The sequence below is a fragment of the Dermacentor variabilis genome, chromosome 9, assembly GCF_050947875.1.
Source record: "Dermacentor variabilis isolate Ectoservices chromosome 9, ASM5094787v1, whole genome shotgun sequence".
NCBI classification, from domain to species: domain Eukaryota; kingdom Metazoa; phylum Arthropoda; class Arachnida; order Ixodida; family Ixodidae; genus Dermacentor; species Dermacentor variabilis.
Genome location: NC_134576.1, coordinates 139,784,633 through 139,919,744, shown reverse-complemented (window position 1 = coordinate 139,919,744; position 135,112 = coordinate 139,784,633). Strand labels below are relative to the sequence as shown.

The 135,112-nt window shown below is 45.1% G+C and overlaps 1 protein-coding gene across 1 annotated transcript; it reads left to right on the top strand.

Moving 5' to 3' along the window:
* Positions 1-16,271: 16,271 nt before the first annotated feature.
* LOC142558212 (trissin receptor-like) lies at positions 16,272-132,446 on the top strand. The gene is made up of 5 exons (XM_075670370.1): positions 16,272-17,037; positions 46,339-46,398; positions 126,769-126,993; positions 130,328-130,608; positions 131,277-132,446. Exons 2-5 carry the CDS (start codon positions 46,383-46,385, stop codon positions 132,345-132,347), a joined length of 1,593 nt encoding a protein of 530 aa, XP_075526485.1. The 5' UTR covers positions 16,272-17,037; positions 46,339-46,382; the 3' UTR covers positions 132,348-132,446.
* Positions 132,447-135,112: the final 2,666 nt, after the last annotated feature.

Genomic DNA, 135,112 nt, shown 5'->3' with positions numbered 1-135,112 from the left:
CAACAGTCATGCTGAAGCTATATACCCACCATCTCCGCGCACTACTGCGCACCTGAACTCATTTTCCCTTCCGATAGCGAACGACTGGAGTCATCTGCCCACCTACGCTGCGCACCACCACAATCGTAGCCACTTCATGTCATTCATCGAAGACCTCGCGCAAATGTAACAACGTACCCCTCATGTAAGACCCCGCACCACAGAAATGTGCGGTTTCATTATATAGCTAAAAAAGGAATTGCTTTTTTTTTGCCGTGGATATGTTCATAAACTTAAGGTAAGTGTGTATTTCATGAAAACGATTCCGTCTCCTTCGCAAGGATGCAAGGCAGCACCTAAAGCGGTCATGCGAGGCGGGCGCTATTTCAAGAAGACAAAGCCATGTTCTGGGGTCAACGCGGTGTTACGTTGAAGAGTGGTTCAGCCTAAAAATATTCTTCCTGTAGTTACCGTCACTTACGCGCGCCCTGCAAAGTGTTCCAGTCTGGCGACACCATACACAGTAAAAGGCGCAGCAGTAAATTGCTCTTCCCGTCTATTGCGGCTTCCGGAAAGGCCGACTAATCAAATAACAAGGTGCCGAGAAACCTAACACGTTCCACTATAAGCGGTTTGGCAGAGCTTGACGATGTACAGTACATACCGCTGAGGGTGCTGCCAAAGAGACGCTGACAGGTAGCGCTTTCAGTGTCCTGTTAACGAAGGCCGTCGTTCAGGAAAGCAGACACAGGTGCCTCGTCCTAAATGTCGGCTTGTCAAAGCCTGAAGTGCTGTCAACACCACGTGGCGTACCGTGGGCGGTAGCATCTCTGAGAAAGCGAGAAGCCACTAGCCGAATTCTGAGCCTAAGTGAGATAAAAAGACAAGGAATCATTAATTCATAATGGAGGGATCTTGAAGCGCACCAGCACGCACACCAAAACTCAATGTGTCCTTTCTGCTTTTCCGTTCTCATTTTGTGTGTGGGATGGTGCTATTCAAGATCTGTTCATTAGCAACTTCAACCAGCTAACCCGTTCTCACGATCGTGTTGACTGAATAGTGCAAAAGAAATTTGCGTCTGGGCTGTGCGAACGTTGTAGTGTGGCGGTGTGTTCTTTCTGAAGCTTTAATTCAGCAGATGCTCTGTTGCGCATGTTGCGTGGTGCATTTCCAGTTTGTCGGTGCATTCAAAGAGCATTTATCTCCATTGGAGTCGTCGAGTTTGGCAGTGAGCAAGGAGAGCTCGTTACACAACTTTCATGCTGCTGTAGGCGGAAGAAAGAACAAGAGAAAGTAAGCACTCGTGGAAAACCATGGTTTTGGAGTCGGCTGTCCGGAAGAAGTCTCGAGATATACCTGTAGATGGATGCGAAAAGGGTTGTGAGGTGGTACGGGATTCGTCGGCTGCAATTCTTCGTGCGAACTCAGTCGCGTCTCCAGAGTCACTACGCCTTTTCGTGAGACGGGCGTTTATCATTGCTTGAGGCTTAAGGAAACCGACAACCGTTATTTATGATATCCATTAATTATTTAATTCAACGGAAAACTTATAGCTCAGAGTGTGTACTCGGGCAGTGGTAATGTGGATAACGTCTTGTAAAATTTTCTTATGAGAATTTTTCGATCGGAAGCCGCGGTAGTGTTGATGCATTCCTTTGCTGAAAACGGTGAGGGGTGAGCGAGATAGCGATTGCGCGCCGGCATTGGTGAATACCAGACCGAAAGTGCGGCCATAGCCGTAAGAAATTTATTTGGTTAATGAAATCCATGTTCATGCGGTTAATGTTTCCTGAAATGCTGAATTATTTATGCAATATTAGCTACGTGTTTCGTGGTTCCGTCTCCAACTGCTTTCGTAATATACAAGTCAAATCAAGTTCGTTTTTGCGAAGCCAAGCCAAGCTTTGGAACGCAAGGCGGTGCTGTTAATACAGCGAGCTGTACGTGAACTCGTGATTCGGAGTTGAGCGTGTTGCCGTTCGGAAGCGTGTCACCTGTTCAAAACCTGCGCGAGCTGGAGCAAAGAAATTTAGCTCGAATCTGCGATCGGAAACTTACATTCCTTCCTTCTTTTCCTCCCTACATTCACAGCGAACTGGACGTGCGTCTTGTTAAGCTCTCTGAGTTTCCTTGCTTCTATTTCTAGACATCAATGTGAACTAGAGCGTGAAACAGCATAACGTGCGCCGCAATGCAATAGAGAACGCTATGGCTCCGCCGATTCACCTGTTGCTACGTGGCAGCGCCCTTTGTGAGCGTGAATTTAATTTTTAGTGTGCAATGCGCAGCAAACAAAGTGAGAACGCCTACGAAACACAAAGGATGTGATTTTAAACACTATGTATGGTGCACTTAATAACTGCCGACTTACGTAGAGTAGTCTGGGGTCACGTGGTCATAGCCCAGCACTAATACTACCGCATCACCGCAAAGCGTCGTCACAAAGAATTTTTGATTACTTTCTGTGCCAAGGTAAAGGTGTAACTTCTGCGTGAACAGCAAACAACATTTTCGATTTTTTAATTATACAGATCCTATATATGCAGATCACAGATACCTACATATCAAAAGATATGCCGACATATGGGAGTTTTGGACGTCCCAAATTCCCAAGTGTCAGCATATCTTTATCGGTGCCTCCACCCCACAGGATTTTGCTACTTCTGTATACCACCGCGACGACGCCTATGCCGATCTCCTGAGCTTAACGTCCCTCTAAGGACCAACCTGCTCCGATACACCGCGTCTGGTCCTTCTCTCCTCGTTCTTTCCCACAGATTCCATGTCGCCATTTTAATCACCTGAAAAATTTGCCGGTGCACTGCTGCTAGGTCACTCAGGTCATTATTTCAACTCATGTCCCTTCGAATGCTAACGTGCTGACTGGCTAACCGGACCATTCTAAAACAATAAACGCACGCCGCCGGCACCAAAGGTTTCTATTTCAGTTCCCTGAAGGCTTACCATTTTCTTCCTCCCCCAGCTTCCCACCGCTCTCTCACTGTGGTTTTTTCTCCTGCCGCCTCCCGCCTCTCCTGCTCTTAATAAAAATTTAGACCGCTAAAATCACAAAAGACGTAGAAAAATAAAAACACACCACAGGGGCTCACTCACAACTGATGTTTAATGCACGTATGGAAAAATACATATATATAAAATGGACGATTCGTGCATGTCAAGATGAGGTATAAAAACAGCATGCATCTAAGGCACGTGTAAATATCGATTAATAAAATTGAAGCCTTTATCATGTAGTAGGCCGCCATTGGAATCTGAACCTGGCAACGTTTAACGTTAGAACGCTATCTAGTGAGGCGAGTCTAGCAGTGTTATTGGAGGAATTAGAGGGTAGTAAATGGGATATAATAGGGCTCAGTGAGGTTAGGAGGACAAAAGAAGCATATACAGTGCTAAAAAGCGGGCATGTACTGTGTGACCGGGGCTTAGCAGAGAGACGAGAACTAGGAGTCGGATTCCTGATTAATAAGGAAATAGCTGGTAACATACAGGAATTCTATAGCATTAACGAGAGGGTGGCAGGTCTTGTTGTGAAACTTAATAAGAGGTACAAATTGAAGGTGGTACAAGTCTACGCCCCTACATGCAGTCATGATGACCAGGAAGTCGAAAGCTTTTATGAAGACGTGGAATCGGCGATGGGTAAAGTCAAAACAAAATACACTATACTGATGGGCGACTTCAATGCCAGGGTAGGCAAGAAGCAGGCTGGAGACAAGTCAGTGCGGGAATATGGCATAGGCTCTAGGAATAGCAGAGGAGAATTATTAGTAGAGTTTGCAGAACAGAATAATATGCGGATAATGAACACCTTTTTCCGCAAGCGGGTTAGTCGAAAGTGGACGTGGAGGAGCCCGAATGGTGAGACTAGAAATGAAATCGACTTCATACTCTGCGCGAACCCTGGCATCATACAAGATGTAGACGTGCTCGGCAAGGTACGCTGCAGTGACCATAGGATGGCAAGAACTCGAATTAGCCTAGACTTGAGGAGGGAACGGAAGAAACTGGTACACAAGAAGCCAATCAATGAGTTAGCGGTAAGAGGGAAACTAGAGGAATTCCGGATCAAGCTACAGAACAGGTACTCGGCTTTAACTCAGGAAGAGGACCTTAGTGTTGCAGCAATGAACGACAATCTCATGGGCATCATTAAGGAGTGCGCAATAGAGGTCGGTGGTAACGCCGTTATACAGGAAACCAGTAAGCTATCGCAGGAGACGAAAGATCTGATCAAGAAACGCCAATGTATGAAAGCCTCTAACCCTACAGCTAGAATTGAACTGGCAGAACTTTCTAAGTTAATCAACAAGCGTAAGACAGCGGACATCAGAAACTATAATATGGATAGAATTGAACAGGCTTTTAGGAACGGAGGAAGCCTAAAAACAGTGAAGAAGAAACTAGGAATAGGCAAGAATCAGATGTGTGCGTTAAGAGACAAAGCCGGCAATATCGTTACTAATATGGATGAGATAGTTCAAGTGGCTGAGGAGTTCTATAGAGATTTATACAGTACCAGTGGCACCCACGACGATAGTGGAAGAGAGAATAGCCTAGAGGAATTCGGAATCCCACAGGTAACGCCAGAAGAAGTAAAGAAAGCCTTAGGAGCTATGCAAAGGGGGAAGGCAGCTGGGGAGGATCAGGTAACAGCAGATTTGTTGAAGGATGGTGGTCAGATTGTTCTAGAGAAACTGGCCACCCTGTATACGCAATGCCTCATAACCTCGAGCGTACCGGAATCTTGGAAGAACGCTAACATAATCCTAATCCATAAGAAAGGGGACGCCAAAGACTTGAAAAATTATAGACCGATCAGCTTACTGTCCGTTGCCTACAAAGTATTTACTAAGGTAATCGCAAATAGAATCAGGAACACCTTAGACTTCTGTCAACCAAAGGACCAGGGAGGATTCCGTAAAGGCTACTCAACAATAGACCATATTCACACTGTCAATCAAGTGATAGAGAAATGTGCAGAATATAACCAACCCTTATATATAGCTTTCATTGATTACGAGAAAGCGTTTGATTGAGTCGAAACCTCAGCAGTCATGGAGGCATTACGGAATCAGGGTGTAGATGAGCCACATTTAAAAATACTGGAAGATATCTATAGCGGCTCCACAGCCACCGTAGTCCTCCACAAAGAAAGCAACAAAATCCCTATAAAGAAAGGCGTCAGGCAGGGAGATACGATCTCTCCAATGCTATTCACAGCATGTTTACAGGAGGTATTCAGAGGCCTGGAGTGGGAAGAATTGGGGATAAAAGTTGATGGAGAATACCTTAGCAACTTGCGATTCGCTGATGATATTGCCTTGCTTAGGAACTCAGGAGACCAATTGTAATGCATGCTCACTGACCTGGAGAGGCAAAGCAGAAGGGTGGGTCTGAAAATTAATCTGCAGAAAACTAAAGTATTGCTTAACAGTCTCGGAAGAGAACAGCAGTTTACGATAGGTAGCGAAGCACTGGAAGTGGTAAGGGAATACATCTACTTAGGGCAGGTGGTGACCACGGATCCGGATCATGAGACTGAAATAACCAGAAGAATAAGAATGGGCTGGGGTGCGTTTGGCAGGCATTCTCAAATCATGAACAGCAGGTTGCCACTATCCCTCAAAAGGAAAGTGTATAATAGCTGTGTGTTACCAGTACTCACATATGGGGCAGAAACCTGCAGGCTTACGAAAAGGGTTCTGCTGAAATTGAGGACGACGCAACGAGCTATGGAAAGAAGAATGATGGGTGTAACGTTAAGGGATAAAAAAAGAGCAGATTGGGTGAGGCAACAAACGCGGGTAAACGACATCTTAGTTGAAATCAAGAAAAAGAAATGGGCATGGGCCGGACATGTAATGAGGAGGGAAGATAACCGATGGTCACTAAGGGTTACGGACTGGATTCCAAGGGAAGGGAAGCGTAGCAGGGGGCGGCAGAAAGTTAGGTGGGCGGATGAAATTAAGACGTTTGCAGGGACAACATGGCCACAATTAGCACATGACCGGGGTAGTTGGAGAAGTATGGGAGAGGCCTTTGCCCTGCAGTGGGCGTAACTAGGCTGATGATGATGATGATGAATAAGGATGGTTGGCTTACACGCAGCGCGGCATTTATGGTGATATGATAGGCTTCCGAGATTTCTCGTGTGGTTTGGTTAGGGTGACAGAACAAAATGACTCTGTTTTCCGAGATGGGTTTACAAATACACGATTTACAATGTAAGGCGAGATGAGAGGATGGCGCGTCGTTTAATGAATTCCTGTGTTCTCTTAGGCGTATGTTCACACATCTGCCTGTTCGGCCAATGTACATATGAACCACAGCTTAGGGGAATTCTGTATACTATTGCTGAGACAGAATCGACAAAACGATTTACATGTTTCTGGCTGCAACCTATATCACCCACTGACGTGCCCTTCTGTGCACAATGGAGCAAACGCGACTAAGCCTGTGTGGTGCAGAAAATGCCACCCGAACACCATAACGCTTTGCTACCTTTTTTAGGCCATGCTAAATTTCTATGCGCGCAGGTGATAGCCGCCAATTTTTCGTTTCCTTCGTTTTGAACAGAAGGAAGACGGCCGCATTTTTTTTTTGCTTTTCAATGCACACGAGCTTTTCACAAACTGATGTGATGAGGTACATAGGGTAACCCGCGGCCTTAAGGCGTTCCACTTGCATTCGAAAACTCGTGCTCAACTTTCTGCACCACACAGGCTTAGTCGCATTTCGTTCATTGTGCACAGAAGGGCACAGGCCACGCCAGTGGGTGATATAGGTTGCAGCCAGAAACATGTTAATCGCTTTGCCGATTGTGTCTCAGCAATAGTATACAGAATTCCCCTAAGCTGTGGTCATATGTACTACATTGGCCAAACAGGCAGATGTGTCAACATACGCCTAAGAGAACAGAGAAATTCATTAAACGGCGCCCTATCCTCTCATCTCGCCTTACATTGTAAATCATGTCTGTGTAAACCTATCTTCGAAAACGCGGTCATTTTGTTCTGTCACCCTAACCAAACCACACGAGAAATCTCGGAAGCCTATCATATCGCCAAAAAAGGCCGCGCTGTGTGTAAGCCAACCATCATTATTACAACGTGATAAAGAATTCAATTTTATTAATCGATATTCACATGTGCCTTAGATGCATGCTGTTTTTATACTTCATCTTGACATGCACGAATCGTCCATTTTGTATATATGTATTTTTCCATACGTGCATTAAACATCAGTTGTGACTGAGCCCCTGTGGTGTGCTTTTATTTATTTAAGTCTTTGGTGATTTTAGCGCTCTAAATTTTTATTAATAGGCGTTACCAACTAGCCCACCTATCCATCCTTTTTCTCCCGCTCTGTTCCGCTTGCCTCCCAACACCTCCCGCAACAATCTCTAGAAACACCAAACGACAGCGCTCCTTTTCTTTTCATTCTTTTACTTTACAGCTAGCTGCCGCCGACAACTAGCACACGTGATGACATCCTACTAACTCGTTAAAACTAACCCAACGAGAATGACAAGACCGCCTTTGACAAAGATAGGTCCAGCTATCGAAATATTGGTCAGCCTTGCTGAGGTTCTTTATCCATCTCTGTGTACCTTGCTCTCAGCCTTACGCCGTGGACCCTACGAACGACTTGTCGCGGAAACACGGGAAATTTACCATTGGGCAGTTCAGACAGGACATGACATCGTATTTCAATGGTTGCCAAGTTGTTGTTGTATCCATGGAAATGAGCAAGCAGACGCAGCCGCTGGACCTTCACTATCAGTACCGATTGCGTCGCTATTCCGACGCCAAGAACATACGCAGCGGGAAAGCTCCGTATGCTTGCTCGCGGGCTTGCGCTGGTGCAATGAAATTCGGCAGACTTTAAAAACCAGCGCCTTTGTTCCCTGGATCCTGATCTGAAGCTCCGCCTTCCACATGGCTTACCACGACGGGAAGTAACTCTCATCTGTCGCCTATGGCTTGTAGTAGCTTTTACCAACGCGTACTCTTACCTCATCGGAATGGCCGCATGTCCAGATCGTCAAGTTTGCGGGTGCAAAAAGACAATAGCGCACCTTCTGTGGGATTGTCGTCGTTTCAATGCACAAGAAAACGTCATTAGCACCATGCTCGATAGGATTGACAACGCTCTCTTTACTGAAGGCAGAATTTTTGGACACAGGTCCCAGCCGACCTCGGCACGTACTGCTTTAAAAGCGCTAGTGTGATTTTTAAAGACAACGGGGCTCATTGAAAAACTATAGAATGTGTGAACTGATACGCCCTTTCTTTTCCTTTTTTAAATCTTCTCTTGCTTTCTGATCTTCTTTGCCCTTACTTCATCCCCCAGTGCAGAGTAGCCAACCGGACAGTTAATCTGGTTGACCACTCTGCCTTTCACCTCGTGTTTTCCTTCCTTCCTTCTTTGTGTACCTTCTGTACCATTGGGACGAAATAGTACTGTGTTTATCTTCTACTGACCGTCTGGATGTATGTTTCGGCAACGTTTCTCTGATAAGTAGGCTTTATAAGTTCTCGGAACTCCAATGGGTCAGTACAGTGTCGGCAAATTTACTTACTGGCAGCGTATGCCTGTGCAGGGTTTTCTTCGTCTAGGCCACCGCCGATGTCATGCTGAACACGCGCAGCCTCATCTGGTCACCAATGTCAGAGCCTTGTTCCTCAGGGATATCACTCCCACTTATGTTTTCCTTATAGATCCTCTCGCCTCAACCTCAAACTTCTCGTTTTTGTTTCACAGCGCACATCTGATTTTCTGCCCGCCCAGTCTGCGGTCTCTGTTACTGAGTTAGGGCCAGATAAACGAGTATTGTTCTAGCGACCCAAAAGAGACGCGAGGTCTCAGTTGAAGGAGGCGCTGGGCGCGACACAATCAAATAAAAGAGTACGGATCGCCGCGACCGAGCGGTCACTGCAGCAGGTCGGGAGCACGTAATGGGCGCCGTCTTTCCTTCTTCCTTGCGGTAGAATGAAAGTGGCGGCATGGGTTGGTAGCAGAACGGTTAGCGAACGAACGCTGGTTGACACAGACTCCTTAATTAGAAATGGTGAGTCAAGAACACTCACCTGAACAGCATTCGAGTTTCAGGACCTCTTGCCGCACCACCAGATACCTGCAACCCACAAAAGAATGAGACCGAGGTATGGCGTTATAAATAACTCAGCAGGCAGTGCAATATGGTAGCCCGTAGTATGTGTAGTTGAGATGTGCGTATTTGACGTTTATGCACGGGCTGCGAAAAAAAGAAAGAGAAACGGACTGAAGTGCTCCCATCTTCGCCTTCGTTCCCCAGAGTGGTTCTTCCGACCTTCGCGTTATCGGACCCCAGTGCATGGCCAAGTTGGGCTAATGCGATTCAGTGATTCGCAGCGATTGCGCTACGTCCCGGCGTATATCGCATAACCTTGCGCAGGTGTGAAAAGCAGGCTCCTTGTGAATTTATTGGGCAGTTTTGGACGTCCGCAACAGCTCTGCCTACGCAGGAAACCCGTGGAGGTGGCAGTGCGCATGCGCAGTACGCAGGAGCACGCACGGTCTCTTGTGTGCGCCCGCAGCTTTTCAAAAGCGCAGCGTTTCAAAAGCTGTGTGTGTGTGTGTGTGCGCGCACACACGTACGCACCGGTTCACGCACGCACGTAAAACACACACACACGCGCGCTCAAAAACAGGCAGACATACATTTAAGGTTGGATGGACAACAGGCAGACGAATCGTGCTAGCCGTTCTCGTGGTATAACTGAAAATTGAGACAAAAGGATTAATTACCTCCATAAACGTCGTTGGCGATGCATTCGTGGCCGATATTATTTTTTATCCTCCAGAAAGGAGCAAGAAATTGAATGGCCATGAATAAAAGAAATGTCGACGCCAACAAGATCTCTGTGACTTTCAGTTGGATCGTTTATCCCGATGCACACCTAGAATGCTGCTGTGTGTCGCGCGCAGCGTCAGAAGTATAACAATAAATATGCCATGCACACCAAATGTACGATTAGCGCAAGCGTTTTGCTTCTTTCTTAGAAATTTACGTGCAGTTACAGTCTGAGCAGAAGCGCCTTTTGTGCCCCCGTGAGAGAGTGAACAATCTACGACCCTTGTCATTGAGAATGTTAGGCTGCGACCGGCCTAAACCGGATCACGAGTGGCTACTCCTTCCGCTTCACTCTTGGTGCAGTCGCTGTTTTTTCTCTGCCATTACCCATAGTCTCATGACACCTGAAGAAATCTCACAGACTCACTCACTCACTCACTCACTCACTCACTCACTCACTCACTCACTCACTCACTCACTCACTCACTCACTCACTCACTCACTCACTCACTCACTCACTCACTCACTCAATCAATCAATCAATCAATCAATCAATCAATCAATCAATCAATCAATCAATCAATCAATCAACTTTACCGATCAATAAATGTTTGTTTCAGTTCTCAGGAACAGCCATGGGACCATTGTACTGGCGCACTGTTATCATTCTTTTCCACTGTGCATGAAAAAATGACCGTTTTATAGCATGTATGAAACACGCATGCACGACTCGCTGGCATGGAGCATGATAGACAGTTATTTGCAGTTCATGCGCCCACATAACATCTATTGGATAAATAATAATAATAATAATAATAATAATAATAATAATAATAATAATAATAATAATAATAATAATAATAATAATAATAATAATAATAATAATAATAATAATAAGAAGAAGAAGAAGAAGAAAAAGAAGAAACATTTCAGGGAGAATGAGAAGTCTTGGACTGAGCAAACGAGCCCCAAGAAAACGTTGGTTTCCCCCCTGTTTTTCTTTATGTCCAACATTCTTATTACAGCGCTGGGATTTTCAGCATTCGTTGAACCAGAAAAGATTCGAACTCTCTATCTTTATTTTGTTTTGCCTCTCTTTCTTCTCAGACATAGAAACTCGCTACATTGCGCGAAAAAAGAAAAGAAGTTATTTAAGCTGCGTCATGCTCTTTTTCACCTAGCGTTCTCCGAATACCCATATCACCCGTATAAAGGAGCAGCTTGCTTTCCAATCACGATGTCCGATTTCCTGCCAGATCACAGAAGTGCGGGGTCGGAAAATGAAGAGAGTAGCTACGAGGATCCAAGAACGGCAGCCGTGAAGAAATCGTTTGGTCGCAGTAGCAGCATCCTTGTCGGATACTTGGCAAACGCTGCTAACAGGAACGGCATCAGCATGAGGCAGGGAAAGATAAGAGAATAAACTTATGCCATGCTTGTTCCATTAAGGTGAACATGGCATGCCTGATCAAAGCGAAGAGCAAATGTAAGCTGCGCACCGGCGTGATCCTTGCGAAGAGGCCCATCGCGCGATGATAGCGCGCACCTGTAGTGAGCCTCGCACTGCAGGTGTAAGCAAGCAAAGGTTTCCCGCGTAATGAGAACTGGCGGTACATGAGTAGACTCGGTGATATGGCTTTTTGTTTTCAGAGAGACTGATTAGACACTCCGATTGGAGCCATTGAATAATGATGTCGTTTACTATTGTCCCCCTTTCCCTCGTGGTGTCTCCCTGTGAAGACGCGGCGTACTTTTGAATGTTCTGACTGGTGACGAAAAGAATCAAAAGACTACCTGTGACATGGCACTGGATGTAACCTTAGCACTCTTCTAACCGAAAACAGTGTCATAATTTACTGCAGCATGGACAGTAAGGCAAAAAGAAAAAAAATATTTTAAGAGGCGCACTACCAGGCTTAACGAGAAGTTCGATCAGTTGCTCTGATAAACCTAGTATATTATTTGATGCTTTTGCATGTATCAGAATGCGCTCAAGTCAATAACTACAGGCGAATCTACTTGCAGCCAGCATTTCAATTATTTTACTTGATATTGCGCGTCAAATGTAAGAGGTCAATATCCTTAATCAGTTAAATTTTGTAGAATCAAGACTGTCCTCAAGTAGTTTATATATTCATGCTACAGGTCCAAGTATGTTTCTCTAAAGTTGGCGCAGTATTCCACAAAAGATTTATAAATCTGGAGGCCTTAAGAACATTCGAAAATAATTCGTAATTGAAGGGGGTGAACTTGTTCAGAAATCTTTAATAGGGCCGATCTTGTAAGTCATTTTTCATATTTCCTGTCATTCACACGGACGGTCGCAATAACCCTTTCAGTCAAGGCGTGGGAATTTGTGCGGACTACTTGTTTTCACCAGCTCTGTTTAGTGGAGGCGAGTTGAAAACAATGGGCATCGAAGATGGGCTCAACTGAACACCTTCCATATTCACCATGGCTCGACTTTGCTTTGGTGTGCTGGGCATTGTTATTCACACGGCCACTTTATTGGAGGCGCTACTGTGTTTGAAGTGGTGTGCTGTGCACCGTGCTCCGTCATCAGATCGGATCATCTTTCTTTTTTTGTAATGCACACACAATAAATAAATTGGGCGGGTGCTTTAAAATGGTGATTCATGTATTTTTATGCAAGAACGCGACATTATTGATTGCTCAGTACATCTAAATTTAAACACTATGTAACTATGAAGACTCATTAGACAGTTGAGAAGGCTTCATTTATATCACATCAAATATTCATTTGCAATGAAACCTACAATACGTTGGGATAAGATTTTGTAACTTTGTCCTGTCTACAAACGTGTATCATAATTCTTCATTGAAGGGAATAACATTGCTTACAGGCACGCACTAAATTATGGGGTTTTACGCGCGCAAACCACCATCTGAAAATGAGGCACGCCGTAGTGGAGGACTCCTGAAATTTAGACCACCTAGCTTTTTTTAACCTGCACCTACATCTAAGCACACGGGCGTTTTCTCGTTTTTTTCTCCCATCAAAACGCGGCCGCGATTCAATCCCGCGATTGTGAATTAGACAATATTTCTTTTTGGGGGGGGGGGGGGGGGGGGAGGAGTTCTCTGTTTTTTATTTTCTACAGTTTTTCGATTCACTCCTGTGCATATTTGTCGGCGCAACGAGCTGACTTTTGGCCAATATCACCCGTTGTGGGCACGGGCAGTACGTGCCTTGTTTTAATGGATTATCACCGTTATTACCACCACCTCAATAACGACCGCATTGTCATTGTCGTCCTGAGTACTCAGGGTGGCTATTTAGAGGATGACGTCGCACTCAGTAGTACAACACTGTCTCCATAATGCACTATAGCGTCCCGTGTGCGTTTCGCGATGTGAAGGCGCTTTTGAAGATTTCTGGGAAGAACTGTTCCCAACAAGACGCTTTAATTAGTTCGTATGTTTTCTGTTGTAATGCTTTGTGTATGGCTGTATGATTGGGCCGTGCGCTGTGTGAATGACTTTATTTCTGGTGTGGAGCAGAATGCTAGGCTTGGGATACATGCATATAATTTCCAATACAAAAATTACTAGAACTCCGGCGCTATAGCATCTACGGAAGCTGTAAGTATGACAGCTACATTTTCTAAGCTTCGTGCATTGCCTGAACTTTGTTATTTTGGGCTTAAATGGACGTTGTGATTTTGCAAACCTATCATATTCAATAGGTTTTGCGCTATAAGTGTAAGAATTCTAAATGATTGTTGCATATCGGCCGAGGCTGACTGCTTTGATATATTTAGAAAAGTGCTCGGTAATAGGCGATATCCCAAATGCGCTTTCATTCGACGACTTTCGTGGAGTAGGAAAATGCCAATCTCGAAGGCGACGGCTTCGTATACTGCAGGAGCCGGAAGCAACTGCAGGAACCGGAAACTCGTCGTGGCAGCCGTGTTTTGAACTCGATCTCTGTACCGCGGTAAAACCTTAAATCTTAACAAGCCTCACATCGTTTTTCAGAATAACAAAACAATTTTCGATAACAAAACATACTTATTAAATATTGTTCGGAAGAAAGGGCCGCCATAGGCGAATAGTAGGTTAAGCTTTAGTTGTAAAGTACAATTACAGAATACAAGATTGGTCAGCGTATCCGTTGCTAGTGGAGCGCGTTATAAATACTCACAAGAAAAAAAACAAGAAAAAGAGGAATTGAAAAGAAAGGTGGCGAGATCACCTTAATATTCGCGCTCAAGTGTCCCTGTGCATCCTCCCATGTGCACATATTCCTTGCTCTTTCCCTCTTTTTCTTTTTCTGCTAGCCCTTTCCCTTACCCTCAGTGTAGCGTAGCAAACCGGCCGCTCGTCTGGTTAATTTGCCTGCCTCTCTTCTCTTTGCTCTCTCTTTCTCCCGCTCTAGATTCCAGTGACGTGAGATTTTGACAGCGTCTATATGATATATATAGCTTCCATTGATTACGAGAAAGCGTTTGGTTCAGTCGAAACCTCAGCAGTCATGGAGGCATTACGGAATCAGGGTGTAGACGAGCCGCGTGTAAAAATACTGAAAGATATATATCGCGGCTCCACAGCCACCGTAGTCTTCCACAAAGAAAGCAACAAAATCCCAATAAAGAAAGGCGTCAGGCAGGGAGATACGGTCTCTCCAATGCAATTCACAGCGTCTTTACTGGAGGTATTCAGAGACCGGGATTAGGATGAATTGGGGATAAGAGTTAATGGAGAATACCTCAGTAACTTGCGATTCGCTGATGATATTGCTTTGCTTAGTAACTCAGGGGACCAATTGCAATGCATGCTCACTGACCTGGAGAAACAAAGCAGAAGGGTGGGTCTAAAAATTATTCTGCAGAAAGCTAAAGTAATGTTTAACAGTCTCAGAAGAGAACAGCAGTTTACAATAGGTAGCGAGGCACAGGACGTAGTAAGGGAATACATCTACTTAGGGCAGGTAGTGACCGGGGATCCGGATCGTGAGACGGAAATAATCAGAAGAATAAGAATCGGCTGGGGTGCGTTTGACAGGCATTCTCAGATCATGAACAGCAGGTTGCCATTATCCCTCAAGAAAAAAGTGTATAACAGCTATGTCTTACCAGTACTCATGTACTGGACAGAAACATGGAGGCTTACGAAAAGGGTTCTACTTAAATTGAGGACGACGCAACGAGCTACAGAAAGGAGAATGATGGGTGTAACGTTAACGGCTAAGAAAAGAGCAGATTGGGCGAGGGAACAAACGCGAGTTAAAGACTTCTTAGTTGAAATCAAGAAAAAGAAATGGGCATGGGCAGGACATACAATGAGGAGGGAAGATAACCGCTGGTCGTTAAGGGTTACGGACTGGATTCCAAGAGAAGGGAAGCAGGGGGTGGCAGAAAGTTAGGTGGGCGGATGAGATTAAGAAGTTTGCAGGGACAACATGGCCACAATTAGTACATGACCGGGGTAGTTGGAGAAGTATGGAAGAGGCCTTTGCCCTGCAGTGGGCGTAACCAAGCTCATCATGATGATGATAGGATATCAGATGGTCGTTCGTGGTTAAAGAAGGATATCATTGCCTATGGTCAAACGAAAGACTCAACTGAAAAGTTTGGAAAATCTTTTAGGTACCTGTAAACTAACCAACCAGGTGAAAATACCGTAATATAAGTGACATGAGAGTGATGCTGCGGCAGCGCGGTCTGGCCATGAAATTCAGCAAGCGTGACCGTGGTATTAATTTTATCCGCTTTTAAGTAATGGTTTCGCTGCCAAATATGCGATAAAGAGTCTGGACAGTCTTATTCGCCTACCTCAGCTTATTACCGTTAATTTTTAGCCTCCATTCAATTGGCTTTTGCCGAAATAAAAGTGATGCGTTGGCACAGTGCTGCCTTAAGCGTGAAACTTCTGGCACTATGCAGCACTTGCACGCAACACTCGTTGAAGACGGAAAGGATTTTTTTCAACAATGGGTGAAGCGTAAAACAAAAGTTGCCACTTGGGAGGTGCGCATCGCCAAACACGTACTATATTTCTTTGTAGGTTATCGTTCACATTTTGTTTTCTTTTTCTCTTCGGCAGTGGCGTGACTGGGGTCCACAAAGAAAATCGCAATTCAATAGCTCTATTTCTCCTTTCCATCCCATGAACGAAAATTACGGACAAGAAAAAAAAAAGATGACGACCTTCAGTGGGCAGTTTCTGAAGCAGAAGTTCTATTTTACGCTTCCAGTCGCCGCTTCACACTTTTCCTTTCGCAAGGTATTCCGGTAGATCTCATTGGTGCTCGCCCGTCACCATAGAGCGAGGGCGGTAGCGACCAGCGCGTTGCCAGGTCATCGTTGGCACTTCCCGCTAACAGATGGCGCCGCCGCACCGCTTGCGCGTTACTGTTCCTTCGTCTTTCTTTTCTTTCGCCCTTTCATTCCCGGCCCTGTGCGCTCGGAGGCACTGGCGGGATGCTCAGATCGAAAAACGAAGCGGCGAGGGCTTGGTCGCCTCGAAACTTTTTCGCGCACTCGCGCGCTGCCCAAAGTTAGGGGCACTTCGTGAAAGTAAAAGAAAAACGCGACGATCCGAGGAAGCTTTCCTGTCTTTTCCCGGGTAGCTCGAGTTCTTCGTCACTGCAGTTGCGCCGGGACCGTTTCTTCGTTCAAGATATCGGCATCCACTCGCGCATGACCGGTGAAATGGTGGCTAAACTGTCGGTGCTTCTGTGCTCGCGCACCAACCGTGGTATACTCATCTGCGGAGGGTCAAAGTGAAGTGCAAGTTCAATATCAAGACGCCGGAATTCCTTGAAGAAAGAAGGCCTTGTGCGGCGAAGTTTTGTTGCCGGCATGACTTGAAGTACAGTCACTGGTTGCATTTTTGCTGCGTTATATAAGATGCTACTGTCGGTGCCTTAAGGATTCCCCTGTTTTTGCGAGGAAGTCCGTGCGAGAACGTGGACTTTCGCGAGAGTTATTTTTGTCTCGGATGTTCGTCTTTGACCTGTTGATTCGTGCCTGTGCGGGACCCAATGAGGATGCGATTGGTCCTGGGCGTCGAAACATGTAACCACACGTGAACAAGTTTGGTGAACGTCCATGGGTGCCTACAGGCCACGCATTTGAGTATTCCCATCCTCGCAGTGCCGTTTGGACCAGAAGAAAGCATCGTCACGACGCCGGAGTGACGCACGGATAACAGGAGGCTGAAGCTGTCGTCGCGTGGTAAGTGGCGATAAGCAGTCTCGACATAAATGTCAACAGACCGGACTTTCCGCACGAGTTTGCTTAGACTGTTTAGTCTCTCTTTCAGCAGCCATTTCCATTAAGGAGGTGTTAGTGATCCGTTCGCACAGTTGGCGATTCAGCTTGGCCCCGCAACGTCAGCTGATGCTGCTGTCTTTAAACCGCGACCAGTTACGTTGTTAACCACGGCTGACCTGTTCCACACCCAGTTAAACAATACTCTGGGCATGCTGAAGTGACATCCTTAATTCCTTGCATTGACCAGCTAACGGAATAATTGAAAACTAGTCTCGATCACTCTAATGCGCAAAAAAAAACAATACAAATTGTTGCGTAGCTATGAAACAGCTGATTGAAGTCTGCATAAAATAAAAAAACCGCATGCGCACAGAAATATTATAAACAGCATTGCACGTATTCAAGGAACCAAATCACTCTCTTGATGCTTTTCACGATCCAGTTGGTGCATTTCGAGCTTAAAAAAGATGGCGCAAAAAACAAGCAAACAATGAAACGCTAACAAGCAGTGTAAAGCATACATGGGGGAGGAGGGGGTCACTAAATCTTAGTGTCACATTCAATAACCTTTGAACATGATTGGTATCCTAGCCCATTTATTAGCTTGAGCAAACTGTGAATGCTATCAGCGGTCAGTACGCGTCTGACACCTTCGTGTTCTTGGGCATATTCTATTCTTTGCGTTACTGAGTTGCAGTTCACACTTCAATGCTGAATAACTCCGTGTTGCCATGTGCACGAAACACCTGGAGGCCTGTCATAAAAAAATAAACCTTTGCACACGAAGTCCGTTCTCACATATTTGATATGGGGACAATATCTCACGCTCAAGAACGTTTGAATCTGATGATTTCTATAATGTGATGTTAAAACTGCGTGAATAAAACTACTTAGCAAGCCATTACTGCAGTCTGTATGTCACCAGCAGAAATCTTGAGCTGATACTTGTTTTCACATGCATTTAATCTGCTTAAAATAATTTTACCACCGTGTCGGTTTTGTTGGTCACGGCGTCTTCATAATCTGAAACCTGAATTAACTGTTCACATTCATCGCACTAACATTCCAAACCTAAAGCTTTGTTCGTAGTGACACGTGGACCATAGCGCTTAAGCGACGCGTAGAAAGACGAGAAAGGTGCACTAACAATGACTGAAATTGTAAGTTAGCGCACCGTACTTGTCTATCTATGGCCGCGAGTAAAAGAAGAGGGTGAGCTGCAGGGGTCACTTTTCGTTAGTCGCACTCACACAAAGTAATAATTAACGCAGCCAGAAAAGGCATAGGGAAAGTAATTGTTAAGCTTAATTGAAAGGTATAAATAGTAAGGCAAGGAAAAATGAAAGTGGCCGAAGGGGTAACTTGTCGTAAATGGGGACCGAATTCGCATCTCTGCATTACGCGTGGGGTGCTTTACCTGTTAAGTCACCGCGACGCTACGCCTCGGGCAACTTTCTTGGGTACAGTATTGGACCAACTAGCCCAAAAATATGTGCTATGGTCCATATAATCTTCCGTTTTATTTTTCACTGTACAGCAGAAATTCGTTTACAAATGGCTTGCAAAATTCAACGACTAAAGCGCATCAAATCTCCGGCTGCAAAAGCAAACTGGCCAAGAAAACGGGGGACTTCAAAGTAATCGGGAGTTCGCCACTACTGCGTGCCTCATAATCAGATCTTGGTTTTTACACGTAATACCCCGGGATGTAATTTTTTTTAAAACTTCAGGGTACACATTCGGCGCTCGCGTAGCCTGAGTGACTGCGAAGCGCTGTGAAAGGCAAGGGACCGCAGGTGGCGTATTATCTCGCGTGTTGAGCATCTGAGTAAATGAAAAGAATTACACGGAGCGCTATAAATAAAGCCGTGTCGTTCTTGCATATCTTTATTGAGAGTGTAAAGAACGTTTCACAAAGCTGTGCACAATGCTTGGCCAAAGCTCTTAGAAATATAATAGAACGATTTTACTTTATTGGAGCCTTTAGCAGTACTTAACAATATTTTTTTATATGTAGTTCAGGTGGCATAAGGTTGCGTTTTGTAAGCGACGGCCATGTGCCGATGCTAACAGAAGTACCCCCTCTTTCTTTCCCCACTTTTTGCGTAGTCTTGTTTCGGATGTCGCATTAAAAGTTCATTGCGTGCATAGAAGCACAACTAAGCGCAAGGACTACATTAATACTAAAGGCACACTACCGCAAAACATAATTCTCGCAACACTTGACGTCACAGCCCTGCACACCAACATTAAAATCTCTGATGGTTTATCCTGATAGCACTGCGGGAACCCGAAACGTGGAGAGAAGTAATTCATAAAGGGAAAATGAGACATCCACCCAATCGTAGCAATTTCTACAAAGGAAACCCATCCGGGTTCCTCGAATGAAAAGCCTGGAAGTTGAAGCAAAATTCGTCCTGGTCTGGGACTCGAACCCAAGATTACCACCTTTCCGGGGCAGCCGCTCTACCATCTGAGCTAACCAGGTGGCTAGCAGAGGGCAGGGCGAAGTGGAAGTTAGCAACAACTCGCCTTATCTTCGATTAAAGAAACGTTGTGCAAACGCACTGCATGAATCTATTGAGGTCTACTTGCCTCTTCTTAAACCTAACAACTAATTATTTGGAATTTGAGGAATCTTACTACCCACAAATACTTGCGACAAGCATGGGTGCATCTTTTGCTCCAACCTAAGCGAACATATTTCTAGAACTAGAAATATGTTCCTGTCTGACTGCAGAGACAAGCCCCACACAAACTTACGATTCATAGACATATTTATAATATGAGGACCGGATCAGGAGAGTCTGGATATATTTGTAAGATTCTTAAAATCTTTTCAAGCGAAACTTGTGTGGCCTCACTCGTGTCGGAGTCGGTGTTGGTGTTGCTGTACGGAAAGCCGCGCGGAAATAGAAATTGCTTGTCGGGCTGCGAATTTGACCTACGGGTTGAGAGACCACCACGCTAACCGATTCAGACACTGTCCGTTCATCATACGCGCTCTTTAAAGTGGTGTTTTACAGCATAAAAAAGTAGACACAGCGCAAGGCGCGAGCCGATGACAGGCGTCCCTTTGCTTCAGAGGACGGAAAGGGTGTGATCGCATGTTCGCTCGCCTCGCGCCCGCCATATCCCGCCAGTTCACGCCCGGCAGTCAGAAGGGGAGGCCTTAGTGGATATGGTTTCACCCTGTTTGATGTGTGAGTAGGCTGATCGGCGTCTCCCTTTTCCTTAGATGGCTCCCAACCTCACGTCCAGCCTACGTGTTGCTATGCTTAATGTAAGGGGCCTGTCGGCGCGTAGAAGGCAACTGCAACTGAACCGCCTTCTGCTAGAAAACGAAATAGACTTGCTCGCGGTTCAGGAAACTAAAATTGAAGACGAAGAACAAACAGACACAATGGTAGCGGTCTATCGTAGCAGATACAGCGTTTGCGTATGTCATGCTGTTGGAAGAGCGGGTGGATGCGTTATTTTTTAAAGAAATGGTATTGGGGGCTGTTGATACTGTGGTCTCGAGTGAAAGTGGTTGTCTTGTAATTTGTGATTTTGAATCGGATGGAGTGGCTTGGAGAGCTGTGTGTGTATACGCTCCGAATGCAATTGCTGAAAGGGAGAGTTTCTTCCGACAGGTGAAGCCTATCCTGCTTACTGAAAGGCGGGTGATCTTGCTTGGTGATTTCAATTGCGTCTGTAGACCAGAGGATAGGACAACAAACCGTTCTTTTTGAGATCGGAGCGCCGAATTACTTTCCGAAATTGTAGGTGAGCATGACCTTGAAGATGTAGGCTTGATATCGACGCATGAAGGCCGGGCAATGTACACTCACTTTCAGGGAGGCAGTCATGCTAGATTGGACCGTATATATGTTCCTGTCGAATGTTCGCTGTTATGTTCTGACTACCAGACGATCTATGTCTCTTTTAGTGATCGCTGTCTAGTCATGGTTACAATCGGTACGAACAGAATAGCTGCGAAATTTAATTGGGACTTGTGGAAGTTTAATGATAAATTACTGGAAGATGAAGAGTACGTGACTAAAGTCAAGGATTATATAGCGAACATGCTGCGATGTAACTCCGGAAGATTTATGCAAGTATCGGAGTAGTTCAAATGTGATATTAAAATAGCCGCTATTGATAGATCATGTGCGCTTCGGCGAAAAGAAAAACAACGAGTTAAAGAGCTGCAGAGTGCCCTAGATTTTATGCTAAGTACGGAGTGCTACGAGCCGGGATTGTTCACAAAAGAAATTAAAGAGACTAAAACTAAGCTCGAGGCAATAGACGAAGAAATGTACCAGGGCGCAGTGATAAGGGCGCGTAACGAAAAACTGTGGTCCGGAGAGACGCCTACCAAACGCGCGCTCAGTGATGAAAAAAGGCATGCCCTGTCGAAAGAGATAACGGAAATATGCTATCAAAACCAAATCACAAATCGAAGAGAAATAATCAAGCAGGCATTCGTCGAACATTACACAGATATATTCAGCCTTCATACTCCCAACACTGACTACTTCAGAACAGAATTCCTATCGCTGATGCCGAGATTAGAGGATGACCTTGCGCATGCTCTAGAAGCCAGTATTACGGCTGAGGAAATTGAATCAGCGATTCTGGAGCTTAGTTCAAACAAGTCGCCTGGGCCAGACGGTCTCGGTGCATCTCTATATAAAGCCTTTAGAACAGAAATGGCAGTCGCACTTGACAGGCTGACTAGCGAAGTCTATGAAATGAAAGCAAGTCCTCCATCCTTCCGAGCGTCCCACGTAGTACTAATTCCTAAAACTAATGATCCGATTAAGTTACAGTCTGTTGAATCATACCGTCCCATCAGTCTAACAAACGTGGACTATAAAATATTCATGAAGATTTTAGCTCGACGCCTTCAAAGTGTTATAAAGTCACTTGTAGGGCCACATCAGACATGCGGCATAAAAGGCAGGTCAATCTTTACCAATGTTCACACAGCTAGAACTGTCCTTGAATGCTGTGACGGAATGTATGGGCGCGTGGCCATGTTGCAATTAGATCTGCACAAGGCGTTCGATAAAGTTGTACACGAAGTTCTGTTCTCGATCCTAGACCATATCAATGTTGGAGCTGTTATTACAGAAGGTGTTAAAATGATGTACAATGGTTGTATAGCGAAGCTGATAATTAATAGGCAGTTAAGTGATGGTATTCCTGTGCAGTCGTCTGTGAGACAAGGCTGCCCTTTATCCCCCCCCCCCCCCCTGCTTTTCGCTCTCTACCTCGAGCCCTTTTGTTTGCGGCTGCTGAAGAGCCGAAACATCCGGGGTTACACTTTTCATAAAACTGAACTTCAAGATTAAGCATATGCTGATGATGTAGCAGTGTTTTGTACGGACCATGACAGTGTTAAAGCAGTTGTACAAGAGGCTGTAAAATTTTGTACTGCAAGTGGAAGTGCGATTAACTGGAACAAGTGTCTTGGTTTCTGGCATGGGAATTGGCAATACAAGCCTGAGACGTTTTGTAACATGCAATGGGCGGTAACTCCAGGCACCTACCTAGGTGTCCCCCTCGAACATTATCGAAATAGCAAAAAATATTGGGACAATGAAGTAGTGCGAATGAAAACCCAGACCGGCAAATGGGGAGGACATAATTTTTCAATGTTTGCAAGAGCCACCGTGTGTAATTTGTTTTTAGTCGCTAAAATTTTTTATGTGATGCAAGCGTTATGCCTGACGAGGATGTCTGTGCAAAAGCTGCATAGAATATTTGCGATGTTTATTTGGGCCTCAACATGGGAACGCACAAGTCGTAGTAATCTGTTCCATAGAGTGTTGAATGGGGGGCTGGGGTTGTCACATTTGTTCCTCAAACAGATTGTAAGCAGGTTTATTTTTTTGCGTGACCAAATGGATGCTTTTCTGAGAACAATGATTCAAGCTAGGCTGGGCGATTCGTTGCCTGATTATGTAGTGTCGTCCATGTATACGGGGCCAATGCCTTTAAGTGCTTTTTTGCGTGAAGTGGTCGCGTCTTCCCGAATACTAAAAGCAAGATTTTCTAGTGAATATCTGGCCGCTGTTACTAGTAAGAAGTTGTACAAAGATCTTGTTGATGTATTCTTGCCTGTACCGTTGTATCGTACAGTATTTGTTTTAGGTTCAGAACGAGATGTTCTTTAGAGAGTTAAACGAATGCCGATAAGAGCTTCTGTTAAATCTTTCTTTCTTCAACTACATACAGGCACTCTCCCAGTGAAACCATGGCTGCAAAGCAAAGGCATTTTTATACCTTGGTCTGTGAATTGCTTTATATGCAAAAAACCGGCGACGATTGAGCATATCTTTTTGGACTGTCATGACGCAGTGTTTTTGTGGGACATTCTAAAACGTAGCCTTAAAAAGGAATTGCCGTTAAGTGCTTTCGGGATACGCTTCCTGCCATGCGCGGAAACAGAGGGAGTACCTGTCGATCTGTTAATGCTTCTGTGCATACACAGTGTGTGGCGAACGCGTTTGGATATTAGGCATGAGCGCATTGTTCAGACCCCAGCACATGAATACTTCATTGAAAGTGTGTTATATATAGGCGAATTTTTCTGTGCACAGAGTAATCCTCCTGATTGGCTAAGTGCTTTGGACAAAGTGACTAGTCTACATCGTTCTTATCTCACCACACTGATCCGGAATTGACTTGTGGTCTTTTATGGCCATGTAATACTCACATTGTATTTTCTTTTGCCAAGCCGGTAATAAAAAAAAACTCGTGGCTGAGTGGTAGCGTCTCCGTCTCATACTCCGGAGGCCCTGGTTCGATTCTCACCCAGCCCATCTTGCAAGTTGCTTTTTATTCATGAAGTGCCTGCCGGGATTTATCGCTCACGGCCAACGCCGCCGGCACTGACACCGACAACACTGGCTTTTCTGCAACACGAGCTCCTTAACGCTGTCGCGTTAAAAGGCTCGTCGTCGACGTGCCGACCTCGCCGTGAGGGAGCGCGAAGCCGTGGCGTTACGACAACGAAGAGCCGCGGATCCCGAGCTTCGCTTCCACCCCTCTTCACAGTCTTGGAAGAGTGGTCAATATTTCACTCAACAACAAAATTCACGTCGGAATCTTCAACTGAGGGCATAAACTTTCTGGACACAATATATATTGACTATGCGGCATTGAAGACAACGATGAAGCCTTTCGATAAATAACAGCACCTTAAATGTACAAGCCACCATCACAGACATTGCAAACAAGATATTTTTAAAGGTCAAGGCCCACGACTACGTCGCATTTGCGTCGCAAACCGTTACTATACATATATAGACTCGGTCACCTCAAAGAAGCCCGATCAAGCAGGAACAACCCGAAGACTGCCCTTCAAGACATGCAGTGCCATTCCAATCTGTGAAGGTGGATGACCAGTGAAGCTGTTTAGTGCACGACATATAGGTGACCCAGAATACTGAACAAAGTTACGAACATAACCCATTGTGCTAAGCTGTGGTCACCGTGGCGATATAGGCACGCACGGACATTCGCGTAACTCTGTTATTAAATGTGTCCGTCGCGTGAGACAATGAATGACTCATACCCCCTTAAGCAATGGCTCAATGGCTCAAGCAATCCCCATTACGACGACGGAAAAGAAGTGAAATTCTACGCTCGAATGATGAACGGCAACGGAGCCAGCTGTGGAAGAAGACGACGACGAACGCGCGAGAAGTGGCGCCACCACGTTTACGCGGTTGGCCCCGAGAATTTTCTAACACTCCTTTTTGAAAAAGTTGTGCAAATCATTTTTTTTTCCAGTAACATCTGTCCTTACCCGTGTGCCTTCGACCTCTTTGGCTTCCATGTGTGACAAGGGTAGTTCAAGGGCGCGTTACAGGTCCATGAGCCTACAGGGGTATGTGCCATTGAGCTTGCACCCTTTCTGCAGTATCAGCAGGTTCGGCCCACATGATAATTTGTTTTTGTCAACATCTCGGGGAAGGCGGGGGGGAGGGACACATTTTTTTCAGATCCTATCCACAGACAGCTTCGATGTAAAATCCTACACTGCTACAACCAAACTTGATCGAGCCAAGGTCCTCAAACCACGCCCTAAAATAACAAAAGCAACAATGCCACTTCTTACTACTGAATTCTCAAACGCACTCCCGAACTATAAACAACATCCTCAGTAAATACTACTCAATTCTAACCAGCAACCAGAAGGTTAAAGAGATCTTTCCCAACCCGCCCAGAGTAGCCTGCAGGCGCAGCACTAACCTCAAGGACATTCTCAGAACTTGGATCCAAATCTACGGCTTTGTCTTCTGTCAGGATTATCTAGAGCTGAGGAGACGCTTCTGTGCCGTTTGTGGCTTGGCGTGGCCTTCACGAATGCGTACTCATTTCGGATCGGAATGGCCAACATGCGATAACTGTAGCTGCGAGGAAACAACCGCCCACTTTCTCTGTGAGTGTTCCAGTTTCAGTAACCCCAGGAAAGAACTTTCAAGAGTACTAGATAGTCTTGACAAACGCCCTTTGTCGGAGGAAAGGGTCCTAGGACACTGGCCGAGACCGTCCTCAGCACAGGTGGCTTTGAAAGCATTGTTGCGCTTCATGTGGAGAACTGGTCTTAGAGACAGACTTTAAGCAGTGCTGTATTATCTTTTCCTTTTTTCCTGAATTTTGGAACTTCTTTCCTTTTTTTGCAATATCTGTTTTCTATTATCTTTTATTCCCCTTACGCCCTTCTGCCGCACAGGGTAGCCAGCCGGTCTGAGAACTGGCTAACCTACTTGTCTTTCTATTTCTTCCTGCTTGATTCCTTCCTTCAAGGACATTCTCGTACATACCAGGCTAAAGATAAAGACGAAACCAACATCTGGTCCCTGTGGCCATCCCAAGTGCTCTATATGCAAACATGTACAATCTGCTGCTACAGTAAAAAGTACAGCGCCGGATTATCTCCGCAAGGTAACTTCGGGTTTCAGCTGCACGTCAAGCAACGTAGTCTCTGTCTAGATTGTGCCGCTTGTAACAAACAATACATAGATGAGACTGGACAACCAATTCATACAAGACTCAGCGGCCATCACCCAGATACTAAACGCAACACACCTAAAGCAGTAATCAGCCACTTCAATGAACATTTCTTGTTCATAGAATAAATTGTTCAATGAACAATTTGTAATATATAGAGTACGACAAACGAATTTTTGTTCACCTCGCAAGAGGAAATATAGGGAATCATAGCTCGTACACAAGTGTAAATGCCCGACGGAGATCCATTTGGCACGTGGCAACCTAGAATCGCTAGAAGCTGTAACTTGAACCGGAAACTCTCATATCCTTAACAAAGGCACAAAACCCGTTACGCCACCAGCTAACCTCGATTCTCAATCTCCCCTAGTCCTCTTCTTGCAGTTTTTCTTCTCTGCCTCCCCCTCAAAACTCAATTTATTATTCTCTTCCACGCCTTTACGCATATATCAACCATATGACCCCTTTTCCCCTGCACCTCCCGTTTTTTCTGCTTTCATTCTCCTAGCTTTCTTCCGTTTTTATCCTTTCGTCCTGGTAAATTTTTTTAACTTTCTCTTGCTTTCTTCTTTGAAACAACCACACCGACACATTACAAAGTCCCAGACGCCACGATACCTCTTTCGGCGCCTTGGCCACACAGGGTCGCGCTACTTGGGTGTGCCACTGCGACGAATCCTGCGCCGAGCTAGTGAGGCTAACCTCGCCGAAAGGACCAAGCTGCTGCCTTGCAACTACCCTATCCATTGCCCCCAGACTCCGTGTCGCCATCTTAGCACCTTTAAAATTATCCTGCGCATTGCTGCTACGCTCTTCAAGTCATTCTTTCAACTGATTTATTTTTGTTACTTTCACACTGACCTACTCACCGGCTCTTCTAAAATCACAAACACACGCCGCCTACGACACCTCTGAAGGTTCCTTAACCTCTCGCTCCCCGAACACCCCACCGTATTATGTTATCTTTCTCCATTCTTTTTCTTTTCTTTTTTCTTCTGCCGGCTTCCCACTCTCCTGCTCTTGCCCCCTCGTCTTAGAAACCACACATAGAGCCGTCAAACTACCTCTCTCATTTTTCCTTTCAGTCCCTCCCTTTATAGCCAGCCGCCATCGACAACGACCGCACGTAACGTCACTCCACTAACCCGTTAAAACTAACCTGCCGAAGATGACGAGGCTGCCTTTGACGAAGATAGGTTCTCCTATCGAGACGTTGGACAGCATTTCTGAGGCACCTTATCCCTGTTTATTTATAACTTTTATAACAACAAATGTACAACGTTAGACGAAATGCAATGAAGCGAATTTGCGGACTTAGTGGTGCATAATATAACATTGCTTGAAATAAACGTTACATAGAATGAAAATAAGGACTACTGTATGCATGGCCAATACCTGCACAGTACTTATTTAACCACTGCACATAGATTTCAATATGTGCGTTATATATGCATGATTATCTGTTCATTATTGTGTTTGAGCAAGCTGTATATACTCATGCTTAGAACGGATGGCCAAAGATATGAAACGTGATTACGTACATCGTCGCGCCGTGCTGTTGTAGCGATCTACGTGTTTGCACAATCGATGTTTACTTGTTACACGTACGTCATTTTCACATCTTTTTTTCTAAGCGGCAGTTGAGAAAGCGCCCAGGGTATAATTAATTTATTGATTAAATAATTACATCGGAAAGGGCCCATACTTTATTAGTGTCTAACATTAAATTTATGTCAATTAGAATAAGGTTATACTGAGAAATTAACATTTGAACAGCCTAAAAAGGATATGCAGATGTACTCGTCGTTAACGCTAAATAATTAATGTCTGCGAAGAATGCCAGCTAGGAAGATTCTGTAAAGCAAACCAATTTAACGAGAATGAACAGTTAAATATTGTCACGTGGTGCTGACTTAGAAGAACGCAGTAGCAATACTGTGAAAGAAAAAACTAACTTTTATTGGGCGAACCTGTGCCCACAAAAACAGGCTACATTTATAGGACAACGATAGCGGCGAACACGGTCGGCGATCGTCGAAAATCTGATGAGCGGGTCAAGCTCGTCGGCTTTTATACATCAGTCGTCGAATGTTCCAGAGTAATCGCTGGGACCCGCGTGCCTTCCACAAAGTTCTACATTATTTGCGTTGCGCACACATGCAATCAGATTACACAAGGTTCGGTCACGGACAGCGGATGGAACCATCGATAACATTCCAGAAACTTCCAATACATGCAGGCGCGTCCTGCGCTGTGCGATAACATTTGTTAGGCGGTGAGAAGTGGTCGCCCGACAAAGACAAGTACACGTGTCAATATTGTATTTTTGCTGCGCTCTTTTGTTTATCTAGATGGCGCGGTGATAGCGCTTCGTCTGCTGAGTGGATATGAACGTCATGATCGAGCAGCGTGGAGATGAGAAAGAGTATCCAGTTTGATGTAACGGCGAACATAGTTTGTGATTAGAAACGGTGCGATCATTTTCTTTTGGCTTTCATGCTTTATGAATGCCAAGGGACCGCGTTAATTTCTGAGGTATCGATACAAGGGTTTATAGGGATCTGGCGAGTGTTGTGTATGATCTATATATGAATATGAGTTATGACAGTCACCAGAAATTGAGTTAATCAAGGTAACGGTCAGCAAATTTTACAAGAGAAGTAAAAATAAATGTAATACTTATTACCTAATGCACGTGTTCCCTTTAGACTATTGTCATAGACCTGTTGCTCCTAAAGGTATAATTTTGTAATTTTACTTAATAAGTTGCATCACTGTTCTCTCTCTTCTCACAATATAATGCTTTCATCTGAGGGCTTTTAGGGGTATTCTTGATCGATCGATCGATCAATCAATCAATCAATCAATCAATCAATCAATCAATCAATCAATCAATCAACGTGCCCAGAATGAGGTGTGATGCTGGTACACAAAAAAAACAAGATATTAAAAATTTAAGCAATTACAACCAAAAGTTATGGGCAAGAATGAAAACAAAACAACTACCTTAATAATAATAATAATAATAATAATAATAATAATAATAATAATAATAATAATAATAATAATAATAATAGCTGTTATTGCGAGTTCTTTGTATACATGCATTTCTTGCCGGCTCTGCCGAAGAGTTCCGAGGGCTTGCATGGCAGAGACCTGACAGTCGCACCAAAATCATATTGACAGGTTCTCGAGCTCTACAAAATGCTCCAAAATATAAACTAAACCACTTCTTTTTCCATAACACGTACACAACGAATTACCAAGAAAAACGTCAACTAGAGCGACAAAGGTGCTACATGTCATCGTCAAACAAAACGCGTCACGCAACCAATCGCAACTCTCACATACACAAATATAAAGGTTAGCTTCATTCGAGTATTATTTTGTTTTATATCTCTTCTTTTAAGGCCTTCTTTAAGCCAGATAAACTTCGTTGCTACAGTACTGAGATGGGGAGTTCATTAAACAAGAATTCGGAATATAATAATGTCTTTGCCCTTTTACATAATTAGTTCTTGTTCGAGGAAGAGAGATTTTGCTGGGGTTCTAGCCACCGAAGGCTTACGGATTAAATAAGGGGAAAACCAGCGAAGCTCCCCACTTTGCTGTTGCCAATCAGAAGGCGAAGCAGAAGGAGGAGCAGTGCTCGAATGTGCACAGCCAGACCGGAGAGAGAGAGAGAGAGAGAGAGCCCTTTAATGAAAGGCAGATATTTTAGCCGGCGTATGGACATCGCTGACATGCTACTCTGCGTGGAGGAGCGAATTGGTGAGAGAAGGAGAGGAGGAAAGGCGCAAAATAAGAAAGAGAGAGAGAGAGAAATAACCTTCATTTATATAGCCGGCAGATTGGTGGGGGGGGGGCCAACCCCGCCTAGATGGCGGCCAGAAGCCCTTGAGCTCCAGCGGCATCCTCGGCCTGCTGGACAGCCAAAAGTTGGTCTTCGGGGGCCGAACTGAGCAACACGGTCTCCCACTGCTTCCGATCCTGAATTTTTTGGCCCTGTCGGGGCGCCCGAGGGCAGGCCCAGATAATGTGATCCAGGTCCGCCCTTTCTTGACAAAATTTGCAATTGGCCGAATATTGGTCTGGGTAATAATGATTATAAGTCACCGGATTTGGATATGTATTTGTTTGAAGGAGGCGCCATGCCACCGCCTGCTGCTTAATAAGTGATGGGTGTGCGGGAGGAAAACGCCCCCTCCCCAATCTGTAATGATTAGTTATCTCCCTGTAGCCAACCATCCGGTCCCCTGTCAGCTCCAGTCGCGGCGCCCCGGTGGCTCGGCTTGTGAGTCCTCGAGCCACGGTGTCGGCCGCCTCATTGCCGGGGAGGGAGGAGTGCGCAGGCACCCAGATGATATGGACAACCCGCTCACCGCGGAAGTTTGCCAGGATACGTTGTGATTCCGGCGAAATGCGCCCCTTTGCGTAATTTAAAATGGCGGTTTTAGAATCACTAACTATTATCGTGGCCAGTGTGGAAGTCATTGCGAGACCAATGGCCGATTCCTCAGCCACCTCGGCTCTGTTGGTTTTAATAGATCCGCTGACCTTATGCTCACCTTCCGAGTTCACTGCAACGATACACATATTCTGATTAGTCGTGTTCTCTGCCGCGTCGACGTACACCACGTCCTGAGAGCGTTGGAATCTCCTCTGTATAGCTCTTGCCCTTTCCTCCCGCCTTTCCCTGTGGTGTTCGGGATGCATGTTTTTGGGTAGCGGTGGGATAATAAGCTGCTTCCTTATGTCGTGGGGAATGTCTAATTTAGTGCCATACTGTGATGGGTATGTTAATCTAAGCTTGTTAAGTATGTGTCTGCCAGTAGGTGTTTGTGAGAGTCTTTCATATTGCGCTATCGTATGGGCTTCTATGAGTTCTTCGAGCGTGTTGTGGACGCCTAAGGCTAGGAGCCTGTCATTCGATGTGTTTATCGGTAAACCTATGGCTTGTTTGAATGATCGTCTAATGATGCCTTCGATTTTTGTCTTTTCTGCTACTTGGAGATTTAGGTAAGGGGTTACATATACTATGCGGCTGATGACAAAAGCTTTCTGCGGTTGATGTTCATTCCGTTGTTGTTGTTGTTGTTTCCACTGCGTTTTTCTGAGAAGATATGGGGTCTTGAATCGTTCACGGCACTTTTTGTCTCCTGTGAGGTGTCCCTTCCCACACAGGAAGCATCTTGGCTCGCACTGATGACCTTCGGGTGGATTGAGAGTTCCGCACCCGCGACATTTCTTGCTGTTCGGTGTCGGGCAGACATCCGCTCGGTGGCCAAGGCGGCCACAGGTGGTACATGTTTCGTACTCCTTACGATATAGTAGGCATCGGTATTCAGCTCCGCGGTAGTACACGTAGTGTGGTACGTAGGTACCTTCAAACACTATCACCACCGAATCGGTGCGTCCCACGCGACTCGCGTGTAGTATAGTAGGGTTTCTGCAGTTCACCAGGCTTTTTTCAACGTCTTCAGGCGTATCGTATTCTGGTATACCGTGTATGACTCCCTTGGAGGTGTTCTCCGGCGCAGTAATGTAAGCGGCCGTACTGTAGGTGTTCGATCCAAGTTGGATTTCTCGTATCTGGCTGTAGCGTTTCGCATTCTCTAGTTTCGGCGTGCTCATGATCATGGTGTTTTGTCTTGGATTGATTCGTAGCGTATCTTCTCCGGCATTTTCTGGTGTCAATGCGGCTGCCAGCAGAACGCCATCCTTTATGTACGCAATGCGTTGTTGCGCCATGTCGAGCCCACCTCTCGGGCGGATCATGACCTTGTAGTCATCCTCCGGTAGCTACGGTTGCCTCGGGGCCATTGGTCGTTGTAGAATTCGTGCGTTCATGGTTGTCCACGCCGTTGAAACCGGCGAGTCTCCGATGTTCTTGGATCGTTCATCGAGGTCTGGGCGTCTCTTGGCGTTATTACGGCGTTCGTGAGCCGCAATCCAGCCCTGGTCGTCATATTCTTCTGGGGAAATTGTCTCCCCTTCCACCTCTACGACGTCCATCCTCGCGTCTCGTGGCGAAGCGGGGGCCCGACCGCTCCCGAGTCAGGCGTCGTTCCCGCCGAAGTGGTGGGAACAGTGGCGTCGTAGACCCAGCTAGGTAGGGTTAGCCAGGCCACCGGTGTGGCAGTGTATTAAAACTGCCTTTGTGGCTCAAAAAACGCCCACCTGGTATAATCCCGATGTCTTCGTAGTCCGTCGACCTTCCGGTGTTAGGTATGGTAGTTCTAGACTCGAGAACTGCCTTTTTCCGCCACAATCATGGAAAGTTTTCGGAGCCCATGTGTATCCCGTCTTGTCGGCCGCATTTCGATGGGGGCGAAATGCGAAAACACCCGTGTGCTTAGATTTAGGTGCACGTTAAAGAACCCCAGGTGGTCAAAATTTCCGGAGTCCTCCACTACGGCGTGCCTCATAATCAGAAAGTGGTTTTGGCACTTAAAACCCCAAATATTATTATTATTATTATCCCGTCTTGTCGGCTCGGCCCCCTAGCGGCCATCAAGAAAGAGCGATAAGTTTAAAAAAAAAACCGTTTTCTTCCCATTTTTCGGGCGAGTAACAATGGCGTCCAGAATGTCTCTGCATGATCAGCGTCGTCAGTCAGCGCGTTGAGATGCGAGCGCGTGTGTGTTTGTACGTGTGCGCATTCTTGAATGCGGAGCCGTGAACGGACGAAGTACTTTTGAGGTACAAGAGCGCTAAATTGCCGATGAAAAGAACAAAGACTGAAAGAACGCAGTTGCAGAAAGGAAAGACGATACGAAATACGATATTGCTGTACTGCGTGCTATGACATACAAGGGTCGCTCAGTAAAGATCAAGACTTGTGCTCTGAAACCTGCATTTATTAAGATTGTTCGACCCTTCTATGCCTTGCCATATTCTCTCCAGTAAGCGAAGTGCACGCGCCTCCCTGTTTCTGTCAAGCCTAGATGACATGTGTGAAGCCACCTTTGCCACCTTCTTAAAAATCCCCTCCAATGTCTTTTGTCCGCTTTGTTCCGTGTTTCTTCCATGTCAAAGCAATTTCCTTTTTGCCGTTACTCGACGCATGGCACGATCCACTTATTCGTCTCTAAGATCGTCTAAGATGCGACGCTCTTCCACTTCTTTATTCACCTCACGGTAAAAAGATGCATTGCTTTGACATGGAGCGTTGTGTAGCTAAGGCATTGGAGGCGATTTTTTTAAGAAGTTGGCAAAGGCGGCTTCACTCATCTTACGTAGGCTTGGTTTAAAACTGTGAGACGCACTAATTTCACCTACTGGGTAGGCGTGGCGTATAGAAGGGGATAAGAATGACGATGAATAATTGTCAGAAATTATGGTTCCAGAGGACAAGTCTTGATCGTTATTGCACAACCGTCGTATATTGTGCCAAATCAGGGTGACACTGTAGCGGAATTAAACGGAAGTATGTTCACATTAGAATGAAACTCCCGCAATATTGAAGTACTACGCCGCGGATAAGCAGCCATCGCAATATCGTGTTTTACCCGTTGATGAGTCCGTGTGACCACGTACGTCTGGGGGTGCGTGCGCGTTCGGACGATTACGTGATTGACTTTGCGTTACCAAATGCAAGCACTGAGAGAAAAGAACGTGTAAACGAATTGCATCTGGCACGTAAAAAGTGTTTCTTCCACCAAGCCACACTAAACATAACCTAACCGCATCATCTAACGCACGAACACCAGCACGCATACTTACGTAACCTAGTAATTTCATCTACTGCACGGGTATAACGTGGCAGATATAGCCAATGCGCCGTCGCCTGCGAATGAAATATTAGGCAGCAGGCCTTTCGGTCAAGTTTATGCTAAAGTGCGTGTTCGAATGCTAATTAGACGTTTCTAGTAAGCGCTGACTACTCTGTACCTTCGAGCTGTTGCCTGCCTTCTGTCTGGCACTTGCATGTTGATTTGCTAATTTGCTCGGATTGAGTGCTGCGGCTAATTGGACTGGACTGTGACTAACTAAGAACTTTCATTTCCGCTGCGCTCTCGCTCGGCGCTGTCTTCTAAACAATATTGGAATACCACCAATCTCTGGCTCGAATGAACGCTACCGAATCTTGCACAGCCCTGCATCTACGTACCACGCTTTCTTAAAGCCAGAACGTGCACCTGGACCTAATTAGTATAAAACGGGGTCAGCCATCCCGTCTGCTCCCGGGGGCGTAGCTCATCCGGCTTCTATAATAACTTCATACGCGCACAGATGCACCGTCGGCTAATGTGTGCAGATGGATACGTTCAATGCAAGGTCACAAAGAAGGGGGAATATCTACATATCTTTTTTCTCTTGTGAAGCTGTTTATTCGGGCTGTGGAACCGCCTTTCATATGAAGCATGCATGGTGACACAATATGCGTATTCATGATGATGTAGTTTCACCAAGATAAATGGAGATCATTGCGTGACCTTCCTAAAAACAAACAAACAAGCGAGATTATTATCATATCAACCATTGGATCGGAACCCGTCGTCTCAAAGAACTGCTGTGCCTTTATCACAAAACCACACCACTCATTTTTTGTTTATTATGCGGGCCTGCGGTTCAAGCTTTAAATAAATGAAAGTAACTACAAACACATGCACCGATGACACAAGTAAACGAATGCACGCGTGTCCAATAAGGATATCTAGTGCAGCAATGCCTCGTGAACTGCTTGCACACTGCGAACATAAGTGGTTTCCTGAAAAAAGTACCTACATTACTTTGTAGGGTATCTCCTTGTTGTCGCGCTTTCTACTGTGCCAAACGCATTGCAGACCAAGAGAGATAAGAAGCTCATAAGACGAGTTACTGGAGTAGATAAATATAACAAATTTTAGAGGACTCGTATCATTCATACGAAGTGGGCTAAAGGTTGGAAAAACGTGGGTAAAGGGCTTCAGACAGCCTGACCGACGTTTCAATAAGTGGACTTATCTTTCTCAAAAGTGACCTATTCATCCTTGACATGTTAGTGTTAAAAGAACTCTTTCAAACTACCATCTCAAGTATAACAAGACCGCATTTGGCAACGATGAGTCTACCTATCGAATCGTTGGACAGCCTGTCTGAGGCACCGTATCCCTGTTTTAACTTTTATACCACAGTGTGCTACTCCATCTGTCAGCCCCAACTTGACTATGAATCTTCATGGAAACTAAGACTTTTTACAGAATCGCACTAGTTGCGGTATCTCGCCAATCGAAACAATATCAACAAGGAAGCGTCTCTGAAAAAATGAACCATAGCAAGGCTCCATTCTGAAATGACCATGTGGGGACGAAATATAGAAGGATAACGGGCGGTCGTTTTACGAAACTGTTTATCTCCTATCTTGGGGAAGCACATTTCATTTACGAACGCAACACCACCAAACAACCACCAACGCAAACGACTGCTCTGTATCTACTGCTCCAGCCGCTTTGCTGGACTTCGTTTTCTCAACGGCGATTTACATTACAGGCAATTAATAATCTTCAGGCTCCGAACTATTTGATTTTCTCTGAGCCTCAGGCGGCTTGGAAAGTGGTGAACCGTGGATCGTCTTTCCTTTTCTCAATATGGGTCTTTGGTTTGTATGCGTCTATTTTATTTTGCCGTGAATTGCCGGTTACCAACCTAAACCTTTCTTACATCATCATCATCATCATCATCATCATCATCATCATCATCATCATCATCATCATCATCATCATCATCATCATCATCATCATCATCATCATCATATTCACAATAATAAGTCATCACAATCATCATCATCATCATCGTAATCATTATTATTATTATCATCATCACAATCATCATCATCATCATTGTCGTCGTCACCATCATCATCATTTTTATGTCCACTGCAAGACGAAGGCCTCTACCCTGCGATGTCCAATTTCTCCTGTCCCGCGCCAACCGATTCCAACTAGCACCCGCAAACCTCCTAATTTCGTCGCACCACCTAGTCTTCTGCCGTCCTCTACTGCGCTTCCCTTCTCTTGGTACTCATTCTGTCACCCTAATGGTCCTACGGTTATCTAATTTGCGCATTACATGACCGGCCCAGCGCCATCTTTTCTCTTGATGTCTATTAGAATATCGTCTATACCCGTTTGCTCTCTATACCCGTTTACTCCTTTTCTTTCTATTAAAGTTATGCCTAGCATTCTTCGTTCCATCGCTCTTTGTGCGGTCCTTAACATGTTCTCAAGCTTCTTTGTTAGTCTCCATGTCTCTGCCCCATAAGTCAGCACCGGTAAAATGCACCGATTGTATTCTTTCCTTTTCAATGATAGTGGTAAGCTCCCAGTCAGGAGCTCACGACGTCTGCCATATGCGATCCAATCCAATTTTATTCTTCTGTGAATTTCCTTCTCATGATCAGGGTTCCCTGTGATTAGTTGACTTAGGTAGACGTATTCCTTCACAGACTCTAGAGGCTGAGTTGTGATTTTGAACTCTTGTTCCCTTGCCCGGTGATTTATCATTATTTTTGTCTTCTGCATATTAATCTTCAGCCCCACTCTTACAATCTCCCTGTTAAGGCCCTCAATCATTTGTTGTAACTCGTCCGCAGTGTTGCTGAATAGAACAATGTCATCGGCAAACTGGAGGTTGCTGAGGTATTCGCCGTCGATCCTTACTCCTAAACCTTTCCAGTTTAATAGCTTGACTACTTCTTCCAAGCACGCAGTGAATAGCAAGACTATAGAGCTACATTCCTGAAAATTGAAGTTTGCTTTTATGTGCATGGTGTTCGGCAGCCATTCGCTTTTCTTTTAGACCGTGTGCATGGTGCAACTTCAGAGAGAGGGAAAAAAAGAAAAAGAAAGAAGCAGATCCCAAGCCTGGATGTTATGTGAAACGTTTTGCTGGTAGCTGGTTACTATGAAGCAAGACTGCTTTAGTTGAGTGAATGGCGCTGGGTAGGCATTTTGTGGGGAGGAGTGGATGGAGTTTTGGCTAAGCAGCATGCCAGATGGCGCGCGCAACAAAGGACAGCCAGGAATCATCAGACAGAAATTGAGAGAAGGAGACAGGGAATTGGATGCAAGGAATGGAAACAAGAAAGACCGTGGGGATATACATAAGAAAAGAAAGAAATTAGAAGGGAAAATCTGTACGATAACACGAATGGGAGTGCCTTGCTCTTTGAGGCTCGAGTTGGTTGCCTAAGAACGAATACATACTGAAACAAATATTCCCAACTAGAGGAGGCATGTGTATGCTGCATCGAAAATCCGGAGACCACTCGGTACATCCTAATGGAATGCGAAGCGATTCACCCAGTGAGAACAGTAGGTAACGTACTCCTTCCAGAAGCGCTTGGATTTAAAGTGGACGGGAGCATCAACCGGTGAGCAGTCGGGATAAGCAAGAGATGTTTAGTATATTGGTGAAAAAAAAAGCAGGGAAGACAGGGAAGAGATTGATATGACCTGATCCATTACAGGCATAGGTAGCGGTATAAGGCAGATAGAGAAGTTTTCAGAAAGAGACAAAAGATTGTATACAAAATGGTAGAATGAAAAGCATGTATAGCGCATCTGAGTAACTCAAGCAGGCTAGATGACTATTTGTCACTGCCTCGTTTCAAAGGGGCTGCAAATAAATAATAATCATCAAGCCCCTTAAGTAAAATTAAACGTAGTGACATTCCACCTAGCCTGGCCTCTCCTTCTCATGGTCTCCTCGCCGCTCGCGCTTTCCATCGTGGCTCGCCTTGGCAGTTTGTTGATTTGGTCCGCGGCGCCCGTGGTCCCCATAGAATTCTTGTGTGCCGCGCTGGTGTAATTTATACCAATAACACACTTTCCGCTGACAGTTTTGTCCTGTACTCGGCAATTAGTTCGTGAATAGCTCTTGGCGCAGTAATCGAGGCTTTGTTAGGCGGGCCAGAGGTGCAAGAACTATATTTTTGGCAACAAAAGAACCACGCACATGCGTTGAAGCAGGCGGAAAGAAAGCCGTAATGTTTTGATTTGAACAATAAATTGCGCACGTAATATTAACCACTATTGCAGAAAGCAAGTGCTAGCTTGGTTATATGTATGAGCAAGCCCTATGTTAAGGAGCGCTGACAAAATCGTATGAACGGCCTCGCATCAATCTTAGATGTAGCGCGGCCATCGCATAGTTGGTTTGGGCCCAAGTTGATGGTTTTAATTCTTTCTTCCTGGTTTTACTCGAAGCAAGATGCGAAGAACATCATAGAAAGATTTGGTAGCGCATGTGCTTGTAGCCTATATATATTACGTCATTCATCTCTTGTTCGGCGCTATAATATAGAATGACAGTGAATAAAAAAGAAATTATGTTTGATTGTAAGCTAACTCTTGGGAAGCTATTACGTAAAGCTATTTCAAACCTTTTCTATTCAATTTCTGTAATCAGACCTCCACGAGTGGTCAAAGTTAATTCGTGCTACCTTCGCTTCGCCTGTTTGTCATGCAACGTCGAAAAAAAGCTAGAAAACTTGCCATCTGATATGACGCCGGTATAGGCCGAACAAAATAAAATAAATTATTTATGATTCCACGCTTATTTCGCCATCAGCCGTCCGCTATTGGTCAAAAGTTTTCAGGCTACGCCTAGTTTGCCTTTCTCTCACGCGACGTCACAAAACCGCAAAAGCTCACCACGTCAAAGTGACGTTTACGCATTAAAGATGCCATCAATATGCCAAACAAAACTGAACTTTTGTCGGAATAGGCAGTGACTGCACTGTTACGAAAAGAACGGACGATGTCTACCTCCCGATCACTCGGACACTGGATGCTAGGAGCTGCCTGGGAGAACGGATTTATTTTTGTACAAAAAAAAAAAAAAGGTTTTGCGAGGCAGCATACGTTGTTGAGCCCTTCACGCACGTATGCGACATCGCTGTGCCAACTCTTCGCTGAGGATCCATTTTAGGGGAATTTTAACGTTCCGCTTCACGCCGTTGCGATTTTGGACCAGTCACCGCAATCTAAGCAAGGATAAACAGGTCAGTCCCAGACGCCAGCACCACCCTTTTCTTCCGATTATCTACTTTCATTGTGGTATCTTGGCCCCACTGAAACCGTCCCTATATGTTCGTGCTACTCGTCTTTTCTCAGCCATTAAAAAAAAAAAAAACTGCCATAGTAGGCAATGCTATTCACTTTGAAATAAGACAAAAACGACCTCCTATGAATGAAGAGAAAATTTCTGTGGGCGCTTGACACAACGCTACGACTCGCCGCCCGACGCTCACTTCGGCATTTACGTAAATTTGATTACAGCGCCTACGTGGTTGTCCCGTGTTGCCTTGCTTCGTCCGTTGCTCCCGTATGCTTAGATTTAGGTGCACATTAAAGAACCCCAGGTGGTTGAAATTTCCGGAGTCCGCCACTACGACGTGCCTCATAATCAGAAAGTGGTTTTGGCACGTAAAAACCCCATAATTAAATTAAATAATTCGTCCGTTGTTTCATTTGGCGCCTTCGATGTAATCATCTATAACCACCTCACCCACCAGCACGTGCTGAGTACGTAAATTTGGCGTCAGGAGATTGGGATAGGAACAGCTTAGAATGGTTTTACTTTATAGATTTCCTGTACTCGCCGTTAAATGGCTTTACAAAATACTGTTGTTTATTGTTCTCCTGAGCTTTTCGTAATAGGTTTGCGAGACACGCTTGCGCGCCGAAATCAGGCAAGATTATAATGAAATTGCAAACATACGTGCTTATTCTAAGAGACACTACAAGAACTGATGATAATTGATGCTTAGGGTGGCAGATCTATCGGTGACGTCCTTTACTCTCCGGTCGTCTCTCCATATGGTTTCGCGTGCTAATTTTTCGTCATAATAAATACAAAGCTCAAGCCCTTCATATCGCGAGAGCGTGTGTCAAAAAAAAAAAAAAAAACACGCGCATTCAGCACGCTATTGCATTATCGTTGTGTCTATCAACACTATATGATGCCGTTTTTTTACATCAGTTGGAAGCAAACTATATATGTAAAAAACAAGAACTGATGGACTCCTTGCGTTTGGAACGCGTTGGCACTCAAAATAGAGCAGATTAAACTTTCACAACGTATAAACAAGCGCTAGTCTGTCCGTACTGTTCACGCATATTATGCATAGTTCTTACCATGCAACGTAGTCTACAAAAACCGCTATTGGTGCTTTCTAGCAATATTCACGCAAAAACCAAACGCTTTATGCAGAAATTTGCCGAGAAAAGCAGCTGCACCCTTTCATCCTGCATCAGCAACACCTGCACTTACACCTTCGAGGTCCTTCAAACTGCATGATAAGAAAGCTAATTGTCTTAAGGTAACCCCATTCTTGCATTTTTGCATTCTTCAGACTTCGTAACGCAGCCCCACGCAAGATAAACTTTGGAAATGATACGAACAGTCGATAAACGGAAGATAAAAGAATATCCCTAACTCTAGTTTTATCAGTTTAATTAGAGTGTTAACCGGGCTAACCGATGATCATGATATCATGGTGATGGTGATCATGATGATGAAACGAGGCGACGACAAATATTCATCTAACTTGCTTGCGTTAATCACGTATGCTGCACATGCTTTTCATTATAGGATTTTTGTATACGCATTTGCCTTTTTTCTCTTCCTCAAAACTTGACTATCTACCTTTGTCTGTAACGGATCCGGTAGGATAAAGTTGTGAGTGCCATCTTTCGGCCGCTTACGAAGCACAAGGTAACCACGAAGCGGAGGGTGGCTGTGTCCTCTCACCTAGACTATTCTTACACCCAGCATCGTTTGACATTACGCAAAGCGTTATCAGATGGATCAACGTGTTTGTGTAAGACGAACAGCTTTGTGTCTGACGCAAGCGTGTGTGTGACGATAGCAGCAAGACGACGACGACGACGATCATGGGATGACGATCGTGTGATGACGATCGTGTGACGCTGACGGCATGATCTCTTCTACGAGCGCTCGGCGTGAACTTACGACACATGCCGTTTGTTGGGTTGTACATACATACTGGACGTGGCGTTAGTAAGGGAAACACTGATTTTAACGTCATGAGCGACTGCGTGTTACAGAATCGTACCTACCTATGGCTATGACATGTGGCGCATGTCAAAACTAAGATGACATTCGTACTCCGGCAATGAAAGGTTACCTTTCCCGCCTTGGCCCATCATGAAGGCTGCACAGTGTGGTACAGTCGCTACGCACGTTAGCTGTTATGAGGAAAGTACTGGGGAATGTGGGCCGATCCCGGAGACGGTGCAGTCTAACGTAGCGTCTCGGAGCATGGGCTATCGCGAGGAAAGAACACGAAAAACTGGCACGAGGCGCAGGCGTCGAATGTCTGAAAGAGCTAGTTGGCTTTGACACGAGACGGGTATGAAGAAATGAACACGCTATGAAAGTGAATGTATGAGCCCATCGAACACACCTCTCGAACATGCTGTGGAAAAGCATATATGCTAGTAGGTAAAGAATCGAATGGCTCTGCCGCCGATTGATCTGGCGGTGAAGTATAAATTTGGATCCCGAAAGCGTTGATTTCGTTCGCTGCTCGTTTGCATTGGCTCCGACGCAATGCAAAATCAATTTCGCTGTTCTTGTTGTGAACGCAGTCGAGGAAATCAGCGTCGTACGCTTTTAACCCGTGAGAGACGGTGGCTTGGGAATTCAAATGAAGCCTTTCCCTTATTTCAAAGAAAATCATTTTGAGTATATATTTTTTTAAAAAGCAGCGCTAGCTTTCACAACAGTATCTAAATGGCTGGTCGTAATGTAGACTTTAGAAGGGTGAATCTAGAGCATGCGTAGCAACTTTGAAACAAATAAGTGTGCAGTTTTCAGCAATAAAAATGTTTCTTCTCCGAAACGTATTGCTTATTATATTTACTTGATTCTTTGTCTACTTTTAATAGATCCGATATTTTCGAAGTAAATCTGACTGACTTCCGTCTTATAGAAGTCGATGACCGTAATCACAGAACTTGATTTGCCATCACATTAGTCGATCTCGTCCCATCACGCTGCTGCCTAACATGAGTGCGGATGCCGCAATGCCGGCTAATGAGATAAAATACTTGCATGATACTAGTTTTAAGAGCGCCTATCCTGTCTGCTTCGTTTCTTCTCGCCTGTATTTCCGCTCAACGACACTAAATGATGCACCAACTAGTCCAACAGTATACGCTCCTAGTTTGATGAGTACGTGTCCCTGCTCATTGATAATATAACCCAAAGCCTTTTCCTATTGTGCTTGTGTGTCAATGCAGTAACTTGGGCTTCACCTAACGCTCACTTGCTTACTGGGGTGCATGCTTTACAGTAGAAGAAATAAGCCATGCGACCGTCATTTCTTCATTACGTAGTTCCACCTGCCTTTTACTTCGAAGCTATTTATGCCGGCCCTGTGCCGTCGTTCTCGGAGTTCGCTAAAACTATCATCAGCAACGGCTCGAGCACCGTCGTCTTCTTCCACTGCTGGCACCGTTGCCACTCGTCATTTTAGCGTTCAATTTCACTTCTGTCGTCGCAATGAGGAGGCTGCGTTTACGGGGGTATGAACCATTCAGTGCCTTACGTGACGGACATATTTAATTTTAAAGCAATTTAATTTTGAAGAATCGCAAGCGGCAATGGCGGGTGGATGCTGCCACTCACGCCACCGAGCAAACTAGCGACATCGAACGGAAGCGACAACGGTGGACTGCGGGCATACAGTTACTGACGTCGTTCTCTCCGTCGCAGCTGAACGTGTGTGTAATCTCATTAAGAAACACAAAAACGTCAATCGTCAAACCAATCCGACCAATCGTCAAAATCATTGCAGTACCCTCATCTCCAATGGAGGGCCTTGCGCGCAATATACGGAGCTTTAAATTAGTGGTTGCGCGCATTTCATCCCGGCTACAGCTATGGGAAGACCACGAGTAGGGAGTACTTCTGAGGAAGGAGCTGCCTACCGCAAAAGCAAAAATAAGGGGAAAGGGTGGTGAAAGAAGAGAAAGAAGAAGTAGTTTAATGATTGGAAAATGTAGAGAGGTCGGTCGGAAAATGGAGCATCTGGCCTGCTACTCTACGTAAGGGAAGGGGAAGAGGGTAAGAAAAAGGCTCACAATGGGGGATGATAATACAGATTTACAATATAGACAACTTGTGAAGTTTGAATTGCATGGTGTAACACTCGGTGTAACCAACACACCTTCGCTGTTTGACCACCTTCATGGACTGGAACGGCCTGTGATTTTTTAAAGTTCGTCAGAGTTTAAAAGTTCAAAGAGGATTCCATTGAAGTTAATTTTGTTTTAATGAGTTAGCATTCTTACACACACACACACACACACACACACACACACACACACACACACACACACACACACACACACACACACACACACACACACGCACACGCACACGCACACACACGCACGCACGCACTCACGCACGCACGCAGACAGACAGACAGACAGACAGACAGACAGACAGACAGACAGACAGACAGACAGACAGACAGACAGACAGACAGACAGACAGACAGACAGCAGACAGACAGACGGACAGACACGCATGCGCAGACGCATACACAGATTAGGTAAGGGAGCCGAAACGTACGGTTTTCTTGGTTTCGGTGTCCACTTCTTTTACCATAACGAAAGAAAGTATGGGGCAAATTACTTTTTTTATAGATCGGAATGCAAAAATGATAAAGAGAAATGAAAATGAACGAAAATACAACTTTCCGCAGGTAGGATCCGAACCCATGCCTTCTCATTACATGTGCGACATTTAGCTACAGCGGCACCATCTTACAGTCAGATTTCGTTGGTATTCTAGGTGGTTTGCCGAACGGAATCGGACCCGCGTCACACCGGTTCCTCAAGCACAGCACGCAAGCTTTAGCGCTGCCACACGAACACTCGCGAGCAGCGAGGGATTATTTCTCTGAGTTAGCTTGCACCAGCGCTCCACACATTTTGGAGGTCACGCGAAAAGAACGGCACTTCTTTCGGACTCCGCGGACGCGCCGCTAGATGGCGCGGTGCGTCCAGATGGAAGCTCCAGAGAGGATCTCTGCTCCAGTACTCGCCTCGTACACGACGTGCTTCTGTGGTGTCAATGTGGCGTGTCGCTAAATGGGTTGAACGCCAACTTCACTAACGTCGGCACTCCTCCTGAGATGGTTTCTGCCTGAATTTTTGTGCTTTGTTTTGTCTGTCTTTGCGTGCCTGCCTTTTAGTAGCATGAATCTTTAATAACTTGCTGCACTTTCGGTCGTCCTGAGGACGGCTACTCTGTGAATTGCCGCAGAATCACTTTCTCTGAGTTTCTTCGCGTGTCGCGTGGAAATTTTTTGGCAAACTGCTCTACTTTATGGGCTATTCCTGCATGTCTGCAGAAAGCGAATGACCAGCCCTAACTTCTCTTTTGTAAGTGAGGAAGTCTCTGTGCCATTGAGATTCTGAAGAAGTGTCTTGGAAAATCATAAAACCCGTGACGTAAAACGGATTCAATGATCCTTGGCAGAGGAGGTAGGTGTTACTTAAGGCGCTGTGGGCCTTTTACAACTTTTGACCGTGTTTAGGTCAGTTGCTGCAAAGGTGTGATTTCCTGTGAAAACTCGAGCATCAGCTTAAGATTGCGTTGGTGAAAAATTCAGCGATTTAACGTATTCAGTGTTAGTAACGATACATGTATTAAGGCGTACATTGATCTATGTTTTCTTTATTCTGCCTGTGTGTCTCTCACTTGAGTGTCAATATTACTTTCTGCTATTCTGAAAATCCCACCGTGTTCGGCAAAATGAAAAAAAAAACAACATGTTTTCTATGTTGACATAATAAAATAGAGTGGCATTGAGTGATACAATGAAGCAAAAGTGATAAATTTCGAGACAAAGTTTCAGTTTGAATACTCAATTATCATTCATCCTTATCAAAATAAAAAGAGAGAAAATATTAAGCAGCTGCAATCCAGAATTCTAGAATGAGAAGCATGTGTATTATACATGATTAACCCAAGCAGGCTAGGTGTCTATTTGTCACGGGGTGCCAATGAATCATCATCATTATCATCGTCGTTGTCGGCGGCGGCGTAGACGGCGGCAGTAGCCGCTGCTGCTGCTGCTGTTGCGGTTGTTGTTGTTGTCTCGTGATCCCGTTTATAGAGGTGTCTGCAGAGTGTCCCAAACAGACAGAATTATTCTTTCTACTCATTAAGTACATCGCTTATCGATTTTCAGTGCGCACGATTTTTGTACTTTAGGACAGTTATAAGTTCAGATGATAACCAGTGGGTATATTTAGAGCGTTTTGGGTCTGTGCTGGGGAGTGTACTTGCGCCTACTGCTGGAAACAAGCTCCGTACATTTAGCTACTTGGTCATCAGCATTAGTTTTGTCTGTAACCAGTGACCAATATGTAGCGGACGAGAAAGCGTAAGCCAACAGAATAACCGCGTTTGAAAGCAAAGCGAGAGTGTTCATTTATGTCACGGGAAGAGCTGTGTCTCAGGGCTGAGACAGAGGCAGTTAACTTTAAAGACGAGTGAAACTTGTCGGAACGCACAAGGGAAGTGTCAAAATGGGAGACATATGTAAGTTGAGCGTTCGACAGACAAAGGTCTAAGTCATTAGCACACGAATTGGCGATCAAGTTAGGCTGCTGAAGAGAACAGAAGGACAGAAAGTCTAACAACAGACTGCATTTATTCTCTATGGGACGATGGTAATGATAATATATTTGAAATATATTTCAGGTGTATTAAAATCATCAAGTAGGATTATTATGTCCTTACTATGGGAAATTATTGCACCTACAATGGACGAGATGACCTTATCAAACAAGACAGAGCAAATATTCGGTGGTACATAGAAAGTTCCAATTAACAATATTTCACAGCGCGCTATGCTAACTTCTAGCCAAATCGGCTCCTGTACACTTGCTATGTCATTGCGTCGAACAGATCTTAGTGTGTCAACAGCAATTAGTACGCCACCACCTTTCTGTTTAGACCCACTGATGTCCCGGTCACTGCGGAAGACGTTATAGAACGGCTACAATCAATCAATCAATCAATCAATCAATCAATCAATCAATCAATCAATCAATCAATCAATCAATCAATCAATCAATCAATCAATCAATCAATCAATCAATCAATCAATCAATCAATCAATTTTTTATTATTACATAAAAATGAATAAATTGTAATATGTGCTGTAAAGTAATTAATTAAGAAGTTACTGAATGTGTGTTTTGATTTCTCGTGCTGCAGGTTGTGTCCACCTCTTTGAATATTCCAGCTCTAGGAAATGAATTATGCTATCTGCCACAGGTAAGTGTTTAAAAATGCTGTGACACCTTAAATTTACCACCCGGTTTATAGTGTAGAAGTCGTGGTACTTTAATGGCTGAGGCATACGTTCATGTGTGCTGAACAACGGCGGTGGTTAATCAGTGGGCCTATATGTCAAGACTGAGGGACGCGTAGCATTTTTTGATGGACCGCTCCCACATAAGTCTATCATATACATTTGTACATTGAGAACTTTCTATAAGATTACAGCGCAGACTCTAAGGTTTAGGTAAACTACTTTCGCTGAAAAATACTTTGTCGTATGGTGCCAAATGTTGCCAGGGCAGGACGTTCGTAGCTTTCGATTCAGTCGCCTCTATGTGCAGTATAATGTATAATGGAGACAATCAATCAAGAAAATAAAATTAGCTTGCTAAGATGAAGCTCGCATATCTCAACCGATCTCACCGCAGCGACTGCGCATGCGCATACCGACGTGCTTACAAATGAAGGTGAATCTCGCAGCGTTGCCAAATTACAGCCGATAGGTTCTTCGCAGTATATGCCGAGCTCGCGGGAAGATCTTCGTTAATTACGGCCGACTCTTGCAGGCAAAAGCTATCTCCGCGATTCTTTACTGCTCTGTGGGAGTTACGATTCAAGTAATCTTAGCTGAGCTGCTCGCCAGGGAATAACTTGGCCCAAATGCTGTTCTTATCCGATGCAACTACTTCGCTTGCTTCGCTAATTGGAGTTGCGCATTTCTCTCCGAAGAGAGTTCCGTATTTAATCGCCTGCAGATTGGCAGGATAAGAAAAACAATTTGGAGAGACAGAAATGTGGGCCCCAGAACGAACACGCATTCAAGAACGACCTAGCAAACAAATACAAGGAATCATCCGGGGTGATAGTGAACTAGAAAACGTTTAATAATATGTCTTGCGCTTTATAGATCTTGCGGGCAGAATTGTCTAGACGAGAGCTTTTGAATATTAACCTTTGTTGGCGTCTGTCCTGTTTCCTCATGGAAAAAAACAACAAAAACTTTTTTTGCGCAATTGAAAGACAGTTCATTTCGTTATAGCTCGCCTTCCTCATTTTTAAAGCTTTCTTTGCCTGCCATCCCATGGTATTGGCTGGATAGGTCAGTCGGTCGTTCGGTATGTCGGTCGCTGGTCGAGTTCTGCCCGAGTAGATTCCCTCTCGCTCATAAAGGAAAAGCGTGTACAGCGTTGGAATTCAAACTCGCAGCAGGGGATCGGCGACGAAGTGGCCGGCACATTTCAAATAAATAAGAAATTAAAGAATGCAAGCCTCTGTAAGGGTTGCGGCATTGCGGAGCACGTGCAAGTTTCCTTGACTCGAAGGACGCTGTAATGAAATGAGCAGATTTGTAGCATTTTATTAACCACTTCACGAAAGCTTCGCATAACATAGATTTCAATATGTGCGTTGGATCTGTATAATCATTTTAATCTTGAATGAAAGAAAATATTATTAGGAAAATTTTATCCCTGTATTAAATTTAATTGTCAGATTGTGCTTTATGTAGCGGACGCATTAGTGCACTTGATTGAAATTTCGATGAGATATACACCGTTCCCTGCCACGCGAAGCGAATAACAGGTTTTAATGACACCCCTCGAGAGAATGCCAACAATTCCGTTTGAACTTTCCTGTTCACGTACTGTACATTTTTTTACTGTTTGTATATCGCACTTACGATGACCGGCTCTTAGTACACGACAGAGCATTCGAAGACTCATCGCGGCGCGTTTCTGAGCGCGCGCTGGTTCAAGAGAGGTTTCACAATCCCGGCCTCGTAACAATAGTCCCGGAACGAGGGTGTGTAGCGATTGCGACATCGCCGTGGTTTGTTTAGCCTCCGAACTCGCTGTGACATGCTAAAGTTTAGCCGAAGAGGTTGCGTGCGTAGCGTAGTCCACGGAAATAGCTCGCATACATTCGCTCAGTTGTTTCAGCTTAATTGTCCTGTTTCGTTTATTATAAGTGTTCATGTTCTCAGCTAACCACAAAAACGAGAGGAAAAAATTTAAGAAACGGTGGTCAGGGGTGCGTATAATCTTGAACCCATCATGGTAGTCCGGTAGCTGTGGTGTTGCACTGCTGAGCTCGAAGTCGTGGGTTCGATCCCGACTCTGGAAGCACCATTAGGTGGGGATGAGATGCAGGAACGCCCACGTACTTTAATTTAAGTGTACGTTCAAGAACACCAGTTGGTCAACATTATTTCCGAGTCCCTCACCGTAAAGTGGATCAGAATAAGATCGTGGTATTAGCAGTTAGTATCCTAGAATTTAATTTCTTTTTGCACATCCGGAAAAAAATTCTGCTTCACACATATTCCAACATGCACCTTAGATGTGCGCCATATATTAAATATCATGAACGCTTTACCGCATTACGGAATATTGTTTCTTAGTTATTATGCATAGACAGTAAGAGCAAGGCTAACTAACCCTTTTAGGTGCTGTGTACACAAGTGCGTACGCCAAGCTTGTGTACAAGCAGCATATTTGTACACGTTCCAGAAAAGAAGTAACCAATTACAATTACAAATAATTATTTCGAGAATGTAACTTATTACTGTTACGAATTACTGCCCCATGAAAGTAATCGAAGAATTATTCAATAGTCATCGATTACATCTATACTATTTTTCTTCGAACTTTTACTAACGTTGCATATATGCAATAAACAGAACGTGCTGATGACGGAACACTTACATTTAAATTTCACTGGAGGGGCTACAAAGTGTCGTTTAGCAGCGAGACCGTAAGCGCGCATCTGTTTCATGCTAAAATTTGTTCACTGGACGCAGTAGTTTCAATGTTGCTTCGCACTTAATTTTTGCACAAGTATACTTCGTAGATAAGCATCGTGCAGGTACCACAAGCGTGTAAACGAATCAGTGAAAATTTACTTGGCCAAATAGCGCAATATGGTTGCTTAGTGGGCGTACTTGGAAATACGGGCGGATGTTATAGTATGAGATTTAGAGCGCTTTGTTCATGACGACATCACGGAGATCCAAGAAGTATCGTTATTGAGAAGCCATCGCTGGGAGATTAGTGTGCAGAATGAGGCAGAGGTACAGAAGAGAAGGAGAGAGCATTGGATGATGATTATATGTTACTCGAAAGTTGATTGCAGGCCACATAAAGTTGTCTTTTTGACATTGTCTAGCAATTCATGCTTCATACAATTTCAAGGTATGGTAAAAACGGGGTAGAATTAACAAACATTTTTTCGTTGCATTTTTGCAAATTTAGCGGTTTTCTTGCTGACTATAATATTTTGTGGAGCTTAGCGGAAGCAAATGCTTTCTCACAGGTAGTGGTTGGTACTGTGACTTCGACTGGAAGCATGGGCTTGTTGGGGATCCATTGGAAAAAGGACACGGTGCAAAAAAGACGCGGAAACGAAAGAGCGACATGCTATGTGCGTGTCACTCTCTCTTGTCTTCCGGTACTGTGGTCGGTGGTATTCTGTTAGCTTCAGTTCAGAAGTAGGACAATTTGCGAAGTTTTGATTTTTACTGGCACTCCATATGTATGAAGCAGGTCGTTAACGTAGCAATTTTTTAAGTCAGGAAGGATAATTATAAACGTAATCGTGAAACTATACCTAACATGTAACTACTTCCTCTAACGCAGTATATGTCCATGCACTCAATACAAAGTCCTGCAGAAGCTTGCATAATACGTAATATACACGTTATGAACACTTTCAAGGGCAGGCAAAATTATAAAGTAGGAACTCACCCAAATGAAATACTGGCAAAAGTCGAGAAGAAATAATAAAAAAGAAAAAGAAAGAAAAAGAAACAGTTTTCATCTTGCGCTTAAAACTGATAGCTGGAAGCACCAAATGCCTATATGATGAGAGAAATCGCCCATTCGTGAAAATAACATTTCGTAATAGAAATTTATGAAACATATCAGCAGTTCTAGGCACCCAAGAAACAACGCTTACTGGTAACTATTATATCTCACTTTTATTGATTTTTGTTCTAAGACAAAGCTAACTTTCTTCCAGCGCTATATTGTTCAATTGAGGCCGGCGCAAATTTTTTTATGTTGACTATATTTTTGTTAAAAGAGTGAAGCTACAGCTTTCTAATTGAAATTATCCGAGATTCAAGCGATAGGTCTTCGTGATTCTTGAAAGATCGACTTTCCAGTTTTCCAATTTTACTTCGTAAACCCTTGTTTGAAATATAACGGCCAGCGAAGTTGACCCTCTAGCGCTGAGGAATGCATGATCACGTACAGAGTTTAAACGTAGCGGTTGAAATATAGCTGCCGCCGTGACGCGGCTGCGAATGCACCGACGTTAATATGAAGCCGGCTGCTCTTGCAGGAAAGGCACGCGGTCAAGACGCTCTCCTTGCAGCGTTTGAAGAAAACGGATAAGCACACCAACTAAATGTGTCTTCAATGTTTTGGCATAGATTCAAGAGCGGTCTCAACCACTCCGCGTTGAAGCACAATTTCTCAGATAACAGCGAATACCTCATCAATCAGAGCAAAATCTACCACTCCATGGCCTTGTCCACTATACGATTCGTTCTCAAAAAGTCTGAAGAATAGAAGAGCTTTTTTGATTTGTTGCTGCTTTGAAGTCGTCGTATTAAGATTTAGGATTAAAAGAGGCAGGGAAGCATGCTTACTCTTAACAATTCGTTTCTTTTGTGTTCTTTCTTTTTGTCAGGATACTCAAATTACGCTCCGTTAACTTCGAAACCAACCAAGTTACGCTTTAGTACCTGGCGTATTATATCTAGACTGCTTTCTTGAGCAAGATACGGATTCGCTCAGCCGTTGCACAGAGAGCGGAATCGTGGTGCAGTCAGTGTTAGGAGGAAAAGTTTACGGTTGAAAGACCTGTGTAAAGGAGAGTTCCATTGCCTCAGCCGGGCGAATTACCTCTATGCACAACACCGAAAGTGGACTAACCATTGTCAAATAAAAGGCTGCGATGCACACTGTCATCCAGTCGGTTTAGGGTCTTAGGGACACGTTTAGTTACCCAAAATTTGTTTATTTATTTTGTGGGCATTCGTGGAAGTACCTGCTCTTCGCACGAGACGCATAGACATTTTCATATCCTATTCTTTTGCTAGAAATGGAGCCGCAGACTCTGCCATGACAGATCCTCTTTAAACGTCATGATGGATGCCGCGAGGTTTCGTACGCAGGGATTTCCGGGCTAGGGGTGGGTGACGATCTTGGCAACGGAATATAGGAAACGATTTGAATTAACTATATACCTTTGTCTTTGATTTCATTGTCACAAACATAACTATATACATCGCGTCAGGTTTCCTTTCACAATACATCGCTGATTTCAACGTGAGTTCTTGATCTGTAGCCACTGTGGATATCTTCGTAGTTAAAAATAGAGCCGTTCTGCTTGCACTGATACGTCCTGCTCGTAGTATCTCATGACGTAGCCCATCCCTACTCTTTCATAATTGTTACGGCAACTCTGATGAAGAGTGTTGATTCATGGTGTTCTACTTCCCATAGCAACACTGGCTATGAGAGGTTGCCGTAAGGGTGGGCTGAGGAATGATTTTGACCCACTGAAATTTCTCAACGTGCACCGAAATCTACGCAAGCCAGTATTCTTCCATTTACCCCTCATCAAAATGCGGCCGCTATGGTCAGGATTTGGACCCGCGACTCGTGCTCAGCAGAGAAGGACGATGTAGTCACTGAGCTGCCACGGCGGGTCAACATTATCAACAAGATTACTTCAAAAATAATCGCTGTTTATCATCCCTGCCCGTAGGAAGGCAGGGGGTAAACATGACTGTGCACGGTCAGATACCCTGCACTGCGGAAAAGGAAAAATGGGAAGAAAAGAGGAAGAGAAATAGAGAAAGTCCAGTGTTAAATTCGTCGACGCAGTGACAGTCTTTTGGTATGTATCACAGACAGTCGCTCAGTCCTGTAGCTTTCAGAAACAGCAGCAATGCTATTGTGGCCTTCTGCAGCTGTGTTATCTGAGACCATTTTCCCATGATCAGGTTCAACGATGAAGGTCTTCCTTCTAACCGGTTTCAGGCTAGACGGAAGATCAGACCTTTCATATTGAAAAAGAGAGGCTGTTGCACTGAAGGAGTTCTATAGTTTCTTCGCCACTAGAAGTACTGCATTCATCGTTATTGGTGATTCCAATCGAGAATAAATGTGCATTTGTGAATACAACGTCCAGGCATAAGTGGCACAGTACTGTTTCTTCAAATCCGCTAAGACCAGGTAATTGGCGCATTTGTATAGAGCGGTCGAGTGAGTGCAACCGATGGTGAGTGCAGGGGGGTCTGTGCTACTTCTGCAAAGCCAAATCGCATGCTAGCTTGCTTAGGTGCTGGGATGCGTTAGTATTTCTTCCTTTATATTCTTTTTTACCAGCTTCATCAGCGAGGTCGTTGAATACTGGCCAGACGCAGGATGCGATCTAGCGGATAGTAATGACACGTCTATGCTACCACGCACCCCAGATGCTCCCATATGCCCACCCCGCCTCCACTTACACTGTCCTCTGTATTTCTGTCATAAACATTAACCTCTCCGCACGGGAAGTGATGGGCAAAAAAGTAAGGAAAAATATCATGGCACCCAAAGATAATAAGGGTCACGTGAATGAAGGCATTTAAAAGATCTTCAGTTGAGCCAGTGTACTGAAAGATGGAAATGGGTAATCTAACACTTTATGTTGCTTTCAAGAAGAAGTTTTAGCTCGGGTGCTCCTATCCAAATACATGTAAAAGCAAAATTCGTTTTTCCCAGCAACCATTGCGCCGAATTTGATGACGTATGTTGCAGTTTAAAGGAATACTTAAAAACTAGTAACTGTTGGTTTCGAATTTTTTATTCAGTGCGTGAATTCTTTAATAAATATTGGAAAAAATTGAAAATTTTCAGAAAACGAAACTATCAAGTTTACCTCTCTGTAACTCAGCAATGAAAAATGATATCACAATTGTGTGAATTGCATCTAATAGTACATCTAAAGCGGACAAACTTGATATGTTCCACGTGAATCTCAAAAAATTATTTATATGAAAATACAGCTTTTGGAAAACCCTTCTACACAACGTAATGAACTTACGTACAATATAAATTGGGATGTCGAATTTGTCCGCTTTGATGATCTAATGGATGCCGTTTACAAAACCGCGATGTCTGTTCTTAATGCCGAGCAATTAATTTTTTAACTTCGTGCTTCGATTTTTTTCACACTTCCGAATTTTTTGAAAGTTTGTTTAACAAAATTCAGGTCCTAAGTCGAAATTCCGCTTACAACAGTGACTCAAATTGAACTTTCTCAATTTCATTGAGAAAGTTCCAGGGGTTAGCTCAGGCAAGCGCCTCCAGGGGTTAGCTCAGAAAAGCGTTTCTGCGTTTTACATGTATTCGAATAAGCCGCGTCGGAGTTGGGCCCGAGCTAAAGCTTCCTCGTAAAGACTAGTTATAGGGTCTGATATTCTTGCTAGCTGCGGTGGGTTTCGAGGCCCGATGGTTGTTAACTTTTCTAAGCAAACGAATGTTTTCGTACCTGTGAGTTGGCAATTCTGGCGAAACTTCTTGTGCTATTTTGAGCGCACCTTAATTATCACATCGATGTTCTTAATTATAACATCTAGATTATTTGTTGCATTCCGCCTAATACATAATTACCCTTAATTAATTAATTTCTCGAATTTTGCAGTTAGATAAAAGGTGTCAACGTGAAAATTGTAGAGCAACGTGAAAACCCCCCGATACAGCTTTCTGTTGCTCTATAGGTTCTACATAATGTTTTTTTCGATCGTGAAAGATGACCTCGAAAACACGCAAAGTGCATCGAGCGGCCAGTTGCGCATCAATGTTGCGTGTATTCGCGGGCTTCTTTCGCGCTCGGAAAAACGCTTTTATGTAGCAAGTATTGAGCAAGAGAAAGCTGTATCGGGCGTTTTTCATGTTGTTCTACAATTTCCTCATTGTCACTTTTTACCTAACTATAATATTTGAGAAGTTCAATAATTAGGACTAATTATGGGATTAGGTGGAATGCAAAAACAATAATAATCTGCGTGCCTCTATGTGACGCCAAACAACATTACTCTGGTTCTGTCCAGCTACGAGGCATTTGCATATTTTTGAATTTGGTGCACGATAGTTGGGACACCTTGTATGTATCTTCTAGGTGAACAGGATATTATGTGCATGCTTTAGTTATGTTCTGTTCTACGGTACCTTTTATGTATACGTTACATATGCAAGAGTCGGAGAGGTTAAAGCACCGTACCGGCAAAGCACAAACACCCCATCGGACAGCGAATAGCTGACGCCGCATTCTTACGCTAATATACCGCTTTCATCGCGTCAGTAAAGAAAGAGGCCGACTGTGCGAGTGATGCGATATTCAGATAATCATGGAAGCATCGAGAGAAGCTGCGCACCACGATGAGCGCCGTGAAGCTGCTCTACGGGACGTTGCGGAGCGACTAGCTTCAGCGCCGGAGCCTGAACGTCTACCAATTTGTAGCACGCTGTGGGAGTGTCGCTGCATTCTCACTTGCAGCGACGAAGCACGACAGCGTTGCCTGCTTTCTTTATTGACACATGCACTATTTCTTTTCATCAACTTTTTTTTTGCTGTGGCCTTGACAGGCTCTATTAACTTGGCGGATGCAGACTTCAATAACATTACCGTTCGAATAGCCGAATGAGTTTCAGCACCAATCTCGTGCCATATTATTTTACCGTACTTTCTGCTAACACGCAGCACGAATGATAGTTCTACCTTTGCCCGCCGCGAAGGACTTTCAGTAGGGAACTGAATCCGCGTGACAGCAGGCGAATTATGTTAAATACATTTTTTCAGTGCGATTCGCGTTAACATTTGTGAAATTTAGCAATGCCCATTACATGTATCAAAACTATGCGCATTGCTAATTGCCATGTTCATTAAACAAGTTGCCAGAAACGCGTTCTATTTATCCACACGGAGAGCTAGCGTTTCGCTTTATGACGTAACATTTACTTAAATTAAATCGTGGGTTTCGAGGGACATCTCGCTATAAGACGGGTTTAGCGATCCGTCATGTCGTTCTCGTCGTCTCTATGTCGCCAGTCGTCATTGCTGTCTGTCGTTGCCTAGCCGATACGGTCTTTATCGTTAACGTGCCGCCATCGCCATCGTTTCGTCGCCCCTGTTGTCGACTTTCATCGTCCTTTTCTTGTAGTCGAGATCGTCACTTTCCTTTTGTTTGGCCCGCTTCCACTGGTTTGGGTGACACTTTTGTGTGGCTCTCCTTTGACTGGCCCTCGCCCGTTCTCGGACCGATTGCAGAAAGCGTTTAATGCGATTGGAAATCTTGGGATAGTTCACACACTTTCCATCGTGTTTCTATGTTTGTCTGTAACTGCGTTGCCCGCCAACTTGAGTCGCTGGGTAGTTCATGGCCTACGGGCAGACAATTGGACTGCTGTGCTGAGGGAACCGTCTTCAAAGCCAGCCGCTGGGCCTACTTGGCTGATTGAGTATGTCACACTGGATATGTGCCGCTCTTCAATGAATCTCTTTCACGCCGACTTGGATCACTGGGTATGTGCCGCTGTGCTGTGACAAAAAAAAAGCCATTTAAATCTTCGTTGCTGGGCAGAATCGAACCCGCGTCATATACCTATAGTCATGCAATCTTGTCCAAATACAGATTCACTCGCCCACCACGAGCGCACATCGTGGCAGCGTCGCTCGATGGCTAAGCGTGCCTAGAGGGATGCGCGAGAGTGGAGCACGGCCTCATAGATGGCGCGTTTAGTCTGTGGCAATACATTGTCTCCGTACATTGCTTCAATGCTGATCGCGTCAACGTCGACATTCATCGTCGGATGAGTTCGGCCGGAATTTTTATTCTTGAAAGCTGGTGGATATTTCTCAGCCGCCTCCGCTAGCGTTATGTCCACCCGCCGCGACGACTCATTGGCTATGGCATTCAGCTATTGCGCATTAGGTCGAGGGTTTGATTCCATACCGCGGTGGCCTTTTCCCGTGGAGCCGGAATAAAAAAAAAGAAAAACGCTCGTGTACTGTGCTTTTGGTGCTCTTTTAATAAATCTAGGTGATCTCAATAAATCCTGAACCGTTCACTACGGCATCCTTCATAAGCCAGCCACTGTGCTGTTTTGCGACGTCAGAAGCTCGCAGTATCTTTAAAATTATCTTATGTCTGACAAATTGAATGTTAGAAATCTGCTCTTTAGAACAGTCCTACTGCGAAAACTCTTGCGAGTATGGTCATTTTTGTGAATTTTTTTATTTTCTTTGCTTTTTTTTCCATAGGAGGGCGTTCCACAGTGCTTCACTCACTGAACCAATTGAACTAGTATCATCAGTGCAATAGTCACATCTATATTTAACCGACACTTTTTGCTCCTGTATGAGCGCAGCTTCTTAAACTAGAAAAGAAATGACATCAGGCAGATTTTTGTTTTATTATCCGCTTCCTTTTCCCTGCCTTTAAATTAAAAATTTCATTTGTTTATTAGGTTGCGAGATACTTGACGCAACAGTTTCATTCTTGACAAAACTGTCATTGGTCTGCTATTTTACAGGTCTAATGAGAGTGCTGTCTTGCTTTGCTTGACGTCACCCGTGATCATGCCCTCATGCGTTTGCCCTAGTCGAGCCTGCCTCCTGAAGTGCAGGTGCAAAGCTTTACGTCTGCCAGGATCTAATGAACAGGAAACCAGAAGCTGTTTTTTAATAAGACGATGACATTCCGGCCGGGAACGCTTAGATATAACTGCGTCCTTCATTTTGGATGAGTGCTTGAATTCTGACGATTAATGTAAGTAAGTTACGTATTGCTCACGTCATGCTTACCCAGCGCGCTGTTCAAAACTTCTCACGTTTATTTTTTTGCTAGAGAAGATCGAGTGTACTGTTGACATTACGCTGGAAGTTCAAATTTGATTTGTTTTTCTCTCTTAATACTTGTTCTCCATAGCACATAAAATGCGTAGGTAACTGCACATGAGTCTTTATCAAATCTGAAATTCAGGGTCAGAAAGCAAAAACACACGAATTCGGTCTGTTTCCGCGAAGGAAACCAAAAATACTCCCCGGAACTTGGCTGCTGTTCTGGACAGCACGCGTTATTTTTGTAACCATGCCCACCGGCCGGAAGACTGCACAGCTCTAAATGCTGTATTTTTGTGTTTCTCTTTACTGTTCAATATTTTGCACATGTGCATCACTTCGTTTGGGAAGATATATGGTCTGTATGGCGGAACCTGCTGGATGATAAGTTGAGGCCGCGTTTCTAGAACACACCCAGCTTCCAGGTGGGCATAGATAACTAATGGTCTTTCGTGAAGCATATGTACTAACAACTCCAAGAACCTCCTTTCAAGCGGGCTGGCGTATATGTGACTGCTTGAGAAGCAAGACCGATTCCACGATCCCTCTGTCCTAAATATCACATGGGCTCCTGGCTATATCAACTTACGAAGTGTTCCTGTCTACAGCCGCCTCAGCGAGGCAGAAAGTCGTTCATTATGCTATGCTGAATTGAAGTTGCAAGCCGCAGTCTTCCAGGTGTTATCTCCTTTTCCTGGCCGTACGAGCTGCGAGCTGGCCGTACGAGCTGCGAGCTGGCCGTACGAGCTGCGAGCTGGCCGTACGAGCTGCGAGCTGGCCGTACGAGTATAGCCCGCTGAAGCGCCGAACGAATGGCAACTCATGAATTTATTCAGGATGCCATTTCTCCAGCCAGCTGTTTACGTCTCGCGACGAAGGAAGTTAAATCGCTGTGGTGATACGCGTTGGCGGGAGTGAGATTCTAGCGAAACGAGGTCGTGAAAAGGCACGCGTATTTTGGTAAGGACAGAGAGTGTTGTTGACTGACTTGAAAACTTTATTGTGGTCCTGCAGGACGCGCTTAGCGCGTTGCGGGCGTCTCCCACGTAGGTACCGACAGGGAGTACCTGGCGGCCGCTTCGCGGGCCTGCTGAACGGCCCATCGGTGGTCGGCGAGTAGTGAGCTTCTGAGGGACTTCTCCCATTTGTCCGAGGTAGAGTCGGGAAGAGCGTTTCTACATTCGCAGATCATGTGTGCGAATGTCGCCGTGTCTCTGCATGAGGGGCACGTGTCGCTGAGGTACGCGTCGGGATGGAAAAACGTGTAATTTGGCGGTGTTTTGATACGTGTGTGTCTGTAGTAAGTGTAGTGTTAGCGCCTGCGACCTGTTAAGTTTGAGGTGCAGTGGCAGAAAGATGCGGCGCCCCAGGTAGAAGTGTTTTAAAGCGAAAGCTTTACTGGCCATGAACTTGAGATTTCGCCGTGGCGGTGCTCCGAGGAGGCACACGACGTCACAACACGCGTCTCGCCGCGGATATTTCTCTTTCTCTCTCGCTCCCTGGTCGCTACTGCGCATACGCCACTAGTAGCGCCGAGCCACAGGTGTTCCGCCGCTGCGCAGCGCCAGGCCTTTCCGCCACCGCCGTTTGGTATGACGTCACACCGCGTTCCTCGTCGTTGCGCTCCCCTCCGCTCGCTTCGCCAGCTGCGTCGCATGCCTGATAACATAGCGGAGGATTTAAAAGGAGAGCTCACGTGCGCCGCAACCACAGTTGAGGTGGCAGTATGGACGGTGACAATTCTGATAAGCAGGAGGAGGCCTGGAATCGACATCGGAACGAGATGAAGAGGAAACGAATCGCCCAGGAAACAGACCAACAGCGCGCCGAACGACTGGGTAAACGTCGCAACATAGCTAGACAACCAGACTAACCTGGACTTGCAATCAAGATTAAGCAACGCTAACCATGCTATTTCTTAGCTTTTGCTACGTATATCTTGGCATAGCCGAGCTAAGCGACTCCCAATTTTGTTTTTATTTTTCTGTACGTAATAGGGGGGGGGGGGAGCGCGTCCAGGTTGTCCTCTAGCTCGACGAAATGGGGTTGCTCGGGCACGGCGTGGTCGGTAAGCGCGCACCCTGCGTCGTGGGCGATCTCGTTGAAGTTGGGCGGGGCGCTCGGCAACCGGCCGAGATGGGCGGGGAACCAGATGACAGTGTGGTGCTTCAGGCTGCTCGTATCCTCGGAGAATGCGTAACACCTGGTCGGAGACGGCGCCTTGTTCGAAGGTTTTGATGGCCGGTCTGGAATTGCTGTAGATCACTTCCCGTTTGCCGTCGAGCACGGCCAGGGGGATGGTTATTTGGGGAGTGTTGCTGGTCCGTTTGATCATAGGTCGGTACAGATCACTGGTGGGAAAGAATGCAGCTACATTAGGCTAGCTGACATTTTTTTGCTTGGCCTTTGTCAGGTATACGTCAAGAACACAATCGGAATTAACTTTATATATTGTTGTGTGAGTAAGGACTAAAATACTGTTTTCTGAAACAGCATGTGAAGCTGCAGCGACAGCAAGTAAAACCATTTAGATTGGGGTAAATTTCTCAGCCTATGAAAATGAACAGTGTCGCGAACGAGATTGAGTAACAGAAATGAGAAGCGGTCAGTTTTGTAGCTTAAGTTTTACGATCTATAGGAGGTGAAATGATGAATGACTGTAGTTGTTTTTTTATAATCCAGCAAGTTTCGCTTGAAGTCTGTGGATTTGGATTCTAAAGAAGACGCGCAGCCGGAACAATGCGGAATGATCTGCTCTAGAAGAGTCTAGAAGACGATGAAGAGGGATAAGAAGAGGAGGAAGAAGATACTAAGGCGGAGGAGATTAAAATGGGGGACGACACTTGTCTCTTAACATATGTGTCTAAGTGAATCACTTTAGGAACTCTACATTCTAGTCTGACAGTGTTGACGGCATCCTCTGTCGGTGTCAGGCCTAACGTGGTACATAGATATTTTACCGATGGTGCAGTGCTTTCTGACGAGAGATTGATGGTGCGTTCTCGTAAAACAAGCGCTGTAACCAGACGCCTGTCTTCGGCTTAGAAGTAATAATAATAAAAAAAAATGAAACTGAAACTGTGCTCTTTTTCTAGCCCTTAAGGTATTTTTGGCAGTCGCGGTGGGTTGTAATGTCATGGCGGTTGCAATGGTCACTGGGGTGTTTTACCACAACTTCCAGTAAACCAGTCTCTCTCGCATAAAGACGTAAAGCTTCCTTGTGCACTATAACTGAGCTTCCTAGGAACACAACAGACAGAGAGATAGGAGGTAACGGAAGGAGGTTAACCAAAGACACATCCATTTGGTTACCGTACACGTGGGGAGTGGGCAAAATGGCAAATAAAGGTGTTTCAGGCAAGCCTGGGGAAGGACATGCTTTTGTAGATTCCTCAAGAAGAGGACCCTTTTCATCGCGGTGTTTTGGGAACGACGGCAGAAAGTATTGGATGTCTCGTGTTCTGTCACATGATGTACAGTTTGGAGAATCATGGCAGTGTATTATCAAACAGTACCAGTTTACGCGTGTCCACGCCCAGTGGTTTAGACATCTTGCTCAGCTTTGGGGTGGCGTAAGAGCTCATTCACTGCGGCGACTCGCAAAGGTCGCGCGGCGACTTTGGTCAGTGAACGGGTTTGGTCGCAAAGCGACAGTCGCATCAGGTCGCAAATGGTCGTTGCGGTCAAATAGCGATTGTTTTAGGTGAGTCCCTCGGCTTCTCGATCTTTAATTGCGGGACTATCAGCAGCGAAGCTGCTGAACCAAACCAAACAATTGCGCAGGAGCAAGACGTCTGTATACGCTGAGGATTATACTTTAGGTAGTGGTGGTGGTGGTGGTGCGATCAAAAGTGGATGGCACCATTGGCGAGTCATTTCGATGCGACGGTGAGCAAGTCATGCTTGTCGGCGTGAATATTGGTTTAACTGAGTGGCTCGTTGGTTGTCAGTCGCACGACCTTCTGGTGGGAATGAGTCCGAAGTACAACACGTTCACTGGAGGTCTTTTTCTTCATTTATTTATGACCAGTTGAACATTTCTCCCGCGTATTGCATGGCGTCCTTTGTGTTTCATGCCATCTTTATGAAATTAGATGCTGCACCAAAAAGCTTTGGGGGTACCTAAGCAATTATTATGTTGTCTAAATGCGAGAGCGTTACTTGTTGCTGAGTGTTTCTCTGAGTTTGCTGTTGCAGGGAAATGTTGCTGAGTTTAGTGCTGCTGCGTTATGTTTCCGAGTGCATGTTGTTGCTTGTGAAGTCGCAACAAGGGTCGATGACAAACCGGCCGTATTTCTATCTCTTAACTGAGCTTATTTACTGAGTCCTCATTTAACTTTTCCTCGCTGCAGCTTACTACTGTACTCGCTCCGCAGCCGCTTTTCGCTTTGTCGGAGTGTTGGACGTTGTTTCGGTGCAGCAGCTCGCTTCGCACGTTTCGCTGCGTTGCGATGATATCGTGCTTTGTTGGCAGTGAACTGGTGCCTCCGCTTCCGCGGCCTTTCTGCCGTGGCTTTTCGATCTGCCGCGGCTTCTCTGTCGCGGCTTCTCTCTCGCGGGTTTTCTACCGCGGCTTCTCTGTCGCTGCTTTTCTGTCGCGGCTTTTCGATTTGCCGCGGCTTCTCTGTCGCGGCTTTTGTGCCGTGGCCTTTCTGCCGCGGCTTTTCGATCTGTCGCGGCTTGTCTGTCGCGGCTTTACTGCCGCAGCGTTCCTGCCGCGGCTTTTCAGTCGCGGCTCCTCCGCCGTGGCCTTTCTCCCGCGGCATTTCGATCTGCCGCGGCTTCACTGCCGTGGCGTTTCGATTTGCCGCAGCTTCTCTGTCGCGGCTTCTCTGCCGCGGCTTTTCTGCCGCAGCTTCTCTGCCGCAGCTTCTCTGCCGCAGCTTCTCTGCCGCAGCTTCTCTGTCGCGGCTTCTCTGCATGTCGCGGCTTCTGTGCCGTGGCAGATCGAAATGCCGCGCGAGAAAGGCCACGGCACAGAAGCCGCGACATGCCGTGGCCTTTCTCGCGCGGCATTTCGATCTGCCACGGCTTCACTGCCGTGGCGTTTCGATTTGCCGCAGCTTCTCTGTCGCGGCTTTTCTGCCGCGGCTTTTCGATCTGTCGCGGCTTCTCTGTCGCGGCTTCTCTGCCGCGGCTTTTCTGCCACGGCTTTCCTGCCACGGCTTTCCTGCCACGGCTTTCCTGCCAAGGCTTTTCTGCCGCAGCTCCTCTGTCGCGGCTTCTCTGCATGTCGCGGCTTCTGTGCCGTGGCCTTTCTCGCGCGGCATTTCGATCTGCCACGGCTTCACTGCCGCGGCTTCTCCGTCGCGGCTTTTCTGTCGCGGCTTGTCTGCCGCAGCTTCTCTGTCGCCGCTTCTCTGTCGCGGCTTCTCTGCTGCGGCTCTTCTACCACTGCTTTCTGATGATGGTGGAGTCGCACAATGATCAAAGTAATGCTGTCGCATTAAAAACAGGTACAGGTACAGACCAGTGTCTGCTATTCTGCGTGCCAACAGCGTATGCTGCTTGGTATCCTCGCGCGAGCGTGTGCGTGAAACATCTGCGAAAGGAAGCGTTCTCGATGGGCTGCGAATGAAAACCCCGGAGCGGAAAACAATAAAAATTAATATGATCTAGTTGATCTGAAACTGTATAACAATGTTTATTCATTTTTGTTGATTTTTGCTCAGCCTAAATAAGGAGCAGTTTCACATAATCGCTGAGTAGAATCGCCGATTTTACGTGCAGCGCGTCTGGACGACGACAGGTCAAGCGATAGGCAAAGGATGACGCTGCGCTTACTGGTATGTGCCTGCGCGTGTGTTTATGATGGAGAGCGAGAATGACAGAGCGTGAGTGAGGGAGGGGAGCGTGTTTCTGTGCGCCCGTGTGGAAGCATATGCATACGAGGATCTTGTGCGGCCTTGTAGACATGAGTGTATCTTAGAGCGTGTTCATAGCCGTTATCTTAAGTTCTGCTCCAATCCTGACGCGGAAGACAGTTTCGAGTAGATAGCAACTAAGTCTGCGACTATGAAGGCTACTTTGTTGCCTCTAGCAAGTAGACGACACAGACCAGTGCTGTTATGCGGAACAGCTGAATGGAGTCGGGTTTAGCGAGCTCGGTTGACGAGACTTTCGAAGGCCCGTAGATGTGGCTGGTATGCGAAATCATGAGAGCTGTTTAGACTGGAGGGAAAATGCATGCTTAGGAAAGTGATGTACGTGTGTCGACATGAATTGACAAACTGTACAGTAATATGTTATGTCGCCTGCAATAACCCAGATTAAGGAGTACCACAATGTCAAATAAAAGCATATTATATTAAACGTGTAAGAAAAGGAGAAACAAAAGGTCTGCCTCGCAATGCTAAAGATATACATATACTTGAATATATAGAATTAAAAAGAATCTTTAAGGTTTATATACCCTCTTCGCAGTGGTCCCCTGGACGCTGCCATGTTTGATCACGTGGTGCCGCGTCAATTGCTGGCCTCAGCTGCCACCGCTGCCTGCTTGTTTACAATGGATGTACTACATGACGCCCGGTGAGGCTCAGCAAACCTCTGTTTAGGGAAATATTAGCGTTTCACTGTGAAGCCCGAGGTCGCGGGATAGAATCCCGGCCCTGGCTGCCGTGTGTCGACGGGGCGAAAGGAAAAGCAACAATTACCAGTGTACAGTGCGCTGGGTGCATCTTAAAGAACCTTAGGCAGCAAAAATTACTACCTACCACTACCGCGTGCCTCGTAATGGTATCATGATTTTGGCACCTGAAACCCCAGAAGTTGTTCTTAATTGCCGCCGTGGCTTCCGCTCATGAGGCCTCGCGGGGTGCGATTAGAACCGTGGCACCGCCAAGTTTTTGCAGGTATTTGAGCACCCTACCGCGCAACAATTGTTCTTTGAGATGCCTCGAAGCTTTGACACCTACACATACGCGGCGGGCGTCGCTTATTTTGCTCCGAAAAGTTGGGCCACACAGAAAGCACTAGCAACGACGAAGAGAACTACGGCGGACTGCTGACTCCTTTTTCGGGTGCACTTATCAAACCCGCCACGAGTGTCGCGTCCGCCGGCGCCCAGTACGCGCATTCGATTACTCTTCGGTTTTCGCACAAGAGAGTTGGATACCACTCTGTTATCGGAAATGTTACGTTTGTCAAACGCGGCGGTGCCTTAATGAGCGCCTGAGAGTAGCACAAGTGTAAAGTTAAAAAAAAGAACGGTCGCTGCAGGGATTGTTTTTGCGAGCCAAATTTAATCGCATGCGCAATAGTAGACCGGAGCAAGTACATGTGCACTAGGGAAATCATCGCCGCCATCGCGATAAGACAGTTAGGTGACGATTGTGTAAGCATGCCTTCCTTTTCGCTTTCCAACAAAGAAATTGTTTACTTAGAAAATAGTGCACTCTGAAAGTGCAAATGCTGTCTATGTGTTGTATATTAGCACACGTCCTGTTTCGAAATAAAGGAGTTGTAAGTAGCGTTTGGTGTGTCTTTCTTTTTTTCCACGTCTTCTAGTGCAAGAACCATTTCGCAATACATAACCAACTCGCCCAAATCATTACTTTGATCGCAGTAGTCAGTGTATAGCAGTATGAACACAACTGATGTATTTTTAGCCTTGGTAGCTTCATTTTATTTTCATTCTGGGAAAGCGGGCTTCTCTGAAAAAAAGATTTGTAACCGTGGACGTTTAGAAAGTCATACTAATGGTTTATGAAAAAATATGCGATGGCTAGTCCCTTTTTCAACCTTCAAATGTGTCAACACTAAATGTTAAGAAATATAGAGAGCTACCGAAGCTCAAAGCGCGTATTGATTGCAGCAGCGGAGCATTCTTTTTTACACTTTGTTCCCATGAAGCTCCCTGTGAGAACGTTCCAAGATAGCTTCAGGAGATCTAAACGGCTCTGCAAACAATGGTAATGAAATTGCTAGCTGCCCGGATGGTCTCATTCTCGGCAGTTTATGGGCACTCTGATGAATTTGTGTCGAGCATATATTCCTATATTTACTTGAATAATTGCGTTTTCTTGACTATTAAAACAGCAAGAAATAATGGTGTCTGAAATCCCAGGCGCATGAAACTAAAGAAAACGCAATGGCACGGGATACATAAGCCGCAGAAGCCAATTCTTATCGCCGGCGTACCTTTGCCATTTGAAACGAGCGAATTCTGGCTTTCTTATTTTTTGCCGCCTTGATTGGAATTTCAGTGAACCATTGCACCTTTCGTAAGTTCTGGACATTGTGCTGGTGTCCTGACATTTGGGAATGCTGAGAGATCGGAAACGACCGATTTAGTTTCTTGACGATGTACGGCGCACAAAATGATGACATGAATCCCGAAAAGGAAAGGAACTTCAGAGGCAAAAATGGCATTTAGAATATGAAGTCTTCCCGAATGTCTCGATTTCAGTCGATCTTACGAAAATTATTCGAAAACGCCCCGCTTTGGTCGTTCTCTCAGATTTTCTTGATCGGAAAAAACAAAAAAAGAACAGAAAGCAAATAGCTGGCTTATACATTTTCCAGACATTTAACAAATATGCACCTTAATTTGAGTCCACACTCTTCGAAACTCAAGCAGCACCACTTTATGCTGCGTAGGAGGATCAATGCGTTCTGTTTTTCAAGGTACGTAAAATTTTACAACGATTTCGTCGACTTTAGCGTTTTCTATCTCGCCAGGTAAGACAGTTTGGCAGAGATACGCCGTGAGCGCTTGAAAAGTGGCATTGATTATATATATATATATATATATATATATATATATATATATATATATATATATATATATATATAATCAATACTCACAAGACTTCGCAGTATCGAGTTACGAGCGTAAGGTTGACAATTGTGACAAAGAGAAAAAATTGGCAGTGGCTTAGCTCGGCTGTGCCAGGATATACGTAGTGAAAGCTAAGGCATAGCATGGTTAGCCTTGGCTAATCTTGATTGCAAGACCAGGTTAGTCTGGTTGTCTAGTCATTCGGCGCGCTGTTCGTCTGTTTCTTGGGTGATTTGTTTCCTCTTCATCTCGTTCCGATGTCGATTCCAAGCCTCCTCCTGCTTATCAGAATTATCGCCGTCCATACTGCCGCCTCAACTGTGGTTGCGGCGCACGCGAGTTCTCCTTTTCAATCCTCCGACATGCTATCGGGCATGCGACGCAGCTGGCGAAGCGAGTGGAGGCCAGCGCAACGACGAGGAAAGTGGTGTGACGAAGAACGCGGTGTGACGTCATGTGCCTTCTCGGAGCACGGCCACGGCGAAATCGCAAGTTCGCGGCCAGTAAAGCTTTCGCTTTAAAAGTATTGGCGCGCAGTGTTTCTAGAACGGTTTTGCCACCGGATTTTCAATACGGTAATATTTCGCTCCTGTGAATATGCTTCTCTCAAGGAAATAGTGCATAACAGTACTACAAAAATATTTTTAATTCTCGATAACTTGATGCTTCACAGTTAAACCTATATAATGCTTGTCTTCACAGAATACGTAGTCTAGCGGCCATACATTGGCCTGAAAGAGGGCTTCACGAGAAGGCGATAATCGCATCTTCGCTTACTTCGTCATCGTGCTGCAATGATAAGTATCACCAGTTTTATGGAAGAAACAACTTTCAGAGAACATTCCGCGTGGTCGTGGCTCTTTGCGTGTCCGAAGAAAGAGACAGAAAGGGACTAAAAGAAAAGCGGGAATTATTTCAGGCAGGCCCCGGTCTCTCCCAAAGAACCAGGTCACTCTTCCTCGCGAGTTCATGTCAACCAGCCTCGGTCGGAACCGCATTTGAGTTTCTGGCAATCGTGGCATCTCATTCGCAGCCAGAAAGAGAACAACAAAAAGGAAGTGTCGCGCCCTCCGTGCTTCTAAAGTATCTCGGTGCAAACAAAGTTAGCCCTTACATTTTTTCATCGTGTAGTACAACTTCGTGTTTCAAATTTCGACCGCACCACCGCCTCAAAAACTTTCACATTTCACTCGCATTTAGCTCGTTAGCTGGACGTGCACGCGACCACCCACTAGTCATCTCGAGGATTCAGCGCTCGTGACAGCACATCGGCTGTGCGTGGGCACGCATTAGCGCCTTTTAATTTTTTTTTTTGGATTACCTGGACGACCAATGCAGTTTCGTCGCCCGGGCCAAGGAGGCAGCCCAAGCGAGAGGGTTCTTGGAGTAAGGAATCCTCCCACCTAGGAGAAACCGAGTTCTGACTCGGATTACCGTTTCAGAAAATAAATGTTTAGTTCTCTCTCTCACTCTGATTCAGCCCATGCTTGTATTTGTTTATTCATCATGTTTCGTAGTTTCTGATTGCAATTAGCTTTCTTATTTTACTTCATCTGTGCCCCGCACTGGAAGCGTTTTCTTGGTTTCTGGAGCTTAGACGTTGTGGCTGGAAAGAGGAACCCTTGAACCAGCAATACTCACGCTCACTGCAATCATGTCTCATCGATCTTTCACCGAACAAAGAGAAGTTATTTCTTTGTATCGCATTACATGTATTGCGTTTTTATACGTGCCTGTTTCTTTAGCAGCATTGTGCGCATCATTTTACTGAATGTTCTCGTTGGCAAGAGCCGTCGGATCTGGAACAGATATGTTCGTAAGGAATTGTAGTATAAAAAAGAAAAGCGGGAATTTCACTCATAGGACACACAAAAAAGGAACGAAAACTACTCGCCGAAGGTGTAGCGTTGTATATGTGGTTTGATGCCCAAGTGAACACGAATGTTTCGGGTCTTCTTTTTTAAACTAGTTTTGATTTACGCGTTCTAGTATTAACCGAGATTCGCATGAAATCAATGTTTTAACGACATCTCGTCTGGTAGGGTAGTAAACTCGCGTCAAAAAAGAAAACGACGCTAAAATGCAGAAAAGCGGCAGAGGGGTGCAATAAGTATTAGACGATACTGTAAAAAAATTTTCCAACGATAACAATACTCCCTAATGCAAAATTTGAGAGCAGCTCTGTACGTGTTTCCATTTCGCGATATATTGGTTGGTGCGGACAATGTATCGTGCGGCACGTTGCAAACGGAGCGAAGTGTGGCGCGACTGGCTCGCTAATCGGGAGACCGCGAGAGGCAGCGCGTGGGAGACGCGTGGGTGCGATTCACAGTAGCCGCCGCAGAAAGACCACCGCTCATGTAACGCTTTGTGTCCATATATGGTATCGGTGGCGTCATCGATGAACAGACGATGCAAGGTCTATCCAAATAGGTCGCGAAGCTTCGGGCGAGACGCGGTTCAGTACAAATTTTCACCGACATCAGCAAGGGTAGTTATGGGAGCAGCGATTGAAGCGCGACTATGTTTGGAGGGAAGAAACATTGGGAAAGAAAAAAAAGCGTTTTTTAATTCAACCGAGATACAGATTCATTCAACCAAAATAACATTTCTGGTCAATTTTATATATTCGTGGCGCATTAAGAAAATATACGTTTATTTATTTTATTATTATTAATAAATGCATTTCTTTTCAGCGCCCCTCGTTACAGGGGGCGTTGGCGCCGCTATCACTCGCAATGTAATGTCGCTCTTGAAATGTGCAGAAAGGCGCCCTCGTAAAGTTCACCTGTTGAAATACGCTCCACTCAGACATTGTGCTTTTTTGCTTGTCGACGTTTGTCTGAATTTTGTGACGCGGGTAGCTTCATCGCTTCTTAACTTGTTCAGTCAAAAGTAATGACTTATGATCGGCAGATAATTGTTTAGTTGTTTTCGTGCGACTGCGCTGGCCGACGGGCTTGGCGTCTGATGATAGGACTAGCACTCTACACCCAAAGCTTTCGTCAGGCTCCAAAGAAAGTATATTTCGTGCAGGGGCGCGGTTTCGACAACCGTACGGCCGACATTTACCTGCGTCGCTTTCCACGCTGAAAGCTCGAAACGCCCATCAAGTTGAATGGCGAGGCATTTGAATATATAGCTCTAAAGGCAGGCCGACAAAAGAAATTTCGCGCGTTCGAAAACAAAATGACGTCAGTTCTGTTTTTAATGGATATGGCGTCAGATTATTTTTTCTTCCGCCGGAAGTGTTCCTGCCACATAGAGATGGCGCTAAAGCCTATGAACCGCCGATGCACCGCCATGTTGTGAACGTATGGGCTCCTATGGAAGCTTCGCTACCAGGCATATTTACCTTGGACGATGGGCGCTACTCTGGCGCCACCTTGTAGCTTTCGTCACGGCCGTCTCGCGCGACACTAAACTTTTTTGTACCCTTCTCCTCCGCGTTCCACGTCATGGCTGCGCTGCACCCTCCTCCTTTGCATTCCTCCTCGCGCTCTCTTCGCGCTCGCCGTCTTTTATCACCCGCGGCGCTCCGCTTTGGCCTTTCATCGTTCACTGCGCTCATTCGCTCGTCAAACTTCTTGTCACAAATATTCAAGCAGTAAATCAAAACATTGAATCTTATAGGCAATAGAATGTGACGCGTTCTCTCCAATGCAACAAATTTTATTCAAAGCGGTCCTGTGGTAGTCTCCTAAAATAATTTCTAGACTTTACATCTATCTAAATAGGGAATTGGCAGTTGGCCACGAGCAGAAGCCAACTTTTAAATTAGCGAGCATTACGGCACCAAAAAATCTAATATGCTGAGTCGAATGGTGAACTTTTCATTACGTCCTAAATTCGGTTAATGAAATAAAGTGCAAATGAACTATACGGAACGATGAAGGAATCTATTAGGAATTTGCACCTTGCTGTCTCTTTTTCATCGTCAAGAATGCTTGAAGCACAATTCGCGTAGTCTTTGCCATCCTCTCTTTAAGGCGTGTTTCTGCTCCCCCTCCCCCTTCTGCCTCCGCTTCCGTTGTGTCGTCTATCCACCTCCAAAGAAGCGAGAGTAACCACTGAGTACCCATTTAAAAAAATAATCAGACACGACGTCTTGCGTCCACTTCACTTAGTTTCCCGTAATCTGACGTTGGAGATCGACAGCGCCAAAAAAAAAAAAACATGCTATTCGTATTCTGATGAGGATGACATGGACACTTGCACGTTTTCATATGGAAAAGTTTTTCAGCCTGCAGAAATGTGAAACTGTTTGTTTTTTATTTTAGGTGGACCCTAATTATCACGGATTAAGCGAGATTCAGTTCTTATAATGCATTTCCAGAAGAATAATTCTTTGTTTGGTCCTTTTTCTAAATATTCTGTGTTCGGGATGTCACACTGTACCGGGTAATTAAATGGACTTATCTTCATATTGAATAATCTGCATGGAAAAGCGTTTCACTGGTGAGCCAGTGTTGTTTACCGCAATGCCGATCTTTGTCGCACATTTATGTACCTTTTCGTTCACGAAAAAAAAAAAATAATAAACGCAGCAGGCGTGTGCGACCCGGCAGAATCACGGCCCAGTTTCCAGCAAGGCTGTTTCTTTCGAGCAGTCGTTTTAAGAATTCCGTTGGCTGTAATTAAAGCACATACCTTGCAAGGTTGCATGCTCTCATCCCTTTGAAACGTTGCCCGCCTATAACGATTTCGAACACTTTCTTAAGGAAATATTACTAAACGCCGCACTTCACCCACACATTCTTTTTTTAAGTTCTCGTACAAATCATCCATAATATTTCTACGATTTACACCAAGTCTGATCTCCGTATATTTTATAGTATAGCTAGCTTAATCCTACGCTTTCCTTAAAACACTTTTTTAACGCTTCGGAGCACTTGCACAAGTAATTTGTTGCAACGGATGTAAATAAACCATACACTTTGAAGTCTGCTTACATATACCCCTAAACAGCCGCTTATTCCCCCACTATCTGTAAACAATGTGACTCGTTCAGCTTGGAAAATACGGCGCGGGCGCCTCGTATAACAAGTTAAAGTGGGTACAGGACTAGGCTGCAGTAATTGTTTGCAAAGTGCGTAATTAGGGAAGAAACGCTGAAGTTTCGCCACACATTATACTTGGATGCCCCCTATTTCCATCGCATATGCTCTCAGTGTGGCTTAGAGTTGTCTCGTTACAGTGGGAAACATAGGTGATGAGAGCCGATTAACGCTTTCGAAGCTCGAGCACCTGTTGAACGGGTGTTTGTAGAAAGCCTGTAGTTTATTCACCCATATCAACCAGGCACCAACATAGCCCACAGCCTTCCTCATATTTCAACCATGTTTATTCACTGTGACACTCGTTTTTCCTAGCAGAGCTTGTCAAATTCTGCGCCTTACCAGAACTCTTGGAAACGTAAGTTACTCCAAATCTCTCGATGGATCTGTGCACTTGGAAATTTGCCGGCACGTCAGCTATAGCCTGGCCCGTATTCTCACAGAACAGACCGCAAGTTTCTGCCAACATTGCTTTGTTGACAGTTTTCATAAGTGCCGCCTAACAAAACACTGATATTTTTACTACGAATTGATTACATGTAATCATCTGTGCAAATTGTGTTCTAGTTGGAGTGTGCACATATAACGTTGTAATTCTTAGGTTGCCGCCGAATATAGCTATTATCCTTATTAATCCAACTTCTGACCGCATCGTGTTCATTTTCCGGAGAACCTCCGTCTTGTTTCGCGCCTATACTGCAAGCTATTTCCGGTTTGATTTTTACTTCGAAATTTACTCCCGTATTCTAGAAAGTTAGTCCACTCAACACTGCATCTCGACTCGAGAAAGTGGTTGGCAGCGCCTCCCTTGCAGAGAAAGTGGCCACTGCGCTTCATTCACTTAGCACGGCAATTCTTGAGATGCTGTGCTCGACTTGTTGGAGTGGACGAAGAGTTTAGCGATGGGGATGTTTGAGAAGGCTGGGGTCAGTTTTGCATAATATTTGGCAATGTAGTCTTAGATCGAAGGAAGTGGTTTCAGGGGTTGGTTGGTATGTGGTTCTGGGACTCTATATACAAGCAACTTACGTGCGCTTACGATGCCTCGAACAAACGGTTACATAAGAGAGCCACGTCAATGAGGCCGAAGTGCGGGCCTGTTCACGTAGCATGAAATTCAGATATTTAGGAGCAGTCTTTAGACGAACCAATAAGAAAGAGCAATGCCTGTTCTTTTTTGTTAGTGTGCTTGGTCTAAGCATTGTTCCTGCAAAACTTGAACATTAGGGCTGCATCAATGCACCAGGTTGGGGAGCGAGAAAAATCAGTACAATTACCCGAAATGGTGCACGAATCGCGCTTCACCAGAGATGGGTGGCGAACTCGACAGGCGGCGAATGAGAAAGGCGTTCCTGCTCAACTCATCTGAGCACTCATGTACATTTCAGGACCTTCAAGATAAAGAAACGTCAAGCAATGCAGAATTGGTGAGTGAATGTTTGCTCTTTGAGGCACAGTGTTTGCTACAGATAACGAATAACTTGCAGTTTATTGCCTGTCGGCAATATTAAATTAGCTCTCCGAAGACAAGGCGAGTTTGTAAAAACTACATGGCTAAGGCATACTCATATTTTCAGTAAGAGGCAATTAAGAAGTTTTTCCGCTTCTATGAATTCTTCTCGATCGACGCCTATGAATAATAGACTGTCAGAAATAATTTCAGAGAGTCGCAGCAGATGCCGGTAAGAATAAAGCTGATTGTTTGGGCGGTGGTCTGCTATTCTGTTGTTTCAGCGTAGTCTTGTCGTCCCGATATGCAAATTACGCGTATTCGCAGAAATCATAGTAAGTTCATAATTTGCGGCCTGTCGTGTAGCCCCGCCGTCGGTTCCACTTGAGTTATGTGCCTTTTCAATCACGTTTGTGTGTGAATGACCACGAAAGAGACTATTGACCATTCCGTTCCTTCTGTCGAGGAATTAGAGTCCAGTATTGTCATCCTGCCTCTGTGTCGGTGAGCGCAATATTTGCGGCGCGCGCTTATCGGAATTAAATCTTTGATACACAGATATTTGCGTCTGTCGAAAATCCGAGAAATATAGAATGCAGTGGTGAGACGAACTAAGCGACACACAGCTGAATCAAATATGAAAAAAAATCATTGCATGTAATCTAATCAAAAGAGGTAGAAGGTGGTAACAAGGTTATCGCGACGCTGAAATAACTGCAAGAACTTCCTATGGGTATACCATGTAAAACAATTTACCCATGCTTTTTTTAAACAGTTGCTTTTAACTACTACTTCTTCTGCTCCTAGCGACCATTGCTTTCTTTCTTCAAATTTTTCACATCACAAATACGTTGTGTGATTGTCGTAGAGCTAACAGAAAAGTTTTCCATCATGCGTCAGCTCAGTACTGCAGAACTTGCGCTGCTTACAACGACAAGCAATGATTTAGAAAACAAAATATCAGTGGGAGTTGATTGGCAAAGAAGGAAGGAAAATAATACGAGACATACAAAAAGTTAGGAAATGGTGGTTATCTCCGATACCCACACTCTATAAAAAAAAGTGTTGCGCCCTTTCGACCTTATATTGGACCCAATGAGTAATCATCGTTTATCTTCGATACCAAATCCTTTATTTACCGCACAGTGTGCTCACTGCATTCCTGCCACAAAGGCTATTATGCCGCGCTAATAAGGGGAATGCGTTTCGCGAGCTGAAGGCACCCGGCGCACTGCGTTAGAAGAAGCGGACGCGTGATACATGACGATAAGTTAATCTGAAAAATGTGAGAAACTTCGCATCTATTCGGCCCCATTCCTGTCGCAAACAAAAATCGCCGGCTGCTTTGCGCACATTCGCCGTATTTACCAGTCTGCGCTCGCTGTCACGAAAGCTTGGTTATACGTGCATAGCGTCCATGAAGAGCAAGCGTAAAGCTTCCTACTAAAATTACTGGAGGCGACTGTGTTGTTGTGATCATTGCATTGCCCTGGAATTCATGGGTGCACTATAAAAAGATAAATGTGAAAAAAAAAACAGGAAATGTTATTCTCGCTACAGAAACTATAACTCAGTGGAAAAATTGGAGATTATATATTATATAAACATATCTGTTGATGCTGAAAGGCACATTTTCTTTATTTTAACAGAAATATTACTCATATGGTAAAGTTAACAAACATGTGTCATCAACATTGTGAACGAAATGAGCATTCCTCCACCCTTTACTGTTCTTGAGTAACGTTTGTCTGCAGCTTCACTAGCCACATAAGTATAGGGAGATAGATCCCACGTTCACGAGGCAAATAGTCCTAATTTAGGAATAAGTTACAGCTGATATGTACTGTCAAGTCATGTCACTCCGAGCATGGCTGCATAAAACCGTAGAATGGATACTGGGATGGTGCCGCGAAGTGCACGGTTTCTTGTGGGCGAGTGTCCTGTCATATCGCATCTTTTATCTAGCGTGGTTGTTTCAGCTTGTAGGATCATTTGAAACCGCACCCCAGCGTTTGACTCTTTCGTACACCATGAAAGCTTCAGTCATGAGGGGAGTAGCAGTTACTCCCATAATAGAGTCAACTATGTGACCAGTTTTTTTTGTAGTATAACAAAAAGAGCAATCAGCATATGTTAGTTTAACTACATGAAAAGGTTAGAAACAAAAAGGAGAATAAAACAGAGACAAACATGTTACAATCATTTGCATACTTCTTGTGCTTTCTTTCCCCAAGAAACTTTATACAGTACTGTTGCAAATATTTGTATAATCTGCCTGCTTGCGGCTTGAGGAGGCCCTGTAGCGTTGATTACTGCGCTACATTTTTTCCATATTTCCAGGCAATTATTTATTTGTAAATGCACGAAGGCCATATGCCTGTACCCGCCTGAATAAATATTGAGAGTTTTCGGATTTCTAACGTAATATTTTGTTCAAAAAGGTCGAGCTTTAGAGCCGAAAATCAACCTGAAGACTAAAGCAGGAAGTTCAGCCAAAGTCATATACTAACAAGCATTACAGCCGCGCTTGCAGTTCCCATAGACATTGGCGCCAGAGTTCCCTCTAGTAAAAGTTTTTACAAACTTTGCGCCTGAAAATATTCCGACCGTGCAGCGTTGAAGAAAGGAAAGCCGCTCAGGATAGATGATGATTATTGTTTTAAGGCGAAATAAGCCCCAAAGGCTGCGAACGTTTCTTAGAGTGTAGGTAAATACTCACTCTGCCGTTTCTCTTCGCGTATATGCATGTCACTGTGCCTCCGGGTGCCGTATATATATTGCACCTAATGCAACGCGTAAGAGACCGATTATGTGACCCTGATAAGAAGCTTTCGGGTTGTGGCGTCTTACCACCATCCCTTGCCTGGAGGACGAAAGACTAGGAGCAGGAAGCTTTATAATAACAAGCACCGGAGTTGTTTGAATTGGAAGAACGACATTAAACTTCCCCCGGGCTGCAGGTGTTGCGTCTGTTCTCTTACGCTTCGCCATGCTTTGATTTTTCTGAGTCTTTATGCAAATAATTGTCGCTGCTTCTTGCGTCTTCTACTTGATTTGCTATATAGCTTTTAAAATACATTTCCCGTCGTATCACCCCTTTATTGAAAAAGAAAACTAGCTGTTGTGGTGAGGCGTCCGAAGCGTCTGTTACCAGCAGTGGCAACATCATAATATAAATAAATTATTGAACAGCGATAATCCGGAAAACGAGTCAAAACGAATGAATGAGGGGGTGTAATGTTACTTTAGTCTCAGTCTGAACACGAGATCATTGTAATGTCGAAGGCATTATGTTCGATATAGGATGCCGCCTCAAATGGCGCAGTAACAAAGGTGTATTTCAACGGAATATTATTATTTGTCGAAGTAACCAAAATAACTCAAGCCAAGACAACATATATTTGCGGTATTTGCACGAAACCATCGTAATAACGAAGACTTTTCTAGCAGGGCTGGTAAAGGCTACTGGTACGCAACGATATGTCTGCAACTCTTGCAGTAACGTACCTGGAGCTAGATATTAGCGCTGAATGACATTCGCTGAAGTAAGAAAAAAAACTAAGACTGTCAGCGTAATCCTTCACTTTGGACCCTTTCACGGAAGCTGCCGAGCTATCTTTCGCATTTCAAGCATTGTGTGGTTAATACCAGCTAGGTCTGAAAGAGGATTGTACAGCAGCGCTAAAAATAACGCCCTGCTAGGCCGTGCAGAACACCATTCGGCGCCGTCTTCATGCTGCGATATCCGTTTGCAATATGGAACCATTCCCTTCGCACTTTGCACAGGAATAACCTTGATATCAGAGAGAAAGAAAGCTTCCTATTCAAACACAGTGTTTGCCGACGTCTATTCTCTGACGTGTTATCCTGCAAAGAATGGAACGAAGAGGAACAGAGTCCTAGAGAAGAAGGTGTCCAGCTTATTTGACGTTTTATAGTGTTACAAACTCAAGCTTAGAATGGCGGCGCACGCAAACGTAGAGTCGCGTGCAATATGACTTACAACACCCTTGTTCATGGTTGAAGGGGCTCCATGGTTGCGCGGCGGCTTTGACATGCGAAATAGTGGTTTAAGAAATGCCACTAATTTAAGCTCTGTTTAGTTCGGGAACTTTCCCAGTGTCTGCGCAGCCGCACAGTCTTGGAGCCCCTTCTACCACGGGCACCGGCGTTGCAGGTCATATTGCACCTGATTGTACGTCATATTTTATTTCAGCGAGGACACTGTATATTTAGGAAGGAGGTGTTCGGGCTCCTTCCAAAATTCTTCCGTGACACAGAACTGGAGTTTGAATAGCCAGATGTGTGGACGGGCTAGCAAGGCGCAGTTGGATTAATGGCGCGCGGCATGTGGCATTTCGGTTGAACTGCTCTGCTTCCTCGCTGTTAGTCTTGCCTTTACGTGCTGGGATGGGCTTTAGACCCTTAATACCGCATTTGATTAGGGGCACTTGGGTGGAGGCATTGCTGGAAGTTTTCAAAAGACGAGGTTCGCCTGTAGCTATACTAAAATAGGAATAGGAAACGCTGACTCTTTGCCAACTTCTTTCGTCCACGTCTTGCGCAGTTCCGTTCCGTTTGCAGCTTGCATCAAGCAGCCGACAAGCACCTTTCTATAACACACTCTGCCTAGCCGCACTAAATCAGTGACAAAATCTGTAACGTTATACCAGATGCCCCAGTAGTTTAAAGTTTACGTCGTCGCCCGTATTTCTAATCCGTGCCGTGTCCTCCCTGGCGAAATATTTGCTCCTGTATATGCCACTGAACGCGTATAGTGTAGACCGAACTGGTTTGAGCTATTTCTGTGCTCTTCATTTAAATCTACAGCAACAATACATAGAAAACCAAACTACGCGTTTCGTTTGCCGAAAGCAATAAGGTCCGGATGATTGATTATGCAAAATAGAAGTGAGGCGTGCAGACAGGACACAAGAGTAGAGAAGTGGACAACACGAACGCCGACTATCAACTGAAGGGGGCACTCAGGCGAAAAATGAAAGAAGACACAAAACTCATCTGTGCATGCTCAGGAATGGTAACACCACGTGTCAATCGGGTACACGTGCTGGTCTACGTGAGAGATAACTGTTAAGGCACATGATTGATTTCCATTGCTTATAACTGATCACCGGAGTTTATTATAAACTGAAGAGCTCAGGGCATATGTCCCACTCGTTTATCAATTCGCCTTTGAAAGCGCCTGCCAGATAAGTGATTCATCATTCTGTACCTAGGACACTTCCTGCCTTTCACAATGATGTATTAGGACACTGTACAAGACGTTGACAGGGGGTCAGCCTAAATGGCTTTATCTACTCGACAAAAAGAAATAAAGCGGTGAGAGATTCAGTCGGTGCTGCATTTACCGGTTTGTCCCCTCGGTAGTATTATGTCTTCGTCTTTCGTTATGCAAACCTTAGACCCTTTTGAGCATTCATTTGTCAGCTTAAGCTTGAATGGGCTTTCGATGTGTGATTTGACAAAAGAATCAAAGGTTATTTTCTTGGTCATCGAGGAATTATGGAACGGCCTCACTATTGGTGGCATCAAAGTAGGAGGGTTGCTGCGAAAATGTGCTTTCAGCTAAGGCAACCAGAGGAATGTCCACGTGGGACTTGCACAAAGAACGCTGACTGACGTCATCGCCAAGTTCTTTCGTGGCCTCACTATGACGTTGGCGTGATAGAGTGAGCAGGGCTCATGTGTACACAGCATGGACTCATTTATTAGTGTCTACTGTGAAAACACTGCCGCTGGGGTTGATAGTTACTTGGCACGCTTGGGCGTCTTCCGTCACTGTCATATCCAGGCAGCAGTCTTTCATTGGTGGACGGGGAGTGCGTACGACATCACTCTCTTTGCTACGGTGGTGACAAAGAGTGGCCGTGGGGGGTTTTGGGAACGTTTTTTCAATAGAGGCGCTGCTCCATTTATTTGGAAAAAGAAGGCCACCGATTCCTTCTTGACACAGACTGTACGAAAGGTTTCTCACTGAAAGCTCACTGACAGCTCACTGACAGCTCTGCGTGGATGTATACTATGGTGTTGGGCTGCTGAGCACGAGGTTGCGGGATCCAATCCCGGCCACGGCGGCCGCATTTCGATGGGGGCTAAATGCGAAAACACCCGTGTACTTAGATTTAGGTGCACGTTAATGATCCCCAGGTGGTCGAAATTTCCGGAGTCCTCCACTACGACGTGCCTCAGAAACAGGAAGTGGTTTTTGCACGTAAAACCCCATAATTTAATCTTTTAGTGGTTGTATAAGGGGCTGATCCAGACATAGAGGAAGGTTTAGGTTCTAAAAGATAAAATACTGACGGCAAGAGGCCTTCGGCGGGGCTACAAGCTTTGGAGAGGCGACGACTGTAATAAGAAAGACACCTTGGGACCATGGCCATTAAAATAATTAAGAAATAAATAATAAAAAGAAACACTGCAACCCATTGCTTCACGCGCACAAGTACAGTTTCTGGAGGAATCAGTACCGTTAGAAACGTTACTAAATTTGGTTAGGCTGCCTGTATATCTAATCGTTGTGCGTATGGGGAGACGTCGGTAACGGTGACCGCAATGACAATGTTCCTCGTAAAATTGGACGACTATATATATATATATATATATATATATATATATATATATATATATATATATATATATATATATATAAATTTCTATGCGATGGTACATTGTACTAGTGACGGAACTTCACAAAGAGTGTTGTGAGGGGCTCTCTTCAGTTTTTGCTTCCTCCATATGGCGATGAATATTTCAACACTATTGCACATGCCCACAACTGGGCATCGGCTAAGAAGTCTGTGCGCTTGTATATCATCATAATAATTTCCATACAATGACTATAACTACAAGCGAGGCTTGCCCAAGAAGAGCGGGGCTTCACCGCTTGTTGATGTTGAATATAATTTCCACACTATGGAACACGCCCACAACGGGGGATCGGGCAAGATGCGGCCGGTACATCTCAAATAAATAAAAGTAATGAAGAAGTACAAGCCTCTGAAAGGTTTATCACATTGTGTAGCACGGGCGCGCCAGTTTCCGTAACGGCGAAGTCGGATGAATGAAATGCGCAAGTCGATGGCATGTCGTTAACCGCTTCGCGAAAGCTTCACTGCACATAGATTCCAACATATGCTTTGCGCCTGCATTATCCTTGTTGCATATATATATATAGAAAGAACAGTTAATGCTTTTCGACGAAAACGGCAGGCCACTCATCGACCTTTTATTAGGTAATTTATATCAACTACTGTCAGCACACTCCCTTTTATAGCCACACAATTAGGGCTCTGTGAATGTCTCTCCGTAATAATGTCTTCTCTATTTGCCTTTACGCTCCGCCGCGAATTTCGCTCGGAGCTGCCTTTCATTAGGTTACAGAGAGCGGCCTGGCTTAATACCTGAATTTGTAGCTAAAATGAACATGGTCGTGTCCCCATAACCACACAATAGCCTTATCCCCCCCCCCCCCCCCCCTTTCCTCAAGGTTCAATTTTGTCCTTTTGAAGTTCTAGGCCGATTCGATTCTTGTCCGCCCCGAATTCAGCAGAAAACTATGCTCACAGCACAAAGCTTTTATATACTTAACGTAAGGTTAAATGATACTCGAAAGACATGCATCCTGTTAACATGACATGTGAGTGAGTGAGTGAGTGAATAAACTTTATTGTAGGTCCGGCGAGGACGCGAACTCGTCGCGCACCCGGCTAGTCCCACGTCGGCACCGGCAGGTCTAGCCCACCGGCCCGGTCGCGGGCACGCTGGACGGCCAGGATTTGCTTTTCTAGAGCGGGGCTACGCAAAAGCGAGTCCCACTCCTCCTTGATGAACTGGGGGTATGTCGACCCACACTCCCACAGCATGTGCGCTAGAGTGGAGGTCTGGCCGCAGGAGGGGCAGGCGTCGTCGCGATACACGTCCGGGTAAGCCTCGTGGAGAACGGACAGACACGGATACGTACTGGTCTGCAGAAGCCTAAGCGAAACGGCTTGCGCCCTATTCAACTTGGGGTGAGGGGGTGGAAAGACCCTTCTAGACATGTAGAAGAATTTAATAAGCTCGTTGTGAGTAGCGGGAGCGTCCTTGTGGCCGTAGGGAGGAGGGGAGTCGGTGCTTCTTGTAGAGGAAGCGCGGTCGGTGAGGTCACGCGCAGCCTCGTGAGCAGACTCATTGAGGTTCGGGGGAGCACCCTCGACCGACCCTACGTGAGCTGGAAACCAGTGGATTGAATGATGCGTGAGAGCATCTCGACTCGAGCTGCTAAGAAGACGAGCAGCTTGCTTGGCGATGCAACCCTTCTGAAAAGCCCTAACTGCTGTTTTGGAATCGCTATATATCTCGGATCCACGACTGTCTAGCAGGGCGAGGGCGATGGCGGCTTGTTCGGCGACACCGGGAACATGACATGTTCTTTTACTTTTCTATGCCTTACTCTGTTTGTTTTCCTTCCTGTTTCAGTTCCATTTCTCCCTTGCTTTCTGGTTACCACTATCCCTCAGAAAAAAGAAGATGATGTTGGGGCTAATTTAGCGCAGCACATATTTCATGGCCAGTCAACTCGCGTCGCGTCCCTCGAGAGCGTCGTGTTTGTAAAGTAAGGTTTGGCGATAAGCAAAGAACGTTGGCATTTGTTGCATTGACTGCTAATATATATATATTTTTCTCGCCATGCATTGAGATGGGAGTGATTACACGTTGATCCAAGCACATTTGACGATAAATCATGCAGCGCAAGATGCGGACCTGATAGATAACCACGGCATTTCTCAAAAGTATTTGCAATGTGGCAGCTGGTAAAAGATGTTCTCTTTGCTAAATGCAGACATAATATAGAGTATATGAATCTTTAAGAGCCATGTTTACTTTTCTGAAATAAACGTAGGCTCTCTTCACAAAGGGGACTTAGTTTACAATTTCAAAAATCGCCTGAGCATCTTCTCTTCCACTTAGGCGGTTAAAAAGACGCTGATATCGCATATTACTCGACAACGTCATTTCATACCAATCAAGGGTGCCTTAGGGTGACATCAAGGTTCCGCGCTTGTCCAGTGTGCTTCCTTCTTCCTCCGTTGTCCTTTGCGCGGTTGCATTAATATTTGGGGTTTTACGTGCCAAAACCACTTTCTGATTATGAGGCACGCCGTAGTGGAGGACTCCGGAAATTTCGACCACCTGGGGTTCTTTAACGTGCACCTAAATCTAAGCACACGGGTGTTTTTCGCATTTCGCCCCCACGCGGTTGCATTGTGCATTCAATGGTTACACATACATTGGCCATTACATTGGTTACAAGTGCCTTAATAGCCTGACATGGTTAAATTGCAATACTTCTTGACACAATTCAACTCCGCGCTATAATGACTTTTTCCTGCATTCTTCATGTGGGTAACTGGGGCATACGTATAATAATTACATATCTCGATGTGAACCGAGATCCGCTTCTTCTTTGTATTACCAGGCACAGTTAATCTATTTTAATATAACAGCAGAACGTGTAATAATTTTCCCCTGTTTGCAGTTGGTGGAACAGGGGCCTACCCGAGCCCCCAGAATAAGGTTTGGCAACAGCAAGACCATTTTCCTTAACTCACTGCTTCTAAAGGTGAGTTGTTCCTCATTTCCAAACACGACAGTCTTCATTGATTATGCAGGGAACATTTAGTTCCCTGCATAAGTTTGGAAACCGCAAGACCAGTTTCCTTGACTCGCCGCTTTTAAACGTGAGAAGACACGACAGTCTGCATTGATGATGCAGACAATTTTTAGTTAACTTTCTTTTTCATAGTGGTTGGGGAGATTAACCAGTGTATCTAAACAATGTTCTGTGTGGCGTCTGTTGGTATAAGGTTCCTGAATGAATACGAGAGATCTGCATGCATCTGTTGCGATCAGTGAAGTGTAGGCCACATGCCTAGAGACATAATTTCACCGAAGGCCTATTCGTTGTCCTCGTTTTGCAGTAGCCAAGGAAGAACAATTGACCCGTTGGTTACTTGAATTGTATTACATATTTGCGGTGCTAAATAGAGAACGCAACATGATATAGCCGGGTGGTCATTAAACACGAGCATGGATCACTAAAACAGAATTAGGCTGTCTGATCTAGTTTTAGTATACCAATCGATGCTCATCCTTACTCGTTTATGTTGGATTCCGTGTTTAGAGCTAAATGTACGTCCTATATCATTTTGACACTGTTTCCACATCATACTGTTCTTCTTATCTTTTCCTCTTTTGCGGTTTGCTTTTGTAGTAAGAAGCTGAGTAGTACTAACCGCCAAGTCGACGCTGTTACTCTTGCTTAAAAGCTTACGTTAGACGAGTGATGGTTTAGGCTAGTTGGTTTTCCATTTTAGATGGTGTGGTACAGCGCGAAGCAGGGACAAGGGACGCAAGAACGGCATCAGGGTTTGCAAGATTTTAAGATCTGAGTGGCACAGACAGGGCAGGCTAAAAAAGCCCTTGTCCTCGTTCTTCTTGCGTCCGTTGTCCCTGCTTCGCGCTGTACCACACAATCATACGTTAGAGACCCCGATTCCACGGTTTTGTCTGGAGCCGCGAAGACAAGTGCATCCTGTTTGCTGTACTGTGCAGCGTTGGTGAGGCTACAAGCTGTGAGCAGTTGGACGCTGATAAGCCGATACATAGTTAGAATGGTGCGTAATTAGACACTGCCATGACCTTTCCGTTAAAAAGATGCCTACAGTAAGTCAGCAAATGAACAATTGAGTTGCGAACTGTCCGTAAGTTGGAGGCACATTTGCAATATGGCCTTATGATGACTGCAGATTTAGCTTGAAGTGTACTGCAGTGATTTGTCGAAGGAGATCGTAAATGCAATGACGCGGTTCCTCGTCCTCCAGGGAAAAAATAAAGAAGTCACTGGCCGGTACAACTTGTGCTGCACTGCTTGACATTAAAGAGGACAGCCACGAAGAAACGCTGAACATTTGTTTTTTCTTCATCAATAGTTTTTCTTGTGTGTGTGTGGTACAATATACCCGAACTTCTGCTGTTGAGTTACTGAACGTTGCCCACTTTAAGGTTCCTGTGAACGTCGTTTAACTTTATGCAAGTAGGAGTCAAACTAACAAATTCAAGATCTTAACCAAGCCGTGCGTGCTGCGAAGTGCATCAAACAATAGTCTTTTGTTCAGCCGTAGTTGCACAGTTTCGCAAGCTGGAAGTGATGACCAGGTACTTGGCACTCCAGACGTTAAATGTGGGTCCCCGTATTCTTTAAATTCTTTTTTTTTTCGCGTTCGCGTTTTAGGAGGGCGTCGTGGAAAACCAACTGTGCGACAACGTGCAAGAAGGCACGAAGGGTTGTTATTTTGGCTTCGGATGTTGAACTGCCGTTGCGTGAAATAGAAGGGTCATCTATTTATTTCTCGGATTCGCACAAACCAAACTAACAATGATAGAAAAGTGACGGAATATAAAAGTTATCAAAATCTTATATATGGTTTGACATCTTATCGTGAATACTTAATGGTAGTGCTGTCTCGATGCATTGTCGTGTTCAAGATGTACCCAAAACATTCGCCTTTAAAAAGAGACCATCGAACGGCCACGAAATTTCTGGTGGAGAAGGAAGCTGTGTACGCTGACCCGGATTACCTACCCTGCGGTTTAGGTGAACAACCTGTAGAACGTTCGATAACGTTCACACGCTGCGACCTTTATGGAGGCAGTAAGATTTACCGTGCATGATTGTCGGTTAACACGTACTGAAGCGTGTATATAAGGAGTTTTGCCAACAGCACTGTGGCGACCGAAGGACTTTGTGTATGAGAAATTTATAACAAAAGAAATAAACAAACATCTAAAGGCGGACTCTCGTCGTCCTTTTCGTCATTATTATTCAAACGTCGCACGTACAAAGAAAGGGGGATGCACCAAGAATAGAGCTTTTGGAATATGTACGGTAAAATACATAAACGAAACAGACATGGAAAAGGGAAAAGTGAAAAGGAAGAATAGCGGGAATTGAATAATAAAATTGAATGAGATTTGAAGATTTAAGCTCTCTGCTGAGCTAGTTGGTACATCGTTCAACGTTAAGATTGGCGAGACACAAAATGCACAAACAGGTGTTTGGAGGTCGTCGTGTCACTTCATATGCTTGTATTTTTTGTCGTGTTATTCTAAACCTTGAGATTTAAAGATATTTATGGCATGCTACGTTCCTCAAACTGTTTCTTCTTTAACAATGGACTTTGCCCCTGGGGCGAGAGCGGCTAATGAGAAGGTGGTTTCAACGTGATCTTATATATTTACTATAAGAAACTGAAAAAGAAATGTAGTGAGACCAAGAAAGAAAGCGCCTCCAGTCTATCACATGGCACCTAGGAGCCACGTGTAGTCGATCACACGACGTGGGATTTGACGATGACTTAGGGCGTCAGCGTTAATTTTGATTTAGTGCACTTCGAGTCATTATAGCATTCTTGACTGGAGAACTAGCTTGCGCTCAGCAAACTTTATTGCTTGATGTTTCACTGCCTCTCCTTGCCAAGGGGGTGGCGGCCTTAGAAGCAGTCTATCTTTCTGCTTCTATGATTGTCGTATCAACGGCGTTGAGTACGAATGTCTCCACGGGCTCAATCGACAGCTCAATTAATGAATGACTCAGCACAATGCTCACTGGAGAGCTGGGCGACCTGGCAGATTGCCTCATGCAAGATCGATATGCTGTCCTCTTGAGTGAGACCTAGGAGCCGCTGAAAGAATGAGAATTACAGTCCGTCAGGAGTGCAGACTCGTGTCAGCAACAATAAAGAGCGATCGCGAGGTGCTTTTCCCTATTCAATTTCGAAGAAAGGAACTCATTTGGCAACGCTGTGGATGTGCAGCGATGCCCGAAAGATGAGAGCAATGGCGAGTTATCATTTAACGAGTTCATTGCGATTTTCCATTTGGGCGTGGTACCTCGGTGCCAGTTGTCTGCATGCGCGCTGACATTGATGTTGACGATGACTGAAATATATTCCTCAAGTATAACGAAAAGGATAAACAATTATCAGGGCTCGCCACAAACCATGTCTCTGTGAAGTTAAAACTATACTAGACGTGCGAAATTCGCAGTATACTCAATGAAAGCAACAGTCACACCTTTACTAACCGGTGCACGTTATCCCACATTTGCTTTGAAAACGTCGCATCCTACCATGCGGCTAGGGTTCTGTCAGAGACAGGTATTAGGAATAGATGATTTGTCGTGCACAGATGTGGCGGAGATCTTCGTGCAAGCTATAACAATACTCCCGAATTGAAAATTTGACAGCAGCTCTGTGCGCGTTTTCAAATCGCGAGGTATTGGTTGGTGCAGACAATGTATCGTGGGCCACGTTGCAAACGAAGCGAAGTGTGGCGCGACTGCCTCGCTAATCGGGAGATCGCGAGAGGCAGCGCGTGGGAGACGTGTTGGTGCGATTCACAGTAGCCGCCGCAGAAAGACCTCCGCTCATGCAGCGCTTTGTTGCCATATACAGACAGACGATGCAAGGTCGACCCAAATGGGTCGCGAAGCTTCTGGCGAAAATAGGTTCAGTACAAGATGTCACCGACATCAGCAAGGGTGGTTATGGGAGCAGCGATTAAAGCGCGACTATGTTTGGAGGGAACCCGCCGTGGTTGCTGAGTGGCTATGGTGTTGGGCTGCTGAGCACGAGGTCACGGGATCGAATCCCGGCCACGGCGGCCGCATTTCGATGGGGGCAAAAACATCCGTGTACTTCGATTTAGGACGTTAAAGAACCCCAGGTGGTCAAAATTTCCGGAGTCCTCCACTACGGCGTGCCTGATGATCAGAAAGTGGTTTTGGCACGTAAAGCCCCATAAGGGAACAAACATTAGAAAAGAAAACTGTGTTTTAATTCAAGCGAGACACAGTTAGATTCATTCAACGAAAATAAAATTTCTGGTCAATTTTATATATTCGTGACGAATTAAGAAGATATACGTTTATTTAATTTTATTATTATTAATAAATACATTTCTTTTCAGCGCCCTTGTTTACGGGGGGAGTTGGCACCGCTATCACTCGCAATGTAATGTCGCTCTTGAAATGTGCAGAAAGGCGCCCTCGTAAAGTTCACTTGTTGAAATACGCTCCACTCAGAGATTGTGCTTTCTTGCTTGTCGACGTTTGTCTGAATTTTGTGACGTGGTTAGCTTCATCGCTTCTTAACCTGTTCAGTCAAAAGTAGAGGCTTATGACAGGCAGATAATTGTTTAGTTGTTTTCGTGCGACTGCGCTGGCCGACTGGCTTGACGTCCGACGATAGGACCAGCGCTCTACACCTAAAGCTTTCGTGGGGCTCCAAAGAAAGTGTATTCTGTGCAGGGGCTCCATTTCGACAACCGCACGGCTGACTTTTTGCCGCATTGCTTTTCGCGCTGAAAGCTCGAAACGCCCATCAAGTCGAATGGTGGGGCATTTGAATATGTAGCTCTAAAAGCAGGCCGACAAAAGAAATTTCGCGCTTTCGAAAACAAAATGACGTCACTTCTGTTTTTAATGAATATGGCGTCACATTATTTTTTCTTCCGCCGGAAGTGTTCCCTCCACATACAGATGGCGCTAAGGCCTATGAACCGCCGATGAACCGCCATATTTTGAACGTATGGGCTTCTATGGAAGCTTCGCTACCAGGTATATTTACCTTAAACGATGGGCGCTACTCTGGCGCCACCTTGTCGCTTTCGTCAAGCCCATCTTGCGTGGCACTACGCTTTTCTATACCTCCCTCTTTCGCTTTCCACGTCATGGCTTGGCTTCACCCTCCTTCTTTGCCTTCCTCCTCGCGCTCTCTTCGCTCTCGCGTCTTTTATCACCCGCGGTGCTCCGCGTTGGCCTTTGATCGTTCGGTGTGCTCATTCGCTCGTCAAACTTCTTGTCACAAGTATTCAAGGCGTAATTATAGGCAATAGAATGAATTATAGGCGTAATCTTATAGGCAATAGAATGTGACGCGTTCTCTCCAATGCAACACATTTTATTCAAAGTGGTCCTGTGGTTGTCTCCTAAAATCATTTCTACGCTTTACATGTATTCAAATTGGGAAATGGAAGTTGGCCGCGAGCAGAACCCGGCTTTTAAGTTAGCGAGCATTACGGCGCAATAAAACCTGATATGCTGTGTCTAATGGTGAACTTTTCATTAAGTCCGAAATTCGGTTAAGGAAGTAAAGTGTAAAAGAACTAGGGAACAGTGAAGGAAGCTATTACAAATTTGCACGTTGTTATCCCTTCTTCTTCGTCATGAATGCTTCAAGGACAATTATCGTAGTCCTTGCCTCCCCTCTTTAAGCGCGTTTCTGCTCGTCTTCACCCCTTCTGCCTCCGCTTCCATTCTGTCGCGTTTCCACCTCCGAAGAAGTGGAGTAACTTATGACTACCCTTTGAAAGAAATAGTGAGGCACGACGTCTTGCGTCCACTGCACTTCGTTTCCCGTAAGCTGACGTTGGAGATCGGCAGCGCGAAAAAAAAAAACATGCTACTCACATTCCGATGAGGATGGCATGGGCGCGCTTGCACGTTTTCGTATGGAAATGTTTTTCAGCGTGCAGATATTCGAAACTATTTATTTGTTATTTTAGGTGGACCCTAATTATCACGGATTAAGCGAGATTTAGTTCTTGTAATGCGTTTTCATGAGCATATTTCTTTGTTTGGTCCTTTTTCTAAATATTCTGTGTTCGGTATGTCACACTGAACTGGGTAAATAATTGGACTTATCTTCATATGGAATTATTCGCTTGGAAAAGCATTTCATTGGTGCGCCAGTGTTGCTTACCAGAATGCGAAAATTTGTCGCACGTTTATGTACCTTCTCGTTCCCGAAAAAAAAAAAGAAGGCAGCAGGCGTGTGCGGTCCTGAAAATCACGGCCCAGTTGCCAGCAAAACTGTTTCTTGCGAGAAGTCGTTTTAAGAACTTTCGTTGGCTGTAATTAAAACACATACCTTGCAACGTTGCACGCTCTCGCCCCTTCGAAACGTTGGCCGCCTATAACGGTTTCGAGCATTTGCTTTAGGAAATTTTAGCAAAAGCCGCAGTTCACCCGCACATCTTTTTTAACTTCTCGTACAGATCAGCCGTGATGTTTCTACTATTTACACGAAGTCTGATCACCGTATGTTTCACAGTATAGGTAACATAATCCTACGCTTTCCTTAAAACACTTTTTTAACGCTTTGGAGCACTTGCACAAGTAGTTTGTTGCAACGGATGTAACTAAACCACACACTTTGAACTCTGCCTACACATAAACCCTAAACTGCCGCCTATTCCCCCGAAGTATTTAAACAAAGTGACTCGTTGAGCACGGAAAATACGACACGGGCGCCTCGTACAACGAAATAAAAGTGGGTACAGGACTAGGCTGCAGTAATTGTTTGCAAAGTGCGTAATTAGGGAAGAAACGCTTGAGTTTCGCCACGCATTACATTTGGATGCCCCCAATTCCCACCGCATATGCACTCAGTGTGGTTTGGAGTTGTCTCGTTACAGATGGAAACAAATGTGATGAGAGCCGTGTAAAGCTTTCGAGGCTAGAGCACCTGATGAACGGGTGTTCTTAAAATGACTGTAATTTATTCACCTATATCAACCAGGCACCTAAATAGCCCATTGTCTCCCCCATATTTCAACGATGTTTATTCTCTGTGGCGCTTGTTTTTCCTAGCACAGCTTGTTAAATTTTGCGCCGTTCGTAAAACACGCGTATAACGCACCGGAGCTCTTGGAAACGTAATTTACTTCAAATGCCGCAATGGATCCGTGCACTTGCAAAATCGCCTGCACGTCACCTATAGCCTGGCCCTTATTCTCACAGAATGGACGGCAAGTTGCTGTCAACATTGCTTTGTTGACGCAGTTTTTATAAGTGCCGCCTAACAAAACACTGATATTTTTACTAGGAATTGCTTACGTGCAATCATCTGTGTAAACTGCGCTCTAGTTGGACTGCGTACTAATAGCCTTGTAATTAGGTTGTCGTATAGCTGATATCCTCATCCCACCAACTTCTGACCACATCGTGTCCATTTTCCGGTGAACCTCCGTCTTATTTCGCGCCTTTACTGCAAGCTATTTCAGGTTCGATTTTTACTTTTGCTCACGTGTTCTAGAACGCTAGTCCACTCAATACTGCCCTTCGACTCGAGAACGTGGATGGCAGCACCTCCCTTGGAGAGAAAGTGGCCACTGCGCTTCATTCACTTAGTGCGGCAATTCTTGAGACGCTGTGCTCAACTAGTTGTAGTGGACGAAGAGTTTTGCGATGGGGATGTTTGGGAAGACTGGGGTCAGTTTTGTATTATATTTTGGCAATGCAGTCTTAGATCGAATGAAGTGGTTTGAGGGCTCGGCTGACATGTGGTTCTAGGACTCTATGTACAAGCAACTTGCGTGCGCTGATGATGCCTCGAACAACCGGTTACATAAGAGGGCCATTTCAATGAGGTAGATGTGCGGGCCTGTTCACGTAGCATAAAGTCCAGATTTTTAGGAGTAGTGTTTAGACGAACCACTAAGAAAGCGCAATGTGTGTTTTTTTGTCCGTGTGCTTCGTCTAACCATTGCTCCTGCAAAATTTGAACTTTAGGGCTGCATCATTTCACCAGTTTGGGAACCGGTTACATAAGAGGGCCATTTCAATGAGGTAGATGTGCGGGCCTGTTCACGTAGCATAAAGTCCAGATTTTAGAGCAGTGTTTAGACGAACGACTAAGAATGCGCAATGTGTGTGTGTGTTTGTCCGTGTGCTTCGTCTAAGCATTGTCCCTGCAAAATTTGAACTTTAGGGCTGCGTCATTTCACCAGTTTGGGGAGCGAGAAAAGTCTGTACCATCACCTTAAATGCCGCATGAATCGCGCTTTACCAGAGATGGGTGGGAAACTCGACAGGCGGCGAATGCGAATGGGGGGGTGCGGGGGGGGGGGGGCGTTCCTGCTCAACTCATCTGAGCACTCATCTGCACTCATATAGATTTCAGGACGTTCAAGAGAAATAAACGTCAAACAAGACAGAATTGGCGAGTGAATGTTTGCTCTTTGAGGCACAGTGTTTGCTACATATAAGGAATAACTTTCAATTTTTTGCCTGTCGGCACTCCCCGAAGACAAGATGAGTTTGGGAAAATTACATCGCGAAGGCGTAGGCATGTTTCCGATAAGAGACAATTAAGAAGTCTTTCCGCTTCTACGAATTCCTTTCGATCGACACTTATCGATAATAGACCCCGAGAAATAATTTCGGAGTCGCAGTGGATGCCGGGAACGATAAAGCCAATTGTTTGGGCGGTGGTCTGCTTTTCTGTTGTTTCAGTGTAGTCTTATCGTCACGGTATGCAAATTTCGCATGTTCGCGGAAATCATAGTAAGTGCATAATTTCCGGCCTGTCGTGTAGCCCCGCCATCGGTTCCACTTGAGTTATATGCCTTTTCAAGCACGTTTTGTCTGTGAATGACCATGAAAGAGACTATTGACCATCCCATTCCTTCCGTCGATGCATTAGAGTCCAGTAGTGACATCCTGTCTTTGTGTCAGTTAGCGCAATATTTGCGGCGCGCGCTTATCGGAATTAAATCTTTGATATACAGATATTTGCGTCTGTCCAAGAGCAGAGAAATATAGAATGCAGTGGAAAGAGGGGCTAACCGACACACAGCTGAATAAAATATGAATAAAAAGATCATTGCATATTATATAATCAAAAGGGGTAGAAGTTGGTGACAAGGTTATCGCGACGCTGAAATAACTGCAAGAACTTCCTGTGGCTATACCATGTAAAACACTCTACCTATGCTATTCATTTTCCTATAACAGTTTCTTTTAACTACTACTTCTTCTGCTGCTAGCGACCACTGCTTTCTTTTTTCAAAGTTTTTCACAACGCATATAGGTTGTGCGATTTTTGTAAAGCTAACAGAAAACTGCCATCATGCGTCAGCTCAGTACTGTAGAACTTGCGCTGCTTACAACGACAAACAGTGATTTAGAAAAAAAAATATCAGTGTGAATTGATTGATAAGGAAAAAAGGAAAGTAAGACGAGACATACAAAAAGTTACGAAATGGTGGTTATCTCCGATACCCACGCTCTATAAAAAAAGTGTTGCGCCCTTTCGACCTTATATTGGACCCAATGAGTAATCATCGTTTATCTTCCATACCAAATCCTTTATTTACCGCACAGAGCGCTTACTGCTTTCCTGCCACGGACGCTATTATGCCGCGCTAATAAGGGGAATCCGTTTCGCGAGCTGAAGGCACCCGGCGCACTGCGTTAGAAGAAGCGGACGCGTGATGCATGATGATAAGTTAATCTGAAAAACGTGAGAAACTTCGCATCTATTCGGCCCCATTTCTTTCGCAAACAAAAATCGCCGCCTGCTTTGCGCACACTCGCCGTATTTACCAGTCTACGCTCGCTGGTCACGAAAGCTTTGCTATACGTTCATGGCGTCCATGAAGAGCAAGCTTAAAGCTTCCTACTAAAATTACTGGAGGCGACTGTGTTGTTGTGATCGTTCCATTTCCCTGGAAATCATGGGTGCACTATAAAAAGATAAATGCGAAAAAAAGAAACAAAATTTTATTCTAGCTAAAGAAACATTAACTTGATGGTAAAGTTGGAGATTATTTATTATATAAGAAACGATGTTGATGCTCGAAAGCACTTCTTATTTTAACAGAAATGTTACCCATATGGTAAAGTTAACAAAAATTTGACATGAACATAGTGAAAGAAATGAGCATTCCTGGCCTCTCTACTGTGCTCGAGTAACGTTGCAACTTCACTAGCCACGTAAGTATAGGCAGATAGTTCCCGCGTTCACGAGGCAAATATTCGTAATTTATGAATAAACTACAGTTGATATGTGCTGTAAAGTCATGTCACTCTGAGCACGGCTTCATAAACTCGTAGAATGGATGCTGGTACAGTGTCGCGCAGTGCATGGTTTCTTGTGGCCGGGTGTCCCGTCGTATCGCATGTTTTATCTATAGCGTGGTTATTTGTCATTGTATGTTCTGTTACGATCTGACATCTAAGTTGACATCACGAAAAAGAAATGGGCATGGGCAGGACATGTAATGAGGAGGGAAGATAACCGATGGCCATTAATGGTTACGCGCTGGATTCCAAGAGAAGGGAAGCATAGCAGATGGCGGCTGAAAGTTAGGTGGCCGGATGTGATTAAGAAGTTTGCAGGGACAACATGACACAATTAGCACATGACCGGGGTAGTTGAAGAAGTATGGGAGAGGCCTTTGCCCTGCAGTGGGCGCAACCAGGATGATCATGATGATGATGATGATGATGATGATGATGATGACGACGACCTGTTGAAACCGCACCCCAGCATTTGACTCTTTCGCACACCATGAAAGCTGCAGTCATGAGGGGAGCAGCAGTTACTCTCATGAGAGGGTCGACTATGTAACTCAGTTTTTGTAAAATAACGAAAAAAAAAGCAATCAACAGAATATATGTTAGTTTAACTGCATGAAAAGTTAGAAACACACGAAGAATAAAACAGAAACAAACATGTTACACACCTTTGGATACTTTTCGTGCTTCGTTTTTTCACAAGAACGATTATACAGTAGTGTTGCAAAGATTTGTATAATATTCCTGCTTGTGGCTTCAGAAGGACCTGTAACGTTGTTTACTACGCTGCATCTTTTTTCTATATTTCTAGGCAATTATATGTTTGTAAACGCACGAAGGCCATAAGCCTGTAGACGCGTGAATAAACATTGATAATGTTTGGATTTGTAACGTGATATTTTGTTCAGAAAGGTCGAGTTCTAGAGGCAAGAATCAATCTGAAGCCTAAAGGATGAAGTTCAGCCAATGTCATATACTAACAAGCATTGTAGCCGCGCTTGCAGTTGCCATAGACATCGGCGCCAGAGTTCGCTCTTGTAAAATTTTTACAAAGTTTACGCTTCAAATTATGTCGACCGTGCCACGTCGAAGAAAGGAAAACCGCTCAGGATATATGATGATTATTCTTTTAAGGCGAAATAAGCCCCAAAGGCTGCGAACGTTTCTTAGAGTGTAGGTAAATACTCACTCTGCCGTTTCTCTTCGCGTGTATGCAGGTCACTGTGCCGCCGGGTGCCGTATATATATTGCACCTAATGCAACGCGTAAGAGAGCGATTATGTGACCCTGATAAGAAGCTTTCGAGTTGTGGCGTCTTACCACAACGCCTTGCCTGGAGGACGAACGACTCGGAGCAGGAAGCTTTATAATGACAAGCACCGGTGTTGTTTGAATTGGAAGAATGACATTGAAATTCCCCCGGGCTGCAGGTGTTGCGTGTGTTCTCTTTAGCTTCGCCATATGCTTTGATTTCCTGGAGTTTTTATGCAAATATTTGTCACTGCGTCTTGCGTCTTCTACTTGATTTGCTATATGTAGCTCTTAGAATACATTTATTGTCGTATCACCCCTTTATTTATTAGAAAAGTCGCTGTTGTGGTGAGGCCCCCGAAGCATCTTTTACCAGCACTGGCAATATCATAAATAAATAAATTTTTGAGCAGCGATAATGTCGAAAACAAGCCAAAATGTTACTTTAGTCTCAGTCTGCACACGGGATCATTGTAATATCGAAGGCATTATGTTCGATAGAGCATGCCGCCTCAGCCTGCGCAATAACACAGGTGTATTTCAACGCATGCTTGCTATTCGTCGAAGTAACCAAAGCAGCTAGACACTCAAGCCAGGACAACATATATCTGCGGTATTTGCACGAAACCATCGCAATAACGAAGGCTTTTCTAGCAGGGCTGGTAAATGCTACTAGTACGCAACGATATGACTGCAACTCTTGCAGTAACGTACTTACCTGGAGCTAGATATTAGCGCTGAATGACATTCGATGAAGTAAGTAAATAAAGAGTAAAACTGGCAGCATGATCCTTCAGTTTGGACCTTTGCACGGAAGCTGCCGAGCTATCTTTCGCATTTCAACCATTGTGTGGTTAATACCAGCTAGGTCTGAAAGAGGATGCTGCAGCAGCGCTTAAAGTAACGCCCTGCTAGGCCGTGCAAAACACCATTCGGCGCCGTCTTCGTGCGTGCATGCTGCGATATCCGTTTGCAGTGTAAAACCATTCCCTTCGCACTTTGCACAGGAATAACCACAGATAAAGAAAGCTTGCTATTCAAACAGATTGTTTGCCGACATCTATTCTCTGACGTGTTATCCTGCTAGGAATGGAACGAAGGGGAACAGAGTCCTAGAGAAGACGGCGTTCAACTTTTTGGCGTTTTATAGTGTTAAGAACTGAAGCTTAGAATGAGTGCGCACGCAAACGTAGATTTGCATGCAATATGACTTGCAACACCCTTGTTCATGGTTGAAGGGGCTCCATGGCTGTGCGGCGGCTTTGAAATGCGAAATAGTGGTTCGAGAAATGCCACTAATTTAACCTGTGTTTAAATTTAAGTACGCGTTTCGTTTGCCGAAAGCAATAAGGTCTGGATGATTGATTTCCATAGCTTATAACTTATCACCGGAGTTCATTATAAACTGAAGAGCTCAGGGCATATGTCCCGCTCGTTTATCACTTCGCCGTTGAAAGAGCCTGCCAGATAAGTGATTCATCACTCTGTACCTAGAACACTGCCTGCCTTTTCACAATGATGTATTAGGACACTGTACAAGACGTTGACAAGGGGTCAGCATAAATGGCTTTATCTAATCGACAAAAAGAAATAAAGCAGTCAGAGATTCATTCGGTGCTGCATTTAGTGGTTTGTCCCCTCGGTGGTATTATGTCCTGGCGTTTTGTTATGGAAACCTTAGACATTTTTGAGCATTTATTTATCAGCTTAAGCCTGAATGGGCTTTCGATGAGTGATTTGAGATAAGAGAATCAAAGGCTGTTGAAATGATTATCGGGGAAGTATGGAACAGGCTCACTATTGGGGGCATCAACGTGCTATTGGTGGCATCAACGTGCGAAAATGTGCTTTCAGCTAAGGCGATTAGAGGAATGTCCACGTGGTACTTGTACAAACAAAACTGACTGACGTCATCGCCATGTTCTTTCGTGGCCTCGCTACGACGTTGTCGTGATAGAGTGAGCAGGGCTCATGTGTACACAGGATGGACTCATTTATTAGTATCTACTGTGAAAACACTGCCGCTGGTGTTGATAGTTACTTGGCACGCTTGGGCGTCTTCCGTCACTGTCATATCCAGGCAGCAGTCTTTCATTGGTGGACGGGGAGTGCGTACGACATCACTCTCTTTGCTACGGTGGTGACAAAGAGTGGCCGTGGGGGGTTTTGGGAACGTTTTTTTTTACTAGTGGGGCTGCTCCATTTAGTTGCAAGAAGAAGACCACAGGCTCCTCGGTTCCACAGGTTTCTTGTATAAGTCGCGAAACATTGACAGCGATGCGTGCTTGTATAAGTGGCTGATACAGTCGTAGAGCATGTTTTAGGTTCTAAAAGATAAAGTACTCACGGTAAGAGGCCTTCGGCGTGGCTACATGCTTTGGAGAGGCGACGACTGTAATAAGAAAAAACCTTAGGACCATGGCCATTAAAAAATTAAATAAAACAACAAAAAAGACCACTGCAACCCATTGCTGCACACGCAGCAGTACAGCTTCTGGAGGAATCAGTCCCATTAGACACGTTAATAAATTTGGTTAGGCTGCCTTTTTGTCTAATCAGTGGGCGTATGGTGACGTCGGTAACGGCGACCGCAATGACAATGTTCCTCGTAACAATGGAGGAACATATATATATATATATATATATATATATATATATATATATATATATATATATATATATATATATGATTGCCATAATATGGCACACTGTACTAGTCACTGAACTTCAAAAAGAGTGATGTCAGGTGCTTTCCTCAGTTTTTGCTTTCTCCATATGACGATGAATATTGCAACACTATGGTAAATGCCGACAACGGTGCATCGGCTAAGTCTGCGCGCTTGTATATCATCATGATAATTTCGTTTCGGTAACCTATGTGGCATAACCTTGTGGCTATTACGACAAGAGAGGATCGGTCAAGAAGACTGGGGTATATATGGTGCCACAAATTGGCTCTTTGAGATGATCGCCGCTTGTTGATGATGAATATTATTTTCACACTATGGAAAACGCCCAGAACGGGGGATCGGCCTAGATGCGGCTGCTACATCTCAAATAAATAAAAGTAATGAAGATGTACAAGACTATGAAAGATTTAGCACATTGTGTAGCATGCGTGCGCCATTTTCTTTAACGACGAAGACGGATGAATGAAATGCGCAAGTTGATGGCATGTCGTTAACCGCTTCGCGAAAGCTTCACTGCACATAGATTCCTACATGTGCTTTACGCCTGCATTATTATTTTTATATATATAAAAAAACAGTTAATGCTTTTCGACGAAAACGGCTCGACACTCATCGGCCTTTTATTAGGTAATTTATATCAACTACTGTCAGCACACTCACTTTTATAGCCACCCAATTAGGGCTCTGTGAATCTCTCTCTGTTATAAGGTCTTCTATATTTGCTCTTACGCTCTTCTTCGAATTTCGCCCAGAGCTGCCTTTCGTTAGGTTACGGAGAGCGGCCTGGCTTATTACCTGAATTCGTAGCTAAAATGAACATGGTCATGTCCCCCCAACCACACAAAAGCCTTATTTCTACCCCCCCCCCATCTTCCCCAAAGTTAAATTTTTTTCCTTTTGAAGTTTTAGGCCGATTCGATTCTGGTTGTCCACCCCGAACTCGGCAGCAAACTATGCTCACCGCGCAAAAGATTTATATACTCAACGGAAGGTTGAATGATACCTGAAAGGCATGCAGCCTGTTAACATGACATGTTCTTTTGATTTTCTATGCCTTACTCTGTTTCTTTTCCCGTTTCAGTTCCATTTCTCCCTTGCTTTCTGATTACCACTATCCCTCAGAAAAAAAAAGATGTTGGGGCTAGTTTAGCGCAGCACATATTTCATGGCCAGTCCAGTCGTGTCGCGTCCCTCGTTAGCGTCGTGTTTGTAAAGTAAATTTCGGCGATAAGCAAAGAACGTTGGCATTTGTTGCGTTGACTGCTAATATGTATATTTTTCTCGCCATGCATTGAGATGGGAGTGATTACGCGTTTCTCCAGGCACATTTGGCGATAAATAATGCAGGGCAAGATTCGGACCTGATAGATAACTACGGCAGTAATCAAAAATATTTGCAATGTGGTAGCTGGTAAAAGATGTTCTGTTTGCTAAATGCAGATATAGTATGCACTATATGGATGTTTAGGAGCCATGTTTACTTTTCTGAAATAAACGTAGGCGCTCCTTACAAAGGGGGCTTATATAGTTTACGACTTGAAAAATCGTCTAAGCATCTTCTGTTCCACTTTGGTTGTTAAAAAAGCGCTTATATCGGAAATTACTCGGCAACGTCATTTCATACCAATCAAGGGTGCCTTAGGGTGCCATCAAGGAATCCGCGCTTGTAGAGTGTGTTTCATACTTCATCCGTTGTCCTTTACGCGGTTACATTATGTATTCTAGTGCCTTAATAGCCTGACATGGTTAAATTTCAATACGTCATGACACGATTAAAGGAGAACTCCGCGCTTGAATGACCTTTTCCGGGATGTTTTTATCTGGATAACTGAGGCATAAGTATAATAATAATGTATCTCGTTGTGAACCGACATCCGCTTCTACTTAGTGTTACCTGGCACAGTTAACCTACATTAATATAACAGCAGAAGGTGTAATAATTTTGCGCTGTTTGCAGTTGGGCGAACATGGGCCCACCCGAATCCTTGGAATAAAGTTTGGCAACAGCAAGACCAGTTTCCTTGACTCGCCGCTTTTAAATGTGAGAAGACACGACAGTCTGCATTGATTATGCAGACAATTTTAGTTAACTTTCTTTTTCATAGTGGTTGGGGAGATTAACCAGTGTATCTAAACAATGTTCTATGTGGCGGCTGTTGGTGTAAGGTTCCTGAATGAACGAACGCCAGAAATCTGGATGCATCTGTTGCGATCAGTGAAGTGTAGGCCACGTGCCTAGAGACATAATTTCGTCGAATACCTCTTCGCTGTCCTCGTCTTGCAGTAGTCAAGGAAGAACAATTGACCCGTTGGTTACTTAAATTGTATTATATATTTGCGGTTCTAAATGCAGAACGCAACATGAAATATCCGGGTGGTCATTAAACGCGAGCATGGATCACTAAAACAGAATTAGGCTGTCTGATCCAGTTTTACTATACCAATCGATGCTTATCCTTACTCGTTTATGTTAGATTCCGTGTTTAGCGGTAAATGTACGTTCTATATCATTTTGATACTGTTTCCACATCATACTGTTCTTATCTTTTCCTCTTTTTCGTTATGCTTTTGTAGTAAGAAGCTGAGTTGTGCTAAGTGCCAAGGCGAAGCTGTTATTCTTGCTTAGAAGCTTACGTTAGATGGGTGATGGTTTAGGCTAGTTGGTTTTCTATTTTAGATTTTGTGGTACAGCGCCCAGCAGGGAGAAGGGACGCAAGAACGGTATCAGGGTTTGTAAGAGAGAGAGATAAAACTTTGTTATGTCCTTGATGGGGTTCAGGGGTGGCGGGGGTCGGGAGACTAACCCCCAATCCCCCCTTCCTCAGACGGCGGCCAGTCCTTGCTTTCTGGCGGCGTCTTCGGCCATCCGGACGGCCCAGAGCTGCTCCTCTGGGTCCAAGCTGAGCAGCAATGTCTCCCACTGCTCGGCCGTAGTTATGCGTGTGTTAGTGTGGGAGGTGTTGGTGGGTGAGGCTTTGGGGCATTGCCAGATAATATGATCGAGGTCAGCGCGGGCCTCGCACGCTTTGCAGAGTGGAGAGTATGCATCGGGGTACATGCGGTTGTAAAGCACGGGGTTCGGAAAGGTTCGTGTCTGAAGGAGTCGCCAAGTGGTAGATTGAGACTTATTCAGTGTTTTGTGTGCTGGGGGGTAGCGTAACCGCTCCCTGCGGTAGTGAAGGAGAATTTCTCTCAACGTGACTATTCGGTCCCGCGCGTGACCGCGATGCAGAACAGAGGGCTGGTCGGGATCGGAAGACGCAGGAGAAGGATGATGCGCCCGGTGTGCGAGAGCTCGGGCGGCATCGTGGGCGGCTTCGTTTCCAGCCAGACCCGAGTGACCAGGGGCCCAGATGATCTGCACGCGGCGTTGCCTTGAGGGAGGAGTGCCAGAGAGAATCTTCTGTGCTTGGGGTGCTATCAGTCCTCTTGTGTAGTTACGAATGGCCGTTTTTGAATCGCTTATGATGCAGTGTGCATTGGTAGCCGCGTAAGCCAAAGCGATGGCCGTTTCTTCTCCTACTTCGGGTTGCGTGGTGAATATTGATGCGGCCGCGGCGAGGCGGTACTGCGAACCCGCTACTGCGACGACCCCCATGGCATTTTGGTTGGAGTATTCTGCTGCGTCGACGTAGGTTACGTCAGCGGCTTGGTCGTAGCGCTTTTGTAGTCGTTTAGCTCGTTCTGCACGTCGCTCCGGATTGTGTTCAGGGTGCATATTGCGAGGTATGGGTGGGATAACTAGTTGAGCACGAATGTTTGGAGGGATGGGTACTTTTGGTCCGAATTGGGTGGTGTAGGTTATGCCTAGGGTGCCTAGAATGTGCCTGCCCGTGGTGGAATTGGCGAGTCGTTCGTATTGGCTAATACGCTGCGCTTCAATAAGCTCGTCTATGGTGTTATGGATGCCGAGGGCGTCCAGTTTCTCGTTAGAAGTGGTGATGGGAAGATGTAGGGCTTGTTTATAGGCCCTCTTGATCATGGTGTTGAGTTTGAGCTTGTCAGTTGCATTGAGGCTAAGGTACGGGGCGACATAGGTGATCCTGCTCAGGGCGTAGGCGGTTACCAGGCGTATAAGGTTGCTTTCTTTCATCCCGTGATGTCGATTTCCGATGCGTGCAATGAGGCGAGTGGTTTGGTGTACATGATTATCTAATTGCTTGAGTATCTCCGTGTTTCTTCCGTTATGTTGGATGCGTAAGCCAAGGATACGAATGCTAGGTACAGTAGGTATGCGTTGCTGGTGCACGTGGAGTTCTATCTCGGGCGGGTGAGGGTCTGGGCGTCGACCTCCCCAAGTAGGCTTGTACAGAAGGAGCTCCGATTTCTGTGGGGAGCACGCCAGGCCGCGCGGTTCTACGTATGCAACGACCTCGTTGATGGCTTGCTGCAGCGTGTTTTGGATGTCCCCGTCGCACCCCCGGTGACCCACAGGGTGATATCGTCTGCGTAGAGGCTATGCTTGAGGTTGGGGATGCTAGCTAATGCAGGCGGTAGTCCGAGCAAGGCCACGTTGAACAGAAAAGGGGATAGAACCGATCCTTGCGGCGTGCCTTTGCTGCCGAAGTGAATAATTGGCGACTGCAACCCTCCGATGGTAATGGTGGCCGTGCGACCTGTAAGAAAATTCTTCACGTAGTTATATGCTCGATGACCAACCTGAAGTTGTGCTAGTTGGTTCAGTATGGCCTCATGCGTGACGTTATCGAATGCCTTGGTTAGGTCTAGTCCCAAGATGGCTTTGGTGTCCAGCCTGGAGCTTTTGTCGCCATCGATAATTTGGTGCTTGAGCTGAATCATGATATCTTGAGGAGAAAGTTTCGAGCGGAAGCCAATCATGGTATTGGGGTAGAGGTCATTGTCGTTCATATGTCTTTGTAAGCGTGTGAGGATGACGTGTTCGAGGACCTTTCCGACACATGAAGTGAGGGAGATAGGACGGAGGTTTTCGAGTAGGAGGCGCTTCCCGGGTTTGGGAATCATAATAATTTTGGCTTCTTTCCATTGTGAGGGGAGGTTTCCAGTTTCCCAGTATGCGTTAAAATAAGCTGTGAGGGCTAGTATAGAATCCTCATCTAGGTTGCGAAGCATTTTATTAGTAACGCCATCAGGTCCCGGGGCCGAGTTAGGGCGGAGTGCGAGGATGGCTTCCCGCACTTCTGCTGCTTGTATGGGCGCGTCCAGGTGGTCGTTAGCTGTGCCTGTGTATGCTGGAGCGGGTGTAGTAGGTTGAGGTCCTATGTATCGGCCTATCAGCTCTTGAAGAACTTGTGCGTCCGTGCCCGGATGGGTGTGAATAATTTTTTGCAAGTTGTGCTGTTGTGTGTTCTTGCTGTTGGCCGGATCGAGGAGGTAACGGAGGATATTCCACGTTTTGGGCAGGTTTGGTTGCCGCTCCATGCTGTCGCATGTGCTGTGCCAATTTTGACGAGTAAGTTGTCGTGCGTAGTCCTCGATGTGAAGGGTGAGAGTACTAATACGTTTCCTGAGCGTTCGGTTGAGCTTGTTGTGTTTGTATCTGCGTTGCAGACTGGCGAGGGCTTCCCACATATGCAGTAACTTGCTATCTGCCTCCTGCAGATTAGCTTCCTCAGGCACCAATTTAGTGGCTTCGCTCGCGTCTTGCAGCAAGGATGCGACCCAATCTTCGAAAGGGGGTTGGGTACCCGAGAAAGAGGTGAGGGCTCTGGCCTGCCGGAAAGCGTCCCAGTTCGTTATGCGGAGTTGACGGCCCTTAGGCTTTCGCGGGCCCGCTGGAACTTTTGTTTGGATTAAATAGTGATCGCTGCCCAAGTTGTCTTGTGTGTTGATCCAGTCTGCTTGTGGAATTCGTTTTGCGAATGTTAAGTCCGGAGTAGTGTCTCTGCTAACGCTGTTTCCCATACGGGTGGGACAAGTTGGATCCGTGACAAGAGTAAGACCTAGATTCTGTCCGTCAAGCCATAGTTGTCTTCCCTTTCGGCGGTCCATTGGGTATCCCCATGCCACCGCAGGGGCGTTTAGGTCCCCTACGATGAGCAGGGGGGCTCCCCTAGCTACTTGATCTGCTTTGGTGAAAAGTCGTAGAAACCTATGTTGTTGTTTGGGGCTGCTGTACACATTGAGGATGAAGAGACTCTGCTGCTTGCGCCTTGCAGACGGGATGATCTCCAGGAAAATGGGGGCTGCTGTATCAATGCCTGTGTGATGCTGTATAACCGGAATGTTTCGCTTAACTAGTGTGGTTACTTGGGGCCTGCGGTTGTCATCGCAAACTGCGGTGTATGCCGCGTATCCCGACAGCTTAGCCGCTACTCCGGTCTCTTGTAATGCGATTTGTAATGCGGTTAATGCGATGTAATGCGGTTTGTAAGATTTTAAGATCTGAGTGGCACAGACAGGGCAGGCTAAAAAAGCCCTTGTCCTCGTTCTTCTTGCGTCCGTTGTCCCTTTTCGCGCTGTCCCACACAATCATACGTTAGAGACCCCGATTCCACGGTTTTGTCTGGAGCCGCGAAAACAAGTGCATCCTGTTTGCTGTACTGTGCAGCGTTGGCGAGGCTACAAGCTGTGAGCAATTGGACGCTGATAAGCCGATACTTAGTTAGAATGGTGCGTAATTAGACACTGCCATGGCCTTTCCGTTAAAAAGATGCCTACACTAAGTCAGCAATTGAAAAATTGAGTTGCAAACTGTCCGTAAGTTGGAGGCACATTTGCAATACGGCCTTATGATGACTGCAAATTTAGCTTGAAGTGTACTGCAGTGATTTGTCGAAGGAGATCGTAAATGCAATGACGCGGTTCCTCGTCCTCCAGGGAAAAATAAATAAACAAAGAAGTCACTCGCTGGTACACTGCTTGACATTAAACAGGACAGCGATGAAAAAACACTTAGAATTTGCTTTTTCTTCACCAATAGTTTTTCTTGTGTATGTGGTACTATAGATCCGAACTTCTGCTGTTGAGTTACTGAGCGTTGCTCACTTTAAAGTTCCTGTGAACGTCGTTTAACGTCATGCAAGGCGCAGTAAAACTAACAACGACAAAATTTTAACCAAGGTGTGTGTTCTGCCAAGTGCATGAAACAATACTCTTTTGTTCAGCCGTAGTTGCACAGTTTCGCAAGCTGGAAGTGATGACCAGGTACTTGGCACTCCAGACGTTAAATGCGGGACCCCGTATTCTTTGAATTCTTTTTTTTGACGTTCGCATTTAGGAGAGTGTCTTGGAAAACCAACTTTGCGACACCGTGCAAGTAGGCACGGAGGGTTGTGATTTTGACTTCGGATGTTGAACTGCCGTTGCGTGAAATACGAGGGTCGTCTATTTATTATTCGGCGTCGCACAAACCACACTAACAGCGATAGGAAAGGGACCGAATAGAAAAGCTATCCGAATATTATATATTGTTTGTCATGTTATCGTGAATGTTTATTGGTATACTGCTGTCTGGAGGTGTTGTCGAGTTCAAGATGTAACCAATACATTCGCCTTTAAAAAGAAACCATCGAATGGTCATAAAATATCTCGTGGGGAAGGAACCTAGGTACGTTTACCCGGATTTTCAACCCTGGGTTTAGGTGAACAGCCCGTAGAACTTTCGATAACGTTTACACTCTGCAAACGCTTTCACGACCTTCATGAATTCAGAGAGATTTACCGTGCGTTAATGTCGGTTAACTTGTACTGAAGTGTGCATGTCAGGTGTTTTTCCAACAGCGCTGTGGCGACCGAAGGACATTGTGTATGAGATATTTCTAACAAAAACAAACATGTAAAGTCGGACTGTCGTCGTCATCTTTGTCAATAATATTCGAACGTGGCTCGTACAGAGAAAGGGGGATGCGCCAAGAATAGGGGTTTTGGAATATGTCCGTTAATATACATAAATGAGAGAGACATGGAAAAGGGAAAAGTCAAACGGAAGAGTGGCGCGAATTGATAAATAAAATTGAACGAGATTTGAAGATTAACTCTCTCTCTGGGCTCGTTGGTACATAGTTGAAAGTTAAGGATGGCGAGACACAATATACACGGACATGTGTTTGGAGCTCGTCCTGTCACTTCATATCCGTGTATTTTTTGCCGTGTTATTCCTAACGTTGAGATTTAAAGGTATTTCTTGCATGCTACATCCCTCAAACTGGTTTTCTTTTTAACGCTGGACTTTACGCCTGGGACGAGAGTGGCTGATGACTAGATGGTTTCAATATGATTTTATATATTTACTACAAGAAACTGAAAAAGAAATGTAGTGAGACCAAGAAAGAAAACGCCTCCAGGCTTTCACATGGCGCCTAAGAGCCAGGTGTAGTCGATCACACTACATGGGACTTGACAATGACTTACGGCGTCAGCGTGAATTTTGATTTAGTGCGCTTCGAGTGAATATAGTATTCTTGACTTGAGAACTAGCTTGCGATCAGCAGACTTCATTGTTTGGTGTTTCACTGCGTCTCCTTGCCAGGGGGGGCGGCGGCCCCTGAAGCAGTCGACCTTTCTGCTTCTCTGATTGTCGTGTCAACGGCGTTCACTACGAATGTCTCCACGGACTCAATCAACAGCTCAATTAATGAATGACTCAGCACAATGCTCACTGGAGAGCTGGGCGACCTGGCAGATTGCCTCATGCAAGATCGATACGCTGTCCTCTTGAGTGAGACCTAGGAGCCGCTGAAAGAATGAGAATTACAGTCCGTCAGGAGTGCAGACTCGTGTCAGCGACAATAAAGAGCGATCGCGAGGTGCTTTTCCCTATTCAATTTCGAAGAAAGGAACTCATTTGGCAACGCTGTGGATGTGCAGCGATGCCCGAAAGATGAGAGCAATGGCGAGTTATCAGTTAACGAGTTCATTGAGATTTTCCATTTGGGCGTGGTACTACGGTACCAGTTGTTTTCATGCGCGCTGACATTGATGTCGACGATGACTGAAGTATATCCCTCAATATAACGAAAATGATAAGGAATTATTAGGGAAATCCACAAAGTATGTCTCTGTGCAGTTTATAGTAGACGTGCGAAGTTCGCAGTATACTCAATGAAAGCAACAGTCGCATCTTTACTAACCCGTGCGCATTATCCCCCCTTTGCTTTGAAAACGTCGCATCCTACTATGCGGCTATAGAGTTCTGTCAGAGACGGGTATAAGGAAGAGATGATTTGTCGTGCACAGATGTGGCGCAGATCTTCGTGCAAGCTACCCCGTAGATCACGAGAAGCGAGGAAGCACTTAACGTAATGGAGAACCTTGGTTGCAATGCATCCATATTGCGTCTCTTCGTGCAGTTTGGGATACTTTTTTGTAAGTGAATGACAGAGTGCATGAGATAAATATTGAAACAACGCTACGTGGTTTGGAATAACTCACGAAATATATTTAAGTGACAAACAAGATTTTTTTAGTTCTGCTTCGAACGCATTCTTTTACGATCATTCTTGCTAAGAGTAAGGTGGATAGCCCTCGGCGAGTGAAAGTACTCAAACACTTTAGCATAGTACTTTAGAGTACTTCAGCAGAGTAATCATTGGTCTATTGCCGAAATCCTGTTGGCACTACGCAAAGATATAAACGGAGATACCTCATTATGCAAATTGATGGTACACTAACCTGTGTGATGGGAAAGGGGTAGAGGTAAAGAAGGTGAAATATTCTCGTTAGGACTTCAGCTCCACGTGCGAAATTCGATGGCGGCTGCAGGGTAGCCTCGAATTTTCTGTAGTGGGGGTGAAATTTAGGGTTCATACAGTGACACATTAGAACGGTAGACTGCCTGATTAGTCTGCAGACCGGCCTATCGCACACGAGGTGTCTCGGCAGGCGTCTGTATTCCACGCCAGGCGTGATGTGCTCACATTGCCCGAGTCGTTTTGCGGACCGCATCGACTTGCATGTGCTCGGCATCTGACGACTAAACAAAGGAAAAGAAACACGAAGATGGAAGAGATGCGTAGTTTGGAGCAGATCAACGTTGGTAACTCTTTGTTATGAGTCACCTTAACATCGTCCACGCAGCGCATGTGTGAAGTGAAATGGAAGCGCAGAATTAAGCGCTAGAGATGTGCAGCCAAACGACCGATTCCTTTAGACGCCGGCTCTCCCGTGATTACGACGTGGTGCCGACTTACCAATTGTACGCCGATATTCGCTGAGCAGCATTGCAACAGATGTGGTGACGCGGTATAGCACGGGCATGCTCTAACCCCTTGAGCAAGTTTAACGGGTTCGAAGCAGACTAAAAAAAATACTCAGGCTGTCAAGCGACCCCCTTGCTCTCCATCTAAGGAACTCTGTGCACTCTAGTGAAAGCTATTGGTCGTGTCATTCAAGTTAAATCTAAGAAAAAGAAACAAAAACAAAAGAAAACAGAAAGCTCACCCGTTGTTGTACGCTGGTCGCCCTCTGTGCGATGCCTACATATAGCGGAAACTTGCCGTTCCTTGAAACATTCTGTCAAGCTGATGTTCCGCGGATGTATTTCTAATATATGAGCAGTGTTTTATAGTTGCGTATTTTGTAAAGGATTTTGTGGGGTAGATGGCGTTGTGCGTGTATTTTTGCATTCTGTCTGGCCATCTTTTTGCACGCCTCTAATTACGATTAATTAAAGCTATTCATGCTGCTCTTTGCCTTTTTGGAGGCCACGCTTGACCAGTTTCCTTTAACGTGCATTTATTACGTTTATTTTTATCGCAACTTGTGCGGCGTTGAGAGCTGTTTTGAGGCCGCATATTATGCAGTTTTGCTTCAGACTGCAGACCACGGATGGAGACTTCTAGCTCCCGTGCATATTATACCGCATCACTTTCAATTATCCATCTGCAAGTACACTTCATGTTGATCTTCCTGTAACCCCGTCAATTGGTGTTTGTATGTGTGTGTAAAAACATTTATTGTCCGTAAGGGGCGACACCGGAGTTCCGGTACCGCTCGTAGACGTGCAGGGAGCCCGATGTCACCCTAAGGGGCAAGGGTCAGTAGACGAAGTGGTCTGCTGCTTCGGCTGCTAAACGGACAATGTTGGCCTGTGCCACCGGGTCTTCGCTATGAAGCGCTGCCTCCCATGCTTCTTCGTCCTTGAACAAATTATATCCCGGGGAGTGGCTGCACTCCTATAGGATATGTCTTAGAGTTCCTATTTTATCTCAGAATCTGCAAAATTGGTCCTCCGGATTTCCTGTTTGTGTGGGGTATCTCCATCTGGGAGTCAGGTGGCTCTTGGCTTGCCGGCGGCGGCGGCTGAGTGCCTCTGTGGACGTGAGGGACCTATCCGGGAGTGGATATTTCATTGGTCTTTCGTTTGTCTATAATATCGTGTTGGAGCCTTATCATGGTATCTTGAGCGCTAAGGTGCGGTCTGTAACCTACCATCTCGCGGGGCCAGATGCTGTTTCCTTCCGTGAATCGAGTTAGTCGCGTGTGAATTACCTTTTCCATTAATTCGCCTAGACACGAGGTCAGTGAAATTGGCCTGAGATTTTCTGTACCCGAATTTTGCCTTTCTTATGAATTAAAATGATGTTGGCGTGTTTCCAGTCTTTAGGGACTTCCCCGGATTCCCACACTTTGTTCAGATAAGCTGTAAGGTGAACTATAGAGTCGTCATCTAAGTTCCTTAGCATACCGTAGGTGATCTTGTCTGGGCCAGGGACTGTGTTCCTTTTGAAGCGAAAGAGCGCGGCTCTGACCTCTGCTACTAGAATGGATTCGTCCAGTAGCGGATTCTTCGCTCCCTGATATTCTTTTTCCGCTGCCGGGCATGCGGGGCCTATATAGATTTAAGTCAATCGATGAGCTGTTAATTGGTTCCATCAAATTTGTATCTTGCCTTGATTTGCTCTATGCTGGCGTGGGTTTTGATGTTGGTGGGGTCTATGAGATGGCGCAGCATCTGCCTCGTGCTGGGACGGCTCATATTCTTCTCTAGCTCGTCGCATGTTTGATCCTACCTTTTCTCTTCCAGTTTGAATGCGTAGCTCTCTGTTTCTTATTGTGCTCGGCTATTTTCTTCCTTAGGTTCCGGTTCCATTTCTGGCGCTTTAGCTTGTTCTCGAGGGTTGTTTTCGGTTCCACATATTTCTCAGCTTGTTGCCTAATCTGAATGGGAGGTCATCTCCCCCTACTGTTTCGCCGGCCTGTTCCACGTGTGAGACGACGGTTGAGGTCCACTCTGTTATGTGTCCGATTTCGCCTAAGTCTGCTGTTGACCTGATATCACTGAATTTGTCTCAGTCAGTTGCAGTGGCCTGCTTTGGCTTCTGTACGGGCACCCCTAGTTTCCTATCGATTTGGATATCAATTATAAAGTGTTCGCTGCTGAGGTTTTCGCCCGTGTTTTTCCACGATGTTTTTCCCGTCCTGTTCCCTAGTGTTAGATCCGGTGTTGTGTCACAGCAGATGCTGTTACCCGTTCTGGTTGGCTCGTTCGGGTCCCTTAATAGCAAGAGTCCTGTCTTCTGAATCGCTTCCCACAGCATTCTACCTTTCCTGTCGATTTTGGTGTAGCCCCATTCGTGATGCTTTGCACTAAAGTCCCCTATTAGGAGCAGGAGGCATGATTTTGCTGCCCTCAGAGCTTTCTTCAATGTGCCCTCGAACTGTGCCTTCTTGTGACGAGGGGGGCTGTATGCGTGCAGGACGAACATGCTTCCCCTATCATTTTTGCCGGTAAGAATTTCTATGAGTACGGTTTCCACTTCGTCCGTACTCGCGTCGTGTTCCATTTCCGCTATGTTATTTTTGACTTGGGTGGCTATTCTAGATTTCTCCCCTCTCCCGCTGTCGAATATGCGGTACCGTGAAATTTTGACTGGGGGTTTTCCTGTTTCTTGTAACGCCACGGCAAGAGAATGCTCTCGTTGATTTAGAATATGCTGTTGCAGCAGCGCCTTTTATCTTTTTGAAGCCCCTGCAGTTCCACTGCCAAATTATAGTTCCTGTCCTGGCCATGATGAGGGAGACAACGGCGCTTCCGTGTTGAGGGAGGCTCCGCATTGGGATGAGCTCGTTCTTCGCCTCCTAGCGCGGTCAGAAGTGCGTTGATATGATTTGATATAGCATGGGCTTTCTTATCTATGATAGCGCTTATTTTGGTTAGCATGCTTTCCTCGTGTTCCTTGATGCGGGCCTCTAGTTCGTCCTTGTTAATCTTTCTGTTCATCTTTTTTCTTCTCTCGGGTGGAGCCGTTTCGTGCCCCTCTGCCCTCCTTTTTGCGGTGCCTACCGTATCTACCACTATCCTGCGTCTGGGGGCGGCTATTCTCTCGATTGGGGTAAGCGGCCTTGTTGGCGCCGCCTGCGTAGCTCGTACTGTTGTGTTCGTTAGCTGCTCAACTTGCTCTTTGAGTGGGTTTATTGTTTCGGTTAGGGTTCTGATTATTTTTTTGTTGGGTATTTTCCTCATCTCGTTTTTCCATCTCTTTCTGAACTAAAATAGACTGTGCCTCTAATTCTGGTGCCTTACCTTGGGTGACCGGCCGTGATCGCCAGGCTAAACCCGCGTGTTGCTACAATTCACCACCACCACCACCGCCACCTTATATAGTCACCAGATTCCATGTCACCTTATATCTTATATAGGGGACATGGGATCCATTGACTGACAAATTTTACGGCCTTCGGTATTTCCAGATCCTTGAGGTTAATGATGACAGATTCGGATGTCTTTCCTAGTCTTCTTACAGCCGTATTGGGTTCCGTGAGTTGTCCAACGCCGTGTGTATTTGAGTTCTTGGTTAATCCCGTAGATGACGCCTTTGCCCCCTTCGCGCATCGCCGGGTGGGCAGTCATTTCTATATCTTCTTCTCCCGCTCGGATGTTCTTGATTTTGGCGAAACCTTCTGCCCTTTCCTTGTTTGGGGATGATATTAGGATCGTTTGGTTGTTTTTGTTGAAGACAATGTCTTCTTCTGCCATGGGGGGTAGCCCGGCCGCCTCAAGGATGGCGTTTCCGGCGAGAACCCTTACCTTCCTCTTTATGATCCCTGGTCACCAGAGCATCGAGGGAAATGAGAGAGCCCATGAGGCGGCGCGCGTCCTTCTTTGCAACCGCATCGTCTCCCGGGATCCTTCAAAAACCCTCACAATCAGCACAAGCAGCGCGACAAATGGAGCCTCGTATGGCCTAGACAGGGCTCTGAGAGCAGCAGTCAACTGACGCAAGAGGGAACTCCGTGTGAGTGTGCCCTCAGACTCAGGCCCGCTTCCCATGAGTCTTCCCAGGTCGGGGCAGCTGCTGCTGCATAGGCCCTGTTCCGGCTTCGTCCTCACACCGGATATGCTGGAGCAGTACGGACAGTACCAGCCATGCCAGGAAAGACACCCTCCATCTCCGTCTACCAACTCCCTTCTATCGCAGGAACCCGGCCCCCCCACAGCCTCCGCGGACCAAAAAGCACCCCAGGCGCCACACAGGTGCCCTGACTGTGACTTGGCCACGCGACCATCCGCAGCCCATCTGTTTTGGGAGTGCCAGCGACAAGCTCAGAAGCGGGACCACCACCTGAGGGCGATGCGAGTGTCGTCCTACGAGGAGTGGATTAGACCGGCAACTGGCTCGATGGATACCGACAGGGTCATTCTGGACTCGCTCTTGGCTTTCGCCAAGGACGCGTAGCTCCTAGGACGGCTGTGAATACGCTTCCCCCCTCCTCTTCCTACTCCCCATTATAGGCCTTCGAGCCATCCCTTAATAAATACATCTTGTCATCATCATGCTCTCGATTCCTCCTGCTGGTCGGACGATAATCTTCTCTGTGCCCGATGGCAGGTGAACTTGAAGCTTGTCTACCGTCCTCTCTGCCATGGCCTTGTTTTTCTTCAGGTTTAAGGTTTTCCTTCCCTTCTTGCTTATACTTCTTCCACCTTCTCCTCCGGGGCGTATCTGCCGCCTATGGAGCGGCACCAGCCCTCTTGTGTTTCTTCTTTATCGGCAAAAACGCCGATGTGCATCTTTTCTCCTGCCTGCTCTCCTGCGTGGGGCAGTCTTCTTTCTGCATGATTTCCATCCGAGGACGTTGGCTGTACGTCCCTTGCGGCAGTTGCTGCAGCTGTTGCGGCTCCGTTTCTTCCCTCTTCTGCCGGCGTCTCCGCCGATGCTGCGACCACTGCCCGTGGCTGCGTCATGCTTGGGCCGGCGCAGCAGCTGTGCGGGCTGCTGCGCCGTTGCGTTCCCTCGGTGCTAGGCTTAGCTGGCGGCGTGGCCGCCTCGAAAATTCAAACTCTTGCAGACATTAGAGAAGTGGCCCTACCGTGGTGATGGCGTTAGTTCCGTGATCCCTTGGCGTTCTCGATTCTTCTCGTTCTTGAATTTTCACTGTAGGACTCAAACTTCCGAAGATGTGGACATTTACGTCAGAGCTCGATGTGAAGGCGACTTCCTTAGATCGCGCCCCCTAGTGTCCTCCCGTCACTAGGATGTCTTATGGTGCTGTAGGTTTGGAAATAATAACGCTGAAAAATGTTTCAGGGGCGCACTAAGGGCACCCTTCTCTGCAACACGTAACCACTTTTCGTTACGTGTTTGAGACAGCTTCCATGGTTTTTCTCTTGCGACAGCCACTTCCTTCTCCTCTTGCTGCTAATTCGCTGGCACGCGCTCTTGCTGTCGCAACTACGCACGAAGTTGGCGTTACAAGGCATAGGTATGAATCCCAATCAAAAGGCAGAGTCATAAACGTACGCATAAAGACAGACAGCTAGTCTAACTTTTTCAGTAGCCAAAGTTAAAATGCCAGTTTTCGGGAAAAGTATCTTGCGATCCTTGCTAATGTTTCTTATCTCCCCTTGTGACATTTTCAAGCGTTTGCGTGAACTTTTTTCGTACTTTGTGGTTAGTGTGGATTTGGGATTGATGGTCCTGTGCAAAGTAGTGTCGTCTTAGTTTAACACCTGAATATGTTCACATGTGATACAGTTGATGGTCTTGCTTGCTTTTATATACGGTATGCTGGTTAATCTTTGTCGTGTAGTGCATTGACAGTTGAAGCTATGTTCTATTTCATATGTCCACTGTCACTGCCAAAGCAGTTGTCTGCTTCGTTATGAACCGGTAGGTCTGATGGCTTCAACTCAAGATTTCGCCCACCTGGTGAAATTAAGCGTAATTGAGCGACCACAAAAAGCCTACAACACATCCCATCCGCAGTAGTGATTACCTTATACAGGAGCGAACGCGTGCCCTACCGGTTCGCCATGCACAACGCAACGAATAGTGGTAAGTTAACGCTACAATAGAGAGATTTAGCTTTGCGCGATATGTTACCATAATACATAATACGTTAAGCCCACTGCGCGTGCGCGTATCATACCGTCAACTATAACAGCAGTTTACCTTGCTTACTTAACAACATGGCAGCACTCAGATTAGCCTAGACCACCCGTTTCGATCCAAGTTTGCTTTTGTTACTTGCTTGGCGTCGTGATAGGAAGAAATGAACAGCAAAAGCTCCCCTCACAAATCGGCCATTGCTTAGTCGCATCTCACTGAGGACAAAGGATTAGCCATATGTCATCGTTATTATTAAATATAGCGGTTGTTTTGATGCAGCTAGACCTACGGAGATGGATGCGAGCCAACAAAGTGTCTTGATTTCTGTCTAAGAGGTGACGCCACTGCATTAGCGGTGGGGATAGGTTGGTGATGCGAAATGCCCTATATTCTACACGTCTATTTCTTCTCTGAATCACTAATTTAATTCAACCCCCTAGCACTGTGCACGATCACTCTATACGTTAAAACGTATATCTGTCGGCATCACTAACGCACTTCTGCAGAAAGGCAGTGCATGTGCAGAGGGCTGAACGTATGAGTTATCACATGTAACGTAACACGTATAACGCAAAGCTAAAATTCTCAAGTATCTGCATTTTCACGCGAAGCAAAGCGGTGCTCACTTCTTGCGAAGCCTTGAACTACGGCGATCTTCACGCCATTTATCACCACGTCAGTGCCTCTTTATACTACGATGCGCAGGGCAAATAACAGCGATGCCAAGTTTCGCCGCTAAATCTTTTCTAGAAGCGCAACGAGATTTCGGGGTTCCAATTTCTGGCCGTACCAGTTGCACTTTTTAATTCCTTCTTTATATTATTTCATGTTCTCACCGTAGCTAGCTCTGGTTTTATTTCCCTCGTGTCAATGTCTATTTCTCTTTCATTGACAAATTTTGTTATTCATATCTTCAGCTTCTCTCCTTCACATGTCACGCGCAGACCTTCTTTTTTCTGTTTCTTTCTTTTACTCCATAACTCTCTTATCACACATTTACATTTTTCAGCTTTGTTGACGTTTCTTTGGATTCATTGCCAGGTTTTAGTGTGGAACTAGGAGTTCCTTTTTTTTTCATTTAGAACGCTATACATGAGGCTGATTCCGGAAGAAAAAGCTATGCTACATGCTTAGAGTTAAAAGAAGCTATGCGCTGGGAGTCTGTAGCACATAGCGACTGCGAATGTCAGAGGAAAGGCAGTTGGGTTGAACTGCCATATTTCGTTCATTTGTTTTTTTTTAATATCAGCGCGGTTTCTGTCTAGAATACCACTATACAACGAATATTGTCGGCCGCCAGAACAAAAACGCATGCTTTTGCTCAGGGAGGCGCTCCCTTCCTTCACTCTCTCCCGCACGTGTCGATATTTTCTCTCAGAATACGCTATATCGTTCCCAACAATCAAGACAGGATGGTGCCTTTGAACAAGGCATTTGCGACTGCTAAAAATGCAGATATTGGCTGTCCCACCGGAATAGAAAAGCGTTGCGTTGGCAGTAAGTTAGAGTGAACTCTCACAAAAGCGGTGACACAAAGGATGATACCGGGGATTGCCGAAACGCCTTTGTAAGGATATATCGTGAAGGTAATCGGCATGAGAAACTTCAAACACGCGTTATTGTTGGAAGCGCTCTGCTGGGTTACTAAAGCTACTTAATTTATTCAGTCCGCACTGGGTTTCTTTTAATTCCTGCCATTAGTGCCTAAATGATCGTAGCGTTTGCGCATAGAAAGAATAAGTAAACGTACGGGGACGTGATTTTTTCCCTGAAAGTTGTAGAAACAAGATTTTGCGCTTGCCGCTGCTTTGTTCTGGCTGAAACTTGGTAGATAGATAGCATTTTATGGCACAGGTTGTTCAATGTAACGCTTGACTCTGTCGCTTATTTCGCCTGCAAAGAAAACTGCGAAGTTGCGTTTTGTAAAAAAAAAAAAAAGGTGCCAAGCTAGTTGCCGCTAAGGCTGCGCTGTAGCGCAGACATGTGTTGCCGCCTGTGGGCAGCTGCGAACAGCAGTCGCTCTGGGGTGGTTGTCGCGTGTTGCTCGCGACACTGGAACACGTGGTAACACTCCCAGAAGTGCTGCTTTCCTTAATACGGGCGGCGGCACGCGTTTATTATATCACCGCAGTGGCGACCGCTAGCTTTCCCATAGACAAATGCAACTTCGCATTTATATCCCCAAAAACCAGGCAAGCAACCGTATCAACTGTTACATTGAACAATCTCGACTATAAACTGCGATGTTTCTGCGAAACTTGAGGTAAACAGTGGTGAACACAAAAGTTGTTTTCTGCAATTTCAACGACATATGCACCTGTCCATGAAGTTCTATTGTAAGTGGGAAGGGACGGAGGAAAGAGAGATTAGGATTAGAGGTTGGCCATATGCAAACGTTACCCCCTACGAGAGGTGGGGAAAATTCTCTTAGGAAAAGCACAGTAAGGGAGACACATAACAAAGAAGAGCGGAAGAAAAAGCCAGGAAGGGCAATCCTATTAGGGGCCTTCGCATCGGCTTGTGGACTGCGAATATTGTAGTAATGCTTGTATGACGTTCTTCTCTGATGATGAGTCCCTTCTACGCTCTAAAATTGTGTCTTCTCGCAAAGGCATGGCGTGCAACTGGTTGAGCAGTACGGAGAGTCTGCGCCTCTGCACACGGCAGTGCGGGCACTGCACATGGTGTAACAACTGCTTTCCTTGTCACCGCAGCAATCACAGGCTGCGGCGGTATCAGTCAGTCTGCTATTTTTATTTGCCCATATAACACTCCTTCCTCGTCGCTAGTTCGTAACAAGGTTTCTCCACAAGCACGGCGCTCTGTTTCTAAACCAAGTTATGCCGCAACTGCGCGCGAAGCCTGAAAGGGACGTTAAGCCCGTGTAATGATGAACTAGAAAACCAGATACTATAAAATTGTGCCTGTCCCGAATTTCTAAAAGTAGTATAGTCAGTAAAGCGGTTGTACGAACGAAAACAAAGGAGTGTTGTTTGCAATGGTCTGACAGATGATAAATTAGTGCATCAGAGGCATCCTGTGAAGAGTGGTAACGTTCGTTGCGATGGCCGGGGACATTAATTTCCTCTCGATTTTTTGACGATACACCGCAGCAAGCTCTGGCCCAATCATACCTTTCGGTACCTCCGCAACCCTAAATGAGGTCTGTGAAAATCTGCGAGTCCGAGGGGCTTTCACGAAGCGAAATTTTGTCATCCTCCTCCCTCCAGTAACACCTGTAGCATAGACGGCCATTTAAGAAGGTTCTGCAATACAGGCCGAAGGCTGACAAATACTTGTTCCCCCTTTCCACATGCGAGACCATAATTCAGTGCGAAAGTCTGTTCGCACTTCTATCTGTGTTGCCGAGTCGGGAGTAATGATTCGCATTACCTAGCCTCCCTTCACAACTAATTAGGTCGCCTTTTTTCCACGATCGTTTCAGAAAATGAAAACGTCTTAAGGGAGTTACCGGGCGGCGGGATGCTGTTCGTCGCGATTAGCGGCAAAGAATGTCAGGTTAGCATTAAGTAGGGCTAGTTAATGAGAGAACGTAAGCGAAAAGGCCGTAAAAATTAATAAAATGGGTTATGGTATATTACGTGCCAAAACCACGTTCTGATTATGGGGCACTGGGGAACTCCGGTATAATTTGTACCACCTAGGGTTCTTTAATGTGCGCCTGGATCTGAGTGCACGGGCCACTGTGGGCGGGATTTGATCCCGCGACCTCGTGTATAGCAGCCTAACACCATAGCCGCTAAGCAACCACGGTGGGTTCGAAAAACCCATGAGCGGCCTCTTTGGCAATAATTAAAAGCGAAATTAACGTAACCCGTGTAGTTAGATTTAGGTGTACGTTAAAAAACCTCAGGTTGTCCGAATTCCCGGAGTCCCCCACTACGGCGTGCCTCATAATCAGAAAGTGGTTTGGGCACGTAAAACACCATAATTTATTTATTTATTTTGAAATCAACGTACGGTGGGGGGGGGGGGGGGATGCCGCGATACCAAGTGTTATGTGGATTTTCGAGCTTACGCTCCGTTAAACAAATTTCATCCAATGCTGGCGCTTGATTACGCCTCTCGCTTATGCGGAAAGTTCTCATCATGTGACAGTTTTCCGCTGCATGAGTACTTCATCCATTCGTTGCCTTCCATCTGAATGAGCATTTTCTCGCACGCTGCAATACACTGTCTTTGTGCACTGTTTTTTCTTTTATTTTGGGCGTGTGTATGTTAGCTTTATCGTACTGCGTGATCATGCACAGGGCTACTATGCTTTGGGTTATTGTTTCTTATTTGCTTTCATGATGTGTGCGTCTTGCCTTATCTTTTTTTTCTATCACGCTGTTGCTCTTTCGCAACAAGTTGTCACGGGAATTTCTTGAAATACTTCTGACTCGCTTTCTGGCGACTCCGTGTGCAATGCATTAAGCACCTGCGGGAAATTTGCTCAGACCAAAGCAGCACATGTCAACGTGTTATCCGCGACGACTTCTCGGACAACGAGCCGTTTGCGCCATAACCTAAAGTTTTCTCTCTCTTTTTAGGCTTAATCCGAACGGCCACTATGAGGAGTGGTGACGGAAACTAAAGAGCCATTTTATGTGCCAGGGCTCGCCCTTTAAATGCTTTCGACATCCTTGCTTTTTCAGGAGTAAAAAATTTCTGAACTAAGGAAAAAAAGAAAATCCCGTAGGTACAACCTTGAGTTCAAATCGCCGTAAGGAATAGCTCTGGCGTGTCCTATGCCGTGTGCGGACGCCTGTGGTCCGCCTCGGACGTGCCAGCGGTGCAGGAGCGCTTTGCTGCCGGATTCACCGAAGGGTCTCCTCACTGAAAGAGACGCGCGCACCTCGTGTCCACGGTGAAGGGCTCCCTCCTCGAAGGCAAGGTTCCTCGTTTGTCGCCTTCAACCTGATTTCGTTAGCCGGATAGGCCGCCTCACTTGCCCGAAATCGATAAGATCAGCGAGCGTGTCACATCGCCGCGGATTCCGTTCATGCGGACCAGACGCCTCACGCACGTGCAAGGACAGTTTCGGATCATCGTACAGATAGTAAACGTCCCCGCCGAGGTGGGCGAAACGGTCACGTCTCGTTCTCGGAGCGTGTCGGACGAAACGGGAGCGCTTGTTATTCTGAAGAAAGTGGAGGCGCCTGTGTGCGTGTGGGGCATCCCGCAAGACGGACTTTGTAGCGAGTCGGAGATAGCGGCAGTAGTGAAGACGATGAGCCGCCGTATCAACAAGGCCGGATTGAAGATGTATCGGAAGACAGTCAGATGTAACAAAGAAGATCTGAATATCTAATGCACACTATTGTAAGAAAAAATAAACGTGTGTATATATAGATAAATGCGCAATATGTTAACGTATGTGTGTACGTGTGCGTTACTGCATATCATAATATGCTGATGGACGCTTACCATGATGTTGCTTAAGAATATATCAAGCCATCTTCAATTACGAGATTGGCATCCTCGATTGTGCATAAGTAAATGCGGCCCTAGTATTTATCCTCGATAAGCCACCTAAATAACATGAACGCCATTACTCCAAGTCCAAGAGATTAAGATCGAATGTGAATGCGGAACTCATCATACGATCGCTCAGCTCATCTTGCGCTATTGGTCGCGAGATTGGGCTATAGCTGGCAGCACTGTCGCCGCATTAATGTGGGTGGGCAATCGGGGGCGAACATTGAAAATGTACACGGCGCGCTTCGCTGTGAGCTATTTGGGCTGATTGTGTGGCAATGAAACGCGCTCACTGCAGTGTACTGATGATATATTGCCGTCAAACGCCACGTTTCCTGGTCGAAACTCACTGAGCATTCCTACGCTACGTGAAAAAAATGGCAAAACGCAGTTTATGCTGTGGTAACTTTATGGTGCTTTTAGTTCGTGTTCAGCTTGCGTTCAGCCTATTCGCTGGCGCTGCTGTTATGGAACTGTGCTTCCTGCTATTCTCGCACTAGTTATAAAAACAACTGTAATCCTGCACACTGACGTTAAAGCAGCTAGTTAATGCGACTCCACTTCACCGCTGGTACGCAAGCATAACTATATTTTACATGTTTTTCGATTCTCTGTCAAAGACAGGGCAGGTAATAAGTTTCGTGAAACAAGTTACGCTATATGAGTGGCGGCGCAATGGCAGGATCACCATTTTACTTCAAACACGTTTCGTTTTTTTCCCCTCGGCAACAGTAATAATGTAAAATTTTAGCACAAGGATATTTTTCCATGAATATGTGCATCAGAATGATACGAATAATTTTCAGTCATTTTAAGGGCCAACCTTATTACTGTGTCTTCTTTATTTGTGAAAATAATGGTCGCTATCTTCCGTCAAGCTTACAACACTGCGCTAAAGAGCGCATTACATTAGCCGCGAGGCAACTCAGCTTTACGTCGTCCTGTACCCAGCGACTGAAATGTTACGCGGGATTCTCTTTTAGTAGTATGTTTCCGCTTTTATTTTGTTGCAGACAACAGAAGTAGGATAATGCAAAAATTTGCTTGCGAAGCAAAATTATTTTTGCGTAGTGAGATATGCACATAATAAAAGGGCGCTCAGGAACAGCTAAGCATGGCCGCGTTACCACTAATCGACAGTCATGCAATTATACGCATAAGGCCAACTGTAATCTGGGACATCGTATGAACGCTTAAGATTTCCTCTCGTATACTATTGAGTGATCTTGCGCCACATGGTTCACGTTTCGGGGTGTCAGAAACAAGAACAAGCAATGCTCAACACATCGCTGCAAAGAATCGCTAAAGCACCGCGTTCAAGTATCGGAGCGACCACTTCATTTATCTAAAACGACACCAAGTATGTTTTTGTTTTGTGAAGTTCCTGAGTCACAATGGCAGCATTAGCATTGAAATTTTTAATGAATGTGTCAAACGGAGGGCGCGACGATCGCACATCACGTGTTCCACCCGTGCAACCACTGACTTTATTGCAGCGCAATAACTACAGCCCAATGCCAAACGAGTCGTCAAAAACATGCAAATTACCATTTACGACTGCGCTAATACCGCCGAACAAACAGAGTTTAATAGATCTGTACGCCGTACAAGCTCATGAAAACAAGTAGTGGTTAGCGGACGACGCGACGCGCCATCCACATTATCGTAGTTGAGGCAGTGTCCGCCAGGTGGCAACACTGCTCGATCTTGCGGTCAGTAACGCTTACATTAGCCGCGCTGGGGGTGACTCTGCCGTCAGTGTGTTACTTATGAAAAAAAAAACAGTGGACATTTAGCGGTAAATGCGAGAGAAAGGCGTTAGAATGATATCGCACCCCTTTGAGGTTCCGGATCCACGAACTATGCTGCGTTCACCACATTGCAAAGTGTTGGTCTGAAGGGCACTCGACATATGTCTCTCCTGTTTCATCCAAGACCGAAGGCAACTGACGGTGGGCCGGAGCAGACCACCGTTAGTTGAACTATATATATATATATATATATATATATATATATATATACTATGCACCTCTACCACGTGCCTGGCTGTCCCCCCCTCCCCCCCCCCACAAAAACCCAGATGTAGGAGTCGTCGGACGATCTCACCGCTGCCACCATTTGAAGGAGTTGAAGGTCGTAGAGAGGAACTCGGTGAACAGGATTTATTTACATTATTTAAATCTTAGGCAAGACATACATCGACAGTCCAGCGTGACTCCGATATGGAGCCCGCAAGACTAACATACAGCAAACAGCTTACGAGCACACAGCTCACGAGTACATTTCTAGCATGACAACGAGCACACACTGGCAGCCGACAATCGCTGCTTATAAGCACTTGGCCCCCCCCTTGATTCCAAGCGAACGGAAACGTTCGTCCAGTCATCGTTCGACGTCACCGTTCGACGTCACCGTTCGACGTCACCGAAGATGACCCGCCCTTTTGGAGTAGGCCGGCTCACATACACGTGTTGCACAGGTTTTAGTGCCGCACACACACACAGGCGTAAAGGTCCGAAGCCGACGTCAGAGGGGCTTCGTAGAACTCTGCTACGTCCCGGGTGGCACGCCAGGTAGCAAATTCCTGAGCTGACCCCGCGCATGTCCTGAGCATGTCAAGTCTAGATTCTAGCTTATGCTGATGATACCATTTTTTTGCACAGCTTAGGAGATCATCAATCCTTGCATGAACGTAGTGCGAAGGTTTTGCGATGTTACTGGTTGCACAGTAAACTTTTATAAATGTAAAGGCCTGTGCGCAGGAACATTGGCCAACTTCCACTACAGTTTATGCAAGAACGAAGTGGTTAAGCAAGCCTGGCAAATGCCTCGGTGTCCCAGTAGATAAATATCGCAGGATTGATGACCTATCGCGCGAAAAGAAAAACGCAAGAGCAATCTGCGCAGACGCAGAAATGGGGCAGGTGGGATTTATCAATTTGTTCACGTGCGACAATATGTAATTCTTTATTAGTTTTAAGCTTCTCATGCTTGTTGCAAGTACTAGCTGTCGTGCCCTATGGTCAATATACAGATTAATATGTTTCTGGGAGTTTACGTATTCAAGTCCCAGTATGAATGAACCAGCGGTAACAACTTTTTATTCCGGTAAAGAGGGGTGGACTAGCTATCCCCGCCTCTATTTGAGGCAAGTTTTTGCAAGATTTTCGTTTGTACGCGACCAATTCGACTCATTTTAAGAACGTTAATTCAAGATTGTCTGCCATCAGATCTGCTAAAGTTTACTGTTAGCACAAATGGACGAGTCTCGCTAAGGTTATTTGGTTTTCTGAGAGAAGTTGTTTAACCTATTCGCCTCCTCAACGCCAAATTTATTTTAGAGTATCCAACTAGAGTTATCCGTAAACGTTTGATGAAATATTTAATCGAGAAGGGTTTTCTCGTACCTCTGTATCGATCTATGTATAGTGGAGGGCAAGGAGAGGACGTTTTGGAGAGTTAGAAGAATGATGGTACCAGCAGCAGTTAAAACCTTTTCTTTAACTAACACACTGACATCCCTGCCCGTGGAAACCTGGCTGGAACAGAGAGGTGCCTTTTTATCGTTGGGCACAAATGACTTGGTCTGTTTGAAACTAGTGTCAATCGAACGTGCCTTTTTTGATTGCTGGGATGGTTTTCTTTCCTGGTATATTCTGCGAAAAAAGTATTAAAAAGAATTCGCTCATTACACTACCGGGGAATACTTTCGTCAGAAATTGAACCGGAGCACTTAGAATATGAGTTTTTCTTTGTCTTTTGCCTTCACACAGTATGGCGAAGTCGCATGGCAATTAGAAATTGTGATTTTGATGTTCGACCAGTCCGTACTTATTTTATCGAAGAAATGTGCAAATCGCACATTGGAAATGGTTCTGTTACAACTACGAAGTACGCAAGATTAAGGGCGAGCTGTGGCAAATGAAGCCTTTGTAAATGTATGTCAAAAGCGTGGACCTTTGTACTGAAACCTGCAGCACTTTGCTTGAAGCTTATTCTGGTATGTTCTTTGTTGTAATAAATGCTGTACTAATGAAAAAAGAAAATGCGTTCGTGGTCTAATGCTTAGAGCATGAATCTTGTGAGCTGGGGACCAGGGGTTCGAAACGGACCATTGGACATTTTTATTTATTAACTTTATTTTTTTTGGTGACAGCTATAGATATATAGTGTCATATATAGACTACAGACTACAGTGTCACTCTCGCTAACTTCCTAAAAGATAACCCACAAAGATTCTGGAAACATCTGCGCAGTACCGAGCAGACAACAACCAAACTAACCGAAGAAGAAAAAAGTGCAACGGCAAACAAATATAACAATTTCTTCAAATCAGTCTTCACGGAAGACAATGGTACACTACCCCCTCTTCCACCATCCTGTACGTCAGTGCTTGATCGGTTAATAATAACGGACGCCGGAATCCACAATCTTCTCCTCAACATTGACCCTAAGAAATCAATCGGGCCTGACGAAATTCCAAACGAATTCCTAAAAAGATATGCTGAGTGGTGCAGTAGATATCTGGGACACATTTTTCGTAAATCACTAGCAACTTCTAATCTACCACATGACTGGAAAAAGGCTGAAGTAATACCGATCCAGAAGAAAGGAGACAAAAATAATGTTGCCAATTTCAGACCCATATCTCTCACCAGCACTTCATGCAAAATACTAGAACTCATCATTCTAAAACACATGACAGTATTTCTAGAACGTGAAAACATCCTAACGCCTCACCAGCATGGTTTTCGATCTGGCTTATCAACCCTCACTTAACTAACAGAGGTAGTTCACGACCTTGCTCTTAGCATTAATAATCGTTCTCAAATAGACATGATTTTACTTGACTTATCTAAAGCTTTTGATTGCGTGAGTAACACTAAGCTAATTGCAAAAGTGGAGCATGCCATCGGGAAAGGAGAAGTTTCTGCTTGGATAACGGCTTTTCTAACACACCGCTCACAATTTGTTATGTATGACCACATGCCATCTCATGTCGTTCCCGTCACATCTGGAGTACCACAAGGCTCGGTACTCGGGCCACTGTTATTTCTGATCTTTATTAACGATATAACCAATAATATAGGGTGCAAAATCAAACTCTTCGCGGATGACTGCGCGATATATAAAGAAATTAACAGCCATAAAGACCATCTCGATCTTTCTGATTCCCTTAACACGCTAGCCGACTGGTGTTCCCAGTGGCAAATGTCTATTAACGTCAATAAATCAGTGGCTATGACAATAACAAGAAAAAAGCAACCCTCTCATTTCACCTATATCGTTAATGGCACGCCTCTTTCCATGGTTGACCAACAGAAATATTTAGGGATAACGCTGACATCAAACCTCAATTGGGAAACACACATAACTAATTTTACAACTACTGCACTACGAAAGCTATTTTATCTAAAAAGGCGCCTAAAGATCGCTCGAACGAACATTAAGCTTCCGGCCTACAAAACATTTGTGAGACCTATTTTAGAATACGCTAATACAATTTGGTTTCCTTACACAGCAACTAACATAGCTAAACTTGAAGCTGTACAAAGAAAAGCCGCAAGGTTCATTCATAGCAAATATCGTTCCACTGACTCACCTTCACGTCTCTTAGCTTCCTCAGGCCTCAACACATTATCGACGAGAGCGAAACAAGGTCGACTAAAATTTCTGCTTCAAATGCTGCACCGTCAGTATAAAATTGATATCACCCGATACATTTCATATTCGCAATCTAGAATAACACGGCATCAACACGAACATACCCTAACCGAGTATTCCTTTTCTAATGACGCATTCAGGTGCTCATTCTTTCCTCGAGTAATCAGAGAATGGAATCAACTTAACTCGTCATTAACAGCGACAAATTCTTTATCCCTGTTCGCTTCACAACTGCAGCTCATCACAAGAGATTATTAACGATTTCTCATGTTTGTTCCCTGTTCTCTTTATGTTAAACTAACAGTGCTTAGAAAAAAAAATGTATACACTTGTTTGTTTCCAAATACTTCACGTTTTCGATTTGACTATGATATGCCCGGTTGTTCATTTTATTCTGCTTTGTTTAGTGTTCTATTGTATAGCTTATCTACCTTATCCTTTGTATGTTGTTGAATATTGTTGCTTTTTCATTCTTTGTGTAGCTCACACATGTATTTATGTCGGGAAAAGAAAGTGTTCACGCCCGTCTGCTAGGCTCTCGGCTGAGAGCGGCAGTATTGTGAAATAAATAAATAAATAAAATAGTGCCCCAAGCTTGCCAGAAACGGCCAGAAATTCACGAACTGTGAAGGGAAGAGAAGACCGAACAAAAGTTATCGCTTTGAAAGCCTCTTGGGACCATATGTGACTGTACCATGTACATCCCGTAACTACTATCACTTTAATGCGTTTCATGTAAGGCCCAGCAACTTCCACTTCGGAACTTCTGCTATCAAATTTTCCATAAAGGATGCACTGTAATGAAAATAACGTTTCTTTTTCTGAATTAAAGACGGGCTACTGAAGCACACTATGTTTACAAGTGTTACATCACTCGAGCTCATTGTTGTGACCCTGTAGGGCAAATCAGTTCAGCGGAATCTCGCAAGATGGATGCCATTTCAAGAAAGGGAACAATTTCCATTCACCCGACCGCATATAACATGAAGCTAGAATGGAAAGTCATGCGGATTTCTCAGAAAGGAAGGAATTGACACCGGGTTTGATTCCCGCGACCAGGAGGAATTTTTCTTCGATGGCGAACCTTCTTTCTGACAAAAAAAAAAAAAGTATGTGTTTCCTTTTTAGCTTCGTGCTACAGTAGTGTGGATGGCAATTTCTCCCTTTCTTTGTTATAAAGCCGTCCAAAAATCTTCGTCCTTGCCACAGCATGCCGAAGTGTTCGTCTTGATTTCGTGCTCCATTCTTCTGGTTTGGTGACCTAGTGACCTACAACAAAAATTCGTGTGCTGTGCAGTTTCCGAAAAAAAAAATGCCTGCATTGGATTTCATTGACGTTCCTCGGCAGGGATGTAAATTTAACTGGTGGAACCATTTCTGCTGCATGTTCACATCGCAGCTTTACTGTTGAGGATACATTAAAAATTGCTTTTCTTTTCGTCACAAGGTGTTGATAAGGTTAGTTTGTTTCGTAGTGAATTCTCATTTACGCACACTTTTTTTTAAAATTTCCAATGAAAGGTATGCAAGTTGAGAATAAAGCACGGGAGAAGGTCTTCGCGATTTTCGCTATCGTACCTTCCTCCTAACCAACCAAAATGCTTCCACTTACTTGGTTTTGGTGAGAAGCCGATATAACAGTTGCTTTTTCCTCCTTAATAATATACTTAGCCAATGTTACCTGCCTGCATTGAGCATGTACATCTCACCTCTGAAGCTATCACACCCATATCACAGATTCGACGGGAAAGGCCAGTCCTTACCTGCCATAGCATAGGCCTTGACAAACGTGCATTATTCTTGTTCCGATCTCGGACAGTGTTATTTCCCTTCGGTCCGCAAAATGAAGAGGCCACTCGCGAGAACCTCCTCGCTTGGTGGCTTGATGCAGCGTTTCCGTAATCAGTTCGCGCTACAGCATTGTTAGGAGCCCTGGTGGATGAAAGATCTGGCAAGGAAACTTATGCATGCGCCTGTGTGCGCATCTTTTTTCCGTAATGTACAACGCCTGCTCATTGTGGTGCGAGGTAAAGCCATGCATTACCGTGGCAAACTGCTGCGTTCAAGTAGGTCACACAGTTTTCCCTGTGAGGAGACCCGATTGCGAATGGCTGCAGTTGGATACATTATGCTACCCTTGATAAAGTGTGCGCTGCCTTAACACTCACCTAATGCACATGCAATGCATCTGGTGTGGCTAGTTTTAGTTCATCTGAGTGCCCATAATTAGATTTAACCGTGGGCATAAATGTTTCCGGTAGCATCGGTACTGCGTAGCTCGTCTCGCACGGATCTGTTGAAAGGCGGAGTTGAGTGATGTCGCACGTGGTAGGCAGCTGTATTTGATTGGTGACTTCTGACAGGTGTCTCGGTATATTGAGTGTACAATGTTTTATTCAGCATACCTTGTTGAACAGCCGGTCTTTGCTGGCAGGATGGCTGTCAATGTAATAACAGATGCTTAACTTGATGTGGTATTGTGCGCTTAGGCTTGAATATTTGACGCTGACTGGAAGATGGCATGTTTCATACATGTTTTGTACATCGCAATGGTACTAGTTCGCGTTGGCACGAGAGAAAGACGCGTGTGGTGATGTCGTACGGTTAGGGCATCGGGCGACTGTGTTCGGCATCCAATGTTCAATCCCACAATCAAAGACTTGAATTTTGTTTTTATGAAACGGGGTGAGACGGGAACTTACCTACGAACAGGAAAAAAAAGGGGGTAGCGAACGTTTCGGCAAGTCCACTTGTGGAAACGTTGGTTCCCGCTTTTACCATGTTCTCGTTTTGCTCATCTACATACAGGAAAGTGACTAGGATGAGCCAAAGAATGCTTCCCATTAAAATTGCCCCCGATTTAAATGATGTCTAGGGAGTGCGAGTTTTAACTATTGAACCTCATCTGTTTCTTCTGTGCAGAACCTTCATCAATGGACACTTGTCGGGAGCAGCTGGCAGGGCTAGATTCAACGCTGTCTCCAAGCGAGTTGCTTGGAAATTGCACCGGTTCACCCGGGTTTCTCAACGACAGCTGCTGTGTTTTAGCAGCGGAGAATTCAGGGGATGGCTGGATATTCGATCGCCTCGATGTCAAGGTCATCCTTGTCATCGCTTACAGTATGGTCTTCTGTTGCTGCTTCTTCGGTGAGCGGCTACCTTGTTGAACTTCGTCACCTTGTAGACGTTCCTTATGTTTTGTGACAAAGGCTGTTTGATTGGTTTGCTGACAATTTTGACAGCAGTGGGGATTATCGTGCTACAGGGCTCATTTTGCCAGGAAATCTAGCAGGATATACAATTTTTGGATGCTGGTTAAAGGGCTGGCAAAACGAAATTGGTATCATGACGTGTTAATAATTTGGCGGATTGCAGTGCTACTCTCAGTTGTAATGTTATTAATCCTAACAGATAATAGGAAATATATAAAGGCTCAGCACACGCCTATCTTTAGTTCTTGCGTCTTCGCCTCTTGATGCTAAAGCTGTTCCAACATGACTAATCCAGCTGAACTAACGCCCTGCTGAAATTGTGTTAGAAACAGTGATACAATACGAATGTCATTCTATTATCTCAAAGTTCGCCTGAAATGGCAAGAATTCAGTGAGGCGACTGAATTTTATAGTTTAGTGCTTTTCAACTACATTCTAACTTAGGGCGATGTTTACAATTAGTAAAATAATTGCAACAAGAGTGCCTTGACTCTCACCAATAGTACAGTGGTATGGTGCGATATTTGTGGTTGCTCTTTTTCTCTGTTAGGCAAGGACCAAATGTGTAGCGCCAAAAATAAAAAGAAATAACGATCGCTACTTTGCATTTTCAATAACAAAAAGAACGTTCACAGACTCAATATAAACATATGCACGGTAAATGTTGTGTTTGATTATTACTGTGCAAGTCGTGACTGTTGGATGTAGTTTACGAGATGGGAGTACTGCTAGTTCACATATAAGTGGAATTTTGCTTATGCCACCAGCCATGTACTTTTTAAATGTCTGAAAGCAAAAACCAAAAATAAAGAGACACAGAAAAGAAGGGCGGTGCACCTACTCGTGACAGGCCAATGTTGATGGGCACTGCTAGTGCTACAGTTGGGTCCCGCCCTATTTTTCATGTTACTGGCTGCGATTACCGAAAATTAAGCTCAACACTAACGAAGAAACACGTTGCCCCATATTCTGTAGCGTCCGTCTACACTGCTGTGCACTTTGACTCATGTGATGATTTCAAATTGTCTCCCCTTGAAAGAGAGGTGGCGACAAATAGTCACCTAGCTTGATTCAGCTGCATAGGCCTTGCAATCTAGCATTTCTTAGTGCCAAATTTATATTCTTTCTCCTTCTTAAAACTTCCATCTCTGTACTTTAAAGTTACATGTTCGTTTAATGATTCATTCTCGGGATCTTGCCCGCTTGTTTGCCAAACAATACTCGAAGCATCCCTTGATGCATCTCAACCTCTGGGAAAAAAAGGCTCCAATCAGCTTTGTACCGCTGTGCCTCATGAAGCAGGGCGTTCCCTGATGTTTTGCTGGGTGAATATATTGGAATTCCACTATAATGGGGCGAGTCGTCTCCAGAACATCCGATGAGAGCGCCACTTTTCGAATAACGCGTTTGCTACACTGCCACGTCGCACTCCGTGACGGTTCCTGAGCAAAACTTTTCTACATGCACTACGTGTCTACTCGAATGCACTGTAAAGAGGCCGGGTTTCTGAAGTAACTCCCCGTAGAGGAGAACACCGAGAAGTTTTTCCTGAAGCCGCAATATCTTCTTCGCTGGATGGCGCTGCTGTGCTCTACCGGGGAATTTGGATCATTAATAAGGAGACCAGTAATAATGTTGTATCAATTCAACGGCAAGTAATACCCATGATCATGCGATAAATACTTGAATGTATACATAAACGAAGCAAGACCTACTCAAGCATCCACCAAGGTAATCTAAAAATCAAGGGGAAGCACAATGCAGCAATAGGGAAGCAGAGCACATTGGGGCTAGAATAAATGTGAAGTGGTGCGAGGAATTTCGAATGGAGAAATGTTGTCAGTGGTAACGCTCGCGTATGCTATTCTCTGCTTAAGATAAGACGTCTTGTCTGGGTTGTAGGTTAAAGAAAAGTCCGTGGGCCGACTGGTATTGCGGGCCCACAGTAAAACTACAAAATAGGCTGGGAATGGTGACATGGGCTGGGTTCCTTTTAATGTCAGAGAAGTGCGGAGAGAAATTAATTTTTAAGAAAAATTTGGGAACATGGATGAAAAAAAGAGGGAGGCTAAAACTGCACAAATATCTGTATCTGAGAAGCGTGGAGGGGGAATGGAGGAAGAAGGCAGGAATATTTACAACCAAGTACAGAATAAATGAAAGTGCAAATAGGCAATCAGGAGTCATCAATAAGAAAGTGATAGAAACAGACACAGCAAATCGATTGCAAAGAATGAAAACGAAAAAGAGCATGAACATTTACAGGGATAGGAAGTAAGAAATTAGAAGGGAAAATGTGTACGATAACACAAAGGGCAGTGCGTTGCTGTTCGAGGCTCGGGCTGGTTTCCTAAGGAGAAAAACATGCCGGGGGAAATATTTGCAACAGGATCAAGCGTGTGTCTGCCGCAGCAAAAATTCGGAGACGACTGAGCACATCCTAATGGAATGCGGAGGTATTCACCCAGCGAGCGCAGTAGGAACGTCCACCTTCTAGGAGCGCTGGCATTCAAACCATATGGTAGCGTTAACCTGTCAGCAGACGAGATAAAAAGAAGCGTTTAGAATATTGGTGGAAAACAAGCAGAAAATAGATTGACAGGACCAGATCGGTTACAGACGTAGGTAAATGTACAAGGTAAATATAGAAGTTTTAAGGGAGAGAAAATGATAATGAAATGTAGGTGAAATGATAAACTAACAGGCATGCGGCGATTACCTGATTAGCTCAAGTAGGCTAGGGTAATATTTGTCACCGCCCCGCTCCAAAGGGGATGCGAAGAAATCAGTCATTATAATCATAATCTTTGTCATCATCATCACTGACATCAGTGGTTTAAAGGGATCCTTTGTGAACATGGAGGTTAACATAACGGTGACAGATGTCCGCAGCATATTTCTACACTCGTGCGAACGGGCTTAGTGTTCGCTCAAATGAGCCAGCGTGTCGTGCGAGAAGAGCGAATATGAACGAAACAAGGGCATTGAGAAAACTTGCGTAAGCAGGTTTACCATGGTACTTGAAATAATTTCACTCGGCACCTAGAAATGTGTCTTCATTGAACAATACCAATTTGAAACAGGGCTAGGTTTCTGCTTGTTGATAGAAATTTCGAGTTCAAACCAGGCGTCTGCTGATGTTGCGCGTGCTCGTGTGTACTTTGGTCTTTCACCCAGACCTGAAGGCACCACATGAAGCATTTAGCCAGGTGAATGTTCTCGGCTTCCTTTAAAACAAAATCTGTTTTTCTTGCGTGTTCTCTTTGCAGGCAACCTGCTGGTCATCGGAGTCGTGATCACGAACCGGCGTATGCGGACAACCACCAACTTCTTTCTGACCAATCTGGCGGTGGCCGACCTGTGCGTGGCCATGTTCTGCGTGTACCAGAACCTGTTCTTCTACCTGACCCCACAGTGGGTACTTGGAGACTTCCTGTGCCGGATGTATTTCTTTGTGCATGGGCTCAGCTACACGGCATCGATTCTTATACTCACCGTAATCTGCGCGGAGAGGTACCTGGCCATTGTGCATCCAATGTTGAACAAGCAGGTAAGTGCGATACCTATTCTTATGGTACCGGGTTCACAATTCGCAGTTGCAAGGCTCGGCTGGCACCCAAGAAAGGAAAACTTTATGTTGAGTCAGAGCTGCATTATAGCAGACGGCTATATGACAATATTTACATGTTTCTGTTATCTTTCTCTTGTTATTCCGTTATCTTTCAATTTATTTGCTTTTGAACCTCAGTTCAACGTATCCAACTACCGCACCATGAACTGGATTAGCTACCTCCTATTTCCCTGTAAATTTTGTTCCTGTCCATATCTAAAGGTAACTATAGCAGAGGTGATTTAAACCTGGACTACGCTTGCGATTGGTTACCGCACAAAAGCTATGTGAGAGATGAAGAGAATGGCGTGCGAGTCTTACGGACAGTTCTCGCAACGCATAATTTTGACTAGCCGAGCGAAGTCTATTGAGAGCACGCCTTGGTTTTCTGGACTTGCAAGGGGAAAATCAGGGTTGGGGGCAGGGAGTGCACTGTGGCCATATTTAATGTTTTTTATTATTTTTGTGGAAAAGGAGTGCATTTGTAATGACAGCGTTATATTCGATATTAAATAAAAACTATTTTCCGGTGCACAAAGAGATATCTCTTTTTCTCTAATGGCTTGTGTGCTCTAAGATAACACCTTGCTTTTTTTACTCGACCGCAGGTGGTGACGATGACGCGGCTTCGCGTAACCATTGTCACGGTCTGGTTCGTGAGTGCTGCTTACTGCAGCCCTCGAATCGTGATGTACGGCACCGTGGAAGCAGTGGTGGACGACAAGCGAGAAGCCCTCTGTGTGCTCCAGAGGGCGCTGTACGACTCGAAGACGTACGACCTGGTAAATTTCGTCGTTTGCTTCCTCGTGCCTTTGATAATCATTAGCGTCCTGTACGCCATCATTTGCTACCAGCTATGGCACAGTCAAGCCATCGTGTCGCAACCACAAAACCACATCGCCGCCCAGATGAACCACCAGCTTGTACTGAACTCCACACTGAGTCATCAAAAGTCACACCCACAGCAACGGATAGCGGGAACACCGCCAACACGTCGGCGGTCTGGCTCGGAGGAAGATTCCGAGTCACCACCTCCGGTTGACTCGAAGCTAGAGTACGCTCAAACTTTTGTAACGGCCTCCAGCAATACCAAGGAGCCTTGTTCAACGACGACAATTGCGTTGACCATGCCCTATTCAAATTCCACACAGAGGATCGCCGGTGGCCAACAGTTGAACAGAGTGACATCTGGCTGCAGCCGCTGCGGAAGCATGGAAGCTCCAACGACGCCGAAGGTTCCCGTCAAGACGTTTTATTACGCCAACAGCGCCGCAGCTTCGGCGCTGAGGCCGCGGCGCAAAGTAATCCGCCTTCTGGTGGCCGTTGTCTTCAGCTTCGCCCTGTGCAACTTGCCTTTTCACGCACGCAAACTCTGGCAACATTGGTCCCCTGAATACAACGGATCCAGTCCAGGAGCTGCCATCTTGACCGTGGTGACGAACCTTGTGTTATATCTGAACTCGGGACTCAACCCATTTCTCTACGCTTTGTTTTCTAAGAACTTCCGGCAGTGCATGGCCGACGTGTTATTCTGCCGCAACCAAAGGTTCCGGTCGAAAAGCCGATCCTCGTTCCAAGCCATGTCCAAGTCTCTCAACTCGAATGTGAGCCTTGGAACGCCTCAGGCTGCTCGCCTGGTTCGTGCACATCGCAAAGAAATGCAGCAGCAACACTTGTGACTGCCGCAACATCCTCCTCATGTCAATGTTCCGCATGTTATTTTCTCACTATGAATATTGTTCAATGCGCTGTATGAAACAGGCTAATCGTGCGGCGATTTATTTATTCTTTAGAAAGGTCGCCAAACCGTTTGCACTTTGGCGGCCTTGCAAAAGAATTCATAAATCGCTGCACGATATATATATATATATATATATATATATATATTATGGTCAGCAGGTGAGCTTTTGAATATTACCTTTTTGTGCCATGATCGTAAATGCCGAGTGGGTCACTACAGGGTATGCACTGAACGCAGGAATCACGTTGATGCTGTGCTTTTCACGAGGCTGGAAATTCGGCATAACTTTGTACTAAAATGTAGGTCTTAAGCCTTGATTTTTTTAACAATTGTGCAGTAATGTAAAGAAAAATTTGGAGAAAGCAGGCGTTTTTCTGCCTATACGATTGTGGGCCATTCATTGACAGGCAAACTGACATTGTGGCAATAAAACTTCGATTTGGTCGGGTTGTCTTATGGTTATTCAAAAAGTGCAGCGCGATTGGAACGGAGACAAAGAAACACAAACCACAACACAAGCGCTGACTAACAACTGGTTTTATTTGCATCGAAACCGGCATAATTATGAGCAAAAAGGCTTACCGTGTAGCATCGCAATTAGCACAGATATAGTCACACATGATAAACCGAAATCAAAATCCTGCAAACGTTTAAGAACACGTTACTAAATTCATAGAAACAGTAAGAACAAGATATAGCCATCGAACATATTCTACTATCACCACGTATCTCTATGCTTCGGCCAAAGACGAAGTCCCTATGCACAAGAAAATATGATCATAGAAACAAGGAGTATGTGCACAGAGCAAGGATTCCACGCACTTTTTTTGATCAGGCTTTTGTAACGAAAAAAAAAACCTTTAAAAGGGGGTAAAACTTTTTAGACCTAAACAAATCCTTCAAACAAAACCTTGTTATGCATTGTGACTTCGTCTTAGGCCGAAACATTTTGATACGTGGCAATAGTAGACTGTGTTCGATGACCATATCTTATTCTTACTGTTTTTATGAATTTAGTAACCTGTTGGTAAACGTTTGCGGTATCTTGTTTTTGGTTGATCATGTGTGACCATATCTCTTCTAATTGCGATGCTACACGGCAAGCTTTCTTGTGCATAGACAGGTTGGTTTTGGTGCTAATAAAACCAGTTGTAAGTCAGCGCTTGTGTCGTGGTTTGTGCTTCTTTGTCTCCGTCCCAGTCGCTCTGCGCCTTTGGAATGACCTTGTGTACCTGGTTGAAATTTTGCGTAAAACAGAGTAGTCGCGAGTACGTCTCACTGAGGTGCAGACGTCTCAGGGGAGTAATATGTTGTCTTCTTCGATTATAATGCTGAGACGCCGCTGGCCACGTCTTTCTTGCGTGCGATCGTTCACTGTTACGAGTTCTGCGGTCACTTAGCTGTGTCGCCATAAATGTTCTTAAGAAGCAAGAAACGTCCAATTCCTACTTTGATGTGAGTGCATAGCTTTGAAAAAGCTTTTTCTGACTCGTGTTGCTGCAATTTTCTTTTGTAGAAAATGGACACTTCTCAGGGATTTTTTTCGCATCTTGAGAATGTGTACCAATATTTCAAATAATAAAATAAAAAATAACTCCTGCCGCAGATTCCCATTGGCAGCTCTGTCCTGGAAATGGCGCCGGAAGTTCTTTACGCGGACAGTGAAGTTTAACTGAATATAAATACTACTGTGCGTTGTCTGTTGCTACCGAACGTTGCTAACTCATTGTATTGAAGGCTAGGTGCTCGTGATGTGCAGCCTGCCGTCGCTTTCAGCGGTCTGTGCTGATTTCTCAGTGAATGATTACACATATAGAGATCGTATTATGTAAATGTATTGAAGTGTTCGTCCCTGCTCTTCACTGACACGTAAATTTCGAAACGCTGCTACTGCATATACACGGCCAGGTTGCGGAATGGCGGCCTGGTCAACGCTTGCCACCACATTAGCAATTGCCATCACCGTCTCATCTTGCGCCAGCCACTTCACATTTCCGACATCCCTCGTATAGTGGCAGTGTTGCTTGCAAGTTTTGAATGATCGGAAGTAACGGTCATCGAATTGACTTGTTCATCGATTGTGGCCTTATGTCTAAGAATTTTGATAGCGAAGCGATGCCAGAATACACACAACTTCTGTAGCTTGCCTAAGTAAATGAGAACTGTAGATGGCGCCTCCCTACCTAATCTATTTACTCTGCATCAGTGTTATCGCTGCATTGATTATTCCAGTTGCACAACTTTTTAAGTGCCATACTGTTTTTCTAATTGGCTTATGTAGTCATTAGCGTACAGCACTCGCAAATTTCACATTAATTTCGCGCAGTATTCGCTGTGCGCTTTCAAAGCGGTGATAAGCGAATATAGCGTAGTGATTTTTGCGCACATTTCAGCGGTGTTGGTTTATGACGCCTTTCTTTCTGATGGTAAGATAATCTTCATAGCAAGCGACTAATAATATGTGTGTATATGGTGCCACTTGCAGATCAATTTTCGAACCACGTAAACGTGCAACGCTTTCAAAGTGTTGAAAAGTTGTCACAAATAGCGACGGCAGCAGTTCCTGTTTCCGTTTGATAAGGCAGCGTGCTACTGCGAAGGCGGTCAGCTAAGAGATGCGTGTTTCACTCTGACATTCAGTAGTTCGGATTCTGCAGTGTCTTTACAAGGTCCCCAAGGCTCACACTGGTCGGTACATGTGGC

Coding starts and splice junctions, on each gene's coding strand:
- LOC142558212 (XM_075670370.1), top strand. Junction 126,994..130,327: donor CTTCTGTTGCTGCTTCTTCG/GTGAGCGGCTAC, acceptor TTCTCTTTGCAG/GCAACCTGCTGGTCATCGGA. Junction 130,609..131,276: donor ATCCAATGTTGAACAAGCAG/GTAAGTGCGATA, acceptor ACTCGACCGCAG/GTGGTGACGATGACGCGGCT.